This window comes from Copadichromis virginalis, linkage group LG13 (genome assembly GCF_057382275.1).
Source record: "Copadichromis virginalis isolate Kocher_CV1m ecotype Utaka linkage group LG13, C_Virginalis_male_GT1.1, whole genome shotgun sequence".
Taxonomy (NCBI): domain Eukaryota; kingdom Metazoa; phylum Chordata; class Actinopteri; order Cichliformes; family Cichlidae; genus Copadichromis; species Copadichromis virginalis.
Window position 1 is genome coordinate 27,166,924 of NC_140630.1, and position 117,354 is coordinate 27,284,277.

The 117,354-nt window shown below is 40.9% G+C and overlaps 4 protein-coding genes across 16 annotated transcripts; 3 read left to right on the forward strand and 1 right to left on the reverse strand.

Moving 5' to 3' along the window:
* Positions 1 to 1,275: 1,275 nt before the first annotated feature.
* ide (insulin-degrading enzyme) lies at positions 1,276 to 25,256 on the forward strand. Of its 5 annotated transcripts, none has more exons than XM_085478320.1 (25): positions 1,276 to 1,428; positions 3,199 to 3,383; positions 3,962 to 4,169; positions 4,983 to 5,152; positions 5,907 to 6,029; positions 7,310 to 7,422; positions 7,610 to 7,772; positions 8,048 to 8,140; positions 8,280 to 8,371; positions 8,600 to 8,680; positions 9,551 to 9,654; positions 10,498 to 10,600; positions 10,697 to 10,819; positions 11,229 to 11,311; positions 12,128 to 12,272; positions 14,109 to 14,219; positions 14,308 to 14,428; positions 15,523 to 15,614; positions 17,734 to 17,845; positions 19,322 to 19,489; positions 19,714 to 19,986; positions 20,339 to 20,400; positions 22,075 to 22,147; positions 22,244 to 22,311; positions 23,197 to 25,256. In XM_085478320.1, exons 1-25 carry the CDS (start codon positions 1,343 to 1,345, stop codon positions 23,290 to 23,292), a joined length of 3,048 nt encoding a protein of 1,015 aa, XP_085334446.1. In that variant the 5' UTR covers positions 1,276 to 1,342; the 3' UTR covers positions 23,293 to 25,256. The 5 variants fall into 5 exon arrangements, with proteins under 5 accessions (XP_085334446.1, XP_085334447.1, XP_085334450.1 ...); XM_085478321.1 differs by lacking the exon at positions 12,128 to 12,272 and adding an exon at positions 12,903 to 13,047; XM_085478324.1 differs by having other exon boundaries at positions 1,302 to 1,318.
* Positions 25,257 to 27,259: 2,003 nt separating this feature from the next.
* LOC146695863 (insulin-degrading enzyme-like) lies at positions 27,260 to 48,246 on the forward strand. 2 transcript variants are annotated; one of them, XM_085478326.1, is made up of 25 exons: positions 27,260 to 27,379; positions 28,442 to 28,626; positions 30,146 to 30,353; positions 31,469 to 31,638; positions 32,473 to 32,595; positions 33,122 to 33,234; positions 33,343 to 33,505; positions 33,806 to 33,898; positions 34,056 to 34,147; positions 34,375 to 34,455; positions 34,594 to 34,697; positions 35,377 to 35,479; positions 35,576 to 35,698; positions 36,084 to 36,166; positions 37,358 to 37,502; positions 39,394 to 39,504; positions 39,593 to 39,713; positions 40,545 to 40,636; positions 41,248 to 41,359; positions 42,867 to 43,034; positions 43,456 to 43,728; positions 44,488 to 44,549; positions 45,916 to 45,988; positions 46,085 to 46,152; positions 46,823 to 48,246. In XM_085478326.1, exons 1-25 carry the CDS (start codon positions 27,342 to 27,344, stop codon positions 46,916 to 46,918), a joined length of 3,000 nt encoding a protein of 999 aa, XP_085334452.1. In that variant the 5' UTR covers positions 27,260 to 27,341; the 3' UTR covers positions 46,919 to 48,246. The 2 variants fall into 2 exon arrangements, with proteins under 2 accessions (XP_085334452.1, XP_085334453.1); XM_085478327.1 differs by lacking the exon at positions 27,260 to 27,379 and adding an exon at positions 27,593 to 27,648.
* A 39-nt stretch (positions 48,247 to 48,285) lies between these two features.
* Positions 48,286 to 69,926, reverse strand: marchf5 (membrane-associated ring finger (C3HC4) 5). Its single transcript, XM_085478328.1, has 6 exons — positions 69,412 to 69,926; positions 58,432 to 58,634; positions 52,319 to 52,449; positions 52,055 to 52,238; positions 51,407 to 51,573; positions 48,286 to 49,998 (listed from the first exon to the last, which is right to left on the reverse strand). The coding sequence occupies exons 1-6, from the start codon at positions 69,453 to 69,455 to the stop codon at positions 49,882 to 49,884; spliced, it is 846 nt and encodes a 281-aa protein (XP_085334454.1). The 5' UTR covers positions 69,456 to 69,926; the 3' UTR covers positions 48,286 to 49,881.
* Positions 69,927 to 70,443: 517 nt separating this feature from the next.
* cpeb3 (cytoplasmic polyadenylation element binding protein 3) lies at positions 70,444 to 111,871 on the forward strand. 8 transcript variants are annotated; one of them, XM_085478336.1, is made up of 11 exons: positions 70,444 to 70,551; positions 72,260 to 73,170; positions 79,946 to 80,099; positions 88,845 to 88,901; positions 92,139 to 92,162; positions 93,537 to 93,704; positions 95,224 to 95,313; positions 103,201 to 103,319; positions 104,404 to 104,518; positions 105,030 to 105,211; positions 107,408 to 111,871. In XM_085478336.1, exons 2-11 carry the CDS (start codon positions 72,271 to 72,273, stop codon positions 107,633 to 107,635), a joined length of 2,037 nt encoding a protein of 678 aa, XP_085334462.1. In that variant the 5' UTR covers positions 70,444 to 70,551; positions 72,260 to 72,270; the 3' UTR covers positions 107,636 to 111,871. The 8 variants fall into 8 exon arrangements, with proteins under 8 accessions (XP_085334462.1, XP_085334458.1, XP_085334457.1 ...); XM_085478332.1 differs by lacking the exon at positions 70,444 to 70,551 and adding an exon at positions 70,681 to 70,858; XM_085478331.1 differs by lacking the exon at positions 70,444 to 70,551 and adding an exon at positions 71,902 to 71,959.
* The last annotated feature ends 5,483 nt before the right edge of the window (positions 111,872 to 117,354 follow it).

A 117,354-nucleotide genomic window follows, 5' to 3' on the forward strand; every position in this document is an offset into this window, starting at 1 on the left:
TTTCACCCTGTGACATGGTATATGTCATATAAAAACATGGCAAATTTTTAAACTGAGTAAAAAAAAAACTGCAATAACAAGCTTGAAAAGCAAGTCATACTAAAAAGAAATAGCTGGAAGAACACTGTGCAACTAATTAGGTAACCGGCAATAAGTCAGTAACATGACTGGATATGAAATGAGATTCTTAGAGAGGCAGAGTTTATCAGTAAAGACGGGCAAAAGCTCAACCACCGTAAAAACCTGTGTTACCAACTGTGTAACAATTTCATATTAATATTCCTTAGTGTAAAATGTGTTGTGCATTCAGACATGCTCTTCTACATACCTTAATGATGTCTTCCTATCAGAAGGTATCAGCAAAGCATTTTCAACCAAAGAACTGGTACTCAGTGGATGTTTTCTCTTTTTGGACCATTCTCTATAAACCCTACAGATTGTTTTGTGGACAAAATCAGTAATTTTAGAAATACTCAGACAGCGTGCCACATTCAAAGTCACTTAATTTCACCTTTCTTTCAAATTCTGATGCTCAGTTTGAAATTTCGCAGGTTGTCTTGATCATGTCTACATGCCTAAATGTACTGAATTGTTTCCATGTTGTTGGCTGATTAGATATATATTTATCTGAACGGGTGGACCTAAAGAAGTGGCCAGTGAGTGTAGAAAGGATAATGCAGAGAGCGACCCAAAGCACAGTACAGAGCAGCAATTTTTGGTTATTTAAATTCATTCTTAACGACTGAGTCATATTTTCTTACACACAACAACCATAATATTATGCACACTTATAGTCATACACAGTTTTCAAATGTAGATAGGCTAATATAGTAATTTCTTTTGAGACTTTAAAATAAAATATTAACTACCGATTGCTTGTATTATACATTTAGAGGAGATGGAGGACCACGGACAAGCCTTGTGATTTTAAAAAAAATTATTATTAATAATAATATTTTTTTAGGAAAACCAAATTATAAAATTTCCTGTTTTTCCATAGCAGCTTTATTCATTTTTCACTCTGACAAAGGGCTGGAAACTTGATCTGTCATGCTTAACGTAAAAGGAAATCTACACGCAGACTGTCTAATCGGTTTCCGAATCAATGACAGTGCTCAATATTCTGAACTACTCTAGCCAGTTTGGCGCTTCGTTGCCATTATAATCTTGAGTATTTGGCTTTACGACGGACGCTGTCGTGGTCTAAGGCGTCAGTGGCAGAATCTATTAAATATTTGACAACCTGCCTCTATGAGGTGCGCTCTGCTCTTCTATCGATTGTTTGTGTCTAGTCAAAGATGGCGCCGTAACAGCCCAGGTTTGTTTTTCATGGGTGCAAAGTATGTTTAAGTGCATTAACCGAACGGCCCAGTTTACGAGATATCTTCAGTCAGCAGGCTACGTTTTCTGTCTTAACCGACCTTTTAGGTGAGCTCTTTTAGGTAAGTGTTGTAACTGAAAAATAGGAGAGTTATTTTTACACCGAGCAGCGAGCTGGCTAAACACCAAACTAATCTTAGCGGCTCGAGCCGGTTTTTTGACCCAGCTAACCTCACTAGCTAAAGCGAAATGTTAGCTGATCCTACATTGTGTATTTGTGTCCTGCGCTTCCGTGATCGCTTACAATACACTTTTTAGCTTTGCGGAACCAAATGTTTGCCAGCGAGTTAGACAAGACATCCCGTTTCTCACATGGTTGCTTGGTAACTTTTCTGAAGCTTTTATCCCTCATTAAATAAGCTAGCGCGACTTTGCTTTCTGCGTAATGGATTAATTTGTGTCCTCTACTGAGTCACTGTAGCACACTGTAATCCCCGTTGTGCTCAGTACCAGAGAGGTGTAATGTTTCCACATCTACGTCGTGGCTGTCTTTTAACTGTCATTGCTGTTTAGCTTACTGTACGTAAGTAGCAATTACACCAAGGCAGTAATAATAGTTGGTTATCTAAACTGTGTTGCTGGTTTCGTTTGATTTTTTTTGTTGTTCAAAAACAGTGTTCCCGAAAATCATTAAAGATTTCATGTAATATTTCAGTAAAACTGCAGTAAACGAGCCATGTGTTGCTTAACAGCTCTTACAGTGATGTGTGGAAACTACGTGAGTCACGGCACCTGTTAAAACACAGCTAAATCCTTATGGGTGTTTTTTTTTTTTCCTTCTTATTCATTCAGACAGATCATTTCTATATACGCAACTATCTAGAAACGCTTTACTTCTTTATGCTTCCAAGGACCCAGACTTTCTTTCATTTATTTATTTATTTATTTTTATTGGTCTTGAGCAGTAGTTCTCCAGGCTTTCTTACATTTTTCTGACACAAGTTTTTATTTGGACTCTGGCAGCTTTTTGAGTCGGTTTTAGCCATTGTACATGATCATTTTCACAATAATCTTTTTGATGTTGGTTTTTAAATTTTGTTAAGACACTTAACACTAACCAGGTGATTCCCATAGAGCTATTAGCTGAAAATGTATGACATATGTTAACATCTTGTGCAGTGTATCCTGCAATTTGAGGAAATTGGTTAAAAGAAGTTTTAGACCTGTCACTTTTATCTGCAACAGACGAACCATATCTTAAAGTCATGTCTTTAAGGAATAGAGGAAAAAGACATCCTGTCAATACTTGAAAGATGCATCTGGGACCTTCAGATGATCCATCTGCTCATCGCTGCACTCTCATTAGAAACGTTCTCAGTTGAAGAATGGATGTCACCATGTTTCACTTCTTAAAGAATGCAAAATTACACAAGAACAGGACTTAAAACCAGTGGAAGAACAAAATATTCTTACACAGTGATGAATCCAAATTTGAACATTTCAGTTCAAGTCGTCAGCAGTATATATGGAGGTGGTTGGGAGAGGTCCAACTGTGAGTTTCTACAGTCATCTGTGAAACATGTTGGAGGCTATGTCATGGTTTGGGACTGATGTTGGCAATCATGTAAAAACTGATGAATTATTACTAACCTATTTAACAAACTATGCAGTACTATCTGGAAGGTGTCTGATTGGTTCATTTTTAGCATGACAGTGTGTTTAAGAATAAAGGTGGTCATACCAAATATAGACTTCTAAGCTCACTTGCATTTAGAGGCATCTATTGTCCTAAAATCTCCTTTGGCCATTATGTCACGTTAAATCAAAACATATTACAATTTTAATTGTAAGTGTCCATTTGGTTTTCTTTGCTTGCAGACTGGTGTCATCCTTGTCAGTCAGAATGACCGACCCGGCTGTGAGGAGGGTGGTTAGTGATGTTATTCGCTCACCTGAGGATAAGCGGGAGTACAGGGGCCTGGAGTTTATCAATGGCCTGAAGGCAGTGCTCATCAGTGACCCGACCACAGACAAATCTTCAGCTGCTTTGGATGTCCACATAGGTAAATAGGTTTTAATTTTCTTTGTCCTGGCCAGGTGACCATGATTTTTTTTCCGTGTTCTATCACACCATTTGGAAAAGCAGAGCAATTTTCCCACATCATAATATAACTGTGCCTTGCTGACCAATATACTTTCATGCATAGAGTTGCCTCATTAGTTGCCAGACGTCTTTTAAGCTTTGGAAGGGTATTTCTGATGTCTATTATCTAGTATTTCTGTTTGCAAACTAGATATGACATTATGTACTTATCGGGTTTCTCTATTATAGCTTTTCACCAGCAAATAACATGTAACTGTTGGGACTCACAGCTTAAAGTTCTCACTGACTAAGCATTAGATAGTTGTTTTGAATGTCTGAGGAAGTTGTGAAATTCCTGTGACATTCTTTTTATATGTTGAATAAAAATGATAAAGAATTTAGTCATGTACATCTCATTGTTTATAAATCTACCTGTTGTGGTGCCGTTACAGATCTGTTTTTCTCACCTGGCAAACATTAAGTCACAACTGTTGCATGGATGAAAGAGAAGCAGCACCATTAACTACATTTCTCTGGGAATTTCTTTTCAATTTGCAGGTTCTCTGTCTGACCCACCAAACATCTCAGGGCTGGCACACTTTTGTGAACACATGCTGTTCCTGGGAACAGAGAAGTACCCCAAGGAGAACGAGTACAGCCAGTTCCTCAGTGAGCACGCAGGCAGCTCCAATGCCTTCACCAGCGGAGAACATACCAACTATTATTTTGATGTTTCCCATGAGCACTTGCAAGGAGCATTAGATAGGTATGTTGGTGTTCATTTGATGGTATTAATTTTGGCAGAAACATCAAAGTGATACATGATACACATTTAAAAGCTCAGTGGTCTTACATTTCTAGTAGATAGATTAAAAAAAAATTATATATATATTTTTGGTGACATTGTCTAATTGTTCCCTTGTGCTGTTCAAGCCACCTGGACTTCAGTGGTAGGAAAGAACTGTGAGGAGTGATCTGAATTATTGATGATGATTCCTTTGTGGAAAATGAAAGGATCGTATAATTCAGTTAGTCAGCCTAATTTTCCTATTCTTATTAAAAATATATACAAACTAGATATCTGAATATTATGGTTTTTCTTTTAAAATTATAGTTACTTAATTAAACCAACATTTCTAGGTTTTAGGAGGTAAACAGTGAAAGATTATTAGTATTTTGGAGTTTGTATGTTAAGAATACAACATCTATTAAAAGAAGTTCATGGTCCATTTCCTTTGCAATAATGTTGATTTTTTTTTTTAAGCAGTCTTATGATGTGACAGAACTACAGTGATTACTTTTTACAGTATAATGTTTGCTGTGTACATCTTTAGATGCACACTATGAATTTTAGTGAGCTTAGCATTTCCTCATTTGCATGGCAGTTGCTCTGACTTTGTACTCTTGCAAAGCTTTTGTTCATTTTCCAAACAGTCATAACGTATAATCTGTATTTAATATAAACAAGATTGTACACACCAGAAAATGCTGAAAATCTAGTAGTATTATCACACACCTCTGTTGTTATTCTACATGCTGAAATGTACTCCTTGATAACAGCAACTTCTGACCTTTGTAGGTTTGCCCAGTTCTTTCTGTGCCCATTGTTTGACGAGAGCTGCAAGGACCGCGAGGTGAACGCTGTGGACTCTGAGCATGAGAAAAACCTGATGAATGATGCCTGGAGGCTGTTTCAGTTGGAAAAGGCCACTGGCAACCCAAAACACCCTTTCAGTAAATTTGGAACAGGTAGAGACTGTTCTTGCCAGACTTCACTTTAAAACTATGTCTTTACATCATTCATTCTGACTGCTTAGTGCATCACATAAATATTCTGTGCAGGGCAAAACCGCCCTGCACAGAATATTTAAGCAAGAATTCCCTTCATACGGTCGATATGATGTGTTTTAGATTTTGTATTAGACTACTAATCTAGAGCAGAATCCAGTCACATATGTTAACTGTGGCTAATATTTGATTAAATGAGGTTTACATTCATGCAGCCTACTTATTATAAGAGACGGCTGTTTTAGCCCAGAAATACTTCTCAATGGCTTTGTTTTTTTATTTTAAACATGAACAAATTTCAGTTTGTTTTTTGAGAAAGCAGTTTAGGAGTTTTCTGATAGTCATTCCAGATCAGAGTGACGTATACTCAGAGCAGCTCTGAGCTCAAAATAGCCACCTGATGGCAGTCTTGAATTATACCGTCTGTATTCCCATTAAGAACAGGAGAGGATCAGACGTATCTGAAAGCAGTGCACTCAGCAGACTAACATAGCTTCTCCTGTCTGCTGCTTTGATGGTGTCTCTTTTAAAAAACAAAAAAACCCCCACTTAATTTGCCTTAGAAGTGCTTCATGTAGACTGTAGCACTTGTTTTAGGGGGTTGATTTTTTAATATAGAAATTGATTATGGAATGTAATTTCACTGAATTTCACTACGGGAGTGTGTTGCCTTTTCTTAATTACATTAAAATGTACATTGCTGATCTTTTTATAGGAAATAAATTGACACTAGAGACCAGACCATCTAAAGAGGGGGTTGATGTCCGTCAGGAGCTTCTGAAATTCCACTCTACATATTACTCTTCTAACCTCATGGGACTGTGTGTGTTAGGAAGAGGTAAGATGACATTGCTCACGCATGTGATGTTTAAATGTTGCAAAATAATCATCTGACCTGAACAATGTGCAAGTCATGCATGAATGTCGCCTGAATTCTAGTATTTCACATTTCATTGTAGAGCAAAACGATGTGTTGTTCTCAAATCAGCTGTGATAATGTGCCTTGGTGTCACTGCCAAAAACGAGAGACTTTCAAGATAACATATCTGTTTCGTTCCATCGAATAACGTGAAAGTGATGAGAGACTTGAGTTACTGGCTTTTAGGGACATTAAACCTGTTGTCGAACATTTTTGACTTAGTGGTACCATGGACAAGTGCTGCTGCCATGCCTTAAAAAAAGAGCTAATTTTGTATAAAGTAAGCTATATTAATGTATTTTCATTTATTAATAGATTTATATAAGTAATCTAAAGTTGCAAAATAACTTGAAATTAAAGCTTTAAAATGAATAAATGAATGCTGGACTTTTAGACTCACCATCCTTCCAGTCCATACAGGACACATGATCCTGCATACCACAGTTCACCCACGCATGTAGTTAGTAATTAGAAGTAAAGATGTGTTATAAGTCATGTGGGTGTGGTGTCATACAGATTTATTTTTCTTTTCTTGTCCTCCTGTACTAAGCTGTATTAATCAGTGAGCGTTCTTAATATTTAAAACTTCAAGACTCAGTTTGAAATCAAAGTTGTTAGCTTCACTTTGTGGAGAAATATTTTGTAGCATTAAATCCTACTAAAAAATTGTGTTGGTTTGATAGAGTTTATATTACCTAGGAACACCTTGGGTTAATTATAAATATGACTCAAACACTACTAAAATGTATTACCTATCCAAATTAATACATTTTAGTAAGCTGAACTATTACTTCAAATACTCTTAGACAAAGAGCACGTAGATTTAAAAAAACAAAACAAAATACAAATGTTAAGTGCCAAATGTTCAGCAATGTACTTTTAAATTAAAACTTAACAGTGTCTAATTTCAAACCAGGATACACACAGTTCTTTGTGGCATTTGTTTTCCATTCCATTATAGGCCTTTAAGAATGGCCTATAATCTGCTTTAGTGTTAAAATACAGACTGCAAGCAAGGTTTACTTGAGCCAGTTTGTTTGACAGCTAAAAGTTACAGGCTTGAAATGCTAATAGCTAGCCAATCAACTGTTTTGGGGTTTTGTTTTATTTTTTTAAGGGGGGGAACTTTATTGTAAATTCAGTATCTGTGATTTTTTTTTTTTTTTTTTTTTTTTTTTTTTTAAACCCTTTGTTGGCAGAATCACTGGATGAGTTGACGGCCATGGTGGTTAAATTATTTGGAGAAGTGGAAAACAAAAACGTGCCTGTTCCAGAATTTCCCGAACACCCCTTCCAGGAACAACACCTTAAAGTGAGCTGTTTACTTCTCACTCCTCTACATTTTTACTGCATTGCAAAATGTCTGTAAACATTTTTTCCCCTAACATGTTACTTTGGGATTCATAAATTCTTCTGTTTACTACAGTCATTGAAGTGTCAGATGAAAGAGCCCTTAGTAACACATTTCTGGTTGGTGTTCTTCTTTTTTCCTGTTACAGCAATTCTACAAAGTGGTTCCCATCAAAGACATTAGAAATCTTTATGTGACTTTCCCCATCCCAGACCTACAGAAGTACTACAAATCTAACCCAGGACATTATCTGGGACATCTGATTGGTCACGAAGGACCTGGAAGTTTGTTATCTGAGCTGAAATCTAAAGGTAGCAGACTGCAAGCTGGTGTCAAATATTATTAGAGCAAGTGATACACTTAGTAAAACCATATCCTAAAATATATGATTGGCTCCGAGGTTACTTATGTGTTAAAATGTATAAAAACATAAAATGTAACACCAGGAGACCTGTGTTCGTCTTATTTAGTGATTGGAATAGAAGTCAGTTTTCTTTTAGGACAGAAACATTCACAGTAACAGTTTCTTTTATCATAAAAATGAAAGAAACACCTTACTAAATTTTCACAATAATTACTTTCTAAGGCTGGGTGAACACACTTGTTGGAGGTCAGAAAGAGGGAGCCAGAGGATTCATGTTCTTCATCATCAATGTGGACTTGACTGAGGAGGGCCTCTGTAAGTCATGCATCCCACTACTTTACATGAATTGTACCTAGTTTGTGTGTTTTGCATGTGATTATGATCAATCACAGTATGTGTAGGGAAAAGAAATGTAAATATTAAATCTTGGGGCATGATCTGTGTGTCACTGCAGTGCACGTTGAGGACATAATCTTCCACATGTTCCAGTACATCCAGAAACTACGTACTGAAGGGCCTCAAGAGTGGGTGTTTGAGGAGTGCAAGGTGATTTATGTTGTTAGTTCAGTGATACTTTCTAAGAGTCAGTATAAGCGGATTTCCTATTCCTCACTGTAAAAGCTAGTTTTAAAAAAGAAATTAGAATAGCATATGGATTCCATTATGTGCATCACAGTTAATAGATCTGGATCAATAAGCTAAATGAATGTAGTCATTGTATGTTTGGTGATTTCAGCTGTTATACCTTCATACCTTTTTTGTCTCTCTCTATAGGATTTAAACAATGTTGCCTTCAGGTTCAAAGACAAGGAGCGTCCCCGTGGCTACACTTCCAAAATTGCAGGTTTACTACATGTAGGTCCTTCTTTTATCTGCAGTCATTGTTTCCAGGCAGCCTTGTCAGAATCAAGCTAGTTTTTATTTGTATCAAAATGCACAGTATGTGATTGTTGCAGCAGGTGGAGTAAGGTACCAAATGTTTAATTTACTTTTTGGGTTCTGGGGACAGCAGTCTAAGGAGGAAACCCAAGACTTATCTCACATTAGACAGTTTTTCCTGTGAATCCAGGGAGATAAAGAGTCCTTCTCTTGTCAGACAGGAGATCTCCAGTGAGTCTTGGGTAAGGGCATGCGGTCAAATGCATGCAAAATACCCACCCCTGCCGCTGTTTCTCACCTAGTGCAGCTCCAAAGTGGAACAGAGTCCAGCCCTTCCCCAGGAGCTTTGTTCCAGAGCCCAAGCTATGTGTTGAGGCGAGCCCACTATATCCAGTTCATGTACCACAAGCAAGTACATGGAAGCCGGGGATTGTGTTGGGACCTTCACCTTTGAAGGTCCCACTCAACATGGGCCCCTACAGCCCTTTTAGACCCATGTAGGCTTCTTTGGGCAAAGGCCAGCTGGATCCCATGGGCTAAAGCACATGGCTCCAAAGTGGGGCCTTGGTCCTTTATTTTATTTTTAATACAAAGGGTTGTGTTTGCATATTTAAGATGGAATACATGCACATCTCCATACATTTGAGAGCTTGCAGTCATTGTAAGATATTATGTAACAACTTTGTATAGCTACTGTGCTTCCAAAAACACAGCGAGGTTTTAATAGTAAATGAGATTCATCGTCGGACCTTTTAAGTAGAAGTTTAGAATTTACTTTATGGAGGCCTTTTACACATTTGTGTTTTCAAACGGTGCAATGCCAACAGCTTTCTTTGTGTGTCGTAGTACTACCCTCTCGAAGAAGTTCTAGCAGCAGAGTACCTCTTGGAAGAGTTCAGGCCAGATCTGATCGAGATGGTGCTGGATAAGCTGAGACCAGAACACGTCAGGTCAGTGTGACTTTGCAATGTGTAGTGAGGCTCACTTTACCTTTTCTGTTACCAAGTAATAAACTGCACAAAACTAGAAGTAGATTAAGGCAATAACAACAGTTGTAAAAGAAGACTGAGTTTTGTGTTTATCAAGCAAAAAATAACCTGCTGATTAGATCATTTCTGCAGCAGTGAACTTGTTGGGCAAATTTCTGTTTGCTTCTTTTACTTTAATCTGAGTGTATAACCTCTCAGAGGAAGATGTGGGCACATGGTGTGATAAACTTTAAGCTAAACTTTACAGCTGCAGTCCCACTTGGATAACTGGACTGAAATAAAAGTGGGCCTGGTGTAGCTTTAATTCATTTACTGGGTTGCAGCTGCTGTGCCAAGCAAAGTCCAGACTTGTAACCGGTCCATTTCTTAATGTGTATTAAGGAGACGACAGCATGCAGTCATTGGTTGACCCTGACAGTTTGCATGCCAGTCTCTTCCTTTACTGAAGTAGCCATTTAATTCTGGGCTTCTGCCAAAACTGCTTTAAATTCATGAACGAATGCTTTTTTATTTATCCATCTCATTCCAGCTACAAGAGAACTTACAGAGAAACACCATTTCCTTTTACACTGAGTCCTTGAACTTTGTTTAACTAAAACATACTGATGGGATAAATGTTCAAACTTAGGAAAAACCTGCACTCTGACAGCTCCAGCCAAACGATGTGTCAATGGCTGTGCACCACCTGAAACATGATCGAAATGGAAAAGCACTCACATCTTGTGACGCTAACAGGCACTAAGTAGCACAGAGGGCTTTTTGTATAGATCTATAATGTGACCTGTTGTCTTCTTACTTTTCCAGAGTTGCAGTGGTATCAAAATCATTTGAAGGACAAACAGACATAACAGAAGAGTGGTACGGCACGCAGTACAAACAGGAGGCCATCTCTGAGGAGACCATCAAGGTGAATGATTGTGTCCAGTTTTTCTGCTGTGTAATCAGCGTATAACCACTACATCAGTTATATAAGGCTCTGATTGTTTATCTTTTTCTGTTGTAGAAATGGGCAAATGCAGACCTCAACGGCAAATTCAAATTGCCAATGAAAAATGAGTTCATCCCTACCAACTTCGAGATCTACCCTCTTGAGAAAGACTCTCCGTCAGTTCCCACTTTAATCAAGGCAAGTGTTTTCTCTGCACAGCTCCATCAAAGTGTTGTCACTTTTCATTGTCTGACTGCGTTGGACGGTCCCTGCTTACCTGCTTCTTCTTAAGTCTCTTATGCTTTCATATGGAAATGTGGTATTGTGATTTAGACATCAAGCATTAGTTGTTGTTATGTCAGGATCGGAGGAACTAAGCAGCTAATAAAAGCTTACATTTCCCATCTCTGTTGGAACAACTGAATAAAAGTTAGTATGGCTTTTGTTGTTTGTTGCTAAGAGACCTATCAAAGTAACACTGTTAGATTTCTGTGATTAAATGAGCGTCGTCTGCTTGTACAGTTTACCTTCTGCTTGCATTTCAATGCTTTACTTTGTTAAGACTTCCCATGAATATGAAATTAAGTTTGGTTTTCATTTCTTCCAGGACACTGCTATGAGCAAGGTGTGGTTCAAGCAGGATGACAAATTCTTCCTCCCCAAGGCTTGCCTGAACTTTGAGTTCTTCAGGTGAGTAGTAAATATAGAGGATTTGTTCTGCAGCTGGAGTGTGGACACAAATTCTTACCAAGTAAATTGTGACTCTTAAGATTAACTCAATAATGAGAAATAGTAAATGTACTGCTGCTACAACAGTGCATAATAAGTTTTAAAGTAATCAGATAACAAAGTGCAAAAATAATTATCAAAATATTCATTTATTAGTGTCATCAGGTTTCCCAATGTGATATGGAGACACACATTTTCTTTGAAGTTGTGTAAGATGTAAAATTGCCAAAGTTACCTACTTTGGTGACCCATTGTGACAAGGGAGCAACTAAAAGTAGCTTTTACGACTGTACCGGAGAGTAAATCTCATATTGGTTACACTTAAAATGCAGATCTTCTGGAAAATAAGTCCAGGTTTGACTGTGGATGGTCACAGGTCAGCATGTTAAAAGCAACAAAGTTAAATAAGTGCCATGTGTAACTCCACATAAATGGACACACCATTCTACTGGTTGTCTTCTTTATTCAAGGTAGGTGGCTGTTCCCTTGTTCAGTGTTGATTTAATTTAGTAGGATTAAATGCTTCTGGAATTAGCTACTGTGTAATATAGGATCGTTTGGATTAACTTGGATCAGCTTCTTGACAAACACTGCCAAACCCTTCTAGGTGGGACTACAATTAGACAGTATTAGTCTGTAAGTAATTCCACTGTTACACTGCTGATAGCTACAGTTAATTATATGTTCATAAATTGTGAAACATGCTACACAGTAGTTGCAGTTTGCATCAGCTCGTGCAGCTTTATTTGTATGCTTTGTGTGACATTTTCTCTACAGCCCGTTTGCGTACGTGGACCCATTGCATTGTAACATGGCATATTTATACCTGGAGCTCCTCAAGGACTCCCTCAACGAGTATGCATATGCAGCCGAGCTAGCTGGCTTGAACTATGACCTCCAAAATACCGTCTATGGGATGTATGTAAGTATTCACAATCCCTCCCATCGCCGACCTCATGCCGCCTTCCCTTTATTATCCTCAAACTGGGCTACAGTGGCTCAGGCAGGCCTGGGTCAATAGCTGACGTTAACCTTCCAATCTGACCGCGTCTGTGGCCAGACTGCAAGTTACAATAACAGGAAACTGTCGTATATTGAACGTTTTTTATTGTTTGACATGCTTGATCATTTGAGACGGTTTTGTAGAGATTTTGAACCTGCGTGTGTTTTACATCACCTTCTAACCTGTACCCGGCTGGCATAGTATCTGTTTTATTTACAACTCCCTCTTTTATAACTGCTCATCAACCTCCTGTTAAAACACCATGCCTACCTGCGAGGGCTTTTATTCTCTCCATATCAAATCATCCTTTAGGTGTGCTGGGGTTAAACACACACCTGTAATTAAGGCATCAGGTTTGAAAGTCAGCCACTATTCTTCCATCAAAAAGTTTTTGTTAGTCAGTGCAGAACAGAAAGCCGGTCATGTGGCTGCATATACATACTCTTCATTATCATTCTTCTCATATGTGTTTTTATTTAGTGTTGGGCAACACTTGATTCCCAACAAACATTTATTTGTTTCATTTCTTTCTTTTTTTCCTTCCATTAGTCGCTACCTTTACGCAGACCCCCTGCACTGCAACATGACCTACTTGTTGCTCAGGTTACTGAAGGATGATTTAAAAGAGTATACATATGCAGCCCGCCTGGCTGGGCTGGTGTATGGTGTAGCCTCAGGGATGAATGCCATCCTCGTAAGTAAGCCGTTTGAAGTCTGGAGGGAAGATGGGGTGCCAGTGAAGGCTGCACTTTGAGGCTTTAACAGAGTGAAAATAACTTGGCGGTTGTGGTTTCTACACTCTTGATTGTGTGAAATCCTGCTTGTTCAATCTGAGAGAGAAGTCTAATATGCATTTTCTTGCAAATAACAAAACTGGGAGTGACATCACTCCTTTGTTCTTAGGTATGTAGAATGCGGCATTAAATTTAAAGATCTGTGCAGGTTTATCTAGGAGGTTTAACATCATTAGGAGTGTATCACTAAATCAGGTGTTTTTCTGTTTCCTTGATTTATGAATGAGCAATTTGCTTGTGTGCGTATGTGTGAGATTTAATGTTGTACATCAAAGTAATGGCCTGAATCAATCTGGTTTGCTGTGGTGTTGTCTGTCCACTGTTCTTTAAAACCTGCTGACTTCTAACAACTCTTCAGCTGTCATAATAACCAACTAACCTGCATTCATTAGCTCCCTTCTCACCTGTGAATTCATGACTGGTGTGTCCTTACAGAGGACTGTATAGCTGTGTGATGGGCTGCAAGTAATTGATCTGAGTCAGCAGTGTTAGTGTGGATGCTGGCCGTTTGTCAAGGTTAACGATGTTTGGAGAGATTACTTTTAACAAGTGTCACTGCAGGGGCTTGGCCACAAGGTGAGGTGAGCTGTGACAGCGAAGCCCTGGGAGGTTATGCTGAATCCTGAAGGGCCATTAGGTGTGCGTGATGCAGGAAAATTCATTTATGCCCAAGCACGTGCAGTGAACTCAGGCAGAACATTGACATTGTTTTTGTTTTTGAGTCTCTAGAGATTCAGATTATTCTTCACCATGAGGAGTCGGTCTAATCTGGAAAGATTTTCTTCACAATAGTTTGGCCAGCCCACGATTGAATTAAATGGAGAACACATTCATGTATTCATGGTAGCAAATGAATGCAAAACCTTCATAACAACAAATGTTAACTGTTATGCTAATAAGCTTAATGTATCCTTTTGTTTGTGATGATGTGCCGCCTGTCTCCTGTCACTGTGTGCTGCAGCTGTCTGTTAAAGGCTACAGTGACAAACAGCACATCCTGCTGAAGAAGATCATCGAGAAGATGGCCACTTTTGAGATAGACGAGAAGCGCTTTGACATCATCAAGGAAGCTGTAAGTTCAGACTCACTGACTCAGTAATAGTTTAGCTTCCAGTCTCAGTTTTAATGGTGATCTGATTCTGCCTTCTTTCTTTCTGCAGTACATGAGGTCTTTGAATAACTTCAGAGCTGAGCAGCCTCACCAGCATGCCATGTACTACCTCCGTCTTCTAATGACCGAGGTCGCTTGGACCAAAGATGAGCTCAGAGAGGCTCTAGATGGTGAGACTCTTAATGTTTCTCTTCTGTCTCAGCAGGAATGCTTACTGGCTGCTTTTTCATCTGTGAACTAAACAGAGTTAATTAAAACACATAATACAGAGCATTTCTTACATTAAAAAAAACAACTTGTTTTTGGAGTGGTAGAAAACCAAGCATGTGTGGAACTTCCACAGGCATTTTCCACACTCACTGAAAGGTCAGTTCAGGTCCCAGGATGGTGCAGTAGTTGGCGCCACCCCCTCGCAGGGAGGTTCCTGGGAAGAAGGTTCCAACTCCTTTCTGTGTGGAGTTAGCATGTTTTCCCTGTGCTCCCTGACTTCTTCTCACAGTCCAAAGACATGCATTTTTGGTAAAGTGGTGACTCTAAATTGGCCATGAATGTGAAGTACTTGAAGCGTGTGGACTAAACCCAGTAAAGCAATCAAATTGACCTGAATTATTGTAGTCAAGTCTCAGAACAGGTCAAATTTAACCCAGACACTGTAAAGGTTAAATCACATAGCTGCAGTGAAAAATGTAAAACTATCACTGAAGTTTTCAGGTTTCTGCACACAGTAGAGGCCTCTCCTCTCGCCTTGGGTCTTTTCTTTTCAGTTTTTCTCCTTTAAATGCTGAAGCTGTCCTCTAGCAGTTGCTTCCCTAGCTGCAGTCTTTCCCGTGCACAGTGCCAGTCTGGAGCCTGCAGGGCAGCTTGTTATATTTTTAACCACAGAGCTTACACAGAGTATCCTCAGATTCACACGAGACTCAATTAACCTGCTGGGTCAGGACCTGGAGCTCAGTCACCTGGGCTTCCAATTAGCACAGCTCGGTTTTGTTATCAGTCTCTTTAGCCCGCCGTCCTCCTCTGTCTGTGGTCTCTGAGACGCTGTGAGTGTCATGACTTAAATTTAAACTTTTATGCACATCTAACTCAGTCTTTAGGTATTATTTTTACTACTGCAATATGACGTGCTGCTTTGCTGCTTTGTTCATGGCAGGAAGACTGCCCGATGAAATCACCACACTCAACAGTTATTCTTTGAATCAGTCTGTTACCAGCCTTGGAAAATTACTCTTTGATTGATTGCTTTTGCCTGTGATCTGTATTGCAGATGTAACTCTCCCACGCCTTAAGGCCTTCATACCTCAGCTGTTGTCACGGTTACATATTGAAGCACTTCTTCATGGCAACATCACCAAGGAGGTTTGTTTGGAGTCACTACTTATTATTACTTATTTATCCATATCTCAGAGGTTTATTGTCTCATCAGATCCTGCACTTCAACCTGCTCGTCGGAGAATAACACTCTTAAAATGGAGGAATGATCCCTTTTGTGATCATCAAATTATAATAATGACCAGCTTCTCTAACAGCAGAAGATGAACTAACTGAGGGGTTTATGTGAGAGAACAAAACTGATTTAGTTATATCAGTGGAAAAATTTATAGATAAACATAAACTACTCACCGAGAGTCAGTACGGATTCAGATCAAGCAGATCAGCATCATCGGCACTATTAGATTCAATAGAATACATCACAAATTCCATAGACAAAAAGCAATATGTGGCTGGGTTATTCATAGACTTGACAAAGGCATTTGACACTATAGATCATGATATATTAATAAGAAAACTGGAACGTTATGGTGTCAGAGGGGTAGCTTTAGATTGGGTCCGGAGTTATTTAGGTGACAGGAAGCAGTTTGTGAAATTAAATGGTGGTTGCTCCTAATGTATGGACATTGCTTGTGGTGTACCCCAAGGATCAGTTTTGGGTCTAAAATTCTTCAACTTGTACATTAACGACATCTGTAAAGTGTCCAAAGTATTAAAAATGGTTCTCTTTGCTGACGATACAAACATTTTTTGCTCTGGTGATGATCTGCAGAATTTATTGGAGGATATGACTAATGAAATAAGTAAAGTGAAGTTCTGGCTTGATAAAAACAAATTATCACTAAATTTGAATAAATCTTAACTTATGTTATTTGGAAATAGTAGTTTAAATACAAATGCAAAGATTCTAATAAATGGTGTTGATATTGAAAGAGTCAGTGAAAATGCATTTCTGGGGGTAATAATAGATGAAAAACTTAACTGGAGAGCTCACGTAAGATATATTCATTCCAAAGTATCACGTAGCATTGCAATACTAAGCAAGGCAAAGCAAATATTCGACAGAACATCACTTCATATTCTTTACTGATCACTGGTTTCACCATACTTAAGCTATTGTGCAGAGGTCTGGGGCAACAACTATAAAACCACATTACATTCACTTTTTACTCTTTTAAAAAAAAGCAATTCGAATCATCCACAATGCAGGTTATAGGGAACATACAAACTCACTATTTTTGCAGTCTGAAATATTGAAAAGTTGACGATCTAGTGAAATTCCAAACAGCACAAATTCTATTCAAAGCAAAAAATAAAGAACTGCCAGGTAATATTCAGAGTATGTTTTTTTTTTTTTGAACGAAGGAAGTTATAATTTAAGGGGTTTTTGTAACTTCAAAACAGGGACGTACTACAAGAAAAGGCTTTTGTGTTTCTGTTCATGGAGTGAAACTATGGAACAAACTGAATATGGAATTAAAGCAATGTCCGAACATAAAACGGTTCAAAAAGAGTTATAAAAATATGATCTTCTCGAACTATAAAGAAAAGGAAAATATTGAAATTAAGTGAATGTCTCCATTTAAAAACAAACAAACAAACAAACAAACAAAAAACTCATGATGTGATATTATAGTATATAGTATATCAGAAATCTGTTCACTATTTTTATTACAAGTTATATCAGTAAGGAAGCTGACTAAATATTAACTGATAATTTATGGCAAAGGGGTGGGATTAAATAAGTGTTTACTTCTTCCCACTCCCTTTCAACATGTAAATTAGAACATTTTGTATGTATTTTATATAGTATTTTTTCTTTTCTTTTCTTTTCTAAATGTACCTGTATATTGTTCACATGTTGAAATAAATTACCAATCATATCACAATTAATGTTATAAAATATACAATGTTTAATTTTTTATGGAAATTAAAAATGCCTTTGGCAAAATGTCTACACTGTATATCAGTGAAGTCAAGATGCTTACCACGCATATTGAGAATAACTTCTATCACAGTTCACTATACAAGTGCTCTTAAAAAGCACCTGCTGGTTATTTTGAGTAATGTAGTAAATGTTGGTAGGTACAATAAATGTAAAATTCTTGAATCTCTACAAAATGTTTTTCTGAGAGTTCAGCTGGTGTTACTCAAGAGTTTGTGGACTGAAATGTTTGAATTTCATTTCCATCTGTCACTCCTCTAGTCTGCTCTTGGCATGATGCAAATGGTGGAGGACACGCTCATTGAGCATGCTCACACAAAGCCTCTCCTCCCGAGCCAGCTGATTCGCTACAGAGAGGTGCAGGTTCCAGACGGTAGGTCCTCTACTCCTCCAAACCACAAACACAGACGCACAGACACACACACGCACACACATACAGATTAAGCACTGTAAATCTTCATCTGCCAGTCATGACTGTCTCCACGGCGACCACGCAGATGGGTTCTTGTCCAACACTCTCGCCCTCGTCATCAGTGACGCCATCGTGTGTTTGTTGAAAAAAGACCTGATTGAATTCAGCATCCCACATTTACCTCAAAGGAACATAATGGTCACTGAGTGGAAATGGACGTCATTGGCTACAATACATACACACCTCACTGTCAGCAGCTCAGACAATGAACACACACAGGCAAACCTGCACTGCCTTTCAGATCACATTAGGAAAGCTGAATGATGTGGAGGCGAAAAGCAGAGCTATAAATTATACAGAAAATTATCAACGGTTTCCCTGTGACTCAAAGTCTACAATGAGAAACTCACATTTTCACACATCACATCAGTATTTTGAGTATTCAAAGGATGCGTCCGACAGCAATGTTGAGCTATTGCTTGCTTCAGTGTGTGTGGAACTTTTGACATGTTAAGAACAATGTGAGAGGAGCTGTGGCTCGGTGCTCAGGGAGTGTCAGGTCCAGAGTGCTCAGTCAGCATGTGCATAAAGACACCTGCATTACTCAGCCTGCACTCGTCCTGCATTCAGAGCAGACTTGATCACAGTGGATTTAAACAAACTAGAGTTATTGCTGTTGGCATTCAACGGGCTGTTTCTGTCTTATTGAAGTGTCCCCTGTCCTCTATCTGAACTGTGCTGGTTTTACTGTACAATACTTATCTATGGCTCAAGCAGTGTACTGAAGTTCAGCTGTAAAACTACAATGAAACAGCTCATGTGCTTTTTGTAGGAATTGCTTGTGCAAGTTTCTAATGCAGCACTGAAAGACCTGATTAAGTGTGCAGGGATGGATTGTATTAAGTTGTACAGCACAGCTGGTGAAATTCATTTCTAAGCTTATCAGAGTTCATGAGTCAGTGGATTTTGGGTTAATGAAAAGGATTGTGCTTTAAATGACTTCAGATGGTTTTGCTCACTCACATGCCAAGTTTAGTTCTCAGCGTATCTCAGTGAGGTCCTGTTGAACCTTCACAGACCAAAAAGCAAAGCCAGAAGAATTACAGGTGCTCATATTTTTACATCTAGTCTTTCTCTTTCCTGTTTTTAGTCTTTTTAATATTACATATAACTGCACAAGTACAAAAACAAGGTGAGTACATGGGGTTAAAGTTGAAAAAAATATATTTAAAAAAAAAACTAATAAAATACATTGATGTGAAGTGTCATTCAGTTTTCCCCATAAAATGAAATGGTTTTATCGCCACATGAATGAAGGCGGTCCAGTTATTTTGCTTTGCGGGGATTATTTTGGTGATGTTTGTTTGTGGTCATCTTTTCATAGCGATTTGTCTTCCATGATTACAGCATAAATGTATGTTCTTATGTTCCTCTCAGGTGGCTGGTATGTTTACCAGCAAAGGAATGAGGTACACAACAATTGTGGCATCGAAATCTACTACCAAACAGACATGCAGACCACCCACGACAACATGCTGCTAGAGCTGTTCTGTCAGATCATCTCTGAGCCCTGCTTCAACACACTGAGAACCAAAGAACAGCTGGGTGAGGTTGCAAAACACACATGATAGGGCATGACACAGAACGTGGGTACCTTTTTCCAGACCATTTCAAGTTTATACAAACAGTGTCAGCTTTATCAAGTTTATTATTTATATTATTCATGCATCTAGTTGGTCCATAGTGGAATGGTTTACAAAAACCTTTCTGGAACAGTGTTTACAGCAGTCTGGAGCTCTTACCTACTTCCTCTCTTAATCCCCCAAAAGGCTACATTGTCTTTAGCGGGCCACGGCGGGCTAATGGAGTGCAAGGGCTGCGTTTCATCATCCAGTCAGAGAAGGCGCCCCACTACCTGGAGAGCCGAGTGGAAGCTTTCCTGTGTACTATGGAGAAAGCTGTGGAGGAGATGAGCGAGGAAGCCTTCCAGAAACACATCCAAGCCCTGGCCATCCGCCGCCTGGACAAACCGAAGAAGCTGTCTGCTGAGTGTGCTAAATACTGGGGAGAGATCATCTCTCAGCAGTACAATTTTGATAGAGGTGAGGCTTCCCAGCAGTCCAGTCCACCTCTCTGATAACTCTTAATTATGTTTAGTTTAGTTTGCAGGCCAAATGGGTTTTTCCTGATCTACCAGCTTGTGTAACACAAAAAGACAGCAATCCGCCCAGTTGTGGCAAATGGCTGCCCCTCCCTGGGCCTGGTTCAGCCAGAGGTTTCTTCCTTTAATCATATATAAAAGGATAATTAAAATAGCCTACCTTATTTAATCATGGATTCACTCTTGAGTCCATCTCTTAAGCATTGCAAACGGGAACTATTGTCTTTTTCTTTTTTTCTATTTTTTTTTTAAAATTTAATTAATTGACTTCTGTTTTTCCTGCTGTTTTGCAGACAACATTGAAGTGGCGTATCTGAAGACGTTGACAAAAGAAAACGTAATGGAGTTTTACAGAGTAAGTAGTATAGCTTTATGTCTCATGATGCCTCTTCCTTGGAAGACTTTTAACAGCATGAGACATGTCCTTGTGTCATGCTGGATTGCTCAGTCTGACACCTGTTTGAGACAAAACTGTATTTTTTTTTTAGGGTAACTGTAGCAACTCCTAATCATAGTTTAGACACTGGCAGGTTCGTTAAGCAGGATCAATTTGTGCACTAGATGAGGTTCAGTTCATTTACTCAGCTGCTACCTGCAGGTCCCTGGTCAGCATACCTGTCAAAGTGGCCACGCCCCTCACTGTAAGCCTGATGAAGTTTCAAAGGATACATTATGAAAAGACTTCACTGAACTTACAGATGTTCTCAACATGCTTTTTAATGCTGTGAAGTTGAGGCTGTTAGTATGGGACTCTGTGGGAGTTTGGCCACTCAAAGAACTACAGTTTTTCATCAGCATCTTTATTTTCAAAGGTCACATATCCTCGCCCCCACGTTTTGCACTGCTGAAAGAATATATGTCAGACAAAACTCAATTAGTATCTACTCAGGTTGACTCGGCTCGACATGTTTTGAGGGTATTCCATCAGGTGGTAGTACCTGGTACTAGGTACTTTTTTTAGTACCTTTTCAACCGGAGTTCATAGCGATCAGAGGCGATCTGAAAATGTGGCGTCAATAGACTGCATGTCATCGATTGGGCAGTCAGTGGCATCACTCGATGAGTCACGAGAGTGTCTCCTGTACGAAAACCATATTTACCATTTCTGAAACCCGGCATAAGAGAAATGGCTACACAGAAACAACACTGTGGTCCCCATGTCTGACAGAAAGCCACAGACCTAGCAGCAGGTATAACATCGCCTCCAGGTCCACCTCTGTTGTAGCGTTCGTGTCACATACGTGACGTCACGGGATGTTCGATTGCGTTGCTAATAATGACCCCACACACATTAGGTGGTACTCGATTGTAATGGAAAACGAGTCGAGCTGAGTTGCGAGAAGGTACTAATGGGGAAAAAAGGACTTTATTCAGCACCACCTACTCTGTTTGTGTGTCCACACATACACAGATCCGCTGCATTCATTCTGCCCTCCTAGCTTTCATCTCATCCAGCCTCCTGCTTCTATTCATAGCTGTGGAGGTGACACTGACACAGGACGCTCACAGCATATCAGCGGCAATAATGACAGCCAGCCGGCTTGTTTCGGGGGGATAAAGAGCCCAAGGACACCTGGCCCCAGAAAGAATTGGCATTATCGGAGCCCTGCAGAAACCATTACAGCCCCCATGCAGAATAAACCTAATGCATTTCTAATGTCATATCAGCAGCAATCGCACAAGCTGCGTCTTTTCTTATTCTTTTTTTATTATTTAATTTCTGGTTGCCACAGTTGACGCCGTCTGACTGCAGATGAGCCAAATGTTCAGTCTAATATAATCCTCCATCCAGAGTCGGAGATGAAGCCCGACTGTGTCGCTAAATCTCCACAGGGCTGTCACAACTGATCACACACTCAGTGGGGAAACACACACAGCCATCCTGTCTGTGCTGGGTTTCTTTTCTGTGGTAGCAAAGCTCTTTCCCAAAAGTGATGAGCCATTCCATTAATGGAGGGAATAGTTTCTGGTGATGATGTTCCCTGACAACCTCCATGTATCATCCTCACCTGTCTGTCTGTCTATCCAGGAGCGACTGACGGTCGAAGCCCCAAAGAGACACAAAGTGTCGGTGCACGTGCTGTCCAGGGAGATGGACACCTGTGAGTATCTGTAGACACAAGATGATAACATGGGCTTCATTTAGACACCCACTGAGGTCGCTCACTCACAGTCTGACCTGTCTGTGTGTACATCAGGTCCAGTAGTGGGAGAGTTCCCCGCTCAGAATGATGTCAACCTGGCTCCTGCTCCTTCCCTGCCACAGGTAAGGATCAAACTTTTTTATTTTTATTTGTTAACCTGACAGATTCCCCAGCTGCTGATATTCAGTCAGATTTTAACATTACTATAAATGCGCAGCTTAAATGTGAAACGGTGAACGGTGATCAAACTTTTTATTTTTTCTTGATATGCACTGACGAGGACATTATACTACCACTGTTCTATTGAAATATAAAACAAATGTCCTCATATGTGGATCTCATTTTTCTCAGAAACAAAAATTGGGTTAAAAAAAAAATCTGGTAATTCTTTGTTTCCAAGCAAAGAGAAATTAAAAATGCATGCCATGAAAGAGTTCGGGTCTTAGGAGGTTAAATGTGAAAAGGTGACAATAACCAGGACATCCCAATACATCTCGTTAACCAATAACTGAAGGGTAGAACTGCCACACCATTAACCTGGGTGGATTTGTAGCTTGTCACTGTCTCACACACCGAATTGCTCAAATAGATGTTATTATCTCTTTTTTTTTCTTTTTTTTAATATAAATTAAAATTCTTCACGCTGACTTTTTTTTTTTTTTTTTTTGTTAATCATCAGCTTGTGTCAAATGAGGTGGACATACCTTTCAATTGCATCTTCTTCTTGCTATTCTAGCCATGCTCAGTGAAGACATTCAGGCAGCTCCTTTAATGTCCTGGAGGCCTCTTGGCAGCCTCTTTTGATCAGTTTTTCCTTTTCTCCATTTGTTGATGACAGTGTTCATTGTGTTCTGTAGTGTCTAACACTTTGTCAAAGCCTGCTTTTAGGCTCCAAATTATAACATGTCATTTAGAAAGAGAATAGCATTTGTTTGTTTCTGGACTATTTCTGGAGTTTATGGAGGGGGTCGTTTTTCAGCCGCCCTTTGATCTGATCTTTCTTGCAGCCCACAGTGATTCAGGACATGACGGAGTTCAAGAGGAGTCTGCCTCTGTTCCCCCTGGTCAAACCTCACATCAACTTCATGGCAGCCAAACTGTGAGCAAGGCCGGCAGGTCGACACAGCAGGGAGGCACGGAGGGCGGCCCTGCTCTGTTTCACATCTAACCACTTCACCTCCTCCTGCCACTAGGAAGACCTTCATCTGACGGAGCCTGCATGAGTGTGTGTTTGTTTGCGTGGATGCATGTTGACTGCGGGTGTGTGCATGTGTAGCAGGGAGGAGCCACTCAAAGAGGAAACAAAAGAATCACAAAGTTGTTGACGTAGCTGTGATAATTATAGAGGTAACACCAGAATCACCTCATGTAACGTCTCTAATAGGAGACGTAAGCTCACGCTTCACAGCACTGTGTAGGCTGCTGTAGACGAAAAAGAAGTAAAACGACAAAAAAAAGAAAAAAGCTGAGGGCCAGGACCCTTTAATGAGTTCAAGTGTACTGCAGAAGCTTCACAGTAGGAGGCTTTTTATTTGGATTATTCAGAGACATCCTGCTTTGAGGATGGATTGTGGGTTTATTGTGATGAGCTGTTGAGGTTAAAGACAGTAGCTCCATGAAGGTCTTTGCTTTTATTTGTTTGGACTGGTGTGTTTGTAACTCTCTGAGAGGAACCACAGCTCTCCTGGGGGGGAGAAATCCCAGAAGATGCACTCGGGAAAATGAAATCTTTTAAGTCAAATTTCTGAATTTTAACGTGTTTGCCTGTAAACTGCTAAAATATTGGGATCCTATGAGGAGCTGTTTTTAAATTGCTAACCACTAAACCATGCCCGTACATTTCTTCTTTTTTAATGCGTTTCACAGTAGTATGTCACTCAGACATCTCAGGGGTATGTCCATGCTGTTTTGCCTTTTATTATTATTCAATTTTATTAGTAATTAAAATAAAAACATTTAGTCTGTCATCTACATCAGTATGTTATTCAATTTACAGTGTGATCGGTTTCTGAAAACTGAAAAGTAACGGCTGTAGAGACATTTTTGTTTCTCTCCCAAAGCTTTGGGGAGGTCGTCAGGATCCGTTCACTCTGCATGAGAGACTTTCTGCAGCTGCTACCTTTCAGATTAGTTTGTAACCTGGTCTGATTTGAGGCACAATCCTGGAGGATCCATTCTGTCCCCAGCATAATTCTGGGTGAGCATTAGCTCTTAAAGCATAGATGTCAAACAAAGCAGCTCGAACTTTTTCTCTAAAAACAAGAAAACATTTCATATTGATGTCTGAAGGCGAGAGTTTGGTAAAACGCTCCAGTCTGGATCCTTTTACCGAAATATATGCACTTCTCTCACTAAGCAATAAACTCAGTGCTGTGCAGAGGAAACAGCGTGGGCCTAAACCCCAGAGAGGACCGCCTCCAGCCTGATTGCTTTGTTGGCCCTGCTTGGTGCAGTGCTAACGTGACCTGCTCTCTTGGTGCTAACCAGTTTCACAGTGTAAAAACTACTGCTGGTGGAGCCGCAAATCTTAATTTATGTTTTCCCATTCCCCTAACATATCTGCTCTCAGGTAGAGTTCATGAATAGTCCTGCTTTTTCAAAAGTTTCTTAAATATGTCCCGGCATTTTACTGTCTCAATTAGATCCAAACTATTTCGTTTTTTTAATTTCAAACAAGTCCATTATCAACTTCTACTGCTTTAAAAGGCACTATATTACCTTGTGGTGAAAACCCAAAGAACCAGCAGCAGAAGCATGCCTTAGTCTATTATTTACACAGCATGTAGCTCCACAGCGTCTCAGGAGAGCCGGTGATAAAGCAGTTTTCACACAGCGTTCTAGATGAAACCAATGTTACATATCAGGCTTGGGCGGGCCGTGCACTGTTTGACGTGAATTACCTAGTGAGTGGTTTTCATTTAGAAAATCAAATTTTTAATTTCTGGATGTATTTAGCAACTCAGAATGACTGTGATTGGCTGGTGGGGGTCATGGGCAGGTGAAGAGTGCTGAGTTTGGTCTTTTTATGTTTCTTGTGTGTTTCTAATTAATAAACAGCTGAATGGAAGCTCGTCTGTCCCACTTTTCCAGTCTCAACACGTGCACGTCAACATTTGGAAAATACATTTATTTACAGAGCTCATACTGTAGAAGTCTAACGTTAGAAGCATCGTGTGCACAACAGTTCAGCCTCTCGGCAGAGAGGAGATCTGATGGGAAAGGTTTAGTCTGCAGATCTCAGAACACCTGTACAGAAGTTGACATGTGCAGGTTAAATATTCCAGGTGGTTGGTTATACAGTGTGTTAAACAGGCTCTCTCACTCAGATTCTCATCTCAGCAATAACTTGTTAATTCAAAGCCACGTTATTTACACATGAACAAAGGAGTTTGATACATTAGGCTTCACGTCTTATAAATCAAACTGTTTTGGTCAGTTCACTCAAATCAGAGCTCTATATTCATCCGTCCTAATATCTCAACATTTCAATACATTTGCCAGAAATTGTGGCTAAACTTGAGCATTACCTCACAGTATTTAACTGAAACAGGAGCACTGTGATGGATTTTGAAAATTGGAGATGACTTAGGTACCAGGGTTTTATCCTGCTCATCAAAGCCATGTGCAAAACAATTTTGATCATGCTTGTTGACAGTGTAAGTGTATTTGGACCCACCAGGTCCTCTGCAGGTTTGAGTTGACGCCGCTGAACATGAGTTTTCCCTACGATGGTGGTGATGGTGGGGAAGACCAGGGCGCCACACAGGATCCGTGTGGCCCACATATGGTCTTCCAATATCCTCTGCAGGGATCCGAGGAACTGGACAGCCGATCCCTGCAGACACACGAGTATTAGTTTTATTCCTGCATAAACCTGAGGGCGCAGCTGCTGACACAGTTGAGTTTCAGAGGCTGAGGATTGATTTATTTATCTGTTTGTGGCTGTGATGAAGTGAACACCGACCAGCTGCAGTGAGGATTTCTGTGATGGATGAGGAGACGGTGTTTGAGGTGTTAGTAACTCTCCATATTATTTGTTTTTGTCTGAAACTTGTCTGCTATCATCAGGTTATGATAATCAAGTTTCTGACTAAGCTCCTTACATGGATTTATATTATTGTCTGTTTATTATTTATTATTGGCTGTTCTTTAGCAGCAGCAGACATTAGAGCATCATCGTTTCACACTGACAGTTACACCTGAGTACGGTTAGACTCACACAGTGCAGTATACAGCTAATGAACAAAAGTATGAAGATATAAATGTAGATACACATTTTCAGGATCAAATGTAAAGAGTGTGTCCTGAGGAGATGGAAAACAGCTGCACACAAGTCCAACTAGTTGAACTGTGAATTCAACATCACTACATCTAAAAATAGAAACAGAAAGCAGGCCTGATGCATGAAACTGCTTTGTGCACTGTGAATTCAGTTGCCTTTACTCAACTTAAGTAGACACTTATGTGACAGCGGTCCAGTAGATGGAGCCCACCATGATCCCTTTATCAATGCTGAAGTTCACGGATTTTACTCAGAAGACGGAGTTGTGTTTTTGTCCATCAGTGAGTCATTCTGCATGGTTTGCTGAGCTACGATTTGGGGGAAAGGATAGCTATTATTATCGCTATTGTGGTATTTCAGGAACTCGTGCACCGGGATTCCTGGACTGCTGTAGTATCTGATGAACTTGGATATGATGTTAGAGGGACCAGCCAGCTGCAAAGCGATTGCGTGATCACAGATAAGAATGATTCCAAAATCCCGGAACATTAAACATAATTATTATTATTATTATTATTATTATTATTATTATTATGTTTAAAAAAACAAAGTAACAGTGCTCATTATGTATTAACCTTAACGGGTTACAGAAAATGGGCCACCTGAGTTCTGTTCTCGGCTATTTGTTTGTGCCTGCTGGTGTGCCTTTCTGTATGTGCACAAGCATGCATATAAACACAAACAAAGTTGTGCGCACATGAGCTCACAATCACTGAAAAGAGAGTGGTTGTTTGTTTGTTTTCCCGTTATTTTTCCGCAACTTTTCATTTTCACCCATACAAAACGCTGAACTCCTCACCCCGGCAGTGTAATCGATGTCAGATTCACTGACAGTGCGCAATATTATGAACTACTACTCTGTAGGATCTGATGCTTCCCGTCTGTTTCACCTTCAACTATACCAGGATGTAAGTGTCAGAATTTACTGAAGACACATTTACAGAAATGTGACATCCTGCCCTAGTGAGGCGCTCGCTCTTCTGCTATCGATTGCTTGCGTCTGTTAAACGATGACGCTACAGACATTAAGGTTTCGTTTTCTATATGCATAAATCCAAACAGTTCAAAACTGTTTTCATACTGTCTCAGGCTTCAAAGTGTGTATAGGTGCATTTACCAAAAGCGCCAGTCAACAAGAGTCAGCAGGCTACCTCTTCTGTTTTAACCGAACTGTTAGGTAAGCCCTATCAGATAATAATTGTTACTTTTATTTAAAAATAAGCGGGTTGGTTTTTTTTTTTTTTTTTTACACCAAACTAATCCTAGCAGCTCGTGCCGTTAGCCAGCTAACCTCGCTAAAGCGATACTGTTAGCCGTGCCTACCTTATGTGGAGGCTAGAAGCTCACATTAACAATTACACTTTTCAACATTGCGAACCTTTCTGAAGCTTTTGTCTTTAATACGATAAAATAAAGTTTCTTTGTTGAATTAATTAATGTCCCCTAGTCAGTTACTGTAGCTAATCGCTGGCAGGTGTGTTGTTTTTCTTGTTCAGCCGGACAGTTGTCTTCATCTTCCTACGGGATTTTTTCCCCTCGTCTTGACTGCCTTTACCTGTTTTTGCTGTTTCAATTACTGTACTTAGATTTTTTTTTTTAAGTAGCATCTACACCCGGGGAGCCATGATAATATAATAACTGCTTTTTAAATTACTTTGTAGGCTGTATAGAAAGACTGTGCTTCAGTTCACGTTTTATAAAGCACTACAGGTGTTAGACCTTGATCATATTATTGCGGTTAGCTGGACGGCAAAGTAAATAATTTCTATTCAATAAACTGAGAGGCACACGGAAGTCCGCGAGGACTACTACTTGAAAAAATAATAGGAAAGAGTCGGCTGATAATGTGCTTCCACAGTGTAGTATGCCAGCATTTCGAGGCATGTTTAGTACTAAAATCCCCTTTGGCCATTATGTCACGTTAAATCAGAATATAATAAACTCCAAGAGTTGGTTTTCTTTGCTTGCAGGCTGGTGTCATCCTTGTCACTCAGAATGACCGGCCAGGTTGTGAGGAGGGTGGTTAGTGATGTCATTCGCTCACCTGAGGACAAGCGGGAGTACAGGGGCCTGGAGTTTACCAATGGCCTGAAGGCAATGCTCATCAGTGACCCGACCACAGACAAATCTTCAGCTGCTTTGGATGTCCATATAGGTAATTAGGCATTCATTGCTGTTGTCCTGCCAGGTGATCATGACTTCCTTTTTTTATGTTGCTTTCTACACAAAGAACATCTGGAAAACAAATGGAAAAGGAAGAAATTTTCCCCATCATACTCTAACTGTGCTTTGCCGAACAGGATAATTCCATTCATAGAGATGCTCAGTTGCCAAACTTCCTTTAAGCTTTGGATGGGTATTTTTTTTGTATTATCTGGTATTTCTGTTTATAATAGCAAGTATATTATTATATGCTCATACTTAAATCTGCAAACTGCACTTCTCAAACAGTGAGTCCCTACCAGTTTGGAAACCTTATTTCATTACAGTGTGTAAATGTAACATAGTTCAGTTCTAGTTTCAGATACTAGTAAACAGCAGGTACAAACAACACCACATGTAATGCAGTAACTTTAATAATAACAGATGAGGAGCATTATGGAAAAGTTACCAGTGAATACCTGTGGTATTTGCCTAAAGTAAAGAAGGTATAAAAAGCACTGTGAAGCAGATTGAATCAGTCATTGGCTACATTTTAAAACTGCCCTCACACTTTGCTAAAGCAAATAAGAAACACATTTTAAGAAGTTTATAATTGAGGCGACTTTTGTTGTGATTTGGCGCTATATAAATAAAATTGAATTGAATTGAATACATCATCATCTCCTCCATTTCACCAAACCTTCAGCCTCACAGCTCTGCCTCAGTCTGCAGGGCCTCTCCTCAGATCTGAGACTGTCTGAATCACTTGTTCTCCTCCAGTTTTCATTCTTTATTTGCTTGAAATAGGACACTACACTCTTCAGTTCAGCCGCTCAGCACAGCCAGAAACCTGTCCAATTCACTCGTCTGGTCTCATAGTCTGCCCCGAGGGCAAAGCTCAACACAGTCAGGCTTTCTTTGGCTTAGCTGGTTTAACTCCAGGTTTAACTTCCCTAAAACTCCAGTTCAAGATAACTGGTTTCTTGACTGATTATCATCTTTCTCTGTTGAGCAGGGCTTTGTGCTTCGGGCTTCAGGTTTTATGACTCTTCTTTTGCACAAAATGATCCGTATGCCTGCAAAAAAGAAATTTGGAACATAACCTGCCACTGCCACAAGTCTTGTTTTGTTTATTTTTTAAATTTTTTTTTTATTCCTCGTGCTGCAAAATTCACTGTCTAATGAATAAACCAGATTTAGGAAAATTCATCAATATTAGATGGCGGGATGGGATTAGGGGTCAAAAATAACCTCCTTGGCAGTTCTAGTGTTAAGCATTAGACAGATACTTTGAGTGCGTGAAGAATGTGAATTCGTGTGAAATAGTTTCTGTGTTTAATTGAAAATGATGAACAGCTTACCAGCGTGCATCTCATTGCTTATAAATCCTCCTGTTCTGGTGCCGTTACAGATCTGTTTTTCTCACCTGGCAAACTTTAAAAGTCACAACTGTTGCATTGAACAAATTTCTCTGATCAAAGAGAAGCAGCACCATTAACTACATTTCTCTGGGAATTTCTCTTAATTTGCAGGTTCTCTGTCTGACCCACCAAACATCTCAGGGCTGGCACACTTTTGTGAACACATGCTGTTCCTGGGAACAGAGAAGTACCCCAAGGAGAACGAGTACAGCCAGTTCCTCAGTGAGCACGCAGGCAGTTCCAATGCCTTCACCAGCAGAGAACATACCAACTATTACTTTGATGTTTCCCATGAGCACTTGAAAGGAGCATTAGATAGGTACTTTGATGTTCATTTGATAGTATTAATTTTGGCAGAAACTTCAAAGTGATAGAGAATGCACTATTAAAAGCTCAGGGTTGTTTGTGTTTAGGTTGCCTTTTCACCCCTTAGCTGTAAAAAGCTGATGGGGTATTATGTTGTTGCAATGCCGGACAGGGGGGTGAGTGCCGTGGACATCTACATTTGTGAATGTGATAACTTGAGAACGAGGCGATGTAGGTGTTTTAAATTGATACTGTAGGTATCAATCTCAGATGAATCTACTAAAAATCTCAGAGTAATTTGAATCTGAGTTACCTCAGCCTCAATGTCAAGGTCAAGTTTTCTAAAAAATCTTGTGAATGCGATAACTCAAGAAGAAAGTCACTTAGGATTTTCAAATTGGTACCATAGCTGCATCTACTAAAAATCTCAGATGAGTTTGAATCTCAGTGACAAAATAATTTTTCTGAAAATCATCTGAATGTGATAACTTGAGAATAAGGCAACACAGGATTTGTAAAGTGATACCACAGGTGTGTCTACTTAAAGGCTGAGGGATAGCACTGATAGTTACCTGTGTTTTTCAAATTATGGGAGGTGTCTAAATATCTAGTTATCAGTATAAAGTGTAGCCCTTGGGACTCAAGGTTTGGAAAGGACGTTCTGGTGGTCGGAAATTAACCTACAGTGTAGGCTTACCTAATTAGAAATGAATGATGGTTCTAGCAAGCATCTGTTTCTGTCGCATAGGCTAATTGTTCCCTTCCACCACTGAATCGTGAAGGCCACCTGGGCTTCAGTGGTAGGAAAGAACTGTGAGGAGTGATCTGAATTATTGATGATGATTCCTTTCTGGAAAATGAAAGGATCATATGTGTCGATTAGTTAGCCTTATTCTCTTATCTCTTTTCATAATATCTGTGTGCCTAATTTTTTGTAATCATGGCAGACTGCTTTTTATTTGAATTTCTCCCTCTATGTTTGTAGTGTATAATCTTTATTTAAAATAAACAAGATTATGCATTTTACAATACTGAGCCACCGGCTAGGCCATAACTATTATCACACCCTGTGGTTTTTCTACATGCTGAAATGTACTCCTTGATAACAGCAACTTCTGACCTTTGTAGGTTTGCCCAGTTCTTTCTGTGCCCATTGTTTGACGAGAGCTGCAAGGACCGCGAGGTGAACGCTGTGGACTCTGAGTACGAGAAGAACCTGAAGAATGATACCTGGAGGCTGTTTCAGTTGGAAAAGGCCACTGGCAACCCAAAACACCCTTTCAGTAAATTTGGAACAGGTAGAAACTGTTCTTGCCAGACTTCACTTTGAAACTATATCATTACATCATTCATTCTGACTGCTTAGTGCATCACATTTCAGTTGTTATAGCAGAATATTTTGACTGGAGAGCAAAACCGCCCTGCACAGAATATTTAAGCAAGGATTCCCTTCATAGGGTCGATATGATGTGTTTTAGATTTTGTATTAGACTACTAATCTAGAGCAGAATCCAGTCACATATGTTAATGTTAAGGGGTCAGAGAAATTACTGGAGCAGGCTAATATTTGATTAAATGAGGTTTACATTCATGCAGCCTACTTATTATGAGACAGCTGTTTTAGCCCAGAAAGACTTCTTAATGGCTTTGGTTTTAAAAACATGAACATGCCATTAGTCAAGTTTTTTTGAGAAAAGAGTTTATTCTGTTAAAGTCATCCCAGATTAAAGTGACGTATACTCAGAGCAGCTGTGAGCTCAAAATAGCCACCTGATGGCAGTCTTGAATTATACCGTCTGTATTCCCATTAAGAACAGGAGAGGATCAAACAGACCTGAAAGCAGTGCACTCAGCAGACTAACATAAGCTTCTTCTGACTGCTGCTTTGATGGTGTCTGTGTTAACAAATACAGTGCTACATGTAGACTGTAATCAAGTTTATTTACATACGCTTTAGCTTGTAGTTAATAAGCAATTTTTACTACAACTTTGAAGAATTTAACACAAATATTTGTTTGCTGGCAATTTCATTTAGACTCTTTGAAAAACTATAACAACAGAAAATGATCATTAGTTAACTGTACAATTGGAAAATGTGTGTGCTTAATAAAAGGGATAACTTTTTCTTATAGGTAATAAAATGACACTAGAGACAAGACCATTTAAAGAGGGGATTGATATCCGTCAGGAGCTCCTGAAGTTCCACTCCACGTATTACTCATCCAACCTCATGGGACTGTGTGTGTTAGGAAGAGGTAAGATGTCATTGTTCACATGGGTGATGGTTACACCCAACCTATGCAGCGAGTAACTGGATACTATTAAAGAGGATGTTGTTATGGGTGAGGTCCTGGCTTCTTAATGCCTACCATACTAACCAATGAATTGATAAATGGTAAATGAGTTAAAAATGTTGTTGCCTCCACTCGGTAGAGTAACGGTGATTAGTATTAAAACCTACTAAGAAACGGCGTAATGTAATTTACTGCCAGAAACAACTCTTTTAAAAATTCTTAAAACACTTTAAACGAATAGTAAATATGACTCAAAATTGCTTTTGGACAATATAATAAATAAAAATAATACATTTTAAGTTTTAATTTTATTTTAAATAAGATTTTACAGATTCTTAGTAGCATCACAACATGTTTTATATATTTACTAGCTTGCTTACCAGCCAAGGACCAGGGCACTGTGGGTAATTATGATGAGTGCTGACATCCTTAAAGCTTTTCTTTGAACAGCACATCCTTACTGCTTTTTTTAACCCTTTGCTGACAGAGTCGTTGGATGAGTTGACGGCCATGGTGGTTAAGTTATTTGGAGAAGTGGAAAACAAGAATGTGCCTATTCCAGAATTCCCTGAACACCCTTTACAAGAAGAACACCTTAAAGTGAGCTGCTTACCTATCACTCCTTTACATTTTTTTGCATTGCAAAATGACTGTCAACGTTTTTTATCATGTTACTGTGGGAATCACACACGCTTCTGTTTATTACAGAAATTCTACAAAGTGGTTCCTGTCAAAGACATTAGGAAACTTTATGTGACTTTCCCCATCCCAGATCTACAGAAGTACTACAAATCGAAGCCAGGACGTTATCTGGGACATCTGATTGGTCATGAAGGACCTGGAAGTTTGTTTTCTGAGCTAAAATCTAAAGGTAGCAGACTGCAAGCTGGTGACAAATATTATAAGGAGAAAGAGATACACATAGTAAAACCATATCCTAAAATATATAATTGACTCAGTGTTGTTTATTGCCTCAGAGGTTACTTAATTATGTGTTTTGCGACCATAAAATGTAACACAACATTACCCAGCAGAGCGGTGTGCCTCTAATTTAGTGATTGGGATAGAAGTTAATTTTCTTTTAGTACAGAAACATTCACAGTAATGGTTTCTGTCATCATAAAAATAAAAGAAACACATTACTAAATTGTAACGGTAATTACTTTCTAAGGCTGGGTGGACACAATCCTTGGAGGACACAAAGAGGGAGCCAGAGGATTCATGTTCTTCAACATCAAGATGGACTTGACTGAGGAGGGCCTCTGTAAGTCATGCATCCCACTACTTTACATGTATTGTATCTAGTTTGTGTGTTTTGCATGTGATTATGATCATTCCTCACTATGCACAAGTAAAAGAAATAAAGCAACAAGAAATACGTGAATATTAAATCTTGGGGCATGATCTGTGTGTCATTGCAGTGAACATTGAGGACATAATCTTCCACATGTTCCAGTACATCCAGAAACTCCGTTCTGAAGGGCCTCAAGAGTGGGTGTTTAACGAGTACAAGGTGATTTATGTTGTCAGTTCAGTAATACTGTTTCTGGAGGGCAGTATAAACTTATTTTCTATTCCTCACTGTAAAAACTAGTTTAAAAAGTCATAAAAATTAGAATAGAATATAGATGGATTATTGATTGAGTTCTATTAAGGGTACATAGTTCAAACTGAATGTAACAATTGTATGTTTTGTTACTTCAGCTGTTATATCATCAACCGTTCTGCCTCTCTCTGCAGGATTTAAAAAAAGTTGCTTTCAGGTTTAAAGACAAGGAGCGCCCTCGTGACTACACTTCCAAAATGGCAGGTTTACTACAGGTAGGTCCAACAGCCAATTTATCAGGTGTCCAGTTGAAACTGAAGATTCGATTTATGGAGGTCTTTAGAAAAATTTCAGAATTGAAGATTTCTGTTTTCAAGCAGTACAGTGCTAACAAGTTTCTTTGGGTGTTGCAGCACTACCCTCTTGAAGAAGTTCTATCAGCAGAGTACTTCTTGGAAGACTTCAAGCCAGATCTAATCGAGATGGTGCTGGATAAGCTGAGACCAGAACACGTCAGGTCAGTGTGACTTGGTGATGTGTAGTCAGGCTCACCTTGCTTTTTCTGTTACCAAGTATGAAGTACCTCTCAGAGGAAGATGTGGGCACATGGTGTGATAAACTTTAAGCTAAACTTTACAGCTGCAGTCCCACTTGGATAACTGGACTGAAATAAAAGTGGGCCTGGTGTAGCTTTAATTCATTTACTGGGTTGCAGCTGCTGTGCCAAGCAAAGTCCAGACTTGTAACCGGTCCATTTCTTAATGTGTATTAAGGAGACGACAGCATGCAGTCATTGGTTGACCCTGACAGTTTGCATGCCAGTCTCTTCCTTTACTGAAGTGGCCATTTAATTCTGGGCTTCTGCCAAAACTGCTTTAAATTAATGAACGAATGCTTCTTTATTTATCCATCTCATTCCAGCTACAAGAGAACTTACAGAGAAACACCATTTCCTTTTACACTGAGTCCTTGAACTTTGTTTAACTAAAACATACTGATGGGATAAATGTTCAAACTTAGGAAAAACCTGCACTCTGACAGCTCCAGCCAAACGATGTGTCAATGGCTGTGCACCACCTGAAACATGATCGAAATGGAAAAGCACTCACATCTTGTGAAGCTAACAGGCACTAAGTAGCACAGAGGGCTTTTTGTATAGATCTATAATGTGACCTGTTGTCTTCTTACTTTTCCAGAGTTATAGTTGTGTCAAAATCATTTGAAGGACAAACAGACATAACAGAAGAGTGGTACGGCACGCAGTACAAACAGGAGGCCATCTCTGAGGAGACCATCAAGGTGAATGATTGTGTCCAGTTTTTCTGCTGTGTAATCAGCGTATAACCACTACATCAGTTATATAAGGCTCTGATTGTTTATCTTTTTCTGTTGTAGAAATGGGCAAATGCAGACCTCAACGGCAAATTCAAATTGCCAATGAAAAATGAGTTCATCCCTACCAACTTCGAGATCTACCCTCTTGAGAAAGACTCTCCGTCAGTTCCCACTTTAATCAAGGCAAGTGTTTTCTCTGCACAGCTCCATCAAAGTGTTGTCACTTTTCATTGTCTGACTGCGTTGGACGGTCCCTGCTTACCTGCTTCTTCTTAAGTCTCTTATGCTTTCATATGGAAATGTGGTATTGTGATTTAGACATCAAGCATTAGTTGTTGTTATGTCAGGATCAGAGGAACTAAGCAGCTAATAAAAGCTTACATTTCCCATCTCTGTTGGAACAACTGAATAAAAGTTAGTATGGCTTATCAAAGTAACACTGTTAGATTTCTGTGATTAAATGAGCGTCGTCTGCTTGTACAGTTTACCTTCTGCTTGCATTTCAATGCTTTACTTTGTTAAGACTTCCCATGAATATGAAATTAAGTTTGGTTTTCATTTCTTCCAGGACACTGCTATGAGCAAGGTGTGGTTCAAGCAGGATGACAAATTCTTCCTCCCCAAGGCTTGCCTGAACTTTGAGTTCTTCAGGTGAGTAGTAAATATAGAGGATTTGTTCTGCAGCTGGAGTGTGGACACAAATTCTTACCAAGTAAATTGTGACTCTTAAGATTAACTCAATAATGAGAAATCATAAATGTACTGCTGCTACAACAGTGCATAATAAGTTTTAAAGTAATCAGATAACAAAGTGCAAAAATAAATATCGAATTATGCATGAGTGTTATCGGGTTTGTAAGTCAGCAACCCCTGTAGCTGATATGAATCCAATTCAAACCTAAATGGAATAATAACCAGTGCCAGTGCTTGTTACACATGAAGAGATGAAATATGCAAAAAGCCTCTAATAATTGTGCATGTACAGCTGTTCTATTTCCCAGAGAGAGAAGATACTGATAGATAACTTTAGATGTGGAGAAAGGCATAGGAAGTAAAGAAGAAAGCGAGGAAGAAGAGAGATTTCGTTTTGTTTTGTTTTACAGATGTTTAATCTATACATGAAGTGTTGAAGTTATATTTTTTTCGTATTGTGAAATATGTCGCAAAACATACTGGTTACTGGTTTGATGAAAGTACTCAACAACTAGGTGCAGGCTACACTGGTCAGTTTGCGGTGCTGTGGTGACGATTACAGTAATGCACTGTGTTGGACTGGTCCAGAGTGGCTGTGGTGTTAATAGTGAATGTTAGTTTACATCAGGGGTAGCAGACATCAAAGTAATTCAAGGTGATAATGCTAATTAGACATTTGAAACCTAGTGGTGGGAAATCTGGCATGATTGCTTGTTTGATATCCGCTTATATTTGGTGCAAGCATTTCTTTTCCCCACACTGCCCCACTACAGCCAATTTTAGGGTTACCCCAAGAGCTGAATCCCACTTTAGCCCTTGGCTATACTCATTTATCTGTTTGGTGTAGAGGCAAAGCCCCCCATCTAAAATTTAGGCAACAGCAAATAGAGTTGTACTGTTGTACTTTTGCCACCTCAGAGGATAGGTTGGATTAGCTTAGATCAGCTTTTAGCCATATTTTCCAACATTTTACAGCCAATCCCTGCTGAAATTAGACAGTATTAGTCTATAAGTAATTCCACTGTTACACTCCTGATAGCTACAATTAATTATATGTTCATAAATTGTGAAACATGCTATACAGTAGTTGCAGTTTGCATCAGCTCATGCAGCTTTATTTGTATGCTTTGTGTGGCATTTTCTCTACAGCCCGTTTGCGTACGTGGACCCATTGCATTGTAACATGGCATATTTATACCTGGAGCTCCTCAAGGACTCCCTCAACGAGTATGCATATGCAGCCGAGCTAGCTGGCTTGAACTATGAACTCCAAAATACCGCCTATGGAATGCATGTAAGTATTCATAACCCCTTCCCGTCTCCGACCTCATGCTCTCTTCCCTTTATTATCCTCAGACGGGGCTACAATGGCTCAGGCAGGCCTGGGTTGATGGGCGACTTTAACCTTCCAATCTGACCGCGTCTGTGGCCAGACTGCAAGTTACAATAACAGGAAACTGCCGTATATTGAAAGTTTTTTATTGTTTGACATACTTGATCATTAGAGACTGTTCTGTAGAGATTTTGAACCTGCGTGTGTTTTATATCACTTCAGAAAACCTTTTAACCCAGCGGTCCCCAACCCCTGGGCCACGGACCGGTATCGGTCAGTGAGTCGTTTGGTACCGGGCCGCAAGAGTTGAGGCTCCGCTGTGAAATTTATGGTTTTCTGGGATTTTATTGTTAACTCGGTTTCCCTGGGTCTTTTCCCGTGTTGTAGTTGTGTGTCTTATATTTATGCGTTACCATAGCAACCAGAGAGCATTAAGGGGCAGAGAGGAGGATGTTACTCTAATTGTTGTTGGGGCATTTCAGGAGGACGCTGCTAATAAAGTTACACAATTACACAGTGAATTCTCGTTTATTATTATATTTACAAAAGTACCACAGTTTTTGTCTTGGCCGTATCATTTTATTTTGTTGTATTTATCTGCGATACCTTAAAGGCCGGTCCGTGAAAATATTGTCTGACATTAAACCGATCCGTGGTGCAAAAAAGGTTGGGGGCCGCTGCTGTAAAGCCCCGTACTGGCATATTATCTTCATATTATCATCTAAGGATAAATCTTTGACTTCTTTCTTTTCATTTTTTAACATTTCTATGGCGTGCCAACATCTTTATTTTAAAAAAGTATACTGATAATAAAATGTCAAGTTTTGTGCAGACTTTAATAGTACGCAAAACTCTGCCTATGTAATTCTGTTTAGTGTCTTTTGCTGCCATTATTACGGTTATCTACACGTTTGCCTAACAAGCAAAAGTTTCCTAAATGAAACGGAGGTACCCAGAGGGAGGCCCCTTGTGAATAACAGAGCAGGCAAAAGTAGCCATCTATTTTTATTTCTTATTTTTTGGCACTTTTATTGTAAATGTAATACCAGACAGTGAATGAGAAGGCATCTGTGCCACAGGATATAAGGGATAAGGTCAGTTGATGCAGATACCCTGTTTGTTTGTTTGTTTGTTTGTTTGTTTGTTTGTTTGTTTGTTGTTGTTTTTTCAAGTGATATTTGCTGGTTTGTTGTGGTGTTGTCTGTCCACTGTTCTTTAAAACCTGCTGACTTCTAACAACTCTTCAGCTGTCATAATAACCAACTAACCTGCATTCATTAGCTCCCTTCTCACCTGTGAATTCATGACTGTGGTGTGTCCTTACAGAGGGCTGTATAGCTGTGTGATGGGCTGCAAGTAATTGATCTGAGTCAGCAGTGTTAGTGTGGATGCTGGCCGTTTGTCAAGGTTAACGATGTTTGGAGAGATTACTTTTAACAGGTGTCACTGCAGGGGCTTGGCCACAAGGTGAGGTGAGCTGTGGCAGCGAAGCCCTGGGAGGTTATGCTGAATCCTGAAGGGCCATTAGGTGTGCGTGATGCAGGAAAATTCATTTATGCCCAAGCACGTGCAGTGAACTCAGGCAGAACATTGACATTGTTTTTGTTTTTGAGTCTCTAGAGATTCAGATTATTCTTCACCATGAGGAGTCGGTCTAATCTGGAAAGATTTTCTTCACAATAGTTTGGCCAGCCCACGATTGAATTAAATGGAGAACACATTCATGTATTCATGGTAGCAAATGAATGCAAAACCTTCATAACAACAAATGTTAACTGTTATGCTAATAAGCTTAATGTATCCTTTTGTTTGTGATGATGTGCCGCCTGTCTCCTGTCACTGTGTGCTGCAGCTGTCTGTTAAAGGCTACAGTGACAAACAGCACATCCTGCTGAAGAAGATCATCGAGAAGATGGCCACTTTTGAGATAGACGAGAAGCGCTTTGACATCATCAAGGAAGCTGTAAGTTCAGACTCACTGACTCAGTAATAGTTTAGCTTCCAGTCTCAGTTTTAATGGTGATCTGATTCTGCCTTCTTTCTTTCTGCAGTACATGAGGTCTTTGAATAACTTCAGAGCTGAGAGGCCTAACTATCATGCTATGTACTACCTCCATCTTCTAATGACCGAGGTTGTTTGGACCAAAGATGAGCTCAGAGAGGCTCTAGATGGTGAGACTCTTAATGTTTCTCTTCTGTCTCAGCAGGAATGCTTACTGGCTGCTTTTTCATCTGTGGACCAAACAGAGTTAATTAAAACACAGAATAAACACATAGCTAAGCTTTACTTCAGGCCAGAGCTGAGGAAATGAAAAGTGAGGCTTGAATTAATTGCATGAGGTTAACATAATAGCTGCAGTGAAAAATGTAAAACTATCACTGAAGTTTTCAGGTTTCTGCACACAGTAGAGGCCTCTCCTCTCACCTTGGGTCTTTTCTTTTCAGTTTTTCTCCTTTAAATGCTGAAGCTGTCCTCTAGCAGTTGCTTCCCTAGCTGCAGTCTTTCCAATGCACAGTGCCAGTCTGGAGCCTGCAGGGCAGCTTGTTATATTTTTAACCACAGAGCTTACACAGAGTATCCTCAGATTCACACGAGACTCAATTAACCTGCTGGGTCAGGACCTGGAGCTCAGTCACCTGGGCCTCCAATTAGCACAGCTCGTTTTTGTTATCAGTCCCTTTAGCCCGCCGTCCTCCTCTGTCTGGAATCTCTGAGACGCTGCGAGTCTCCTGCTTCCTGCTGTGTTGGTGCTGCTACAGGCAAATAATCAGTGTTTGTGTGCTGATTTAGCCCATCCACCAGTTGCTTAAACTTTTATGCACATGTAACTGAATCTTTAAGTATGATTTTTACCACCATGAAATGTGATGTGCTGATTTCTTAGTGGCAGGAAGACTGTCCAACTGTCACCACACTCAGCAGTTATTCTTTTAATCAGTCTGTTACCAGCTTTGGAAAATTACTCTTTGATTGATTGCTTTTGCCTGTGATCTGTATTGCAGATGTAACTCCCCCACGCCTTAACATCTTCATACCTCAGCTGTTGTCGTGGTTACATATCAAAGTCCTTCTTCATGGCAACATCACCAAGGAGGTTAGTTGGTGTTTGGAGTCACTACTTTATTATTTTACTACCAGTTTAAAGTTAAAAGTTTCCTAAATCTGTGGCGTCTACGTTTGTAATAATGCAGCTTTCCTTTCATGCCTGCTTTAGTGATGTGTAAGAATTTGTCTCTGTGGGACAAACTACACTTTTTATGCCTTCGCAACATTTATTTGGTCCTCTGTTCATATCTCAGAGGATTTTTGTCTCATATAAGATCCTGTGATCCAGTTGCACTTTTTGTTATACAGCTCCAACATTATCATGTAATGACAGTGTCACAGTCTGCTGGAGGGAGAATTAGACTCATAAAATAGACCAATGATCCCTTCGACTAATGACCATCATCGAACTACAGTACTGACTAGTTCGGGGGTGGTCATGGAAAAATCAATGTTATATACATCTGCCATCACTGGAAATTGGTTGTATAAATGGGTCCAGTTTGGACAGAGCCAGTTGGGTTATTCTAAGTAATGTACATAGGAAAATTTTAAATTCTTAGATCTCTACAAAATGTTTTTCTGAGAGTTCAGCCGGTGTTACTCAAGAGTTTGTGGACTGAAATGTTTGAATTTCATTTCCATCTGTCACTCCTCTAGTCTGCTCTTGGCATGATGCAAATGGTGGAGGACACGCTCACTGAGCATGCTCACACAAAGCCTCTCCTCCCGAGCCAGCTGATTCGCTACAGACAGGTGCAGGTTCCAGACGGTAGGTCCTCTCTACTCCTCCAAACCACACACACGAACACAGACACACACACACACACACACAGGTTAAGCTCTCTAAATCTTCATCTGCCAGTCATGACTGTCTCCACGGCGACCGTGCAGATGGGTTTTTGTCCAACACTCTCGCCCTCGTCATCAGTGGCACCATCATGCGTTTGTTGAGAAAAGACCTGATTGAATTCAGCATCCCACATTTACCTCAAAGGAACATAATGGTCACTGAGTGGAAATGGACGTCATTGGCTACAATACATACACACCTCACTGTCAGCAGCTCAGACAATGAACACACACAGGCAAACCTGCACTGCCTTTCAGATCACATTAGGAAAGCTGAATGATGTGGAGGCGAAAAGCAGAGCTGTGCGAGGCCACCTGGAGAAATCCTGTGTCTCTCTGAGGGACTTTCCAGGCTGGGCTCCAGACTGCCATTAAGACGCAGAGCAAGAGGACATACAGGCTTCAAACAAAGCTTCAAACAGAAAGTTGTCATAAATGTGGCCAGTCAGACATCCATCACTGGTAGTGGTACTGTGTAATTTAAATGCAGATAAGCAAAGATAGCACATTGTTTAAAATTCAGACAGCTGTCACTTTTACACTGATGGACTAAGACTAGAAAACAGCTAAATATACACATATTCTGTTTGGAGTTTTCACATTCCCTCTGGGGGGCACTCTTAACCTTGCGCATATGGGTTGCCTGCTCAACCCAGTGAGTTACACTAGTGCTGCTGAGTAGAACTTTTGACAGGGAGTGTCAGGTCCAGAGTGCTCAGTCAGCATGTGCATAAAGACACCTGCATTACTCAGCCTGCACTCGTCCTGCATTCAGAGCAGACTTGATCACAGTGGATTTAAACAAACTAGAGTTATTGCTGTTGGCATTCAACGGGCTGTTTCTGTCTTATTGAAGTGTCCCCTGTCCTCTATCTGAACTGTGCTGGTTTTACTGTACAGTACTTATCTATGGCTCAAGCAATGTACTGAAGTTCAGCTGTAAAACTACAATGAAACAGCTCATGTGCTTTTTGTAGGAATTGCTTGTGCAAGTTTCTAATGCAGCACTGAAAGACCTGATTAAGTGTGCAGGGATGGATTGTATTAAGTTGTACAGCACAGCTGGTGAAATTCATTTCTAAGCTTATCAGAGTTCATGAGTCAGTGGATTTTGGGTTAATGAAAAGGATTGTGCTTTAAATGACTTCAGATGGTTTTGCTCACTCACATGCCAAGTTTAGTTCTCAGCGTATCTCAGTGAGGTCCTGTTGAACCTTCACAGACCAAAAAGCAAAGCCAGAAGAATTACAGGTGCTCATATTTTTACATCTAGTCTTTCTCTTTCCTGTTTTTAGTCTGTTTAATATTACATATAACTGCACAAGTACAAAAACAAGGGGAGTACATGGGGTTAAAGGCCACATGAAGCAACCCGGCCCTTTCTTCCTCTCTCACTGTGGATGTGCTTCTGTTTTTCATGATTGCAGGTGGCTGGTATGTTTACCAGCAAAAGAACGAGGTGCACAATGATTGTGGCATCGATATCTACTACCAAATAGACATGCAGAGTACACACGACAACATGCTGCTGGAGCTGTTCGCTCAGATCATCTCTGAGCCCTGCTATAGTACACTGAGAACCAAAGAACAGCTGGGTGAGGCTGCAAAACACAGACAATAAGGCAATATTGCCATTATATAACATGGGTACCATTTTCCAGAGATGGAGTGTTTATACAGACAGAAAAAATGTATCAGCTGCATTAAGTTTACTAAATTAGATGTTTTATTCCTTTTAATATTTATGCATTTTATTGAGAATTACAGTGCAATGAAATTTGCAAAGTGCTGTCAGCTGTGGGAATGTTTATTAACTTTGAGAATGAATGGGTTGCACCTCTTAACCACATCTTAAGTATCACTGTAATGAGAGTTATAAAAAGCAATAAAAAAGTAGACCTATTGTACTCATCCTTATTCGTGTTTTTGTGTGCATGCGTATTATTATTAATGATAATATAAATGTAGTTTTTCTGCACTGTGACTCCATTTCCTAAGCTCTTAATCCCCTAAAAGGCTACAGCGTGCATAGTGGGCCACGTCGGGCTAACGGAGTGCAAGGTCTCTACTTCCTCATCCAGTCGGAGAAGGCGCCCCACTACCTGGAGAGCCGAGTGGAAGCCTTCCTGTGTACTATGGAGAAAGCTGTGGAGGAGATGAGCGAGGAAGCCTTCCAGAAACACATCCAAGCCCTGGCCATCCGCCGCCTGGACAAACCGAAGAAGCTGTCTGCTGAGTGTGCTAAATACTGGGGAGAGATCATCTCTCAGCAGTACAATTTTGATAGAGGTGAGGCTTCCCAGCAGTCCTCTTCACCTCCTGAATAACTCTTAATTATGTTTAGTTTGCAGGCCAAATGGGTTTTTCCTGATTGCTTGCCTAAGTGTTTAAGTACAAGTTCTTATATTTCAGTATATTTCAGACACTCCCCGAGGTGAGTGGGATGTTACTTCGACAAGCACAACCTGAGATTGATTAAAGCCTGAAATAATCTGCAGCCACAGCACACCTCTCCCATCCAGCACTCTGCTGAGTGTAATGGATTGTAATGGGCCTGATTCACTAGTAATCTGCCTAAAGCCCCGAGTGACGGCAACACTGTAGTGCTGCCAAGGGAGTGGTGATACTAGCTGTGTTAGAGGAGACGGGGGTGTCGGGAGAACATGCTAACAGGCTTAATACCAAGAGCTCAGAGAAACATGCAACACAATTTATGAATAAGAGCTTACACAAGGTCTGCTTCATGGAAGCGCAGAAGAGTGGCTGTTAGTTTCATGTTTCCAGTGAAATGTAATCATGAACATTTGGGCCAAAAGTTGCTCATTTGAGTTTCATTATGTTTGATATCAATATGTTGCACAGGCAAAAGACTGAACTCAATTTTAAACATCCAAGTGCTGTAGTAATAACTGACACAAGTAGCTGACTTTCACCGTGATGGGTCACTCTTGAATTTTTGGTTTGGTGCTGCAGTATTTAGGATGCTGGCTGCATTCTTTAAAAAGTTTCTAAATAATTTACTAAATAATTTTTCCTGCTGTTTTGCAGACAACATTGAAGTGGCGTATCTGAAGACTCTGACAAAAGAAAACATAATGGAGTTTTACAGAGTAAGTAGTACAGCTTTATGTCTCATGATGCCTCTTCACTGGAATACGTTTCGTAGACGCTTAACAGCACAAGACAATGGTAACTATGGAAACTCATAATCAAAGACTATATGTAAAAGATAGACTTGAACATTTTGAACTTTAGCAATTTGGCTGCTGACATTTTTTTGGGGGGGGGGGAGCCATAAGTGACCACTTTCGTAGGAGCCTATGTTATGGCTAATTCTAGCAGGCTTGTTTAGCTGGAAGCATTTGTGCACTGTATGAGTGCATCACGCAGACTTGGATCTCTAAATTGCAACATGCTAATAAAATATTAGACCTCGACTTCTTGGATGGGCCGTACCTCACTGCAGACCAAAAGCTCAAAAGCACAAACACAGATGAGGATCACTTCAGATCAAGGAGCATCTATCTGCAGTTCCTCGATCAGCATACCTGTCACTCACTGTAAGCCTTGATCAAGAAAGTGTCATGAAAAAATTCACCCTACCCATCCTGTTCTCAACGGGCTTTTTTAACATGGGACTGTATGGGGGATTGAGATGCCTCAAGTGGCAGGAACTTGCAGTGTTTCTAGTAAAACTGGATATACTCGACCCCGCATGTTGCAGCGCTGAAATGATAAATGTCAGACAAATCTGAATTTGTGAGGTTATCTTATCTAACAAGAAAATTATGGTGTAAAATAAGGATAAAAATTGCTCTCAGCACCACCTACTCTGTTTGTGTGTCCACACATACACAGATCTGCTGCATTCATTCTGCCCTCCTAGCTTTCATCTCATCCAGCCTCCTGCTTCTATTCATAGCTGTGGAGGTGACACTGACACAGGACGCTCACAGCATATCAGCGGCAATAATGACAGCCAGCCGGCTTGTTTCGGGGGGATAAAGAGCCCAAGGACACCTGGCCCCAGAAAGAATTGGCATTATCGGAGCCCTGCAGAAACCATTACAGCCCCCATGCAGAATAAACCTAATGCATTTCTAATGTCATATCAGCAGCAATCGCACAAGCTGCGTCTTTTCTTTTTCTTTTTTTATTATTTAATTTCTGGTTGCCACAGTTGACGCCGTCTGACTGCAGATGAGCCAAATGTTCAGTCTAATATAATCCTCCATCCAGAGTCGGAGATGAAGCCCGACTGTGTCGCTAAATCTCCACAGGGCTGTCACAACTGATCACACACTCAGTGGGGAAACACACACAGCCATCCTGTCTGTGCTGGGTTTCTTTTCTGTGGTAGCAAAGCTCTTTCCCAAAAGTGATGAGTCATTCCATTAATGGAGGGAATAGTTTCTGGTGATGATGTTCCCTGACAACCTCCATGTATCATCCTCACCTGTCTGTCTGTCTATCCAGGAGCGACTGACGGTCGAAGCCCCAAAGAGACACAAAGTGTCGGTGCACGTGCTGTCCAGGGAGATGGACACCTGTGAGTATCTGTAGACACAAGATGATAACATGGGCTTCATTTAGACACCCACTGAGGTCGCTCACTGACAGTCTGACCTGTCTGTGTGTACATCAGGTCCAGTAGTGGGAGAGTTCCCCGCTCAGAATGATGTCAACCTGGCTCCTGCTCCTTCCCTGCCACAGGTAAGGATCAAACTTTTTTATTTTTATTTGTAAACCTGACAGATTCCCCAGCTGCTGATATTCAGTCAGATTTTAACATTACTATAAATGCGCAGCTTAAATGTGAAACGGTGAAGGTGAAAACCCAAAGGACCTGAAACGGTGACAATAACCAGGATATCCCAATACGTCTAACCAATAACTGACTGGAATGGGAGGCCTGTTTCTCATACAAACAAAACAACAAATAATGAACCTGTCACTCAACTCAAAAACCTTAAAAATATGTTTGTGAATCAAACCTTTAAAGTGAGTTTATGTGTAATTTCTTCAGTGTCACACACACCATCCTGCTTTTTTGGCTCATGTGCAGTGTGTGTGTGTTACATTTGACTTTCATAATTCTATGCTCTTATAATTTTCTATGATCTGTTCATGTGACCAAAGTAGGCAGCTCCTAATTGGTTCATTTTGTTTTGAAAACGATGTGTTAAAAGCCCCAGTTATGTGAAGGCATACAGAAGAAGCCTGGGTTAAATAAGAACGTTCAACCCACTCTCAGACGTTCATATCCATTACGCTGTGATAGGTTGAGCCAGCTAACTTATACAAAGTCCAGCTATGTTGAACTTGATTTGTAGAGGGGTCTTTACATTTGTCAGCCTCCCTCTGATCTTTTTCTTCTTTGCAGCCCACAGTGATTCAGGACATGACGGAGTTCAAGAGGAGTCTGCCTCTGTTCCCTCTGGTCAAACCTCACATCAACCTCAGGGCAGCCAAACTGTGAGCGAAGCCGGCAGGTCGACACAGCAGGGAGGCACGGAGGGTGGCTCCTGCCATCAGGAAGACCTGCATGAGTGTGTTTGTTTGCGTGGATGCATGTTGAATGCGGGTGTGTGGACGTGTAGCAGGGAGGAGCCACTCAAAGAGGAAACAAAAGAATCACAAAGTTGTTGACGTAGCTGTGATAATTATAGAGGTAACACCAGAATCACCTCATGTAACGTCTCTAATAGGAGACGTAAGCTCACGCTTCACAGCACTGTGTAGGCGAAAAAGAAGTAAAACGACGAAAAAAAGAAAAAAGCTGAGGGCCAGGACCCTTTAATGAGTTCAAGTGTACTGCAGAAGCTTCACAGTAGGAGGCTTTTTATTTGGATTATTCAGAGACATCCTGCTTTGAGGATGGATTGTGGGTTTATTGTGATGAGCTGTTGAGGTTAAAGACAGTAGCTCCATGAAGGTCTTTGCTTTTATTTGTTTGGACTGGTGTGTTTGTAACTCTGAGAGGAACCACAGCTCTCCTGGGGGGGAGAAATCCCAGAAGATGCACTCGGGAAAATGAAATCTTTTAAGTCAAATTTCTGAATTTTAATGTGTTTGCCTGTAAACTGCTAAAATATTGGGATCCTATGAGGAGCTGTTTTTAAATCGCTAACCACTAAACCATGCCCGTACATTTCTTCTTTTTTAATGCGTTTCACAGTAGTATGTCACTCAGACATCTCAGGGGTATGTCCATGCTGTTTTGCCTTTTATTATTATTCAATTTTATTAGTAATTAAAATAAAAACATTTAGTCTGTCATCTACATCAGTATGTTATTCAATTTACAGTGTGATCGGTTTCTGAAAACTGAAAAGTAACGGCTGTAGAGACATTTTTGTTTCTCTCCCAAAGCTTTGGGGAGGTCGTCAGGATCCGTTCACTCTGCATGAGAGACTTTCTGCAGCTGCTGCCTTCACATTAGTTTGCAACCTGGTCTGATGTGAGGCACAACCCTGGAAGATCCAAAGAACCAGCAGCAGAAGCATGCCTTAGTCTATTATTTACACAGCATGTAGCTCCACAGCGTCTCAGGAGAGCCGGTGATAAAGCAGTTTTCACACAGCGTTCTAGATGAAACCAATGTTACATATCAGGCTTGGGCGGGCCGAGCACTGTTTAACTTCACGTACCTAGTGAGTGGTTTTCATTTAGAAAATCAGATTATTAATTTCTGGATGTATTGAATGACTGTGATTGGCTGGTGGGGGTCATGGGCAGGTGAAGAGTGCTGAGTTTGGTCTTTTTATGTTTCTTGTGTGTTTCTAATTAATAAACAGCTGAATGGAAGCTCGTCTGTCCCACTTTTCCAGTCTCAACACGTGCACGTCAACATTTGGAAAATACATTTATTTACAGAGCTCATACTGTAGAAGTCTAACGTTAGAAGCATCGTGTGCACAACAGTTCAGCCTCTCGGCAGAGAGGAGATCTGATGGGAAAGGTTTAGTCTGCAGATCTCAGAACACCTGTACAGAAGTTGACATGTGCAGGTTAAATATTCCAGGTGGTTGGTTATACAGTGTGTTAAACAGGCTCTCTCACTCAGATTCTCATCTCAGCAATAACTTGTTAATTCAAAGCCACGTTATTTACACATGAACAAAGGAGTTTGATACATTAGGCTTCACGTCTTATAAACCAAACTGTTTTGGTCAGTTCACTCAAATCAGAGCTCTATATTCATCCGTCCTAATATCTCAACATTTCAAGACATTTGCCAGAAATTGTGGATAAACTTGAACATCTCCCTATATCTTTTCCACCGTTTCAAACCAATAAAATCCTACTTGAAGACTAAAAATCAAAGTGTCTGTACACCACTTGGGCAGGACAATAGGGCTCGGTATTTGAGTGAACTGACCCTTTAATTTCCATTCAGAAGTGCTGGCTGCTGCAGTGAGTCATCTTTAGTTACCAGTGTCCGAGGTCATTCAGAGAGAAGTACCTGAGTCTGACCTGAGCTGGTCCAAGCTCAGGCAACTGAAGTCCCATCATGGCAGGCCGAGGGGGTGGAGGGTATGAACTGCCTCTAAAATCTGGAGGCAACGGCTTTAACTCAAGTGTCCGTCTCCTGTAAGCGCTGCACTGAATGTTGAGTCAGGCACCAAGGTTTTCTAATATATGTATTATCCACACATCACGGCACAGTGCTCACCTGCACTGTGACGGGTGACAAGGCTTCAAGACACATCACATGACAGCGTTTTGAAAAGTAGAGATGAGGAATACTGGACGAAGCACGTGAACAAAGTAAACAGCTGTGTATCAGCTTCTGATCTGCGTTCGGCGTGTTCGCCGTTAGATAATCAGCTGCAGTGGCACAATGACGTGGCGAGGCTAGTTTTCTGTTCTGCGTCAGGATTCACATCATTTTACTGTTTGCTCACGAGTACATTCCTTATGCTCAACATTAGTCTTCTTTGAACATAAGCCACTATCATCAGCCAATGGGGTGCTGCGAAATAAACAATATAAAACAATTTGCATTTTTATAAAACGAATTACACATGCCCCACGTTTTAATTGTTTAAAATATAGTAGGTTTACAATAGTTAACGTGATTGCTGAAGCTCATCCACCCTGCAGTCGTACTCAGGAAACAGGTGTGTGTGTGTGTAGGTGTGTGTGTGTGTAGGTGTGTGTGACTGTGTGACTGTAACTGCACATCAACTGCTAACATGCTCCAGTCCGCACGTCTCCATCTTCACTTTAAGCCAGCGTCACAAAATGTCAGTGAAGAGTCACACCGGGGCGGTGAGAGGGGCGAGGTGTGGGGAGGAGGAAGAGGTGGTAATGAGGATGACACGATCAAAAGTCTGTTTCACCAGCACTTCCTGCTCACTGAGCTTTCATCCCACCCACCCCCTCAAGCGGAGGCGTGTAGTTCCTCCATCCATCTGTCCTCCCTTCTGACGGCCTCCTTTAGGCCTCTTCCTGCTCGGGGAAGTTGAGGATCTTGCGGTGAGCTTGCCTCAGGTACTGCTGCTGTTTGAAGTACACCTTAAACGCCCCCTTGATGGCCACAAAGGCGATACCTCCCTGTAGGTGGAGGAAAGCAAAATGGTGTTGAAAGTGGACTTAAAGACAGATTCAGCTCAACACATCAAAGCTCTCCCCCCACAGCGGACTCTAGGAGGATTTACTTTAATTTCACACCGACTATCACACACACGACTGCATCTCATAAACAAACATGCAGATGATTCCTGTCTGTTTCCTGCTCAGCTGTGACCAGGAATGCTAGAGCACTTACAGATATTTTGGTTAAAAAGGATCATTCAAGAGTAAAGGTGGAGGTTTCTGGAGAGTGAAGCCTTCCAACCCAAACAGGAAACTGGCTCATTTATGGCAGTCTGTCTGAACAAAGGTGTGTGGATGTCTGAACGGCCAACCTGAATGAATATTACAGTGTATCTAAATAATATTCAAGCCGGGGCTGTTCTTCCAGTATGTGCCTTTGAGCGCAAACAAAAAATGAATCCATTCAATCAGCAAATGTGATGACTCATTAATCGTCACAGGAAGCCTGAAAATCTTCCTTCACTTTGTTTTATATTAGTTGTGATCTTATGGCTGGACTGCTAGGGGCACTTTCACAATTTCTCGAGTACACGGTTAATAACAGACTAAAAAGCAATAAAAATGAATGCTTATAGTGATCGTTTACTCTAAATAAACAGTATTTACTGTTGAAAATTTAAAAGCTAAGACTGAATTTAAACTACAAAAATCTATTTAGAAGAAGAAAAGTGGAAACAATTTTTTGAATCCTGACCTCAATACTAACCATCCAAACCCGCCGAGCTGAGGGCCTTTAGATTAGGCAGGAGTGTCCAAGCTGTCAGTGGTTGTGATTGTGTAAAACTAAACAAACATGGGCTAACTTACTAACTCAAGTGTGTCGGAAAAGTAAACAGAGGCGTCCACACTGGCACTTTGACTAATACAGCATGTGATAAATACTGATGTGAAGTTTCAGTCGTCGCCACTCTGGCTCAACACAAAAGGAACGAAGCACCATCTTGTGGGAATATTCATTAATTGCGCTTTAAAAGTTAATTATTTACAGTGGTGTGTTTTTCTTTTTTGTCTCACAGTGATCGATCACGCCGAGAACAAATAAAGGTTTGACTGATGATGCAGCTCATCTGTTCGCTCTCCTTCCTGCAGGTTTGCTAGGTGAGGACAGAGTGTTCAGCAGTATCAGTGCAGCCCAGATCGCATGAGCCGCTCTGGTTACCTTTCTGTCCTCCCATTTAAGGTTTCTCTTATGTCTAAATGGCTCATACGATGCACAATTAGGCCAAATTAGAGGAGGTCGTTTACTCAATAGTAGGGCTAAAACAAGGGGGTGGATATACTAGTTGTTTGTACTCTGCTCATCGAATCCCCTGCAGAACTATTGCTACCGTCAGGTGAGTCATACGGCGAGTCTGGTTGGACCCACCAGGATGGTCCTCTGCAGGTTCGAGTTGACGCTGCTGAACATGAGCTTCCCCACGATGGTGGCAATGGTGGGGAAGACCAGGGCGCCGCACAGGATCCGTGTGGCTGACACATGGTCTGCCAAGGGGCTGGCCTCTGCGGGGATCCGAGGAACTGGACAGCCGATCCCTGCACACACACAAGTATTAGTTTTATTCCTGCGTAAACCTGAGGGCGCAGCTGCTGACACAGTTGAGTTTCAGAGGCTGAGGATTGATTTATTTATCTGTTTTGTGGCTGTGATGAAGTGAACACCGACCAGCTGCAGTGAGGATTTCTGTGATGGATGAGGAGACGGTGTTTGAGGTGTTAGTAACTCTCCATATTATTTGTTTTTGTCTGAAACTTTTCTGCTATCATCAGGTTATGATAATCAAGTTTCTGACTCAGCTCCTTACATGGTTTTATATTATTGTCCTTGAAAAGACATCCTGTCTGTCCAGCAGTGATGGCTGTTCTTTAGCAGCAGCAGACATTAGAGCATCATCGTTTCATACTGACAGTTACACCTGAGTAAGGTTAGACTCACACAGTGCAGCATACACGTAACAAACACAATATAAACACAGATACACATTCTCAGGATCAAACGTAAGGAGTGTGTCCTGACCGGGGAAGATGCTGTTGAGGATCTGCAGTTTGTTAGAGTACTTCCTCCACAGGCGCAGGACGTAGTCTTCCCAGCGGATCATCTTGCCGAGGATCAGCATGACAGGAATGGTGGGCAGCCCGATGAGAAGGAACAGAGGATCAGCCCGCTCCATAACATCCAGGCCCTCCTTATGGCCGACGACCTGGAGGAGGCACAGGAGATGGTCAGAGTGGCAAACAGCTGCACACAAGTATATACTAGATTTATCTAGTATATCTTTACCTGCATGACAGTGACTGCTCCATATGTGACAGCGGTCCAGTAGATGGAGCCCACCATGATGCCAGCTGCAGCAAAGGGGCCAGCCTTGGAGATGAGGCGGTCAGCCAGGTCCAGCACATAAACCACAGGACCTGATGGAGGCATCACCAGACTTAAGTCACAACTAAGAGAAATATATTTACCTATAACACGTAAAACTGTTGGCTAACATAAATATAACTGTTATCCGTAGTTTTAGAGAGCTACTTCAACCATTACTGCGTACTTCTGACTGAGAATCTGAACTTCAGGGATTATTATCCACTGATCTGATAATCCTCCTAATGTAATGATCATTTTGTGCATCAAAGGTCAGGAAAATGTCCCTCATTATTTTCCCTGACAGCTCAAGTTGTCAAAATATCCTCATTTCCAACCAATTAGATGCATCTCTCTCCCCTCTACAGAAACAGGGTTACTGGGTGTGCTATGCTTGGAGGCACATTACGACAGTGCAGTGACATCAAAAGCAAACTTTCTTCCTCAGACTTTTCCTAAGTTTAAAGCAGGCTGTGTAAGGTGCACGCCTTGTTTTGCAGGTTTATTGACACTTAAGGAGGAGCTTCAAGGGCAGGGCCCACTGAGATTAAAAAGAACTGGGATGCCTCTCGACCAGCATGTAATAAGAAATTAATCTGAAGTTCAAACTTGCCTTTGGAGTAGTGACATCCCTGTCTGACACCAGGAGCAGGACCTTAAAAAACATCTCTGCTGCATTCCCGTCTCTTGCATTCTGGGCCCACTCGAGGGAAATCATGAAATATTTACAGGAAGGCAACCTGATTTCCTCACCCAGACAGAGCCATCCACATCCTATTAATAACTAGCCCAGGAGTCAGTGGGAGGGGAGCGGGGAGGCTGCCAGAGGGACTGAGCGCAAGACAGTGCTGGGCCTCTGTGTGCATGCTGCTTTGGCACTTGGTAAACTGCAAAATTAGATCCACAGAGCACAGCAGTTTGGGCTTCCAGGCTCTGAAAAACCTACACTCTCAAACACCTTACTATAATATCAGTGTTACACATGCACGGTTCTCATTTCCAGCAGACGGTGACTGAAATCCTACTTCAGACAGAGATACCACTGCATCTCTTCTCTAGTTTAGAAATGAAGCAGTCAAGTTGTTTCAGAAACAGTGCTGAGTCACTGCTCATTATGAAAGCAGGACTTTGTTCAAGAACACCTTTCCTCAGGCCATGTCAGCAGCTCACTGATAAATATATTGCACAGCAAGTAAAAAGAGCCTGATTGACCTTATAGCACAGAAAGCTGCCATCACTTAGAGTTAAGGACAGCTGGGGCGGTGGGTTACAGGCCGTTACTGGGAAAAGGATTACTGCCAGGGCCCAGTCAGGCACAAGGACAGATTTCAAACAAACACCTGAGCAGATACATTTTTGAAGGAAGGGAAAGTGGTGACACATCTCTAACTACAACCTTAACAACATGAGCTTAGAGTAAAAGGACTCGGCTTCCTGAAATAACTCCAGGGGTGCCGTGAGGAGTTTTACAGTTTCTGGACTGGCTTCATTAAATTGTTTGTGCAGCCTGGCCACTATGAGGCTGGTGCCCGTAAGTACCTGCCACACGCGGCATACAATCCATCCACTGTTAGCAGTGCACGTATTTCTACAGCTGAGTGCATTCACTGTGCTGGTCTGTGCTAAATGTCTTTACTGCAGCGCTGCAGTCCACTTGTTGAGGAAAGAGCTCAAAGTGAGCGAGGTGCATTTATCACTTCTAAAGAGTATCTGAGTCTGAGACAGTTTTTAATGCAGCAGCTGTCTCTTATCTGCCAGCAGCCATTTGATGCTTTCAGGCCTCCTGTTACTGCACCCGTGTTTGCCTTTGGGACTGACCTCACAATGCTCGAGAGCATTAATATGCCATATTTTGATGACAGCACTGGGATCTCTTCCGCTTTCTCCGTGCCTAAGCATTACGCCATCCCGGGCAAAGGGGACTAGACTGCCCTTAATGGCTGCTGGTAGCAGATTCCATAATTAAGATTATTAAAAAAGGAGGGAGGGAGAGGAAAGTTAGGAGGGGGCCCCGTGCAACTGCAATACCTCGGTAGTGGGCACGCACATTGGCACGCTGTTCCAGCTCACTTGTTTACTCTCTGGGCTGAGTGTCAGAAAAGGAGCAGCAAGGACACGCCGTCCTCAGGAGTTATATAGCGAGCCAAATTAGCATGATGGGCTAGCTTTGGCTCTGCAGCAGCTGCTGGTGGGAGTGCAGCCAGAACAGCATATAGCTGCCCTGCTCTTTGAAGGCTGAAAAATGACTCTGCCCCCCCCCTCCGGGGCTGTAAGCAAGTGAAAAACAATCAAGACCTGAGTTAAGAGAAAAAAATGATGTGTATCTCAGAATCCACCCACTCATTTGCTCCAAGAGCAGGCAGGGGTCCCCGCGCAGAGAGCAATACTGTGACCAAACCCTATCCAGCCTCTAGAAATGAGCTGGCCTCAGTGACCGGTCAGTGCTCCCCATCTCTACCCGTCCACAGATTTAACTCCATCCGCCCAGACTGAATGCTGTTATTGCTGGGCTGGAAAACTGATAGTATTCATTGGGTTCATTAAAACCAGAGCAAACACCGCAAAAAAGGAGTGCATCTAAGCTTTGGTCACCTAATACACAAAAACTGTTAAAGATACTGGGTCTCTGTACTAGACATGGCGTTGTATAATAAAGAGAACGAGGCTAGAATAAAAATTATGTGAGAGGAACACTGCAGCAATGATGCAGCAAAACCAAAAGCGCTGTACTCCTCCGCCTTGCTTTGAAGTGGACTAATGCCCAGCGTATCCTGCAGCCAGCGTCTCAAGTCCTCAGTCAGAACAAAGAAAAATCTCATGGAAATTCAAACCCTGACAAAGCAGTCGTGTCAGTAAAAACCCTGCGTAACAAATCCAAATGCTTTGCAAATTCAGTCTGACCCAAGTCTGATGTCACGCGGTGCCACGAATGCAAATCCGTGAATCGCCACTTAATGTTTGCATGTGCTGCCCTGCTGGAAAGGACAACACGGAGGTACATCCTCTCCTCATCACCTAGAAACGCTGTGATTTCATGAATCCATCAGCAGCTCTGCTCATCTCCTCTGTCGCTGTGGGCCTTTGATGAGCTGCTCTGTTTGCTCTTTCCGTGACCCAATTTCACTCCCACCCCTCTCATCCAGACACATCCAACATCCCCGCACACCACCTCCGTCTGACCCTCACTAAAGGGATTTGGGGGTCGGTGGGTGGGTGGGGGTGAGGTAAACTCAACAAACACTGTGCACATAACCAACCACTACTCTACTATCCATTTCCTATTCAAACACTTTCAGCATTTAAAAAAATGTAAAAGTGAAAAAACAAAACCCCTAAAAACACATTTGCCTGCTGCTATAGTACATTGCAGGAAAAAAAAACGTCTTATGACACACACACACACACACACGCACACGCACACGCACGCTGTGGTGGACAGTGTGCTAACTGCAGCCTATTAATTCACTTCCAACTCTCAACCAGAAATTGGAATAAGTGGCAAAACAAAGTTTAGGCTACTTCGTCTGCAGAAATCTTCCCAAAACATCCTGAGGCTAAAACTCCACCACACATCCTCACAGTCTGTCATCTAAACTGAAGGGAAACCAAAGAAAGTTACATCAAAGGCAACACCAACCTCAGCAAATGAAGAGTGATGGTGGCACGCTGTTTCTGTGTCATTCTCCGAGGGCAACGTCACCCAGCAGATCAGAAACGAGGAAGCTCTTTCAAAATAAACCGCTGGCCTATCCATCACCATGCTCTAAACCACTTCAGTATTTGAACACATGACTAAAAAACAAACTGTGGAGTGGGCATCAGGAGACTGAGGGTGAACATTTAGCCACAAGTCACTTCTATGACTGACTTTTTTATAAAGAGCTGTCCAAAAATAACAAGCCGCAAAGCCATCATAATAATACGGCAGTGTGAGAAACACTGATGCAGTCAGTCTAAAGTGTAAATTCCACTGGCGCACTGTACAACAGAGGCTCAATTCATAAAGTGCCTCAAAGCCAGAACATGTGAGACACTAACATTAGATAACAAACATACTTATATATACAAAATTTCAATAAACAGCAAATTCAGATCAAACAGATCCATTAGGACAATTCTGATTTCACAAACAGAACGAGCAGGGCCTGTTACAGCCAACAATCCTAAAGATTGTTTAAAGAGAACTGAAACACTATGAGAAGTTGACTTTATAACTTACTGTATGGATATTTTGTTTCACTTTAACTCAGCTGCTGCACATGGACAAGACGTTACCACGTCAGAGCCCCAGTGAAAGCTAAACTATGATATCCATTTCTATCTGTATTCTTTTTATGCTTTGGGGCAGGGGTCTCAAACCTGTGGCGATTTCCTCCTCTGTCTAATGTGGCTCCCCATAAATCTAGTAACAGGAAAATGAACAATTTCCAACTGAACCTCAACAGCAGTGGCCAAGAAGCTGCAAAAAGGATTGAGAATTTAACTGGTTTAACAATGGTTTTGCAAAGATGCCATTCTTGGCCATTCTTTCCCCGTTCACATATTTTACAAAAATAAATATTCCTGAGGGAAGGGGATCAAACTTGTTTGTTATCCACTGATTATTTTGTCACAATTTCTACCAATTTCACAACCAACCTTGGTAGAAATTGCCCCATATTGGCTGCATGCTTTTGTTGTCTGCAGAAATGTTTCAAATTTGTGAATAAATAAAACTTGGTCCATAAAACTTTGCGCTACTGAATGTTTTTGGGTTTTTTTTACTTCCAAGTACTGATTAACTGTGCTTCTAGGAATTGAGTCAATACAAATACAAAAGGGCAGTAGACACATTCACATATACCCAGCAACCACATTCCAATAATGAGCTCATAGATAGAGGTTAGACAAACACTTGAGGTTGGAGAAGCATGCACAGAAGCTCAGCTTAAAGCACCAAAGTGAGTGACAGCACAGCATTGGTCACTATAAATATACATGAACCTGTTTACCAGTTGGGCCCAACCTGTTGCAGGCTAACACCATGTTTGCTTCTGTCTCAAATTTCAACGTCTCACACTCTATGAAATGGCAATGGGCCAGGGGCTGATGGGTAACCAAGTGACAAGTATACAACTTCAAATATGCCCAAGTCTTCACATCCAGCAGCAAAACATCTAACAGATAAAACCAACTTTCCTGTGATGCAACTGCAGTGTGTTCTGTGAGAGTCATTCACTGTCTTAGAAAGTTATGAAGAGATCTGAGAAAGTGAGCTGTGAGCAGCTTGTGTCCAAATAAGCACAGCTCTGCGTGCTGTATCTTCACTGGTTGAGTCATAGCTTTTGAGAACAATCGAAGCCCTCGCCACTCTGACGTGTCGAGCTAATTGAGGCAGCCGCTGCTGGTCAGTCAGCGAGCACGCCCCTGTTCGTTGTCACAATGAAATGAAACATTTACCCAGATCGCCACAGAACTTATGCTGGATCTCGAGTAAATAAACTGAGGCAAGACAAACTCAACAGTTCCCAAAGTTTGGATACAGTTGCAGGCAGTGACTCAAACAGGAGTTTATTTACATGGAAATTTTCTCTGTAATTCTGCTTTGATGTTGACAACTGCCAGAAAGGCTGTATGAGAGCTCAGCAATACACTATATTAAATTTAGATTTGTGAACAAGAAATTTATCTCAGCTTCTCAGCATGGCGTGGGGCTATAAGTTAACGATCCTTATATTTTAACCATGCTGTACATCACACACTACTCTATAGGATCTAAAGCCTTTCAATTTTAAATGATCCTGAATATACCTGATCCTCATTTTGAAAATCTATGCCACAGACATAAATCACACATAGCTTCAAAGACTGGAGTACTGCAATCACTCAAAGTTTTGCAGTAGACCTTGAAAAACATAGCTGAAGGAATAATTATCCTCTTAATTTCCTCAAGCACAGAATCCTCTCAGCCCAACAAGACAACAAAAGCTAGTGACATTTCGAGGCCATCTCATCACGCTTCCACAAGGTTTTATTTTCAGAGAAATGCAACCCACCCAGTTTGGGAAAGACAATGAGGTATTCTGCATTGCACTGTGGGCAGGCTACGCGTGCTGTGCTGTTGCCTCGCTGTTTCTCGTCCACCCAGCGTTGCAGGCAGGTCTGGTGAACCCACTTGGTGGAGCCGCGGCAGCGACACGGGCGAACCCACTCTGCCGTGCGGTCATCTTCGTCCGTGGCAAAGCACACCCAGCAGCTCCTAAAACAAACACACATGCCCAAATTCAGGATGAGACACTGAAACAAACATGGCTGCAAAAAATAAATAAAAATACTAGCAGCCACCAGCTGTACCCCTCAGTCTCCTAGTAGACACACTTATGCCATTAATTTCAAAATCGTACGTCACCTTGTTCTGAAGTTATCGCATTCACAAGATTTTCAGAAAACTTACTCTGACCTTGAGGTGAAGGTCACTGAGGTTTGAACTCGTGTGAGATTTTTAGTAGATACACCTATGGTATCAATTCGAATCTCCTACATCACCTCATTCTCTGCGCCCCATCAGCCTTGTACAGCTGAAGGGTAAAAGAAAGACATGGTTGTAAATAGAGCTGCAAATATTGATTATTTTAGTAATCGAGTAATCTTATAATCTAATAATTCAGTGTCCAATCTAACAACCCTCAGGTCAGTGGCTCAGAGTTTAATGGCTAATGGTTTGGGGGTTTTTTGGCTTGTGAAAAAAACGTTGGTGTTTTTATATTTTTAAATATTAATGCAATTTAATGAATATAATGTTTTATAATATTTCATTTTTAATCTGAAAAATGTTACAAAAGTCTTGAAATTAATATAGTCTAGTACACCCTGTGCCCCCCTTTAGACTCACCCCTGTTTGCTGCAGGTATCTCATGTAAAATAGGATGGCTGCTGTCAGCCTTCATTAAGCTGTATCATTTAAACATGCTATCAGACCAAGTTATCAGTTCATCTGCATATTTTAATACAGCTTCTGGAGACTTGGTGCAGATTTTTCTCTGTGTAAAACAAACGGCAGATGATGGAGCAGCTACAAAGTGCTTTGATGAAGGACTCCTGCTAGCTCTTTACCAGTAATCAGAAATCAGCCGATCAATACATAAACCCTATAGGCAAACAAGCTGCAATGCTGACTGAATCAAGCATATCTGACAAGAAGTGTTCAATGGACACACAGCAGCTCAAACAAACAGGCCCTTCACCCTGCCATTAGAATACAAGACAATTTCCAAAGGATTGCATTTCAGATCACATCAGTGTCAGCTCCCTTTTCTAACAAGCATTGGTAAAAGAAGCAACCTATGCTCCACATATACCGATTCTCTACTTCCGTTGATCCTAGCCATAGCTACACATTTCTGACTTTGACGCCAGTATTATTCACAATGCTACTCATACACTGAATCAACAGGTCAGTGTTCATTTTGACAGCTGATTTTATTTGAATTCTTTTTAGTTTTACTCAAACTATAGTATTATTATCCTAAATCTAAAGTGATTCAGTTGACTAAAATATAAAGTGTGAAAGCTTGTTGTGTTTTTACTGGTGAGAGTGAATCCACACAGTTTACAAAGCATCTTATTTTCCTTGACTTCAAATGTGAAATGTGGGTATATCTCCACTCTTCTCTTCCTCCCCAAGCTTGTCTTGTTGTTGTTGTGAGAAAAAAAAAGTAATTGATGAAAACTATGACAACGTAATTCAAGCCAAACCACATTTTATACCGTGACATCTTCCTTCTCTGTTCCCTTACATACAGAGATGGGAGTAAACCTTCTCTTTACCTCTTAGGAAGGTTCTGCCGGTCTTTTACAACCTTACCCTCCTCCACTGCAAAGCAACGCAACATGTGCAAGACAATTTGATATCGAACTTCCCTGACCTTAACAAAGCACATCACCTAGTGTGACATATTGCATTTCCATAATTAATCAGCAACGTGCGACTGGCTGGATGGGTCACCGCCAGGGTGTCTCACTGCATATAGCTCAGTTTGAGAATCCGCAGAACCTTACTTCAGCTGCCATCAACTCATGAAAACCTTCACAGGTTAGATCTGAATAATTGATGTAAGTAAATCAACAGCATGTCTAGAGTCTCGACTCCGCCAAGCTCAAGGGAGTTCTACTGGTTCTCCGGTTGCAACAGTATACTGGTTTTCAAGTATTAACATGATATGAAACTTGATGGCTATCATACCATGAACATTTGCCTATGAACAGTATCTTGCTGTGCGCATCTCCTTTCCTCATTGACAACCTGTCAAACAACTTGCGCCACACATGCACATCCGGAGGAGAAATGTCAGCAAGAAACAAGGCTGATGCCACCGATCTGCGCTGTCCGCCTGAAAAGAACCTAAAAGCAGAGTGCAATTACTTTAGATATCCCAAAATAATCAGCTCTCGTGGATTTGTTTATCGGAGAGAGGGGGGGTCCTTCCAAATTATTCCTCTGTGTAATACTGTGATACTGTCTGGGGTACATATCATATCATCAAAATATACCGATTATGGTTTTCTAATCATCCATCCATCCACTTCCGCTTATCCTTTTCAGGGTCGCAGGAGGCCTGAGTCTATTCCAGCTGTCTTAGGGCGAGAGGCAGGGTACATCCAGGACAGGTTGCCAGTCTGTCGCAGAGCTAACAGATAGACAAAGACTTCTATTTGGCAGTTTGCAGAAATGAATGAAAACCACTTAAAATGTGGTTTTAAAAACTGGAAAATGTTTAGGTTTTTTTTAAACTAGCCTGTTGCCAGGCGATCCACTGGTTTGGTAGCTGACTGCTGCCTGTGACCCATTTGTGTGTGAGATTTATGATCTCATTTTCATAATTACTCTGAACCTTGAACAGCTGGCATTTCACTGGATGAATGAAAAAATGATTAGTCTACACACACCTCCCATAAATCTCTGGCATACAAAACACTGATTAAGAACGCCCCCTTCCCACCCATAGTTTGTGATGATCTAATTTTGGTATCATTCACATTATGAATTATTTGTGCTCAGAATTCTAGCAGATTACTTTCCAAAGGTCAACCCAACAGTAAGACACCTAACCAAAGCACACTGCAAAAGAAGGTGCCTGTGTCTGACCTGATAAGCTGTAGCTGCAGTTTACTCTTCCATTTCCTGTTTTTAAACCACAGGTATAACAGGAACAGGGAAAACCTGTTTACTCTCACAATGAAGTAAAAAATGTTTCTTACACCAGGAATTTTAGAAACACCCCCCCCCCCACCTCAGCTCCATTTGTTGAATCCCTTCATGGCATGCAGAAGTACTATTTGAATTATTTGCTCAGGTAGCTACCTCCAATGAATTATTTGTCAATACCCCCCTGGTGTTGAATAAAATATGACAACGCAGGAGAGGACAGTCCAGGTCGAGGTGATCAGATGACATGTCAGTGAGAATGTGTGGTGTGATGGAAACATCACCCCCCATTCAAGATCATATCTACAGTCTTTACTGCGGTTCACCCTATAGCTGACCCCTCCCTATGTATGTGTACTGGCATCACACTACTCAATTTAATTCAAATAGGGTTCTCGCATTGATCTGCAATGCAAAACTGAAAAAAACAAATATAAAAAATGCATCATAGGAATTTATGTGCGACACCACGGGATCTTCAAAGACACTGCAGACTGAAAATGAGGCTGCCGTTTAAAAAAAAAAAAAAAAAAAGCGATGATGAGACGCCGAGTAGAACGGTGGACAGACGTCTCCACAGAAACACGACAGCGGAGAACAAAACCCATCTCTACTTTAGATTCACTGGCTCTTGTTCCTGTAACCCAGCCCCAGAGCATGACAGAACCTATTACAACAGCAGTGAAACACTATCTTCTGTGCGAAACCTTAATCTCTGGCTTGCCGTCGCCTCAGCCCTGTTTAACAGAACAGTCAGCCAGATAAGCCAAAATGACGACTGCATACTGAGAAATCCTGTGCAGTCTGATATATTAAAAAAAACAAAACAAAAAAACAAAAACAAAAAAAACAGGCTTGTATATCAGAATGCAACAATTTTCTAAATATGTTAACCCGATATGCAATGAAAAGATCAATTTTAAATGTTGAAACGATGATGTAAAATCTGCAGATTGACATGCTGAATTATTGCTAATAAAGTTGCTGAAGGACTTTCAAGAACATAGAGACTCGATGATGGCGACGTGCCTGAAATCCACTGAAGGAAGGTGACCTCCTGTATCACCAAGTTATTTACATGTTAAACAGGCAAACTCATGTGGGTCTCTGCTGTTTTTACAATAAAGCTTTAATCCACCTAATGCACAGAGACTGCTTTGAAACTTCAAGGGCAGGCAAGCAGCAATGCATATTATCATTTTTATTTCGGCAGTTATTTTGAAAACCCTTCAAGCTCGCGGGATCAAAAGAATGTGCAGCACAGAGGCACTGTGGACACTGTCACGCGTTTCACCTCAGCTGTGGATTTTATTCTGATAATAGAAGAAAGCTCCAAGATGACACAGACATGGCCATGATGTGATTGACACTGAGATATTAAGGCCACTCTTAATATTAGTATTAAGTGTGACTTTCTCATCGTCTCACAAGCCAGGCTCCTGTCCTCAAGAAGAGCATAAGCCACCCCACAAAGGCTCCTTTAACTCAGCAATGATCATGTGGCTGTGGGAAATCACAATGTTGTCTTGTCCAAGCTGGTCAAATAACAGCTCAAAGTGTTAGTATTGCATTAAACTTTGTGTGTCAGTATCAAGTTAACCCTCTGGGGTCAATAGACGAGCCAGTATGTCCAAATCACATACCCAATTTAAAATTCCATAGCAACAAGATGCACGCCAAGTCTCCATTTCAACTTGTGTTGAAAGTGCAGACTTCAAACTACATGCTAGTTTTTAAATTCTGTATGTATAAAATGCTTTTTTCTGAATACTATCGCAACGGTAAATACGGCATTTTGTAAGGACAGCGAGTTCTTGCGAGAAAAACAAAACAAAAACACACATGACGCCTCTTTTCCATTTGTGGAAAAATTTACAATGTCAACCAATCAAAAAAATAATAAGGTGACACGTGACATTTGGTTGTTTAGGAAGAGTGATGGCAGTGAGAGAGCGAGTGAGAGAGTGAGGGATTTGGATAGCGATTTTTAAGACGAGAGAGATTTGTGACATTTGGTGTGTTTGGAATATTGCTTGTGTGTTTTGTTGTCTTGTGTATTCAGTGTATTGCGGTTGTTTGAGTGTCAAAACAATGAGGGCACTACTTTCCAGCCAAAAAGCCACCAAAGGCAGATCGCAATGTAAACGCTGTTTCCAGGAGAAAAAACACGAGGTGTGTTGTCAGGTCTTCAGGTTTTAGGCCTTTCATGTGCTCTTAAATTTATCTTTTAAATTTATATTTGCATTCCAAGTTATGAAAACGATATGTTAAACATGTTTGTGGTTGAGTTCTTTGCGATTTTAGACCAACTGTGTTAATGCAGTATACCAAAACGAAAAAAACATAAGGGTAACTTCACACATGTAAGGTTGTGCTGAAAAGAATAATATCAAACAAGGCCGCGTAAATACTTTTAAAGGTGAAATATAAATGTACTATCAAAAGTAGTGAAAAATAGCCAATTAAACCCTGGACGCCAGAGGGTTAAACAAGTCATTAGCTGGAATAATGACTCTAAAAGTCTCCATGGTTTTAGAGTGATGGGTCTTTAATAAACAAGTCTGATAACATAACACAGTGTCCTCCTTTCAATATTGTGCAACTGAATGTAGCAACTTCAGCTTCTAAAAATACCAATACCAATCAACACTTCAATGACAGTCTCTGGAAAAACATTTCAATCATTACAGATATTTTATTAGTCTGGGGCTTATTTATATTAATGTCCAGTGTGTAAGAGTCTGACCTGAAACACAGCAGAATCTCAAATTTAAGCAAAGTTCACTTCAATGAAATATCAAACAAAGAAACTATTACAAACTGAGGGCACTACCTAAGAAAAAAATGCATGTGCTTTTAGTATCGCCACAAAGCACTGTGATCTGTGGTGTACGACAAAGCAAAAGGACTTCATGCTTTAAATAGCCTTTGAGTGGCTTAAAGTTAACACACACAAAAAAAAAAAAAAAAAGCCAAGTGGTGAATTACTCCACTTTATTAATAAAAACCTTTTGCAGTGACGTGCCACAGATTCAATGTTTAAATGTAATTTTTGATGGTACATAAAAAGCTATGAAGGCTCAAACAGCACTGAGAAAGCATTGCTTTGGGGCAAACAACATATACAGGATATTCTCGTTAGTTTGTGATAGAGCTGGGCGATAGAACGATAACGATATGTATTGCGAAATAAATTTTTCTCGATAGAAAAATTAAACTATTGCGATAGACCTCGCCGCTCTTGTCCTCTTAAAAAAAAAAAAAAAGAACAGCCAATCCAAATTAAGTAGTGCAAAGCCGAACCAATCACAGCCGCAGTGTCACGTCACGTAACTTGTTACGTACAGCACAAGTGCCATGCCGCACATGTGTATTTGTTTTGGGAAGCAGCCAGCTGCCGTGCCGCCCGGGTAATGGAGGAAATGAGTGTGCCGACTAGAGAAAAATCAACCGAGCGTGACCGAAGGTTACCGAAGAGAAAACAGATGATGGTTCCAATGCTAGAGAGATTGTCGAACGGGAGAGCCATAGAAGTTCTGTAGTGTGAAGGTATTTCGGCTATTTCAAGTCTGACAAAAACAGAGTAGCGTTCACTGTAAATTGTGCTGAAAGCAAGTCTGGAAATACAATAAACCGGTGCATGCTCAATCTCTGACTGGAAGCGCTAATTCGTCATTCGGCTTTTGTCAGACTAAAGTAACTGTTAAAACTGTTTGAAAAGCTCAGCTATACAACAAGGAGAGATTGAGAATTTCCTTTTAGTTCTCAGTTTATTTGATATTGACAAAAGTTAGTCAATTCTGTCTGTTCTTCTGTAAAACAAACTAATATTTATTTCTAGAATTAATATTTTGTTTCTAAGTGGAACTGACAATTTAGTACCGGTAGTCTGTTTTGTTTGTTCTATTTTGAAACTTAAACGCTTTAGCGGCTGCCTTTTGTGTAGTTTGCAATATTTGCCTTTATTTATCTGAAAAAGTCTCATGTTCCTTAAGTACATCTACCCTGTTGAACTTATTATGGGAAATAAATATTTAAATCAAAACAAGCTGCTGATTATTTCACATTTTACTTGTGAGCAACGGCACATTTAAATCTTACAAATATAGTTATTTGGCTTATATCGTGATAGATATCGTTATCGCCTGAAATGAAAAAAACATATCGTGATATGAAAAAAATCTCATATCGCCCAGCTCTAGTTTGTGATTTAAATAACTCTGCCTGTTATCTAAACCAGCTATCTTAAAATGTGGCATGAGCTTCCACTGGCATTAATGCTGGCTAATACAGCTTATTTATGCAAACTGTGGGTTACCAAGGAAAGACATGCTGACCAGCCACTGATTTGTTTCTTGGAACATGTCATTAATCTACTCCATGCAAACAAAATAACAAAGTCTCTGCAGTTGTTTTCCATTAAAAGGAAAAAAAAATCAAATCATCACTCAACCGTTTGAAAAGGTCGAAAAAGAGCCTGCAGAAGCTGACAATGTTCCATATTAAAACTGCAAAATCATGACTGTAAGGTCAGTTGTTCTTAGCGCACGCACAGCACATATTTATCGACCCATTCACGCAGAGATCAATGGGGTCAGCAAGAAAAGAATAAAACATGTAGGTTCTGTATAAATAAATAAATGTGGATTAAAATGTGCTTCCTACTTCCATTTGTGAAACACTGCATTGCAGAGGCAGCTGGCTGTTTGTGGCAGGTCCAGATAAGAGCCTCTGGAGCCTCATGTTTGTCAGTGATAGAGGCTGGGTACACAACTGTCTAGGAGTAAGCAGACATGACATACATCTTCCTGCCTTTGGCTACTCAAACATTGCACGGGTTATTGCCTCTGCTACACACCAGCAGCACACAGCTAAAGCACGTTTCACAATGATCATGGGCCCTTCCTTTCTTTCTGCCACTGTACTATGTTCCTGGGAAATGATTTCAAAGTCCAATGTTCAATATTGACTCAATATTGCTGCGTTACTTGTGTGCCAAGTCTTTTACAGACTTGCATGACTTGGCCTTTTTCACAGACATTTTGTAACCCTAACAAAACACTCCTACAAATCTCTGACTTGGATTACTTTGTATTTCAAAACATATCACAAAGCAAGTGCTGTTGTTGACCGATCTTTCTGGGCAGATGAGATCCCAACTCTGAAAAGGTGATTTAACTGATGGCCGCGAGACGCCAACTACCCACTCAGGTTTGTTCAGCTGATTAAATTTTTACTAGAATTGTTGAATTGAGTACAGTACGAATAAAGGCCACCAAGTCAGTAAACTAAAATAGAGTTTTCCCTATTATACATATGCAGGGGTTTTTAACTAAAAACTTGGTGATGTAAGAAATCACTGCAAATGAGAAAGTTTATCTGGCAGCAGGAGCCAAACCTACACGACATCACATCAACCCACGGCCACCAACACAATGCTCCAAACACATGCAAAATTTATACTTCTTTTGTGTCTCATTAAATGTCTCTTAGGCTACGTTCACACTGCAGGTGAAAACGCATCAAATCCGACTTTTTTGACCCTATGCGATCCATATCCGATCATCAGCACAAATCCGATATTTTCAAATCCGACCTGGGTCACTTTTGTATGTGGTACTGAATCCGATACATAGCTGGTGTTTTAGAAAGCGACTGCTGTTTGAATGGTCATGTCGCATGAAATCCGTCTTTTACGTCACTGACACAAGACAGACGCCAATTATCAGCGCCCAAGAAGACATCGTGAACGCTTCCTGGCCATCCAGTGTAGATGTCAGTGAAACTGTTGGGAAGACAATGTTGGAGAAACGTGAACATTTTATTTGTACTGTATAATCTGCAGATTCTGACAGAAATCTGCAACTATCCTTTGAAGCACTACTCCTCTCTAAAACAGCAATAACGATAATTATTAGGCCATATTTAAATACCAAAATAACTTTATAACTTAAAGCAAAATTGGGAAACATAAAGTCCGAAACAAGTCTTTATATTAAGGGCCATCAGTCAATACTGTTTGCTCTGGGTCTAAACAGAGTGTGACGTCTTCTTTTGCGCATGCGGGCCGCTTTGAGGGTTCACACTAGAGCGTGTTTGCTGTTACATTTTATTTGTAGTGTGAACAAGCAGACAAAAAAAAATAAATAAAAAAATCGGATTTGATCAAAAAATCGGAACTGAGCATTAAGACCTGCAGTGTGAAGGTAGTCTTACAGTATATAAACCTGTTAGGCGAGTTAAGCTTTAACCTCATTACTTAAACTACAATATGGTAGGTATTTGCAAAGCAAAAGTATAGCTGCTTTGACAGGGAAATTGTTTAACTTCTGTTTTAAGAATTGCATCATGAATTACACTTTGCCACGTAAAGTTATCTTTTCTCTTAATCCTTTATAAGCAATGACTAAAAGCAATTCGAAATGCTTAAAGTAAGATAAAAAAAACAAAACAAAGTTGAACACAAGCTGATTAATTCTTTCCTGAAAAGGAATTAACTTGTCGTTGCAGGAGTTTGGCAGATCACAAATATTGAAAATGCCTTCAAGGTGAGGATCTGAAGGCAAACTATAGGGAAGCTGTGTCTATACTAGAGAATAAAAGTACCTTTGATAAAGTGTAGACCTCATACAGCTTCAAGTGAACTAAAAGCTTTCTATTCTGTGGCTTTACACTCCATAATGCCACTGAAGTTCGGCCTGTTGATAAACTTGGACTCTGTCATGATGAAAGTGAAAGGAGACCCTTTTTGACCAGAATGCTGCCTGACAGAATCCATGGTTGAACTTCTTCTTTCTGTTGTGAAATATCCCAGCTATGACATGGCGATAAAGCATTGATGAAAATATGTTTAAGCAGACTTGCTTTGCTGCTGGCTACAGAAACAGCTTCTCATCAGTGCCCCCAGGGTGGCTGTGGCTACAATGTAGCTTACCATCACCAGTGTGTGAATGGGTGTGTGACTGGATATGTAAAGCGCTTTGGGGTCCTTAGGGACTAGTAAAGCGCTATATAAATACAGGCCATTTACCGTTTACCATTTATATCTGCTTCCAATTACGTTTGCGTCTGTTGACGCTGATTGTACAACATAAAATGATTCCCCATGATGTAAGTGTTTTGTATTCTTTTCTTTTATATGAGTGTATATAGTATATGAACTTGTGGAGTTCTGATCTTGCTCCTCAGTTACATTCACGTGTTCTCCTTTTGTTCTACTTGACCGCAAACATTTTAGAGCACCCTGTATCTGATTTTCGCTTTTGTACAAGTACGTAAAAACAAACTTTGTTCAGACATCTTACTAAAGAAAAGATTCTCCTCGAAATTAATCAACGTTTCAGCTGCCACAGAAATTACATTCAGTGTCTGATGTAACACAGATAAGCAGGTTTGTTCTGAACTATGAACGTGACATTTTCAGGTATTTTACTGGGCGCGGGGTCCTGCCTAAGGGTCAATAGTTAATAAGCCAAATATTTGGACATTTCTCCATGGCCTTATGAATTGTATCCAGTTTGAGAACACAAAAGAACTGGCCATAGAAAGTTAGAGTGATTACTTAACACAATATCCACCAATTCATTGGCAGAGCTAGGAGTCCAGGACTTCCTTTGTAAACTAAAAATACCCTGGCCAGGCAAACTTAATGATATCCAGAGCTGAGTTGAAAGTTCGTGTCCTGTTAAAAAATGATAGTGTCTCACTTAAAGCCTAAATTGGGGGACGGTATTCTGACAATACCGTCCCACAATTTTTCTTGACGACTGTTTTGTTTTGAAGTTTAGCTATGTGGCTGCCATTAGCATGCTAGCCCCAAACTTGAACTCACCTGTCCAAATTCTGCTGCATGCCAACTGCGTTCTGTTCCGCCATTGTCGTAGAGGCCAAAAAGGTTCAGATGCTGTCTTCTTGGAGGAAATTAATTGCGTTACAGGTAAAACATTCGAAATTTAGTACTCGTTAATTTGTTGCAGCTAAAGTCGACGTAGAAAACCCCCCACAAAAAAACAAAAAACACCTGCTAGCAAGTTAGCTGTTGAACTAATGCTAACAAGCTACATAGGCCTTCGTCGAGATGCGGCGCAACACCCGCAAACGAACCGGTATTTTTTTTAATCAAAAAGATATTCCTCCTCCGCCGCCGCAGTCTACGTAACACTTATATGCGTTCGATAGGCTATTTCGGGCAAAATTCTTCTTTACATCTGCCACGGCCTCGTTTGGCGTGACCGTTTGACTCCATTGACAGGCTGTCTCTGAGGTAACGCAAAGACACCACGTCGGTGCGCATCTACGTAATCAAAACAAAGCAAGCGCCGCAAAGGCGAGCATGGGAAATGTAGTTTCACAATGTCCCTCTCGCTTTCTTTATCTCTTCGCCGAATGCCCAAATAAAAGCTCTGAATCATCTCCAGAGTTGTCAAGAAAGACTATTAGAGGTGTATAGCCATCACTAGTACGCACTGCGAATGTAGTTATTCCCGTACGCACATGCGTGTACGCGAGTGTGAACCACGACAAATGCAATAATGTGACAAATACGGTCCAATAATCTCAGAGAGGAAACCTCATCCATAATGTGATTGCGTGAGAACTGATTATACATATTTAGAAGACAATCTGTGAATGTGAGAACATATTTTTAAAATATAATGTTTTTCTATCCTTTGTGCTCGTTTGTTTTCCTATAATGTGCCTGTTTAAAAAAAGTATACAGTATAAGTTACACTAAATTCAATGGAACTGACAGACAGAAAGACAGACACCTTTGCTTACCGGCCACTTTATCGTTTGAAACTACAACTCCCAGCAGGCTACTCGCCAGCGTCCATGCGCCGCAGTCAATCAGCTGTTCAAGCAACTGCTGACTACCTCGGCACAAGGGTAGCTCGTTTGTCATATCTAAACCCAGACGAGGCAAACAAGAAATATCTTTATTTACAGAGTCCCCAAAAGGTGAACGATAAAGGTAAATTCAAACTTCATGTTAGGCAAAGAGAAAACCAGGCTGTGTGTGCATGCTGTTTTGTCGTTTTTGTGGAGGGAGGGGGAGCATGTGGATTATACAGAGGGATTTCAAGACAAGACAGCTTGATGAAATGTATATCGGGTGCCTCGATCAGCGCGATAAACAGGCAGCTGAAGGGTCAGGTTTTGCCTTGTGTGTGTGGTAAAGAGCCGGTGAGGTGAGCCACTGTACAGCCTACTGATTGTGCTTCTTTGATGACCTTGGAATCGGGAGATCCTGGAGGAGAAAACACGGATTAACTGGTGGGGTGGGTGAGAGTGTATGTGTAACGAATGCTGTTGCGATTAAATATGAAATTCTTACTTGTGTTGCTGTCATTATAGCACTGAAATGATCTGTTATGTCAGTCTAGAGACTACTATTGAAAGGCCTGTGTGTAGGTTGTATGTTAGCTCTCTGGAGACAGTTTCCGATCAACAGACCAGATGAGTCTGACAATGATTTGACACCAAAGTGTCATATCTCATAGTTGTGCCTTTTGCTCCAGCTGGCAGAATATATACTCAGCTGCTTAATTTCGTTTCCCTGATCAGAGTATCTTGCTGTGTTTGACATTTCTGCTTGCCCTGCCTGCTCATTGTTGAGATTACCAGGCGTGTTTGGCACTTAATGTAATTCTAAATGTAAATTTGCTGACGGGATAATAGTGCAGGTCGTGTATGTTAATTGGGCTTTTCCAAGGCGTTGTCTCCAAATGCAAAGAGGGGATGATTTTGCATGAAAGGTAAAGCCTCTTACTTTAGACAGAGTAGACTTTCAGTTAAATTCCAGCCCTAGTTTAAAAGTTATTGACTGCAAATGCAAGGTACATATTGTACTATGTAAATGCCAACCCGTGGCTGTGTCAATGCGGACCTCGGGCAGAGTCTCTCTTTGCGCTCTATTAAATCCCTTCTAGGAGTCTAAAGCAGAAGCTATTATTTCTTTATGATCGAATTTGCTCAGTAAACTTCGTCGTCTTTATTAAATTATTGTATATCCACTTTGTTTTTTATTCTAGGGACATTTTATTTTTTATGACAACCGATTCAATTGGTTCAGGTGCGTCACCTAATTTCTGATGCGTAAAAAAGACCGTGTGCGTCTTTTTGGATATTATTTAAAAAATAAATTAAAAATAAAAACCCTCTGTGGTCGTGTGTGTGTGTGTGTGTGTGTGTGTGTGTAGGTCAAGGTAGAAGTGGCTTTAACCTTGCTGAAGGACAGCTGTATTTACTGACGTATGTAAATGAATATAGGGGAGGTTCTTGGGCAAAAACACGCACACAGGCACACACACTGAATCAGTTTCACGTTGCAGCTCCGGAGTTCCTGTGTGGAAGGGAAAAACGAGACGTGGCGAAATCTGGTGAATATCTGCTGCCATACTATGCTCCGTGTATAATTTGCGGGATTTCTGAATCATTCTGGTCTTGGGAAGTGGGGCTTTTTCCTCGTCCTCGTCTTCTTCTCCTTCTTCTCCTTTTCGTCTAAATGGGTGATCACGCATTCGCTTTGCAGCTGGCTGGTCCCTCTAACATCATATCCTTCTCGGAGTTGTCCCAGTTCATCAGATTCTACAGAAGCCCGGCAAGCCCGGTGCATGAGCTCCTGAGTTACAACAATAATAATAATAATAACTCCTCGTATCTTTTTCCCCCTGTTGCAGCTCAGCAAACCATGCAGGATGATTTACTGATGGACAAAAACAAAGCCCAGCCTCACCATCAGCAAGATCCGACACAAGCAGACCCTCCTCCCTCCACACCGACCCCGTCATCGGAGCCCGCTTCTTCTTCATCCGAGTCGGAGAGTCCGTCGACCGGGAACAACCAAGCGGCTTCAGCGCTGAGCAGCGGCAGCAAGGACAAAGCGCCGATGGAGTCGCCGATCCTACCCGGCTTGAGCTTCCACCACCAGCCGCAGGAGACCGGCGGCCCCCTTTCCTCCCCTCCGTCATCGTTTGGGAGCACTTGGTCCACTGGAACCACAAATGCCGTGGACGATAGCTTTTTCCAGGGAATACCCTCGGTGAACGGGACGATGCTTTTCCAGAACTTCCCCCACCACGTCAACCCGGTATTCGGGGGTAATTTCTCTCCGCAGATCGGTCTGGCTCCCCAGTCGCAACAGCATCAGCAGCAAGCCCAGCAGCAGCAGCAGCAGCAGCCCCAGCAGAGGAGATCCCCCGTCAGCCCCAACCAAGGGCCGTTCCCACAGAGAAACGCTTATCAGACCATCATGAATAACAGCAAGGGGACCTCGTCGTCGTCTTCTCCTTCGTCGTCCGCTTGGAATAATCACCAAAACGCGGCGTGGAGCACAGCCTCGAACCCCTGGAGCGGGCTGCAGCCAGGCAGGGACCCACGCAGAGCGGTGGGTGTCGGGGTAGGGGTCGGGGTTGGAGTTGGTGTCGGAGTGCCGTCACCCCTGAACCCAATCTCCCCAATGAAAAAGCCCTATAGCAGCAATGTTATAGCACCCCCAAAATTCCCACGACCCGGTCCACTCGGCCCCAAACCCTGGGTGGAGGACGGCGCATTCAGGACTGACAACAGCAACAGCATACTGCCTTTCCAGGTAAACACTTCCCCTGGTGTAAGAGAAGGCCCAGTATAGGCCCAGGCTTTATGTTTCAGTCTGATTGCTCTCCCTGGCACTATAAGTGCCATGTGAGGGTCTATTTATATATATAAATATATGTCTATGTAAATAAGCCACCAGTGCCTGAGATAGAACTACAGAAAAGTTAGATCACCCTGAGCTCAGCAGCACCACGAAGTCCTTACAGGTCTATTTATCAGCGTACGGTGAATGTTTTTTAGTTATTCAAATTACTTCCCCACATGCATCATAAACGTGGTCAAATGTCTGTGGGTTTTGTTGTTGTTGGTTTAAAAAAACTGACTCCCATATCAATTTCAATGTTTACGTTAAATGCGGACAGTTTCTAAGCAGCGACTTAATGCGGTTTACTTGAAAGTCGGGTTTTGCCGGTAGCTGTCAGCGTTATGTGGCTTGTATGTGCCGGGAGATTGTGTTTGTTTAGGTCAATTCACAGTCAAATACAACAGTGACCTTTAAGTATTAATCACGGATTGTTTATGCAGTCGAAAAGAAACATGCCAAATCAGTGCTAGAAATAGACACGATTCATTGGACTTAATAGTTAATTTTCCTGCGCCAGCTCACGCTCAGTGGGGTTTAAAGGACCCACGATGCATTCAAGTGCTCCTCGTTATCCTCTATATTCTCATATTTACGGCAGCGCTATAGACTTTCAGTGCGGCGGGGTCGTGTCCGCTTGATCACTGAATAAGTGACATGTTGTGTTTAAGTCAGTAAATAATATGTCGTAACTAATGCTGGCAACTGAAGGCTGCATTATGTTTGAGAAAATATGTATCAGTACCGTCTTCGTTATCATGTAAGCTTTCGTCATTATTGCAAACATTTTTCACAGTACTTGAAAGTAACATACAAGGATTTGATTGGCCTGTGATGGAAAAGTAGGCGGTATGAAAATGACTCACAGGTCCAACCCGGAAGATAGCAAGAGTGTTATTCAGGGTCAAAAAATCCGCACGGGCGGGGCGGGTTAAACAAATGAATTAGTTCTTATGTTAAGACAGAAAACTGTCAGTAATTGTTATTTTAAAAAGTCCAAATACAACGTACCACTACTACTTGAGGCTGTAGATTAATACCACCAGCATCAGCCACAGTAACGGTAACAGATAAACGGGTAAAGGTATCAGGGGCATAAACATCCACATAAAGACTGTATATCTGGCTTTAAAGTGAAATGTTCCGCACTGGCATGTTAGCAGTGTTATTTCCCGTCGCTTGGCCCATACTTAAGATTGTATGTGTGAAAACTAGAGAGCAGGGTCTCTTTGAGCCGTCCTTCATTAACTTGTCTGTTGGAAGACGAGACATTGCCAAATACTGCATTACCTTCTCAAATGGGTAATCACGTGTCTGCCTTGTTTGTTCTTTTCCAAGTAAGCCAACTTAAAATGTGATCAGATATTGTCTGTAAGGACCCTACAGCTCCCAGGCCTCTGGTAGAGGACCCGAGCTTGAAGGACCCAAGCTCAATTTGTGTATATATATTACATTGTTTTGGCTTAAGCTGCATCAATATAACTGTAACTGGACTCACTGTGCATATTTCCCAGTCATCCAATTTCTATATTACACTTCTACGACTCACATCTTTCATAAAATGTGGGATATTTGGAGATTCTCACAGACCGTACACAAGAGTTAGCTTAACAGGAGGTCTATACATCCTCAATCACGTAACCAATTTGTACTGAAGCTGTTTAAAATAAACAAAAAACACCTACCTGGGTAGGTTTAACATACGATCATGGTTTGGATAGGAGACAGTTTCAGTAATGTTAACCATGTATTATAAAACCTGCAAACTCCTGTATGTAAATACCAGAGCAATTAATACAGTGTGACAACTATGCCGGAGTTTGCACACTTGTATAAATTGTGTGTCTGGTAATGATGCAGATGGTGCACGCTAAGGAGTCGTGAAACATTAATTCATTACACCCTAGTTTTTAAATCCAGACAAGGATATTAAACACGGGAAAAGACAGATAAACGCCGGAAACTACCGGTACTACAGTCCGGCCTGTGATCAAATAAATGACATGCCTAATTATGAGCAGCAAACATTTATTTGGTCTCTGTTATAGGGTTACAAAAGATTTGAAATTTTACTCAAGTTGCAACTTGGCAATAAGCTCAAAGACACAAAGTCGTGAGTCATGAGTATTTGCACATTATGACCGCTTATTTCAGATAAGTAGCCGCAGATGCATGTGACCTGAGTGGTACATGCAGATGAACAGAGAGGACAGATGAAATGTGACTCGACACGGGGTGAAATTCCAGCCGGCTTGAAATGTATAGGCCTTTCAGGAGATAGTGATTGTGTTTGTCAGTCCGACTCTTTAGGCTTTTTTACTCGGTTCCCTTGACCGAGAGCCTCTGCCTGAGCTTTCTTGACTTGGCTGGATTACAGCTGGACTTATCACCAGGAGACAAGGTCAGGGGGCCACATGTCACGCTGTATGGAGTGGTCTGTTTACTGAAGTGAAACTCAGGCAGACCGCAGAGATGAAGTACAGCAGCCTTGTGCTTTCATGTGGTGCCAGATGAATAATTAGGGTAGTGACTTAAATACAGTCAGCTGATTCTAGTTCGTTTTTTGTTATATTATGTATTGTGATATCTGGTCATTATGATCAAGGTTTCTCTTCAGGAAACAAAACAAAATGTTTACAACTCACAGCTCCTGTGGCAGTGACTTTTATTGCACCAGTAATGTTGTTTTTAAGCTATTTTAAGAATTTCTTAGTCAGACAGGCTCATTGCTCTTTCGTGTGTTTTGTTCACACTTAGCTGTTTGGCAATAACGTCATAATTGGAGAGGAGTTATCACCAGGATGCAAGGTCAGAAAGCCACATGTCGACTGGCCTGTTTACCGAAGTGAAACTCAGGGAAATTGCTGCATGAGCAGCAGGCAGGGTACACACCCTGTGGTAACCACGCGGACAGCTGGTGACAGGTGTGCTTGCTGTCATAGTTTAGCTCTCCCTCGGTATTACTCACATGCTCCCGATGTAGCGCAGGCTGAAGGTTCAGTCACATGTGCGCCTGACACTGGCTGCTGCTCGGAAGGCAGAAGAATGTGTGGAATTCACTTTAATATGTCAGTGTGAACCCTGACACACACATTCACATGATCTTCCAGGGCGATACCCTGGCCTTCTGTGATTGTAATCACATACAGATTCAGAAGGGTGTTAGTAGACAGACGGACAGGTGGACTCTTGTATTCAAATGCATCTAAAAAGGTATAGCTGGCATGGAGTTTTCCTTTTTTTTTTTTTTTTTTTTTTTCTTTTCCCCATGGCAGCTTGAGCCAGATAAAAGGTTCATGCCGTTTGTTAACTGACAACTCCAAGGCCTCCACCCTAGGAACTTTCCTCCGAGATTAAGAACCTTTAAAGCAACTTTGTGCTTCGACCAAAAGGACTAGGGTCTAAATTTCTGGGGGAAATCAAAGTATCTTCTCAAAACTTCATTCTTTTGAGTAATCAAACGTTTTGATAGATCGGTATTTGCTTGATTTTATTTTATTCTGTCTTAAATTCAACAATCAAATCAAAAGAATTGTAGAACAAACCGCACAACAGATTAATTTATGATGGGGTATAGCTGTGCGCACACATGGCATGTAAAAACAAGTGTTCCCTTTTCATATGCCAGACAGACTTGTGAAAGAATGGCTCATCCTAAAAGACTCATCGAATTTTGAGCAGCATGGTGTAACAGGATGCCATGACTGCAACAAGTCAGTTCTTGATATTTCTTCCCTGCTTGACATTCTGTGATCGTCTGTAAGTGGTGTTATTGTAAAGTGGAAGCATTTAGGAACCACAGCAGCTCAGCCACGAAGTGTCTGACCACGTAAAGTTACAGAGTGGGGTCACCGAGTGCTGCGGCGCACAGTGCATTAAAGTCACCAACGCTCTGCTGACTCAATAACTGCAGAGCTCCAAACCACCCCTGTCAATAACATCAGCACAAAAACTGCACTGGGAGCTTCATGGTATTGGTTTCCACAGCCAAGCAGCTCCTACAGGTGTAATGTGTACACTTCACTTTAATTTTGTCTATTATAGCGCGTGTGTGTGTATACTTGTATACAGTATACTTACAGTGTACCAAGTATATATACACAGTAAAGTTTTGCTGAAAAGGGGAAATATTTGAGTCATTGTTTAACTTTCCAGTAGTGTATTGCATAAACTAGAAAGCTGCTTATCATGATGACATCATGACTCAGCAGATCCACTTGCATAAATGTGATGCTACTCTGCTGCATGTGCTGCAGACATTTAGTTCATGAATTTATTGTGCCTATGTAAAATATGTTGCTCAGTGGAAAGCACATATTGAATTTAATCATTCTTAATTCAGTATTAGGAAGGCTCATTATAATGCTGTTCAAGAGAAACAGGAGCCTGTAATTTAATCATAACGATTATGCTCTCTTGTTACCTTAGGGACTTTTCTCATCGATCGCTTTCTTGCGCTATAGAGAAGACGTTGTGAAGGTCACAATAATGCATAACTTATAAAAAATATATTAATGATAAATCTGCCAGCCCTCTACCTTATGAGCACCCTTCATTTATTACAAACAGATACTCATGCTTGGCTTTTTTCTTATCTTGATCTCCCCGATAAATGCTCTTATGTCTTATGTGTGGATCACAAGGAAAGATGAGCTGCAGCATAGTCAAGCTAGATGAAGTCGACCCTGCATTCCACGCTCTGGGAACTCGCATAAAGAGTTCAAGAATGAGCTCTGTCTGCGATTTATAGTGCATAATATCTCACTGTTGCGAGTTCTCCGACCTGCTACCCATCACCGCGTCCATCCATATGTGTCAGAAAGGAGGGGTGGGAGAGGAAACTAAAAGCTCAGCGTTTTAAGTGTTTACGGTTTGTACCAAGTGGGCAGATTTTTATCTGTGTGGCGCTGTCAGGTCCAGAGTGAGGGGAATAACACTTTTGAATGCTCAGCCGAATGGGCAACAATAGCTGTGGTTTGCAAACAATGTAGGCCCAGCTCAGGCGGCGGACACAGGACACAGCTGCCAAGGCCGCGCCACTCTAGCTCCGGTTGGGCGCTTTCAGGCCTTACCTTTGGCACACATGTTGTTCTCATGAATTCATTCACACCTAACAGGAATACATGCACTTCATCAGCAGGGAGCTGTTTAACCTTGAGGTGTCTGATATAGTACTAATCCGACTGTTTGGGATGTAGTAGAACGACCTGCCTTACAAGATCTGAAAGTTTGAGAGGTTTCGTGAACAGTCAGGCAGAAATGCATACCAAAGGACACACAAACAAAAGTTCTCAGTACCTCATGACAGCTGCAGCATCTAACTTTAACTATTGAGGGAGGTTTCAAAACCAGTTTTCTCAAGTGAAGCTGAGTTCCTGTCTGATTGACTTGACGAGAAGGGACAGCTTTTATAACCTTTACATAATAATCTGGGGTTCAGTTTTAGACTGTTTTAAATCCTTGTATGCTTGATTTATTATTTAGATTTATTGGCTTCATTAGCTTCATAAACAGAGAAACAACTTCACAGTTCTTCAGTATATGGTATCCAAAAAAGTGTCACTCTAGTATGAAAGTGAAAGGTTGAAAGTTGGATCTTATCCCAGCACCAGGTCTGAATCTGTTCACGGATGATCCTGTTTGTTGAATCAAGAGCTGAGTCAAGCGTTGACTGATTTCCTAATTGGTTGTGAAAGTGAAAAAGACTAGAAGATGTGCATGTGTCACCTTGTGCAAACAAGCAATAGACTATTAAAATGAAGGAACATCTCAACAACACAATAGTGACATTTTATTTTTCTACACTGGAAACCATAGGCTGAAAACAGTAAATGTGAAATACTAAAATGCTTTCAGGATAGCCCAGCAACTGACTCATAGATCATTGCTTAGTATCACCTGTTTACTGGCATCTCCAGGGCCTACTTCACCTACTTAAGTTCAAGTCTGGATCCCTTATTTCCATTAGTCCTGTGACTCAGAAGACACACTGCATTTGAATGGGGAAAGCAAGAATGTTCTTTCTTTTTAACACACAAAAAAGGGAGTTGCCGACAGATGCAAGTCGTTGCTAGCGATGTGCCCTTGAGCAGGGTACCTAACCAGAAATTCAACAGCTAAACATGCCAGTTAAAGTTTGCCACGTTTTGAAGAAGGTAAAGCAGATCACGACTGGAATGCAGGGCTGTTCCCACAATGATGACGAGGCAGAAATAGAAACCTATCGTCCCTCTTCAGTGTGTGTGTGTATATGTGTGTATATATATATATATGTGTGTGTGTGTGTGTGTGTGTGTGTGTATATATATATATATATATATATATATATATATATATATATATATATATATATATATATATATATATATATATATATAATATATATATATATATAATATTTATTTTTTTTTTTTATTTCAAGTTTTATTCTAAATAACTATCTGCAAGATCTAAATCTTCTCTACATTTTTAAAAATTGTCACCTCAAATCATAGTTTTTTGTTTTGTCCTTTTTTTTCAGGTTTATAATTTTACTGTCTTATCATTTTCAAATGTGTGTTAAACAGGTAGTACAGTACCGGTTCTGCTCCCATTGTAGCATTACAGGATACTTTCCCATCTTTGTTTTGCGTGCGATCTACTGTGATGACTCTAATGCGAACGCTCTTCCTGTTTTGCTGTGTTGCAGGACCGGAATCGGCCCTTTGATGCTTTTAGCTTGCACTCTTTGGAGAATTCCTTAATGGATATGATAAGGACTGACCATGACAAAGGTAAACCACACCCTGCCGGTGGCCCACCAATGACTATCGCTGATATTATATGGAGGAATCATTTTGCAGGTTAGGAATATTCATACGTCCATGCTTGCAGTTTTTAGGTTGCTTAATTTTTTTTTTTAATTTTAATTTTTGCGCTTGGGCATATGTCATCTCTGGATACATCTGTTTTTCATTTGCTCTATTTGCCGATCTCTTAACCAATCCAGTATGAATCATTACACTCTGTTTAAAATTAAAGTGAATCTGAATCATTATGAACCTTACCTGCAAAACCTCACATATGTTTTGTGTGTCTGTGTCTGTGTGTGCACTCTAAACCAGAGGTGAACCTAGTGGTCCTTTGTACAAATGTTTTGTTGTTTTCTTTTACTTCCTCTTTTTGTCTTTGTTGCCTCCTGTATATGGTGATAATAATCAATGGATAAAGAGATAATGTCACAAGACTCGTATTTTGTTTGGTAAACGTGTTGCGCAATTGAGTGTATTTGTGGTTAATGTTTTATTTGCCTGTAATTTTGGACTTACATGTGTCATAGATGAAATAGAGACATAGCATATCAGATGATTTGAAACACAACACAAAGATGAATTTAGACTAACATGTATTTTTAAAAAAATACAATTGCATTTCTCAAAAGTGTTGTCAGATTGTGAAATCAAGGTTAAAAATTCCTCTTCGTAGAATTCTTGGGCCGTGTGGTGTAGGTCAGGTCTTCTGAGTCAATATTTTTGTAGCACCAGTCACGTGTCAATTGTAAAAACTCCTGTTTCCCAGATGGGGCCCTGTCAGGTTGGGTGTAGGTTTTTTTTAAATTTTTTTTTATACCCTCTCTGTCCTCCTATCTTAACAATGGAAAGGTTGGTGGGAGGGGTACATAATGAGCGGAGAATGTCATTTTCCCATGCATAAAGTCTGTTTTCCTAATCTTGTGCTGAGCGAGCATTGTTGCGCGCTCATCACATCCCCGGCTTAACTTTACTGGAAAGGTGTCGTAATGTCCTGCAGGGCTTCTCTTGGGATTGTTTGTGAAAGCACAACGGACACGTAGGAGATATGAGCAAAGTAGGGCGGGTGGATCATGAAAATGGGTGTGTGTGTGTTCCTGATTCTCTCCTGGCTTGTTTACCCCTCACTTTGTCATGTAGACAGCACGGGGCTGTAGTAAACTGCGGTGCCAACCACAGAGCAGCTCCACCCTGCTAGCGTACCTTCTCACTGTTTGAAAAGGGCCCTGTGCCCCGGCCCTGTCTGCTGAATAATCTGTTGCTGGTGCTTTTTTTTTTTTTCTGGCTCAGAAGGTATTTTAACTCCAATTATCTGACCCGTGTAATCCTAGATTGAAATCTTCCTGACAATGCTGAATTAGTATTGAAGTAACACTAATACAACCACATTATGTAAAGAAACCTTTTTGCAATATAATGTGTTGATAATTCAGGGCCATTTAGTTGTGTAAATCTTTCAGTTGTGACATTTTCAAAAGTAATTCATTAAGAAATTCTGCATCTGTGGTCATGTGCAGCATTTGTTGCAAGCAGAAGTGTAAGGTCCAGAGGGAACAGGGTAAGAGGCAGGATTTCCCAAATGGGTTGACGAGCAAAATTCCAGTAATTGAAGAAATGTTGCAAAAATGTAACTTTGGCTCATAAATTTTGAAAGCATCACTTGGTACGTGCTCCAAATATGGGGTCATGTTCAGGTTAGCGTGACAAGTTGACAGATTGCAGTTTTGTTTTTCCTCTGTTTAAAAACCTCATGTTAGCTGATTTTCTGTTTTTGTTCTGTTTTTTGTTTGGTTTTGACTGGTTGGTTGCAAGAAAATGTATCTAGCCCAGAAATATCATTTTTAGTTAACAATGAAGTTGTAACGAAATTTTCTAAATTTTGCTACAACTTTAAGGTTTTGCATATCTTTTCTGGACACCAGCCAACAAAGATGTACTCATGTCAGACATTAGCTAGTTGTTAACTTCCTGGCTCACATGTTAAAATCTGCATGTAATACTTTCTGTTTGGTTAGCTTGCAGAGTTTGGCTAATCTTACCAGTGTTAGCAGCAATAGCCTTGGTTTATTTCGTGTCAGCACAAAATATGTTTACACAGTTGCTTGGTTTTATTCCAATTTATTCTGACAAAGCTAACCTACACAATGTTTGTGCAATGTTTCATTCAGATTGGCCTACCTGTTAAGGAGGAAATGGGGAAATACATTTAACAGACTACTCTTCTGTCACTGACTATTAAGGGCAGCAACATTTAAACATGTAGTAGACTAGTCCCGCAGATCCTTATTGGCAAGTGGGCAAAATGTGGGCTGCCTTCCATGGCTGAAACCATACTGAATATTTTAAATGGCAAACTTGTTTGTTTTCTGCTGAGTGCAATATGTGATCAAGAATAACGTTGAGAAAATACCCCAACTAGACATTACTAGAAATTAAAAGCAGCTTATGCCTTGATTAAGGCTACCTAGAAAATTAGCCATGTAGGTAGAAGATCCTAACCCTGACTGTTCAAATCTGATTGGTTGATCATTTCTGAGTGGAGGAAGAAAATTTCATTTTTATATGTAACTTTCTAAATTTGTGAAAGTTTGTGTGTTTGTGCGCTGTAGACGGTGCAGTTGCTTGTTGCTTTTTTTTAAATTTTTTTAAGTTTTATTAGTCTGTGGATTAAGATCATCTTTCACATTTGGGTAGTGCCAGGCTAGCATGAATGGCAATAGGAACAGGAGGTTTTGTTCCAGAGGCACTGAGGCCTGACCTGTCGAACCTGATCAAACTTTCTGACACTCAGAACGAGAGTATCTCTGAAAAACTAGAAAAAAATATCCACGACAACATTGTCATTACTTAAGAATCCACATATCTGATCAGTAAATCTTAACTGAATGTACACTTATTGTTGTTTCACAGGCAAGTTACTGCTGTAGCGACTCCAACATCAGTCAAAACAAATTAACCCAGTAGGCTCAGTTTTGCATTCCCAACCGAGTGGGTACCGCCCACATCAATCCCATCAAAGACATTTCTCACATAGTTCTCATTGTGCCTGGAATAGCTGTTTTTCCTTGAGTGTTTTATGAGTCCCTGCGCCTTCTTCTCTTTTTTAAGAAGAAAAAGTACTCAGTATTGTGATGTGTGAATCAGTGAGGTGACCTCATCCACACACCCTTTAAAGACAGGGGTGGGACCACCTCATTTTGTTTCTTCTGAGCTCTTGTTTTGAGAAGTTTCTGCTTCAAAGACACGCTCCATTACAGTCAATGTTTTAAACTTTCTAAAAGCTCTTTACTCCTGGTTGAGGGGAGCAGGGCCACAGGGACATCTGAAAAAACGAACCCTTTTTGCAGACACACACACACACAGGTCAGCTGAGCTCATGTGTGGAGGACTAAAGACTCACACAAACACACACACATGTGCTGGAAAAACACCACCACTCTGACAACAACCACTACCTCTGCTGCCAGTGGTAGCATTTGATGCACACACACGTGCATGCACACACGAAGGAAACACACTTTCAAATTCTTGCTGACATGTAAATCAGCTCTGGCATTCCATGCAAAGCACTCTCACCTCATATACTCTTCTGTTGAGCTGTCACTTATTCCTGTCTATGGATCAGACAGCTCAAGAGGTGTGATGGTGTGACTGCAGCCACTCCTTAAAAACACACACAGACACACACTTCTAGATGTTGTCACTAATGAGTTGAGATGCTCGAAAGTCCTTATAACCCTCGTGGAAGCGCTGTGTAGATCCCACCCCACCCACAATGTGTCTCTCCTAATGCACACGCACACATTGCCTCAGCTGGTCTGAATCACACGATCTTGCATCAGTTACAATTTGCATCAGTTTCAGTGTGTGAGAGCAGCCTTTAGAAGACTGGAAGTAGTTTATTTTCATAACGAGGTACTATTTCAGTTGTGTATTTAAAGGGTTGGTTCAGCATTTGCTAAATGTGCTGGCTTTATTCACCTCTGAGACTTCAATAAGAAGATAGGCTCTGCTATCGAAACAGCTGCTGTAGTTTGCTCTAGTTTAGCATTATGGTTACAAATCTATCACCTTATGACGGGGGAGAACTGTTCAGAATCCCAAATTTGTGGTGTTTCTATAGTTTTGAAGAGTTTAAAAAAAAATACTTATATTTATGAAAACATAAAACCGTGCTTTCTGATTTCTCAAAAAAGCCCCTGACCTCTGCCCTGGTACAAAAAACTGAAGAGGGCCATCTCTGAAAGGTCAGTTTCTGAGGTTTGTTGAGTTTTTTTGATTTAATAAATGGTAGTGAACATAACTTAGATGTATCTTTAGGTGCTTGAAGTTAGACTAAACTGCGTTCAAAGGAAAGATCCCTATGGGGGCATGCATTACAAGCAAACACAGACAGTGACTGTGGGGTGGGTGGGGGTAAAAGTATCACATTGTTGGTTTAGCATTATTTCCACAGAGTTTAAGATAAGCTAGCTCTGGGATTATGCTACATTACAGCTACGATTTTTGCCAATAACTATAAGGTCCTGGGTGAATGTGATTTCACTGCTTAAGGTTAACTCTGATGCCCCTAATAGTTTGGTTTTCTTCATCCTCGGAAGGCTAATGCTATCGATACCACAATTAATTTAAAAAAATTGCTTTTGCATTGTTGTAGGCATTTAAAGCATCGTGTCTAAGCCCAGTCTTGCAGTTGCAATAGCTGTAAAGAGCATAGACCATAAGGTTGTTCATGCATACCGATAAAATGATAAGATTAGTCAGTTTTTGTGTTTGTGTTCTTGTTTTGTTTGAACTCGATTGAATAGCCGATACAATGTACGTTCTGGGTCCATTTCGGCACTCTTTGTTGCCATATCCTGAACAGATCCCCCTTATTATACATGTGTAGTTTGGCTTGGAATAGAAGAGACAGGAGATCAATCACTACCCCTGTAGTTAGTCGCTTACATTAGTTATAGGGAGAGGAGGGTGATCCTGGGCTACGTTAGTAAGGTCCAGTCTGTGTCACCATTTTCACCCCTGATGAGTCTGGGCTTTGGAAACGTAAAAACTACCAGCTATATTATCAGGTAATTGTGATTTTGCAGAGAGTGGGAGGTGGGGTTACGTGTTGCTATGTTTGGATGTTCTTAGACTATTTAAATGATCAGCTAATTTGCACATTTTGAAATGTTTTCTTGAGCATTTGTCCTAAAGAAAAAACTAGTTTAGACTGCGAGCAGTTTGCCACTGAGGTTTTATAGACAGTTTTGTGTTTTAGTACTGTCTATGTTATGATGGTTGATTGATTATAAACCGGATAGTAAACAATCACTGGAACGATGTTCAGTCAACATCGCTGTGTCAACTTTAACTTCACTGAATCAACGTTGAACCCTAATGCTGGTCCTTCATTATTTTGGCACCATTTCGTTGAAATCTTGACTTAAGACTTAGTCAAGTGGAGAAAGTAATCGAGGGATAGCAAACACTAGTGCTGTTTGACTTTGTGGGCTGTGTAATGGAAAACACAAAGTGGAAACATAATACAAATGAGATGACTAACAATCTAATTGTGCACTTCTTCACTTAACTGAAGAAAAGCAGGAGACCCACCCACCCTTTCTCCTACTTTTCTTGAAAGCCTCTAAAGGTTGAGCCTAAATGTTGGACTTTGTTTCCTATATAAGGGGAAAATTTACTTTGAAGGACCCCAGGAAAGATAAAAGTTTGTTCTTACTTAATATCACACTGGTATGAAACCGTCATGTATGAGAATCTTCCTTTGGTTTGGGTTCGGAGGTAGGGGTTGAACCAAATTAACCCAAGGTTAAAGGACTTTGCTTTGTTGGGCAACTGTTTGTTCTGACCCCTTAAACTGTCAACCCTTCGTAACACACCAGATGATTTCAACTTAAAAGGCACAACCCTGTACTTTAAACAGACAGTGATGACTCTATAGAGATAAGATGATGTATTTATTGGTTGTGTTAAAGGTTAGATCACACCTTGCTTCCAATAAATTGCACTGTCAGAGTGTTATGTTTTGTTGTGGTGGAAAATTCATGACTCCAGCAAGCATGACTGAGCTAATCCTGCCTAGGCAACAAAACAAGCCTGGGCTTGTTTAGTTTATTAAAATCATGGTTTGCCCAGATCTCACAAACTATGAAATGGTGTTGAAAGCTTTAATTCCTCAGACAAGTAGAGCATGATAGTTAACTGGATTCTGGAAATCCTCTGTTATTGCTGGAAAGGTATATCATGGTTTTATGGCTATTAATTTTATGAGACATTAATGACAGTGGGGAGCAGTTTTGACTCACTGGGTTTAACCACTAGAAACACGTTCTCACCATTTTCTTTTTGAACATTATGGCGTGATAGTTAAAGGAACTTTGACCCTGTTGCAATCATCTTGTGGATTGTTAGTGTCAGCTTGAGCTGGTGTGAAGGGGAAGAAGTAGGTTATTCTGACAGAGACACAAAATAACTCTGACTAGGTTTTCTAAGAAAAACATCCACTCCTCTCGTCTTTTGAGTCATCTGTTAAGTCAATGCATTTTTTTCCCCTTTTCCCCCAAAGTGTTTTACTCCCTTTTTAGTACTGGTAATTGTATTTTTTTGGCATTAGTCAGCAAGAAGTGTAGATTTGGGGCACCCTCCTGCTAAGTAAATGTCTTGGCAACTGGGGGAAAAACATATCGCTTACACACAGTTAAAAATGTGCTATAAGGTAGACGAACAAGCAAAACATTAGCAAAGCAGTTGACATGTGAGACATGTGGTGATGAGCCACGTGGACTCTAGTGAAAACTTGCAGAACAGGATTCTTGTAGTTTCAGCAATGATAGCTGTTACTTTACTGTTAACCAAAATTTTCTAGGTTTCTCACCGACTTTAAACACGATGGCTCTGCTTAGACAGAGATGCCATATACTAAATTGATGCCAACTTGCTTTTTGATGATCTATCCACAGCCCACTCTTTATCCATTTCTACCTAAGTGGTCGATGTGAGGTAATTTTCCATTTTGCGGATCAGGTCAGGCGAGGGAATTGGAGGTGCTTTTGGAGCCGTGCCTAATGTAGTGGATCTCTCCCGAGCGGCTGGGAGAGACGGATCGAGAATAGCTCTCTGTGAGGAAATGTCACCAGAACAGCAGTGGCAGCAGCAGCAACTCAGGGGCCCCTCTGGCCCTGCCACTCTTCTCCTAGGGGAAACAGATGGCACCTGCCCAGAGTTATTTTAAGGCTTCAGAAGGGTAACTGTACCCCCATGTCACCCAAAATGACTAATCTCGGCAGAAAGGCAAGAGCCCTCAGGACCTGTTGCAACATTTGCCCTCCAATCAGCAACATTTTATTGTTTCTGTATTCTGTGTGTGTGTGTGCGCGCGCTCTAGTCTCCAGTATCTAGTGTGTATTTTTTGATCTTCTTGGCAGTATTACTAGGTTAAAGTGCACGGCCTGCTAGAAAGTAGAACTGGATCCTCTCAAGCACACTTTAGTCAGCGAGACATTTGGGTTTAAACCCTGTAATTTGGTCGAAGAACTAACAAATAGACCACCCACACGTTTACCGATACATGATTCTGTGCAGCTATCCCTTGGGGCTGTTGAACTTTGATGACAGCCTGACTTGACTGTGGGTAGGGAGATAGAGAACGTAGTGGATGAACTTTGTCAAGAGTTGGAAAACAAAAACACCCCCCACTGTAGGGACACATACTAGTTTTTTTTAGTGTTTACCTCTTCATGATCATTGGTTACTGACACTTGAATGTGAATGCACTGGCTTTGTTTGTCTCCAAGCTCCTAATGTCTGCTGGATTCTGACTGGGTTTGAGGAGTTTGGAAATGCACATCTGTGAAGCTACAGGGTGGCCTCCCCCTTATCCTTCCCTCCAGCCTGCCTCTCTGGTTTTCAACCAGGTCTATCTGCGTCTTCCACTCTTCTTCACGAGCCAGGAAAAGTCCCCCCTCGCTGTCCCCAGTATCTGTCTTTTGTGGGCACATTTTGAAGCGTTTAAGAGACTGGCTATGGTGTAAGCAAGTCGAAGTTCACTTAACCTATAGGGACATAGTTGTTCCCTCCAACCCCAGCACTTTGCAAATTGTCGCTGAAGTGACTGAAATAACACTTTGCATAGGTGAACAATAAAGGACCAAAAGGGTATTTTCTTAATATTAATGTGTGAAATGTAAGTTTGTGAATATGTTGCTTTATTTTTCCCTTTTTCTTTAGTTGTTGCTAAAATATAGAGCTGATATTTTTGAGTTTCTGTGGCTGTCACTGTGAATGACATTGGCTGTAAGGTAACATTTTATTATTTAAAATGGGTAGGTTCTTTAGGTAGTGCATTTTGTCGTTTGTTTTTTGTACAAGAAGGACGATAACCAGGAAGTCTTTCATTTAGACACCTTACTTCCAAGAAAGCAAAGATAGATGGTTCTTGTAACATGCGCACACTGTAACCATAGCAGCTTTGATGAATTCTTAGCCTTGTAGCTGGTTTTGTTTGCTCGAGCATGTGTGCATATGAGATATGTGACAACAAAAGGATGTGTGTCTCAACCTCGTTTTCCCGCATCTGTTGTCTGTGTTTGTCTTTTATGCCATTCTACCAAGTTGTGTAAATGTGTCTGCTGTTTGTGTCATGCTCATCCTGGCTGGCATTTTCCCATTGCACACAGTACAGTGGAAGATCAAAATGAATGTCTGTCGACAGGCTGACTTTTTATCAGAAAATTCCACGTTTTCCCTTCTTTGTAAAAAGCGTGCTTTTTTTTTTTCTTTTTTCTTTTTCTTTGGCAGGACGTATGGGCCTCAACTTTCATCATCCTGGGGCGGACCACATAATGTCATTGAACAGTAAGTCACATTTTCATTGTAGGGGCTGATCATTATTGCTCAAGATAAATGTCACCATTGCTTTTTTTGTCCTCTGTGCTCAAAAATAACCAACAGTGGGAGGCACGCTGTTTGATACCTCCATGTTAAACATATGACCTCGCCACAGGGGCCACTGACAGTATGAGCTGGGTACACCTGCCCACCCTCTACGAAGCCCTGGATTCCCTGACACCATAAACCTAAGACAAACCTTTTAACACTGTAGGAAGTGCTATTTACTAACCACTCAAAACACATCCAAAAATACCCCGAAAGGCTAGATTCAGTGTCCCAACAGATGGCAGATGACCCAACAGTGACGGGAGATGAGACAGTGAGGAAAATCAACTCTTTATCTCATATGCAGCTACTTGAATACCACAGAATTTTTCAGCCGAGGTCTTTCCTTCTAAATGGTCTTTGTTTGATGGGATCTGGGATGAGATTTCCTGGATTATTAAAGATATATTTCTTTATCATTATCATTAGTATCTATTTTTTTTTTCCATTTTTGGGTACAAACCTCAGTAAAAAAAATAAAAATACAGGATCTCTCTCATGACTGGTAATCAGAACAAATCCGAGAAGCCTTGGTTTCCTCTCTGGATATTTTCAGTCAGCCTACAGGGTGCAGAAATGGGCAAAGGCAGAAGGAAATTTCTCAGCTAAGCAGTTTTTACTGTCGCATCTTGACAACGCCGATGCTCCTTCCCCATTTTCTTCTTTTCATCATCTCTATTCTCGGAGAACATGCCTCGGTTTGATGTTAAACTGTTGTGTCATGGGATAACGCTCAGGCGAGCACAGATCTGTCCATATCTTCCTCGTCTGTCAGCTGACTCCGCAGCCTGTGATCGGTGTAGACAGGGGAAGCTTTGGTTTCAACTTTGAGAGTTTCACTCTGTGTTTCTCCTTCATTTCATCCCATTAGCTTTGAGGCTTCAGGCTGTAAAAACCTGCAAGGGTTCTGCTTTCTGCAGATGGCGTTGGAACTTGAAGTGAAAAACAAAAGATGGGAAAGTGATGACTGCAGGTCCTCCTTCCGGATTTATTGGTGTTGTTCACTTGACAGCTTAGCAGAAGTGTCTCTGAGGCTTTTGAAGCAGAGTAGAGAAGGACGCATCAAACTCATCATGCCCAGAGGAAACAAAGAGTTTCCTGTCAAGCATTTGCTCTCTCTCTCTCAGATACCACACATTTTGAAGTTTGTACGTATTCTTAACCCCTCACTCTTCTCCTTCCTCCTCTCCCTCCTTGGCTGTATTCTCTCTCAGAGAGGCATCTGACGGTTTCCCAGCACAACGTTTTTTTCATTTTGCCCTGGTTGCTAGGTGACTTTGTTTCTGCCAAGGCCAGACGGTGAGAGGGCAAAGCTGTAGAGACACTGCCCAGGTTTTTTGGATTGGTGAGCCAGATCTTTTCTTAATGAAAACATAGCGAGGAAGAAGAGGCTCAGAGACAATATATACTCCCTGAGAGGAGCCAGAGGGGCAAGTCGCATAATGGGGCTCTCACAATGCAAAGGCCCATATTGGTTTTTGAGGTCTGCTTTGTGACTGATGAGTTTAGAGGGGCAGGAGGGTGTCCTGCTGTTTGTTGGCATTTGCACCGCATTTTGCCTACTTTGTGCTTTGTGGCTTCAGTTTGGATCACAGCGAGATTGAAAGCTAAATTGTTTGTGGGAACTTTTCAGAGATTAAGTCCTGAAATGATATTTTTTTTCTTGCATTCAAAACTTATGAAGCATATGAAGCATGAAAGTTAATTTTTGGCCTCAGATACAGTATTATAAGTCAGTGGCTCTCCTCCCTTAGATCTACTCGGTAGCTTTATTGTCACTGTGTCTCAGCATCTTTATCTTCAGTATGGCCAGTATGTAAACTACAGACTTGTATGGTGAATGAAAATCAAACACAGCAGGTTGTAGACTTAGAAGCAACACTGTTAAGTGGCATTTGTACCAATGCCAAAATTTTTTCACATTTTCAAATGTCTGACAACATATAATAGAAAATGCTACAAATGTCTACAAACTCAACCACAGAACACACGTAAAGACAACGACTGTTTCATTAAAAGTTAGTTAGTTAGTTCCACATTTAATAGGTTTGGTTGATGGAGACATTATCACATGACCTCTGATCAGTAAAGAATTTTAAAATGGTTAGAAGTAGGACAGAAGATGCCAATTTTGTTACAGTCTTGGTGTTTTAAAACTCTATGTGACGAACGACGGGTGGCTGTCAAATCAAAGACTGAAAACACTCACAGGCTGACCATTTGTGATTGACATTAGTGAGTGAACATATCCTGAATACCCCTCCCTTCTGACTCTAATAATGAATTTATTCTTAATTCAGTTTGTTAAAGGCTAAACGTGAGCAAATTCTGTTAATATCCTCCATTATCTATATTTTTACAGCTTATCATTTCATGGCAGTAAAATGAGCAGTAAAATGTAAAAAAACAATAACTGAGGTCAGTTTAAAAGCTGGCGCACGTGTCTAGCTGGGGATCTAGCTGATCACAGTGCTGTACTTTGGCCTCTGTATATTTGGATCAATTGAGCTGTGACATCACAGCCTGCTTTCCACTGCTCCCGTCTGCATGCCATCCTTTTCAGAACCCCAACGCTGCCGACCTCGTCCGTACACTCTTCTTATCCTGTGGGAAGTTTCCACTTGGACCTGGTCTGCAAGCCCAGACCTAAGAACACCTTTTAATATTTTACCAAGGCCATGATAATGACTAACCTGCTTTACCTGCTGTTCTGCATGCACTCCACTTTATGGCCTCATTTGTGAATATTCACAGAAGATTAGGACGGACTCACGCCACTGCGGGTTTATTAAGCCAAGATTACAATCGCCAGCTCTGGGGCGTTGCATTATGCTGTCGGGTATCTTGGTCATTTCCGTAGCCAAACCTCACCTATCGCCTTCCCTGCCTGCCGTGCAGTATCTGTCTGTTGCAAAGGCAGGTGCAGCAGGTTTACCGAAGGCTGGTGCCAGGCTGTAATAATCACTCCCGTCCCATTGCTGAAGCTTAGGTGTGGCCATCTGTGGTTTCACTGTTGCCTTAGAGATGTTCCTAGTTTTTTTTTCCTTCTTCTTTTACAATACCCATGTCTCTATATCTCTTTCCTATCCTTGTTCCTACCCCAACCCTCTGTCTCTCCTTGTGTTTCTCCCCTTCCCCCACTGTGCTGACAAGCAGCCCGGAGCTATGGCCGAAGAAGAGGTAACGTGTGGCATTTTCTCTGGGGGTTCTGCTTGCCATGTCGGCCGTGTTCTTTCTCCGAGGCTGAGGGGGGTCTTAGTGTGGTGTCACTATCTGCTTTTCACCTGTGCTGTGATGGAATGAAATCATATTAATTTCAACACAGTGTTTTCCATGTTGTGCATTTAATTAGGAAGGGGTGCAGGGGTCCATCAAATCTCTCTGTATGACTCTTATTTTGCTTGATGGTGAGAGGAAAAAAAAAAATCTATCCGACAATTTTCTTTTCTCTCTCTATTCTGAGTCAGATTTCCATCTTTAATATTTACGATATGATCTGTAGTGAAATTATTGGTGTTGTATGCAAATGCATTCAAATCTTAAAAGAAAAGTATCAGCAGTTTTTGCTTTGGTATCATTCAAATCAAACAATCTTCCAGCATGTTTGGCTGAAGTGCTTCCAAAATCGATTTTAAGGGTTTCCTTACAGAGTACGCTGACTCAGAAGTAACCCAATCATCGTGATGGCAAAGATGGGTGCTTTCAGCAGGGTTCATTTCTGATTTGATGTGCATTTTAACCAATTCTGTCTTTCTTCTAGAGTAAAAAGGAAAGCTACTGTGTGACATTTGTAAGGTCACTGCAGCACAGGGCTTGGGGATTATAGGTTATAGCATTAGCATGGTGAAGCCAGTGACATGCAGTGAATCATGCCTGAATAAAATTGCTTTGTAATTGTTCCCTAAGTACAGACATGGACGCAAATAAAGGTCTGATAATGCGCTGCGAACGGTTCTCCTGAATGCCACAATTTAAAACAATACTCTAAAGTAATGCACCAGTTCCAGCTCCACCTATTCTCATTATCAGCCGTGCAGTGTGGTGTCTGAACGCTAGCAAACCTGATTGTAATAATGATTAGCATAACATTGTGACAACATGATTTGGAAACTGTTTCCAAAAGTATGTGGACACACAGACATTATAACCATATGGTGATGTTGAAGACCATTAGCATGGTTGTCCATATATGTCTGCCTAAATTCTCCAAAAAGCTACAATTAGCCTTTTAGGTAACACTACAGCAGAATCTGAGACTTTTGCAGAATTTCTGATAGTTCAGATATAAATCTGCATGTTTATATAACGTCTTTATCACATAAGAGTCAGAGTGGACGTAATAAGAGGTGGAAGAAAACTGCCCGGCAGACAGAGCTTATAGTCAGAATTATGGTGGTAATCTCCAATATTAAAATTGCTGCTGCTACTACAAACCACATCTCTCACATCCTCCCTCTGTTTTTTCGTATTTAACACTCTCTCTTACGTTTCCATCTTCCTGTGTTTTCCCCCGTCCGTCTTCCTGGTGTCCTTCTTCTCTTCCTCTTCTCCCAGGTCGTTCCTGTCTTTTTCCCTATGAAGATGGCTTTCTTGACGACGGCCATGGTGATCCCTCCTTAACTCCAGGCCTGAACTCGCCAACCCGTGGTCAGAACGGAGAGAGGATGGAGCGCTACTCCAGGAAGGTCTTTGTTGGAGGCCTCCCTCCTGACATAGACGAAGGTAGAGGAAGAATTATTTTTCATTTATAGAAACACAATCCTTTAATGACAGGTTCTTTTTTTTTTTTTTTTTTCTTTGTGTGTCAGCACCACTCTGTGATATATTAAAACTTCCAAGTTTCATAAACTGCAGACTGTGTTTTTGGCTGTTTGCCACTGAAAGTTAAACTGGCATATGCGAGTCGTACTTGAGGGCAATTTGACACTCCTTGTTGAGGATTATAATTTACACACCACCAGTTTGAACTTCTACTATTAAAACTTTTACAATTTCTACAATTTGACACTGTCACACTTAACCATTCCCTAATCATAGCACATACCGAGAAATGCTCTTATTGTTTTGGTTTTTTATAAAAACATATAAAGTGCTCAGAAAATATTAAGCGAATGCCAGCAGTTTGTAAAACTAGTTTAGCAAAGAGACTAGAAAGACAATGAATTCAGCAAGGCTAACATTTGTCATTTGATTTTAGTCTTTGTGCTAACTAGCTTCCAGTCATATCATCATATTTATTGTACACACACTCTTTCTATCAAGCTCCCTGTGAGAAAATGAATGAATGCATTTCCCGCAATGTATTATTTTATGGACCCGTAGAAAGTACCTGCTAAGTGTATGAATTTTAGCCCCTGTTCAGTAAAAATGCAGAATTAAATTTGCCGTATATTTAGACCCAATAAATCACTTTTTTTTTTTTTTTTTTTTAGAAAAAAGGAAAAAAAAAGAAAAGGAATCTTACCAATTTATCAAAGTCGAAGTGAAAATATTGTTTCATGATCAAATGCTAAACATTAGTGAAGCTAGTTTAGCCTCTAGCATTTAACAGGTTTAGCATGAGTCTCACCACTTGGCAGCTATCTTGGTTAAAGGCTTTGGGCTTTTACCAAGAAAAACAGCAGGTGCACTTACCTTTATGTTTACCATAATAAAACCTAGATACCCTTGTCACCATCAGCCTCGGTTGTGCACATGCATCACTGCAACAAAACGACTAGTTATGTTTTGCAGTTCGGCTACAGATTGGCTCTATAGGGAAGAGGTGGGGGACACTGCAATCCTTATCATATTTGAGCTAATCTACTTTTGATTTTGATTTCATTTTTTTAGTCTCTTAGTCCCAAGTTTCTCTTTTAATGATGGTGATTTCTATGTTTTAACATCTATGACCTAACAACAACCTGTCATTAATTTGGGATATTTACTTATATGTATCCATTTTGTGTCTTTTTTTTTTTTTTCTTTCGTCTGTGTCCATATAGTGAACAAGCATATGTGCTACTGAGTTGTTGCACAATACTTTGCCCTAACCAGAATGAAAAATGCATGAGTTTCCAGTGCACACTGGATGTGCTCGGCTTCTGTTCCCGTTTAATGCAGTAGCGACTACTGCAGAAGGAATAGCGCAAAAAATAGAAAGCAGCTCTGCATACACTCCTTTACATACATTTTACATGAACAACCATGAGAGAATCTTTCAATTTCATGTTTCCTTCTTGTCTTTTCTTTATTTTCGCAGATGAAATCACCAACAGTTTCCGTCGCTATGGGCACCTGGTGGTAGACTGGCCCCACAAAGCTGAGAGCAAATCCTACTTCCCCCCTAAAGGTAATAGTAGGTTCTCATGCCATAATCTCTATTTTCCCATCAGACATCAAAGTGTAGACCAATAAATATCACCTCAGGTGCATCGCCATTTTGGAGTTTTGCAAAGATTCGTATTACGCAGAATCCACAGATCATGCTGGGCAACCTCAGAGGTGTTTGTTTATGTTAGCAACCACCTTTAGGCATCGCACAGAGAGACACATACAGCGTGTAATGACTCTATAACTGGCCACCAAGAGTTTTAACCCCAGAAGTGTTTGCTCGAGTGAGCACCTGAGGAGTGTGAAAGTTTTTCGCCTTTCTGCACAGGCTCTCGGGTGTCATTTTCTGGCAGCGGATCAGAGTCGCTCCTCCCTCCTCAAAGCCTCTACATCACTCCCTCTGGCCTGGGAGCTACAGTGTGTCATATTAGGGAAGCTATTAAAGACGCTCTGGAAATAACTGACATTCCATAGGCAGATGGTAATACACTGCATCTGGAGGACCTGCAAAAATCTCTGCCAATTTATCCCCCACTCCCATTTTTCAACATCCCCCTCTCTTTTTTAGCTTGGGAGGATTATTTTGAATAGGCTTGGGTCTACTAATATCCAAAACCACGGGGGGAAAAAATGCAGCATCCTTTTAGGGGAATGAATGAGCTTAGGATGCCGCCATGTAAGGGGAGGAGACATGTAGGACTGGGGATCTGTGTAGAATTCATCAGTAAGTAGAGGGAATTCATCTCTTGCTCTAATTTTAAACCACACTCCCAAAACTCAGAGAGAAACCGCTAAAATATTCTGTTTATATCACACTCTCTGTATTAACTGGCAGAGGGAGCTTGGACACATGCCTGGTGACAGAGATTTTAGCACTAATAGCTCCGGGCGTGAGAGTAAGAACACACACTTGTGTATGTGTGTGTGTGTGCATCTCGCTGTGCGACGAATGATTTACAAATGTGGGATTGGCATCAAGAGGTCATCTGCCTTTTTCCCCGTGTTAAACGTCCTTCCAAGCTTGACCGAATGGAAGATGGCTGTCACTTTCCGCCTTGATTCACATTTAACTGCCGGGAGTATGTGACTACAGTTATGAAAGCGTTTTGGTTCAGGGATGACTCATATTGTGGCCAAGACTGAATTTAGGGGCTGGGTAATACTCTCTTGGTGCAAGGAGAGGGTTGGAGTAAGGACAAACATGAACTAGCTGTGCTCTTTGTTCCTATGCTGTAACGGGTCTATTATTGGCCTCTCTGTTTTTGATTTTAGAGTTTAATTTAATTTTTAGTTTCTTTGGTCACCAGAGAAAAAAAAACAAACGAACTGCATGTATAGAATCAAATCTGATCCAAAATGCTTAAAGAGTTTGAAATTACTTTGACTGCCATGTTATTCTCATGGCACTTTTATGGAGAAGGAATATTGTTGTAGTTACAGTGGATTCAAAGACTCACCGTATTTTTTGGACGATAAGGCGCACCGGATTATAAGGTGCATTAAGGGAAACAAAACTTGCTTCCTCCACTTCCGTACCATTGATTCATTAACGTTGAATTCTCTTGCAGCTGCTCTATTCCCATGTTGTTGCAGTATATTAATGACTAACCTCGTATTGTGGATGGATTATCTCAGTTGTTCTCGTAACTGAAGCTTGGTCCGTTTACAGCATCCTGCCATGCGATTGCATTTGTCCCTAACCATCGGGAACCCTCACGCTAACTTTTATCGCGTCGAAAAACATTAGCATTCATCCTCTAGCTTCACTGTTTATGTTATGTCGCTAGCGATCACGTAGCACATCACTCTATACCAGCTAGCCCAACTTCAGTAACCCTACAAACGTCACTGCTGTTTAATTTTCTGTCTTTATTTATTTTGGGAGTGATAGCAGAGCCGTATGTTTTAATTTTTTCAGAAATCTCTCAGTCAGAACATGCTATATCATGTTTAGGTGGAAACTAGCGAGCTAACTTCCTGCTAACTTCTAACTCCGTTAAATTTAATAAATTCTGTTTTCATGGATGCCTGGATGTTAAATGTAATTATTACACATGGTAAAGCAGCAACGCTGATCATAAAGGATTTTAAGTGCGCCTTACAGTGCAGAAAATACGGTATGTTAAAGAGGCCTTTTTAGTTTGTTCAATTATCACCTTATTCTGGAGATCATTTATACACTGATCTCTAGGATGCTATCCTCAGTACCAGAGGACACATTTACCTACTGGTTACTATAGTGCAGTATCTGGTTCTTTAAAGACAGACATACCTTCCTTAACAGTTACACTTGCATTTATCAGGTGGCCAGACACAAGACCCCAAACCATCGCAAATGGTGCACTGAGTTAGCTGCATGCCTGATGTTCCACATAACAGTTTTAAATAGATAAAAGGTAGATGTTTGTGTTTCTGATGCCCTTAAGCGTGCAAGCTCTTACAGCTTTATATGATACTGGTATTTTGCTTTTATGAACTAAATGGAACATCCCTATTTGATGTTTGTGGGAGGGGGTGTGAACAGTAAGCTCTGGTCAGTGCGGGGCTGCCGCTCACACCCTCTCCTGTCGCCTAAACACTGTCATCACTATTGTTGGCAATGAGCGTCAAATGTTAGGGAGCTATTTCTGTCTGTGACCAGGGAGGAGGAGGAGGAGGAAGGTGGTTGTTGTTTGCATGGCATAGCCTGAGCACTGCAAACATACTGCTCTGCATCCTGTAGTTACCTTGTGCCAGACTTGTTTGAATGTCATCTACATCCCCCTCTTTATCTAAATGCTGAAATAATGGCAGCAGAGAAGTGCTGCAGAGGCACGCCAATACTCAGGGCTTGATTTATCTTCTCGCACTCGTGTGGGGATTATATCCAGTGAGTGACTTCCTCAAATTGAGATGATTAGTGACGCTTCACTTCGCCGCTCCTCTGCTCTACCGCCGACTACTCTGCAATTGCTTCAGAGCCTCAGGGGCCTGTATTTGTTTTTAGGAGAGCAGATGTTTGTGTCCCCCTTCATCCATCCAGCCAAGCCCTCCTCCTCCTCCTCTCCCTACTTATTCTTCTCCTCCTCCTCCTGCTGTCAGCGGCCTGTCTCGTTACATTTTGTGTCAGAGTCGCAGCCTTTCCTCTCTCACAGCACATATAGCATACATGGAGGTTTAGTATCTTCTATCCTTTGCATCTCATACAGGTCTTTGAAGTATGTGCACAAGAGCACTGTTTGTGAGAGTATTAATGATAAGCTCTGGATTTAAATGTCCCCATTAAAGCCAGAGAGGTGCACACTGTGACCACGCTCGCTCAGCTTATCTAGCCATTGCGGATTGGATTTCAGCAAAGTCAACATAACTTTGAATTGATGAGATAATGGGCAGAATAGGATTGCACTGTATGACTTTGATGTAGCAGTGGAAAGATGTTGGCGCACTGCTTAAAGTCCAAGCTCACGCTATCAAATTCAAAGATACGAAAGCAGATCGAGTAGAAACTAGTTCAGAGAGCAGTCATTATGGAGCCGTTCTTTTAAAAATAAGAGAGATGTCGGCATTCGTTTTCTATCGACGGCTGAAAACAACGACTGTTGTGACTTTACTAAAGGTTCCAACTACTTCTCAGCACTTTAGTGTATTCATATTAGCTGTGCAGACATGAAATTGTTATCAGTCTTCCCACCTGATCTTCCAAAAAGGTCAAACTAGCAGCTCACGTCTTTTGTTTTACTCCACAAAATGTCATCCTGTTGCCACTGACGTGACACTTTCTCTCCACATGAGTCAATCAGCTGGCCTCCTTTGCTGGAAAGACTCGGTCCTGCGTGAAGTCATCGGTTTGTCCAAGAGGGGGCCTTTTGTTTGTCTGTTAACTGCGCTCTATAGGAGGAAAGAAATACTGCTGGTGTACATATTCTCACCCCCCACCCACCCCCAGCCCGCTCGCTAGACAGTGCTCGGAGCTCAGCAGCAAAGCCCTATAAATCTCAGGCACGAGCCAATGCAGATCTGTGCTCTCCTCCCGCGGCATAAGCCTCTGCACTGCGCAAGGATGATGGAAAAAGAGAAATCCTCAGCACCATTCAGATGTCTGAGCGTTGGAGGGGGACAGAGTGGCCAGAAGAATCTGCGCAGGCCACTTTAACAAGCAGCCTTGGCTGAAGTATTATTTTGATCGTGACATGTAGAATTATGAGGCTCTTATTCTGGTGAAGCTGTCCAACCACGGAAGTCTAGTTTAGGACTGTATAAAGTTTTTTTTTGTTTGTATTAACGGGATGTTTGCTGAGAGATTTTCCCCTCCGACAGGTGTAATGCTGTGACAGGAGTTCACGTATTGGTTGCAGTGCAAAGTGGGGTGTAGCAAATAGAAATGACTGCATCACTTTTAGGTCTTTTGCATCAACTCTACAACTTCCTAACCGGGCACATTAAAGCAGGAGCTTCCCATTCGCCTCAGCCGCCTCTGCTATTTTAAAACTCCGTTTGTAAGGCAGCCATTCATGCACCCTCTCTCCCTTCTCTTCCTACCTTTTCTCACTTTTAAAAAAAAAAAACCTCTCTCTTGCTCCTCTCCCCCTCCTCCTTCTCCCTCTCCGCCTCTCTCTTCTGTCCTGGGTCATGGAACACGTTGTTCCCTCCTTCAGACTGTATGAGCTGCTGGCTAGCTCTGCCTTTTCATGCCTCCCCCCCTCTTGTGCACGACTGCAGTTGCCTTTTTTTTCTCTCTCTTCCGAGGGGGAATGTCAGCACTAAGCCACATGATTTCTCCCAATGACAAACCCTCTTTATGTAAGCCTGCAACCCAGAGACAGGGGGTCTTATGTCGGGTGATGATGAGGCACGTGCAGGAAGATGGTGATGCACAAAAATCCTCTTTATGTCATGTCTGATTGTGCATTTCCTGTGTGTGGTGCGGACGGGGGTTAGCTCTGTAAGGACCAGTTACAAAAAAGACAGAGATTAGTTGGTCGCTTCAAGCAGCTGATTTTAATTAGTTTTGCATTGTGGATATTATTGTTTTGCTCACAGTGGTACAGTTTGTTGTTGGGGAACACATCATAGCCCCGCTGAGCTTATTAGCCTGCAAAACCAACATCTAAAACCCTTTAATTAGTGAGGTCCCCTGGGGTTATTTGCATAAAGCTTAGATGCATACAGAGACTTAATGTTGTGTACTGCTGCTGTGCTAGCAAAATCTGATATTTATCTAATTGACATACTGTTAATACATATCTCATTTTTAAGAATTTGTCAGAAGACGAAATGAAAAAAAAATCATCTGGGGTGTCTTGGAAAACTCTCCCCCCCACCTACCATCATTTAGTGATGAATTTCAAAGTGAAATGAACCTGGAATTGAACAAATAAATCTTAATGGATTCATCTGATTTACTTTGTAAATCCCTAAATAAGATGCAATGCCAACAAGTTAACTTCAGAGGTCATGTGGATTAGTAGTATAAACCGGAGCCAAATGACTCTTTTATTAAAAGAACATGGAAAGAATATCTCACCCATATCTCAGAGATTTAACGTGGATACGAAAGGTAATACTGATATAGTGGCAAAGTTCCACAGTGGAGATGGGAGTATCGGTCCATAGATCAGCATTAAACTGTCCATTTCATGGAGTGGATCTATATGGAAAGGTTGCCAGTACGTAAAAAACATTTGGAGTTGGAAAGGGTAAGTGGCAGATTTTCCAAAAAAGTTTGCTGATCAGACAAAACTAAGAGCTGATTTAGACTCGTGTGGGGAGGTGCACATCAAATAGCTGTAGATCATAGCGTAGGGTTTCAGGTGGGTCTGATGTTACGTTGTAGCCACTGATTCATAAATCCCCAATAAAGCATAACTTTTCAGTTTCAGTCTGCCAGAAAGGCCAAGAGTGTCTGTTATCAGCAGGACAATGGCCTTAAACACAACTCTAATCCCACATTGGAGTGGTTTAAAGGTAAAGCTCAAACTTTAGTGCAATTGAGAATCTGTGGCATTACTTGAAGATGCTGCTTTACACCAGTACGACTCATCTGACTTGAAAGAGCCGGAGCAGTTTCACCTTGGAGAACCGGCGAAAATCCCAGTTGCCAGATGTTTTAAACTGAAAGAGACGTGCCCGGAGAACCTTGCAAGTCTAACTGCTTCAAAAGGTAGCTCTACAAAGTACGAGGTGAATTCTTAAACACACTCAGGTTTTCACCACGAAAGTGGTAGACATGCTGTATTGCAGATCCTGAGTGTGGCGTTCAGGGAAGGACTACTTTTCTTCCCATCTACTGACCAGTTTAAGTTCCAACACAGTTTTGTGTTTGGTGGCTTCTGCAAAAATGCTGCTTTTGGGTTCTTTTCAGTATTTTCTGCGCAGTCGCAGTTTTCTCGCTCTTCAGAGTCATCAGATCACAATCCTGAAGCTTCATACACTGCATGGAAATCTGCTGCAGTGTTTTCTGCTGCTGTAGATGCCGATGTCAGGAAGATGCAGTAGTCATCACTGCTAGAGGGAGAGCAGTGCCACATCACTGCGATGGCGAGACGCGTCACATGCATCAGGGCACATGCCTCACGTTCAGTCGCAGTCGGACAAAAACCCTTTCTCCTAAGGACAAACCCGCATCTGCTTACGCACCTGCTTTTTTTTTCAGCTTACCTTTGAGACTGGCGGCAGTTTTCTTTCTTGCATTGCTTTTATCCCCCCTTCCCTAATACATGCACGCAGATGCATCTACACACCACGGGGTCTGCTGAGTCAGACCTTTTTTTTTTTTTTTGCTCCTCCAGTTTCTGCTTATCTAAACTGTGGCAACTCTACTCAGAAATGTTAAAACATCAAAGTCGCATTGCCACTCGTGCATTTGTCCATGTCAGTGTGTGTCACTGGGTTTTGCATTTGTTAGGGTGATACGATGTCAAAGATAATTGGGTTCTCACTGGAACAAATGGCCTTTAGAGATACGCAATAGGTGAAGTGACTGGAGTCGGAGTGTCCTCCGGTAGAAACCCACTCAAACTCCTCAGACAGCAGCTCGTAATCCTCTGACTCATGGGTGCCACAGGTGTTGCCGGGTCCTTTCTGGCATAAATAGAGCAATAAATGAATAGGTTAGTGTTATTCAGAGGTGACTGTGTGGCATTATCTCCTGCCTTTTTTTGACTGATGTGCTGCACTGGATATTTACCTTTATCAGTTTCAGACATGCATCCTGTATTCATTATCCATCTGTCAAAAAAGTTTTATTTTTTTGTCTTTTCTCAATATATGGCGCTCATGATGCTCAGCCTATAAATCAGATCTTTGTTGCTCGTTATCCCCGTAGCACCGCGTGATGGATGTACCCTATTGAATTGGGTGCCTGAAGTGGCTTAATAGCTCTGACCTTGGATGAGGTCTCTGCTCTCCGTGCTAAATAATTCAGTAGTACAGAGTGACTGTCTGAATTGCTCATTCTTTCTTTCTGCCTCTCAAAGACATCACCAAACTCTCTCTACCTGACTCTGGAAGATCTGCAGTGCGTTAGGCTGATCAATTTTGCATGGTTCCTTTAGGAGTGAAGCACTCCGTGCCATTTAATCTGAGGCTGTGCAGGCGGCAAGGTGCCTGGAACATCTGAATGACTCGTATATGAATGCAAGGCTGATGAGTATGGAAGAACAGGCTGCAAGGTCATCTGTGCACTTGGAGCCCTGCTTGTCTGAATCTATGAATAGTTCAAAGGAAAACAGTGTGGGGCTTAGTCATGGGATTGTGACACTGTATTTAAAAAATAAAGTCTGATATCCATGAATTCTTGCCTTGAAGACAGACTTTAAAGTGTCATGGTCACAAGGTTGTGACTATTAAACACAGGAAATGTAGTTTCTGTGGAAACTCTTTTTTTCTCTCTTCCTGTAAAATCCCTGTTTTTGTTTTTCCTTTTTAGGCTATGCCTTCCTGCTTTTCCAGGAAGAATCTTCTGTTCAGGCCCTGATTGATGCCTGCATTGAGGAAGATGGAAAACTCTACCTGTGTGTATCCAGTCCCACAATCAAAGACAAACCAGTAAGTTTAAGACAAAGTTCTTGAAATGGTGCAACATACTTTGACATGGCTACCACATTTCCCTCCATATTTTCTTGGGGTACATGTGTTTTCTTGAATTAATGAGAGTTCACTTATTTAAATTGCCCAGACAGTATGCCCACGGTTCTTAAAAAAAAAGTTGATTCTGTTTTATTCATATAGTGCCAAATCACAAGAACAAGTGTGTAACGGTGCTTTATATTGTAAGGTAAAGACTCTAAAATATACAAAAAGCCTGAACAATCAAATGATGCCTTAGACCCTGTTAGAAAGCTCTTGGTGACAGTGGCAAGGAAAAACTCCCTTTACAGAATAAAAGACACACTGTCTTTTATTCAAATTCAGAGAGTGAAAAGAATAAATAACTAAGGGAATGTTCAGGGTCACCTGATGCAGCCCTCTTTTTTCTTTTTTTTTTCTTTTTTTTTTAATATTTATAAAATTTCAGCACAACCTTAAAAGTAGAGAGGGTGTTTGTCTCCTGAATCCAAATTTGGTGCTGGGTCCAGTTGATCACCAAAAAAAAATTCAAGTGCCATGCTAGTGGCCTGTGAGGTTAACAGTAGTGCTTTGAGCCAACTGCTAAAATTAGCATGCTGTCTGGCTCTCAGTGCCAATTCCAGCATGTTTATGTGTTTAAGTTTAGCTGGTTAACCTTCTTATTTTAGCACAGACTCTAAGGCTTCTAACATTAAGTTGTGTACATTCTATATGGAAATCATATAAGTTGTGTAACATTAAGATAGAGATATATATCTATCCATCTATCCATCTATACATCTACATCTACATATATATGAGAGAGAGAGATGGAGATATATGTAGATATAGTTTACTTGTATTGAGATAAACTGTGTGGTGTGTTGTTCAGACAATGTCTGTGGACCATTGATTTGTAGAAGATTGTGGGCTACTATCTTTCTAATTTACTCTGGATTAAACTAATGTATAGTTAACATAATTGATTGATACCACACTGCTATCTAGTTAAAACCAAATGCACAACCAGCTTACCACACAATGACTTCTAAGCGGGAACATTTCATTTTTCTTTTACACAAAGGTCCAGATCCGTCCCTGGAACCTGAGCGACAGTGACTTTGTCATGGATGGCTCCCAGCCTCTGGATCCCCGCAAGACCATCTTTGTTGGGGGGGTGCCACGGCCCCTGCGTGCAGGTAAGTCAGAAATATGAATGAGAGGACATCTTTTTTTTTTCTTTTTTTTCCCCCAGCAAGCTCCCAGAGCCTCTAAATTGCCTTTATAACATTGGCTGGCATGGAGCTCAGAGGCTGGAGGCTATAATGAAAGTTCTTCCTGTGAGAAAACAATCCTCTACTTGGGTTTCCAGGACGGAGGCCAAGTGGTCATCACGTTAAGAATTCATGGTGTAATGGAAGGCTCAGTCTTTCTTTTCTTGGGCTAAACATTGCTGGCTTGTCTGCAATGTGACCCCCTGCTAATTACACCAGCAGTTTGAGTTGAGACTGCTGCTCTGATGCGTAGTGTAGCAGGGCAGATTTTTATGTCGGACACTTCTTTTGCTTTTTCAAGCGTAACTGAAGGCTTTCAATTTGAAGAACAAACTAAACTCAGAACTTGCAAACTCACAGAAACTCCCGAGAGGAGTTTGTGGCACTAATCATCTCTCTCCCCACCCCCACCTCTCTTCCCTTCCTTTCTCCGCAGTGGAGCTGGCTATGATCATGGACAGGCTGTACGGAGGTGTTTGCTATGCTGGCATCGACACGGACCCAGAGCTCAAATACCCAAAGGGAGCCGGCCGCGTGGCCTTCTCCAATCAGCAGAGCTACATCGCTGCCATCAGCGCTCGCTTCGTTCAGCTGCAGCACAATGACATCGACAAAAGGGTGAGTGAGTTTGTGAGCTTCGTGAGCTTCGTGAGCTTCGTTCACAGCGATCCCTCTTCTGAAAGAGAGCAGCGTCTCGACCACAAGTGAGGTTTTCACAGTCATTCCTATGGCGAGCTGTGGAGCTGAACTCTGCTTGAGTCCTCCATGTATCAGAGTTTTCATTATAGCAGGGATTTCAGCCAGCTACCCAACATAGCCTACAATAACGAAAGGCCATGCCTGGATGTGTAATGACTATGGCCTTTGGCTGAGTCCCGACACATAGGGATGGTTTAATTATAGTAGTTCCCTATACATGTATATTCACTGGAGCTGTGCTGCTGGGTGGTTATTTTAGGCACGCCGGCCAATTGCAGCGGGACAGATCGTGACCGAGGGAGACTGGTTGTCAGCCAGGAAGCTGAGCCTCTGCAGGGCGGGGCTGTCCAACCCACCTCAGCTATCACCATCTATCTTCAGTCGGGGGTTTATGGTGTCTTTATTATGACTTGGACTGTTTGCCGAAAACACCACTTTACAGCATCAAAAAGATTCACACAACAAAATATTTATTTTCATGTCTTTGAACCAGATACCTAGCAAAATTTCTTCCTTTTATGCGGTAAATAGATGTCCATCTTACATTTGTTTTGTTGTTTTAGGCATTAGGCTGCAACAAAAGGATTCAAGTTGAAAGAATTAAGAGTTTTGAAAGGATTTATATTCACTGCAGACCACAGACAGTGGAGCGCATTCTTGAAATTCATGTTCAGTTGTGGTGAGAAACTAGGATGCCAGCTGGTGCCATTTTCTCTTCGTCCTTCTTCTCGCCTTCATTGTCTGTGACTCACTTAACTGTAAATGGCTCTTGATGATAGCACATGTGAGCTAATTACCTCTGGTCAGCTCTGTGTCCACCGAGATGAAATTGGTGTTTAATGGCCTGGCAGCTTGGCCGTTTCTTTCTGGCTTTCTTGCTTTTTTGTCTTCCGTGAGCTCGTTGCTCTCAGCAGTGGATATTCCACTGTAGCTGCTGCAGAGTTTGGCTAAGCACAGTCTCCCACTGCTGAAGGATTTGATAACCTTTCATTTTGTGGCCACACTATAACAAGGTTAACATCCACCTCTGCCTGCTTGTATGCTGAGGCGTCTCCATGGTGACTGAGCTCTCATTTCTTGTCTCCTGGCTTCATTATATTGGTGGATGGGTGGATACCTGTCCTGTTTTATTTTAGAAATTGTCAAACGGATCACAATGAACGGGGGTTCTGGACTATGACTTAAATGGGCAACACATCTGGAGAAAACCAGCTGTTATTCTAGCACAGTTACTGTGCAAATCACATATATACACAACAACAACAAAAAACTGGAGGAAATGGGGAAAAAAAACCTGCAGCTTGCATACTTTATTTTTAATGGCCAGTAGAGGGCGCCTTCTTTGGTTGCAAAAAGACCTGATAGTACAGCAGTCCATGCTAAAATGGCCCTTGAATCTTTGCTCTGTTACCTTGGTAAACATTTTCCTGACTTTATGGGCTCAATCACTACTTTTACTGAATCACTGAATAAAACACGACATTAATTAACTGATCCACCTTTCATTAGTCTCATGTGGTTTCATGAACCAGTGGGAGATGCCATGATGGATACACCCATCTTTTATACTGGGAATCGATGCAGACTGTTTAATGGCAACGGTAGATCTGTACCAATTGTTTGACCCCACACCTGTGGAAAGGATCGTGGATGTAGCCTGGAGTTATTTATTGATTGCTTAAAATCCATCAGTGACTCATAGCAGCCCTATTTTTTGATTATCATGCAATGACACCCAGAGGACATGGTAGTTTCACTGAACCAGGCTTCCGTTTCTCGTTGCTCGTTGACGGGGAGGCAGCTGCAGCTGATCTGTTTTATCAGGTTTCCTTGATTTGTCTGTCATTTCATATCTAAAAATATCTGTTCTCATTCGCAGTGAACACGATTGCATTAGCTGGTTTCTTTTTCTTTAAAACATTGTTGAGGCTGACAGATTATGGCAGCAGTCACCGTGAATACAGTATTACTGAGCCCTTTGTTTCAAAGACTGTTTACTTGAACAGGAAGTGAATTTTTTATGAATCTGAGCGTACGCCACTTCAATCTGTGTTTTTTGGATATGATAACCTAAAATGCGGTTTTGTTTAGATTTTTTTTTTTTTTTTTTGCCAGGTGGAGGTCAAGCCGTACGTCTTGGACGACCAGATGTGCGACGAGTGCCAGGGGGCACGCTGTGGGGGCAAGTTCGCCCCCTTCTTCTGTGCCAACGTCACCTGCCTGCAGTACTACTGCGAGTACTGCTGGGCCAGCATCCACTCACGAGCCGGCCGAGAGTTTCACAAGCCACTGGTGAAGGAAGGGGGCGACCGCCCTCGACACGTGTCCTTCCGCTGGAGCTGAGGGAGTTGGTTGAGTCCAAGAGCCAGCCCTGCCTAACCCCCCGCCCCTCCTCCCCAGTGAACCCACGCCAACCTGCCCCCAAAAAATCCTCCTGCAGCCTGGGACAGCGCTGGAACCCTCCCCCCCAAAGCCCCATCCATCCACCCTGCATCCCACAAACACCTCATGATAAAAAAAAAGGCAGAAGTGATACCATCAAACACATGGGACTTTCTTCACAGCACACAGCTCTGAACTCATCGTCTAGTGTTCCCCCCGACGATGAAGCTTTGTGGGGGAATTGAAAAGCTTAGAATTTGCACTTTGGCACAAAATCTTACTAAACACACACACAAACACACACGCACACAGGATGGTATGTTAGGCCCCTGGCTACTTTTAGTTCCCTGTTCTGTTGACTAGGTGGTGCGGTACGTCCTGTTGGACCTCCCTCCCCTTTACTAAGACAGAGGTGGGACCATGCAAATATTTAAAATATACATATATAAATATATATAAATATATATATTTTGTTTTGTACCTATCTATACATCTATAGATAATTTAAATTTTACGTAAAAGGAGCATGCACTTATTTTCAAAACCTGTAGTTATATTGCCCCTGATTTAAGAAGAAAAAAGAACTACCAAAGGCAAATGAAATTAATGCATACTGAGGAGCAAAATAGGTGACATAAGATGTAGCAAGATTCAACAGCTATCCAGTAGTGTGGAGTTAAAAAGAGAAAAAATAACACGGCTATATTCGCTCTCCATTTTGACTCTGAAAATATTAATACCTCATATGCGCAATCAGATCAGTTTGCTTTCTAGGTCTTTATTTTTGATAATAACATTATTTTTTAGTGTTATGTAAATGTAATGCTGCAATAGCTTTGCTGCTAAATCCATGGTATAAACAGATACCATAACTTTATTCAGGCTAGGGTGTAAAATAACAGCAGATGTAGAGAGAAGCACCTGGTGGGTTTTTTTTACGTTTTCTTTTTTTTTCCTCCTAAATTAAATGAGAGCCGCGGCAGGGGGAGGGGGCGCCCCCAGGCAGAGACGGCTAACTTTTGTGTGTGTGTGTGTGTGTGTGTGTGTGTGCGTGTGTGTGTGTGCGTGTGTGGGGACCGGGCGGGGGGGGGATGGGGAGGGTCGCCCCCTAACTGCATGTTTATTTCAATCAGGTTGCTGCATGCAATAGACTTTTTCAATATCACGTCTATTCGATTCTGCCCATGTTTGCACAGCACACTACAGACGTAGGTTTGACTCACACCAAACTGGACAGATACAGGGAAAAGCTGGTCAGAGGAACCAGAGGGTTCCTGCACAAACAGGCATCCAGATAATATGATAAAGACAAAACCTTAATAATCACAAATCCCAAAAAAAAAAAATGTAGGATTACCATTAAAACAAAAAAACTGTCTGATAGGTGAAGTACTTTTTTCCCTTTTTTGCAGTGATTGTTGATAGAATTGTGCAATTTTTTATACAGTACGTAGTTAGGTCTGAGTATGCCTAGAACTGTGATTCGCTTTAACTGTCGTCAGTGTCCGACATAGAAGTCCTGTGAAATGTCATAACTAGTGTATGCACACGTATATATGTTCTCTTGTACACACACCTACTTGCACACACGTACACACACACACACTCTTGCACCAGTACACACAGAAGTCTCTCACATGTGTACTCGGACGGCTGTCGATCTTTTTTTTTTTTTTAAATGCACATTAACTGGGTCCGAGGAGACGCAACCAATGTGAGCTTAGACTGAGAACTGAGTTGAAATTATCCTTTTATTTTTCCACCATTGAGAAAAAGCGCACGTTTACGTCCCAGAGTGCAACCAAAGAGCTCACGTGTTCGACTTTGTTTAACAGAGACCACCTGACACACGGGATGAGGAAACTGGACGGTACGTGGGCGCAGCAGATCGGATGAGGAAAAAAAAAAAAAGAGAGAGGCGTTTAGGGGCGAGGAGTCAAACTTAACACTGAAGCTACTGGACACTTGATAAACTGAGCCCTGCACATGCTCTCGCTAAATGGGAAGGGGTAGGGATGGGTGGGAAGGAGGAGTGTTGCCGGAACATGCAGATGTGCAAACTGGGATTACCACATTTATCCAGATTTTTATTTTCCTGCAAAGCTTGAAGTAATGGACCTGCTTAAAAAAAGAAAAAAAAGGTGGACATATAGATATATATTTTTGTTTTTATCAAAAGGTTATGGTGCAGTTTAAACAGGAATGGGCGGGTAGGTGGATGCAATGCATAGAAACTTTAAGTATTGACTGCTGAAGACGGGGAGGGTATGCTTTTTTTTTTTTGGGAGGCTGGGCCACATTACACTGGTTTTAGCAGTTTTGTGGACAATCTGAATGGGATCCTGCATCATTGCGAGTTATCGCGTGTTACCCCTTCCCCTTTTCCTTAATTCCGTGAGTTGTGATTGGCGCCCCTGCAGTCCCTCTCCTCTCTTTCCATTTTACTCAGTTAAACTGTGTGTTTGTTTGTTTTTTCACCAAGAAATCGAAACTAAGCAACAATACGTTTTTTCTTCTTAACTGAGGCTAACCATGAGTAATAATAAGCATCCCTATGAAAGTGAATTCTGGGTATTTTTTGTGACATTTCTTTCCCCACCCAGAAAAAAAAAGGTTTTCTATGTTTGTTCCTTCTCTATAATAGCTATTTGTTATGCACTACTCTTTGTATCTGACCAGTTTTCAACAGTCAGCTGTTCTTTTTGTTAAAAGACAAAAAAAAAGAGAGATAAAGTGTGCTTTCTGACTGACAAGATCTTTTGCAATACCTCAATTTTGAAATATATTAGGAGAGAAAAAGATATTTTCTAAGTAAGTTTATTCAGATGAGAAATATATATTAATTTAATTCTTCAAGAGAAATGATTTAACAGATGGTTGATTTTTCTTTTTTTAAATCTTATCATGCTTTTTTTAAAGTTTGCTTTTATTTTAAGAATTAATTATTTTATTTTTTTGGAAAAAGACAACAACTGAAGGAGCTAGAGCTTTATACTAATAATATGTAGTTAGTGAGAGTCTACTTTATTACAGTGGCAGCGAGGGTGAGCGCCCCACTGGTCGAAACATCGGAGGGAGGAGAGCTCTTTAAGGAAATCGAATATAAGGTGCTCAAAGAGGAAAACGACACATATTTCCCACCTTTTTGTATATTTATAATCAATCATTTACTATGCTGACCAGAGTTGTGAAAGAGATCTTCTGTTCGTTATTTTTTTAAGAGAAGTTTTTTATGTTTCCTAAACGTTTGTGCTCCCTTTTTTGTTTTTGTAAGAAAAAAAGAGGGAAAAAAGAGCAACCCCGATTCGTTAGCCCGACGAGAAAGACTTGTGAGAGTCACGGCTGGAGGTAGAGTGAAAAGAATGTTATTTTTACCACAAAACAGACACAAGTGTTTTCACCTGTAACTTGATCTGAAGCCCCCAAGGTGCATCAATAGACTGGTGGCCTTCTATTCTAGCAAGACTTGAATTAGTCCCTTTTTTTTAAAGGCTAACAACCTTGATTCTTTGTCGTAATGTGCAATACTGTTTGTACTGTTTGTAGAAAAGAAGAAAACAAGAAAAAAGAGGCATAAATCTTTACTGCAGAATTATTTTCATTGCAAGCATTGTGATTCACTAAAAATCATTTTCTACTGTGTATTTACCTACTCTACCTGCTAGTACCTTCCAGTAGTAATGTAGCCTTTGTACTGAGAAATTTTCATTATTTTTAGAAAGTTTTGCTAAAAAACAAAAGAAGAATTTAAACATATTTGCATATTTTCATTTTTATTTCATGTTTTTTCTTTACAGACTTATTTCTCAACCATTAATAGTTATTTCTGGGGGAGACTTTCATATCTGGTCAATGTCATTAATATTATTTTGTATTTTTACTTGGAATAAATTAATTTTTATTATGCTAATTCTTTAAAAGTTTATTTTTTTTCCCATTTGTTCACTTTTTCATTTTTTTGGAAGCTATGAAAAAACCCCTTTGTAATATTGTTACTAAAGTGTCTCGTTTCTTGAAATGCTAAGCTTTATGTGTTATAACTTGCTGATGTTGCTTACATTAGTGTGAAAATGATCTAAAGATGAAAAAAAAAAAACCTACTCACAAAGAAACAGATTGGTGGTTGGTGATGTTTAAGTGATTCGCAATGTAAACAGATGAATGGGCAATAAAATAAAAATGGCAGAATGGAGCATACATGTAGTATGTTGTGATGTAATTGTGGAAGATGGGTGACACCACTGACCGTTTACTGCTGTTGCTACTCAGTGCTATGTTCCAGTAATTGCTACTCATTAGCTCACATACTTTATTCTACTCAGCAGATCCTTCTAAAAACACCAGTGACACATGCTGTACGTGGTTCAGTCCCCACAGAGCACACCGGTGTGACTGTATTTAAGTATGAATGTAAACGTAGCTGCACTGTATGATACATATAGAAATTGGAAGGAGCATGTGTGACCTGTACAATATTAATCATTTATAGCAGGCATGGGCCTAATGTGGCTGCTCTATATATATCTGTACTTTCACCCTTTTTCCTGCCTTCAAGGAAAGAACGGTTTGACGTTTGAATATTTTATTTGAGAAAAACTGACTCCTGTCTCTCCTGCTGTATTCATCAATAAACATGGAGGCTGTTAGCTGAACCAAGCATTGAATATAGCTGCAGAAATGAATTTGTAAAACTGCATCTCGTTCGATTTTGTTCTTTACAGATTTGTTAAGGAGATAGTATTGTAGCTTGGTGAGCTTTAGTGGTCTGAGGTGAGAGGTTTTTTGGGGGGCCAGTTTGCTTTAAGCTGTAGTCATTATGTAGGGCGAATCAAAAAGTTGCTTTTTTTCCAGAATACAAAGAGGAAAAAGTAAGAAGTAAGAATTTTGAGATTTAAAAAAAAAAAGATTTTTCAGAATTTTGCATTCTGAGAATTCAGAATTTTTCCGCCAAGGATGTGGATTCATGAAATCTAAAAAAACAAAACAAAAACATAATTCTCAAAATGCAGAATTCTAAGAAAAGTCAGAATTCTCCCCTTTCTTTTTTTTCTTCAAAAATTCTGAATTCTCAGACTTCATATTAAACATTCTCACTAAATTCTCAGGATTCTGAGATTTCAAAGATTCACAATTATGAGAAAACTCTGAACTGTATAAATGTTCTTTATTTCCTTCACTGGCCCTAATCTTCCTCCTTACAGTTACGATAAGTTAACTTTAGCTCAAAAAAAGACTGGAAGCTCAGAAATGGCAACCTTTATGTTGTCCAGAGCTAGCAGAGGCTGCATGTCTAAAGCTCACCAACATCGAGATTACGTTTTATCTCAATAAACGGCAGAAATTAAACATTACAGTGCCACGAGTACTTTCATGAACTGCTTTCTTGGCCTGAGGTATTGAGTTCCTGCAGTTGTGTGCAGGAAGTAGTCCTCCAACATAACAGCTCATCACTGTGTCGGTTTAAGCATTGTAGCTTTTTAAGAGTCAAACAGGTATGGTAGCTTTCCTTAATAAGGCTCAATGTCATTGATGTAGAAATTTCTAAAAGTGATAACTCCAAAAATGATGGACTGTTATGTATGACGCCCATTTTTATGAACACAATGATGCTTAAAAGGTTGTTTTAGGTCTGCCTACTGTACAGAAAGTGGATTACAGTCAGAAACACCTAAATTTGTATCAGTATTGAGCAATCAAGCATGATTAACTATCATCAGAATCACATTTCAGTTATGTTTGTGTACAACATAATTTAAACCGTTATTTAGAATCATGTGTAATGATGGGTTGGTCACATGTTTCTTATCTTTCCACATTCCTGCAGCCTACACCCGATGTCCATACTGCATTTAATTATCTTTTCTAAAATGTTTACAAAAGTATAGTCCATACACAAAGTATACACATAAAAGAACACCAACAATCAAATAATGAGCAAGCATGTGGACACAGTGGGGTGGAAAAAGTCCCTCTTAACAGGATAAACCAGACCCAGTGAGGGTCAGCCACATGCCACATCGTTGGGGACACACTGGGGTGAGGGAAAAGAGAAAGTAAGAACAAAACAACCAAAGAAAGTATGGTGAATTTACAGGAAATCAAATGTGATCTTTTTAAAAAAATTAAAAACAAGGACCGCTCAACCTGACCCAAACACTTGAGCAGTGGTGTATATTGTATGTTGTATGTAGTTGTATCCAGTGTTGGTCAAGTTACTTGAAAAAAGTAATCAGTAACTAATTACTGATTACTTCCCTAAAAAAGTAATCCCGTTACTTTACTGATTACTTATTTTCAAAAGTAATTAATTACTTAGTTACTTAGTTACTTTTTAAAAACACGATTTACAACCTGAATAGGTGATAAAGCGATAGATCTTTCAGCCCAATTCTACTTTTTCTGCATAATCCATCATACAAAATGTAATCAAATGGAAAAGTCTCTTTTTAAAACTTGTTTTATAACCTTTTAACGTTACAAGTAACGCGTTACTGCCCATCTCTGGTTGTATCTGATCAGAATTTTGTCACCAGTTTTAAACAAAGTCGCAACATTTTAGCTCTGTCTGCAAACAAAATTGAGTTGAACAGTTCCGAGACTGATAGCAAACTCTCCCTAACTCATTCATTTTCTCATATTAGTGGCTCCTATGTGTTTACCAAATCTACATTATGCATGTTTATTAGTTTGTCACACAGTGGCTCATGGTTGCTTACAGCCTGTATCTGTACTTCACCAAAGAGGCGTCATTCAATCCTGCCAGCTGCCTATCGTAGGAGCATTTTAAGGATGACAGACTCCACCTTTGCTCATATCTATTTAACAGTCTCTTCAGTGTCCTGATACTCCTATATGATCTGCTGTAATCAATAACCATGCACTATCATTAAAAACAGCTCAAACGTTTGAAGTCAGTTAGGAAAATCTTGCTCATAGATCTGTAGATTCAGGCCTTTCTTCTTCTTGAAGACGTGCAGACTGCAACGCTGTCTCCAGGTGGAAAACAGGAGTGATACACCTGCTGTCAGGCCTGCAGCTATCAGGCTTGTGATGTTCTCGTCTGTCTTAAAGTGGACAAAAATTATTTTTTAAACTGGCACAAATAATTTGCGTGGCATCTTATTTGATGCAGAACACCTGATTGTTCTGTAAATAGCTGGAAATGGTTATTTAAAAAAAAACCAAAAAAAAACAAAACTTGGCTGCATTTTTACAGTGGGGCAAAAAAAGTATTTAGTCAGCCACCGATTGTGCAAGTTCCCCCACCTAAAATGATGACAGAGGTCAGTAATTTGCACCAGAGGTACACTTCAACTGTGAGAGACAGAATATGAAAAAAAAAATCCATGAATCCACATGGTAGGATTTGTAAAGAATTTATTCGTAAATCAGGGTGGAAAATAAGTATTTGGTCAATAACAAAAATACAACTCAATACTTTGTAACATAACCTTTGTTGGCAATAACAGAGGTCAAACGTTTACTATAGGTCTTTACCAGGTTTGCACACACAGTAGCTGGTATTTTGGCCCATTCCTCCATGCAGATCTTCTCGAGAGCAGTGATGTTTTGGGGCTGTTGCCGAGCAACACGGACTTTCAACTCCCGCCACAGATTTTCTATGGGGTTGAGGTCTGGAGACTGGCTAGGCCACTCCAGGACTTTCAAATGCTTCTTACGGAGCCACTCCTTTGTTGCCCGGGCGGTGTGTTTTGGATCATTGTCATGTTGGAAGACCCAGCCTCGTTTCATCTTCAAAGTTCTCACTGATGGAAGGAGGTTTTGGCTCAAAATCTCACGATACATGGCCCCATTCATTCTGTCCTTAACGCGGATCAGTCGTCCTGTCCCCTTGGCAGAAAAACAGCCCCATAGCATGATGTTTCCACCCCCATGCTTCACAGTAGGTATGGTGTTCTTGGGATGCAACTCAGTATTCTTCTTCCTCCAAACACGACGAGTTGAGTTTATACCAAAAAGTTCTACTTTGGTTTCATCTGACCACATGACATTCTCCCAATCCTCTGCTGTATCATCCATGTGCTCTCTGGCAAACTTCAGACGGGCCTGGACATGCACTGGCTTCAGCAGCGGAACACGTCTGGCACTGCGGGATTTGATTCCCTGCCGTTGTAGTGTGTTACTGATGGTGACCTTTGTTACTTTGGTCCCAGCTCTCTGCAGGTCATTCACCAGGTCCCCCCGTGTGGTTCTGGGATCTTTGCTCACCGTTCTCGTGATCATTTTGACCCCACGGGATGAGATCTTGCGTGGAGCCCCAGATCGAGGGAGATTATCAGTGGTCTTGTATGTCTTCCATTTTCTGATGATTGCTCCCACAGTTGATTTTTTCACACCAAGCTGCTTGCCTATTGTAGATTCACTCTTCCCAGTCTGGTGCAGGTCTACAATACTTTTCCTGGTGTCCTTCGAAAGCTCTTTGGTCTTGGCCATGGCGGAGTTTGGAGTCTGACTGTTTGAGGCTGTGGACAGGTGTCTTTTATACAGATGATGAGTTCAAACAGGTGCCATTCATACAGGTAACGAGTGGGGGACAGAAAAGCCTCTTACAGAAGACGTTACAGGTCTGTGAGAGCCAGAGATTTTCCTTGTTTGAGGTGACCAAATACTTATTTTCCACCCTGATTTACGAATAAATTCTTTACAAATCCTACCATGTGAATTCATGGATTTTTTTTTCCACATTCTGTCTCTCACAGTTGAAGTGTACCTCTGGTGCAAATTACTGACCTCTGTCATCATTTTAAGTGGGGGAACTTGCACAATCGGTGGCTGACTAAATACTTTTTTGCCCCACTGTAGATAAATAGCTGCAAATAACTTTCTTGTTTACAAAACTTGTGCATAGGTTTTTAAAATTTACAATTTATAGTTGCATTTCAAGTTAATGATTCATGAAACATGTTTGTGGTTGTTACTTTTTTTTTGTCTGATTTTAGATCATTTGTGTTAATACAATATGACATGTGAGGTTGTGCTACTTTTTTTTTTTTTTTTAAAAGTAACAAGTAACTATAACTAATTGCTTTTCCAAAGTAACTTGCCCAACAAAAGTATCAGATAATTTCACATATCTGTCAGTTCAGAGAAAGAGAGGGAGACAGAGGGAAGGTGGTGCACTAACATAACAAGACAAGAACTATAACCAAACTAAGTACACGAAAATAACATACACAGCAAATGACAGAAATGTAACTAAAAACAAGGCACTGACAAAATCAGACTGGAAGTGCACACTACAGAGATGTGCTGGAAAATATTATACTGAAAGGATGAAACACTGAAGAGCAAGAATATAAATAACTTCATAAACCCAAGGTAAATCATGAACTCACAAAACTCAAAATACTGGGTCAGTGAACCAGGAATCACGACAAGGGTGTGTTAAAGCTAAATGGACTAAAACTGAGCACTCAAAGTGCTTTTTATACAACTTGCCTCATTCACCCAGGCACTTTTTTCTATGTAAGTGCTTTCTATCTATCATTCACACACATTCATAGTCCTACGGATCCATCCATCAAAGAGCAACTTGGAGTTAGTATCTTGCTCAAGGATCTTTGGCATGCAGACTGAAGCAGACGGGGACTGAACCACCAACCGTCTAATTAGCAGGTGGCCTGCTCTACCTTTTGTTCCATCTCTCTGAGTTTTGTGAG

Coding starts and splice junctions, on each gene's coding strand:
- ide (XM_085478320.1), top strand. CDS start 1,343: ATGTTTAAGTGCATTAACCGAACGGCCCAGTTTACGAGATATCTTCAG. Junction 1,429..3,198: donor TGTCTTAACCGACCTTTTAG/GTGAGCTCTTTT, acceptor CTTTGCTTGCAG/ACTGGTGTCATCCTTGTCAG. Junction 7,773..8,047: donor ATCTGAGCTGAAATCTAAAG/GTAGCAGACTGC, acceptor TTACTTTCTAAG/GCTGGGTGAACACACTTGTT.
- LOC146695863 (XM_085478326.1), top strand. CDS start 27,342: ATGCTTCCCGTCTGTTTCACCTTCAACTATACCAGGAT. Junction 33,506..33,805: donor TTCTGAGCTAAAATCTAAAG/GTAGCAGACTGC, acceptor TTACTTTCTAAG/GCTGGGTGGACACAATCCTT. Junction 39,714..40,544: donor GCTCAGAGAGGCTCTAGATG/GTGAGACTCTTA, acceptor TCTGTATTGCAG/ATGTAACTCCCCCACGCCTT.
- marchf5 (XM_085478328.1), bottom strand. CDS start 69,455: ATGGCGGAACAGAACGCAGTTGGCATGCAGCAGAATTTGGACAG. Junction 58,635..69,411: donor ATGCAGCAGAATTTGGACAG/GTGAGTTCAAGT, acceptor TGTTTGTTTTAG/GAGCTGCTGGGTGTGCTTTG. Junction 52,450..58,431: donor CATTGTCTTTCCCAAACTGG/GTGGGTTGCATT, acceptor TGCCTCCATCAG/GTCCTGTGGTTTATGTGCTG.
- cpeb3 (XM_085478329.1), top strand. CDS start 72,085: ATGGGTGATCACGCATTCGCTTTGCAGCTGGCTGGTCCCTCTAACATC. Junction 73,171..79,945: donor ACAGCATACTGCCTTTCCAG/GTAAACACTTCC, acceptor GCTGTGTTGCAG/GACCGGAATCGGCCCTTTGA. Junction 80,100..88,844: donor ATGGAGGAATCATTTTGCAG/GTTAGGAATATT, acceptor TTTCTTTGGCAG/GACGTATGGGCCTCAACTTT.